Raw genomic sequence first — 144179 nt, forward strand, 5'->3', positions numbered from 1 at the left:
AGTATATATAATTATCATAGGTGATCTATAATTACTTTCTTCATTTCTTGCCATTTGAAGTTACTTAAATTTATATTTCTCTAATATTAGGGATTTATAGCATTTTTATATAGTTGTGTGGAAAGCTTGAATTTTCTTTCTTTGAAAATTACTGTTCAAATCCTTTGATTATTTATCTATTGTGAAATGGCTTATAAGTTTATACATTGGAATCAGTTTCTTATATATATATATATAAAATTAAATTTTTATCAATCAACCTTATTATAGTTTGAAATATGTACTAAGACATCCTCTTATTGATCATTTTTTCACTATTACTTTTTAAATTCTTGACTTTTTGTTCCTTCATATGTATTTTATTATTATTTTTCTGTCTATAGGAGATATTCTTTTGGAAATTTGATTGGTATAGTAATGGAGGGTCTAATCTTTTTTATGGGCACACTGCATTTTACTTATAGGGTGCAATGTTTCACTAACATGATTTAAATATTTAAATTTAAGTTAAATCAGTGTCTTGTTGTACGATGGAAGAAGGAAAATTTAAATTCTGGGAAAAAAAGAAAATAGAATGGAAAAGTCCTATATGACAATTCAAGTATTACAAAATTATATCTAACTATTTTGTTTTAATAAATGCCTAAGGATTCTTTCTCTTTCACTACCATCAGGACCACCAATGCCAAAAAAAACATTTGGTAATACTTCCTTACTTGGTACATAATGCTATATAGTATAATTATCTTTAGGAGAAGCTAAGTGCTACGGTAGATAGAGCACAGGACCAAGAGTCAGGAAATCTGAGTTCAAATTCAGCCTTAGACATTTACTAGCTATGTGACCCTGCGCAAATCACTTAACCCTGTTTGCCTCAATTTCCTCATCTACAAAATGCTCGGAGAAGGAAATGGCAAAACACTTTAGCATCTTTCCCAAGAAAACCCAAATGGGTTTGCAAAGAGTCAGACATGACTGAACAACAACACAATCACTCATTCAATACCTCATCTATTCTTACCTATTTTATTAATAATAACCTGTTTTTAATCTATTCATCTTCCAATTAATGCTCCATACTACTAGCCAAGTAATATTTGAATACTTTGCTCTTATCATGTCACTCAAATATCATCAGTAAATATTATAAATAAAATCAAAATAAATAAGTATTCTGATTCAATTGATCTTAGCATTCAAAGTAGAGTAACTCTAATCTAGCTTTTCAACCAAATATCACATTACTCTATACAAAAAAAAAAAAAAATAGAACAAAACTGAAGAGGATTTAAACAAAACCTTTTAAAGTTGAAAGAAAGATCTATGAAGGAAAGGTAAAAAAAAAGAATTAGTAATATTTCTCTAAAGAAGAAAAAAGTAACTGATCATTTCTTACTTTTGTTCTAGTGAATAAAAGTGATTTCTTCATATTAATTATGGCAGAAACTCTTTGACAACATAATTGAAAAAAGAACATGGAAAAAAATTCCTCAGTTGAAATAGGAGGGCTTTACACTAAACACAAAGAAAAATTTCCAGGTGGTACAGTTCAGACTGCCAAACTCTGGAAGGCATTGTCAAGAGCTTTATTCATATGTCAATAATATCTTAGGTAAAACCTAAAACTATCAAAGAAGATTAACAAAAGTATTTCAAAAGGCCACTTTGAACTATAAATGTCTAGAAGAGTTCCTAAAATCCTAAAGTTTCCAAACTCTTGAAATATCTTTGGGTTAGGGGTCATGGTAGGATCTAAAATGATAAGCATTTCATGTTTTTCTTAGTATACATTGGCTACTTTTGTAAAAATTGTTTACATACTTTCAGGGAAATAAATAAACATACATATATATATATGTTGTATATATATATATATATATACAAAGAGAGAGAGAGAGAGAGAGAGAGAGAATATGTAGACCTTAGGCAAAACTGTGACTCAGTGCCACCTCAACAACAACAAGGTTGCTGCCTACTGTTAAAGATATCATATACGGTGAGTAGTTAACAAGGGAGTTTTCTGGAACCATACATCTGCTATATATTTTGCTTGAGAGGCTGTTTTTCCTAAAAGAATGTAGTCAAGTCAGCAACAGCTTAAAGTTATTCTGAAATATTTGAGAGAAACCAAACTAAGATCCACACAATCTTAAGCTACTCTAATGAGTATGCACACACCAAACTTGCTGAGATAACAGGAGAAAGATTTTTCTTAGGAAAAGGATCCAACTAGATTAAAAAAAAATAAAATCTCTACCCATATGAACAGTTAACCTATTTTACATATGTAGCTATCACAGTTAATTATGCAATTAAAGGAACAATATGCCTCCAAATTCTATTTATGAAATACTTGGGTTGTTTTTTTAAAATCCATTTTTATTAGAAGTTATACTTCTCAAGTGACCATATTTTTGTATCATAAGCATTTGATCAACATGCTAATTCATATTTTTTATTATCTACTTTATATATTTATATATAATATAATTTTCTCTTCTTTAATTTGATGTTTGATCTCTTGGCTATAGAGCATAGAAAACACATTCAATTCAAGAATCTCAGAATACAATCATGTGCCTTGGATTCCACTATTATTATTACAGTGATGTACTTTAAGGAATACCATAGAGTTAAGTGAATAAGCCCTGGGTAGGCAAATATACTGGGCCCGGGATAGTTGACTCTGAAAAGATACTGGGGGGAGTGAAGATAGGGATGTCTGAGTTGTCCCTCAGACTCTTCCAAATATCTTTAAGTAATGTCTCTAAACAAATTTTGGAGCATCAGGACCTATAGACAGAGTAGAACAATTTTAACACCAAACGTTTGGAAGATTGGCAGGAGAAATCTGTTGCAGGCAGTGGGTCTGGAGAACAATCTCAGCATAAATTGTTCCAGCACAGCCTGACCCCCAGGAAATCAAGAAGCAGCCATAATCTCCAGACCAGATCTCTCAGCCCACAGAGGCCAAGGACAATTCAGAAGGAAAGGTTTGGCACAGTAGGGTGTGAGGAGAATTCCAGCCCAAGATCAGGCTTTGGGATCCTTTTTGGGAACTTTTTTAAAAAATTAAAAGCTGAGTAATAGGCTAGAGAAATGAGTAAACAACAGAAAAATATTCTGACTATAAAAAGTTATTATGGTGACAAGAAAAATCAAAATACACATTTAGAAAATGATAACAAATTCAAAGTTCCTACAGCCAAAGCTTCCAAGAAAAACAAAAATTGGTCTTAGGCTATGGAAGAGATCAAAAAGGATTTTGAAAACCAACTAAGAGAGATAGAGGAAAAACTGGGAAGAGAAATATGGAGTGATGCAAAAGGAAATTTAAAAAAAGCTAATGAGAAGAATGCCTTATAAAAGCAAAATTTGCCAAATGTAAAAGAAAGTACAGAAGTTCACTGAGGAAAGTAATTCCTTAAAAAATTAGAATCGAACAAATGGAAACTAATAACTTTATTTTTTTTTAATTTAATAGCCTTTTATTTACAGGTTATATGCATGGGTAACTTTACAGCATTAACAATTGCTAAACCTCTTGTTCCAATTTTTCACCTCTTACCCCCCACCCCCCTCCCCCAGATGGCAGGATGACCAGTAGATGTTAAATATATTAAAATATAAATTAGATACACTTTGGATACACTATAAATTAGATATACTTTGGTCAAGTATACATGACCAAACCATTATTTTGCTGTACAAAAAGAATCAGACTCTGAAATATTGTACAATTAGCTTGTGAAGGAAATAAAAAATGCAGGTGTGCATAAATATAGGGATTGGGAATTCAATGTAATGGTTTTTAGTCATCACCCAGAGTTCTTTGGCTGGGCGTAGCTGGTTCAGTTCATTACTGTTCCATTGGAAATGATTTGGTTGATCTCGTTGCTGAGGATGGCCAGGTCCATCAGAACTGGTCATCATATAATATTGTTGTTGAAGTATATAATGATCTCCTGGTCCTGCTCATTTCACTCAGCATCAGTTCATGTAAGTCTCTCCAGGCCTTTCTGAAATCATCCTGTTGGTCATTTCTTACAGAGCAATAATATTCCATAATATTCATATACCACAATTTATTCAGCCATTCTCCAGCTGATGGGCATCCATTCAGTTTCCAGTTTCTAGCCACTACAAAAAGGGCTGCCACAAACATTCGTGCACATACAGGAAACTAATAACTTTATAAGAAATTAAGATTTAATAAAAGAAATCCAAAAGGATGGAAACAATAGGAAAAAAAATTTGAAATATCTCACCGGAAAAAATCTGACCTGGAAAACAGATCCAGGAGAGATAATTTAAAAATTATTGGTCTACCTGAAAGCCAAATCAAAAAAAGAGCTTGGATATCTTTCAAGAAATTATCAAGCAAAACTGCCCTGATATTCTAGAACCAGAAGATAAATTAAAAATGGAAAGAGTCCACTGATCATCTCTTGAAAGAGATCCCAAATTAAAAATTCAATGGAGCATTAGAGTTATATTCTAGAGCTCCCAGGTCAAGGAGAAAATATTACAAGTATCCAGAAAGAAACTATTTAAGTAGAGTGGAGCCATAGTCACACAAGATTGAGCAGCTTTTCCCTCAAAGGACTGGAAGGAGTGGAATACTATATATTGGAGAACAGCGGAGCTAGGATTACAACCAAAAATCACCTACTCAATCAAACTGAATACAATTCTTCAGGGGTAAATGTGGATATTCAGTGAAATAGAGGATTTTCAGGCATTCATGATGAAAAGATCAGAGCTGAATAGAAATTTGATTTTTAAATACAGAAGTCAGGAGGAACATAAGGAGGTAATCAGGAAAGGGAAATCATAAGGGATTTAAAGTTTATCTGTTTACATTCCTATATGGAAAGATGAAACTTGTAACTCATAAGAACTTCCTCATTATTAAGTCAGTTAGAAGGAATATAAGGGATAATATGTAAAAAATAAAAATCTGGGGCTAAGAGAGGAATGTAATGGAAGAAAGAGAAAGGAAGAGGTAGAATGGTGTAAATTATCTGCCATAAAAGAGATAAGAAAAAGCTTTTACCATGAAAGGAAAAAAGGGGAGGAATGTATGTGTGAGTGAATCTTATTCACATCAGAATTGGCTCAAAGAAGAAATAATATACACACTTGATATGAGTATGGAAATGTATTTTACCCTATGGGAAAGTACAAGAGGAAGGAGATATGAGAAGGGGGGAGGGTGATGGAAGAGAGGGCAAAGTGGAGGAAGGCCTGGTCAGAAGCAAAATACTTTTGAAGAGAGGATGAAAAAAAGAGAGACTAAATAGGAAGGGAGGAAAATACAGGTAGAAATATAGTAACCATGAAAAGAATTTTGAAGCAAGTTTCTCTGATGAAGGCCTCATGTCTCAAATGTATAGGAACTGAGTCAAATTTATTTATATATATATGTATATGTGTGTATGTATATATATATATATATGCATATATATGTCATTCCCTAATGGATAAATGATCAAAAGATATGATCTATGCCCAAAGGATTATGAAATCATGTATATTCTTTGACCTAACAATACCACTACTAAGCATGAATTCCAAAAGAGATTTAAAAAAAAAAAACCCTATATGTACAAAACTATTTTTAGCAGCTCTTTTCTCAGGGCAAAGAATTGGAAATTGAGAGGGTGCCCATCAATTGGAGATTGGCTGCATAAATTGTGGTATGGGATTATGAAAGAATATTATTGTTCTAGAAGAAATGATAAGTGGGTTGCTATCAGAAAAACCTGAAAAGTCTTCCATGAGCTCAAGCGAAGTGAAATGTACTGTGAAGATAGTCATAGGAAAGTTGTGGGATTAGCTATGAATGACTTTGGTATTCTCAGCAATACAATGATGCAAGATTATTCTGAAGTATTTAGGAGGAAGAAAAATGCTATCCATACCTAGAAAAAAAAACTAATTATGTCTGAATACAGACCGAAGCATATCTTTTTAAAAACTTTCTTTTTCTTTTCTTGAGGATTTTTTTCTGTAGGGACATCTATGTTTTCTTTTGCAACATGACTTTTATGGAAATAATTAGCATAAGTTCACCTGCGCCTTCCCAGTAGGGAGGAGGTATAGAGAGGAAAGGGGAGAATTTAGAACACACAATTTTAAAAACAAATGTAAAAAATTTGTTTGACATGTAACTGGGGGAAATAAAAATATTTAAAAGAAAAGAAAAAAAGAAAGATGCTGGGAACATCAGAGCCTCCTGCTCCTTGCAAGTAACAAGTAACAAGAAAATTCCTGAGAGTACCATGCTCACCAGAATTATATTACCTGCAATTTTCTGTTCTCCAGACTGTTTGTTAATATAGAACAGAATACAATTTTTAGTACTCTTGATAACATGGCATGCAGCCACAGGACTATAAATAGAAACCTCTTTTAGTTTGATTAGCATATCACAAAAAAATGTCACCTAACATGGGAGAAAAAGCTCAATCAGGTGCTAAATCTTATTGAACACCATAGTTTTCATTCAGTCCAAACTTTTTCATTCAGCCCAAACATTGTGATGTGTCTCTGCTTGCAGACTGGAAAATATATTGCTAATACTTCCAGAGGATAGAGCAACTAATTCCCTAATCCTTGGAACACATCCAACTCCCATACCTACCAAATTCAAAGTAGTCTCTTACTCTTTATATATATATATGTGTGTGTGTGTGTGTGTGTGTGTGTGTGTGTGATGTCAACATGAGATCTACTTTTACATTTATGAAGCTTTTATTTCATTTTATATGTCCTCTACTTTTGATCTTACATTGGTCATGCATTTTAAGTGCTTAAAAGCACTTACACAGATCTGTTTACCTATGCCCAAGGCTATATTAACAAAATTGTTTGACTAACATGATAATTTCTCACCAGCCTCCAGTTTCTTCCCTCTCTATCCATCCCCACACTGTTGCAAAACATAATTTTTCTTTTTTTTTCTTTTTTTTTATTATAGTAACTTTTTATTGACAGAATCCATGCCAGGGTAATTTTTTTTACAACATTATCCCTTGCACTCACTTCTGTTCCGATTTTTCCCTCCCACCCTCCACACCCTCCCCTAGATGGCAAGCAGTCCTATATATGTTGAATATGTCCTAGTATATCCTAGATACAATGTATGTGTGCAGATCCAAACAGTTTTCTTGTTGCACAGGGAGAATTGGATTCAGAAGGTAAAAATAACCCAGGAAGAAAAACAAAAATGCAAACAGTTTACATTCATTTCCCAGCGTTCTATCTTTGGGTGTAGCTACTTCTGTCCATCATTGATCAATTGAAACTGAATTAAGTCTCTTTGTCAAAGAAATCCACTTCCATCAGATTACATCTTCATACAGTATCGTTGTTGACGAATATAATGATCTCTTGGTTCTGCTCATTTCATTTAGCATCAGTTCATGTAATTCTCTCCAAGCCTCTCTGTATTCATCCTGCTGGTCAGCAAAACATAATTTTTCTAACATATAAGTCTGATTTTCTCAAGAATCCTCAATGACTCCTTTTTGTTTTTAGGATAAAAAACTAAACTCTTCCATTTGGCATTTAAAATCTTCCACAATCTGCTTCCAGGGGAATAGGTTGGTTGAAGCCTATATAAGATTTGTCACTTAATATTTGTGAATGCATTTTCTGATCTATAAAACGGGAGATGATAAATTCTTACGATCTAAAGACTTGAAATGATGAAGGCTTTCTATAAGGCAACAAGTGTCTGAATGTTCTGGCATTGTACTAAGTGAAGAGTAGTAGAGAGGAAAAGATACATAGTTCTTGCACGCAGGGAGTTTCCATTTTAATAGGGAAAAACACTTGAAAGGGAACTGAAAAGGAGAGAGGAGTTGGAGGTATTCTTTGGGGAGGAGAGAATTCTGGTGAAGTTTGTAGAATCACAACCCCAGCCAAGAGGAGAATAAAGCTTGACTTGCTTGAGCCTGTCCTCAAGTTGGAGGTTCAGCAATGAGGAAAGGGAAGAAGGCTTGAAGGAAGGATGTTCACAGTGAGAAGATTGGAGGGATGCTCCAGGGTGAGAATTCCCCAGGAATTGAAAGAAGTGCCAGAGTAAGAAAAGATAGCTGAGTCTCTGTGGTAAAGTCTAGAGATTTGGATGCCCAACCTGGAGGAGAATGAATGAATTATATAAATATGAGTTCATTAATAATACTATATTCTGGTGTATAATTAAAGGTCAAAGTAAGACAGTGTGAATAAAATGCTTAGGCTTTAAGTTGATAAGCAAACTGGAAATATTTTCACATCACCCTGATCTCCTAATTCTCTAACTCTCAGCCCTCCAATTGTGTATTTTGTCAGATTGGGCATTAATAATCTTGAAAACACATGTTTAATGAAAAAATGGTCATTTTCAATAGTCTATAGTCATGACAAACATGGAATCTGATCACACACATAGATGCACAGCCTGGAGAAGAATGAATGGTGTTACTATAAACTAGTTATTAATGCTATATTTTGGTATATAATTAAAGGTCAAAGTGAAACAGTGTGAATAAAGTTCGTAGACTTTAAGTTGATTAATGAACTAGAGATGTTTTCACACTACCCTAATCTCTTCCTAATTCTCCAACTCTCAGCCTTCCAATTGTGTGTCTTGTTAGACTGGGCATTAACAATTCTGAAGAACTTATGTTTAATGGAGAGATGGTCATTTACAGCACAAAATATGGTCATGATAATCATGGAAGCTGATCAAACAATCGTCAATGAGTACCTTGGTTAGCAGTACATATCCACTGTTCTTAGATTTATCACAGAGACCACTACTCAACAGGTTATTGTTATAGATTAATTCAGGCAAATGTTTTTCTCTGTGGATCAAACATTTTTCTATTCATCTCTATATCCATGTATTTATACAACACATCTTGTGTTTATTAAGGGCCAGTTGGATACAAAGTATAAGGTTCTGATCTTTTGATATTCTTATCTGGGTTAACATCCCTAGAGAGATGACTCATGGGGAGATAGTATCCCCAATTCAGATTCCTTGTAAACAAAGTTTTGCAAGTACCATTTCCCTATATCACATACATAGGAAGTCACAGAACTCAGTTTTTATGTCTCCTATTGCAGTGAACTTTAGAGTGTAACATGTTGCTTCCCTAAAACCTTCAAAGTTTCCATTTTTAATTCTCAGGAGTAACTTCAAATTTAAGATAAAATATGAATGCATTCACTGTCCAAGACCTTAGAGTCTGTATCTGACTTTGTACTTGTGCCTTTGTATATTAAATTTAATCTCCAGATAGAGACTGCAGTGCAATGGAGTGTTATATTTGGAATGTAAAATGGCTCAGTTGAAATTCTACCTCAGACATGATTAACTAGGTATGTGACCCTGGAAAAGCTACTTTTACCTTTTCTCATCTTCAGTTTTGTCAAATATAAAAAGGAGATAATAATGGCACTTCTATCACAGCATTATTGTGAGGATCAAACGAGATAATTTAAAGGGCCTAGGAAAATAATGTTCTGTCTAGATGTTAGCTTTGCTTATTATTGTTCAATAATTCTAAATTATTATTAGTGAGCCAAGCATAGTGGTGCATGCCTGTACTCCTTGCTAAGAGAAAGGCCAATGCCATTGAAATTCTTGAGGTCAAGAGTTCTGTCCTTCAGTAGACAAGGCTAATCAATTGTCAGAATGAATTCTTGAAAAATTAGAATTTTATGAAGGACTAAGTTTCAGTGTTGTCTCCTATGAAAAGTCAAAAGCAGAGAACTTTTAGATAAAACATAATTTTTTACTTCAGGACTATGGTGTTTTCAATTTATACCTGAGAAGGGGAAAAAATAAGTTTGACCATTGGCAAATAGTCCACATGCAAACAACTCAATGCCTGTTATTCCCCTATCTCCTTTCTATCAAATGAAATTCTCTGTGTAATGAAGATTTTTGATAATAAAGCAAGAATATAGTTTTATAAATTGTTACAAACCTAACATTATCATTTTGCTTAGGCAAGCAGAAAAAAAGAATATTGATTTGAATTATTTAACTATTTCTTCTGAGGAAATGACTGGGTAAATCAAAGCTATTCAGTTGATAAGTTTTTGTATTTTGTAACAGACATCTCATAGAGGTATCAGATTTTTGAAAAGCTAATGTTGTTATGGGAATCTTTGCTGTCCATTGAAATAATAAGTTAGTCATCACTATGGTGCACATGAGCTTAAAATATGGCTCTAGTATTTATTTATTTTATACTTAGCTAAGGCATCCCATGTGTGGAACCACTGCTTTAATTGCATGCTAGAGGGCGCTGTTCAGCTGGAGATGTTTTCTTAAACTCTGGGGTCTGAGATCCAGATCACAAAAGTTATTTCAGATGCCTTCTTACTCCTGAATAGAAGTCTACTGAAAACATATTTGAACAGTGCTGGGGAATGAGTCTTTCCCATGAAGGAGACATACACATATACATATTGACTGAAAAATGTTAGTCTATCAATCTGACAGCTTTCTGAAATATACTAAATTCATTCTTAAAAGTTGCTACACATCTGAGAAGAATAAGGTTTAGAAGACTTGAGCTATTTTATTTCTCATCAGATATAGCCACCGAAAAATTCAGCTCTGCAGCACCTGGTGTGCAGGCTGGCAAGCTGTGCTCTCTTTAACTTGTTTAAAAGAGGTGGAGAAATGCATGCAGCAGCCAGCTAGCTGGCCTCTCAGCACAGGTGCTTCCAGTAACACAAAGATCAGTGTTCTGTAGGTTGAATTCCGTTTCAAGAGAAACAAACTACTCACAACTAATTTCCTCACCCAGTGCCTAGTTTCTCTGTCTCTACTCTCTTACCTTTCCAAAAGTGCGGTTAGATTAACTATTTAATCTCTACTTAAATGAAAGTACTGTCTCCCTCTCTTTCATTAAAGAGGACTTTATGTTGTGATCATGTTATTTTGTGTTCTGTTATTGATACCCTAGTATATTTTCAACCCTGAATAGTATTCTGCTTTATGGAGTTTGTTTCTATTATCTGTGCAAATCTTTTCTCTTTCAAGCTTAAGGAAAATTCAACTTTTAAAAAAGCACCTATAAAATATAGACATTTATTGAGTCCTGCTATGTATGGTGGTCAAGAAAGGAGAGGTTAAAAAGAAATATATTATAAATCTTCCTCCTTCAAGATACATACAATAAGAATAACTGACATTTAACAGGGAAGTATGTTATCTCCTTTGCTACCTTATATCAGTACTAATCAAATAAGTGCTGAAGATGTTATCTGTAACTTATAGATGAGGAAACTGAGACTGAGAAAAGCAAGATGACTTACCCAAGCTCATATAACTAATACCTGGCAAGAGTCAAATTGGGGTCCAGATTTATATGGAAGAAGTCACTAAAGAACATGTGTAAGGAGAAATATATGAAAAAGGACAAATAAATGGATTACCAATTGGGTAAAAGGATGAGTTGTTGACTAGAACAGTGAATAGTGTCATATGGGGTCATCTTGGAAGACTTTCTGGAAGAGATAAATTTTGAGTTGGGTTTTGAAGGAGAATAAGGATATGGATTTGAGGGAGAAGAGATGCACAGAGGGCTAGTCAGACAAAGGCATATGCAAACAGATGGAAGAAGTCAATCGTGCTCTGGGAAAGCAAACAGAAGGGCGATCTTCATTGTAAGTAGTAGAACTATAAAAAAGGATGCCTCATTTCTTATAATGATTGAAAGATTAACATTTGCAGGAAACAAACACTACTATACAATATGCTTCTTAAATCTGGACTTCTGAAAGTCCCAGTCCCCGAGTCCATTTGAAGATTATTCAAAAGATGAAAAGCATAATCCCTCTTCTGTCTACCACAAATGATTTCCTCTCTTTTAATTCAGGATGAATTTTGTTCTTAAAAGGCAATGAATAATTGTATAGATACAAGACTAAGGATAGAGGAATCTTTATGTATGTAGTGAGCGACATGGATTCCTATGTACCATCTAATGTTCTTTGTTCTAAACTGAACAAACTTTTTTTGGACAAATGAAGCTGGTTGTAAAGTTTTTCAAAGGTCGTTTCGGAAATCAAATTCCACAAACCCTATTTACCACTTACATTTTTACAACTACTGTCTCCATGTTAAACCAGGGATACTGAAACAGATATCCCACTGTTTGCTCAAAAGAGGGGCATATTTTCCCCGTATAGCGTCAACTGTGAGAAATAGCTGGATGAAAACAAAGAAATATTTCAATGATGGAGAGCAAAGGTGACTTCCTGTTTTGTTTTGGGCTTTGTTTTCTTCCCTTCTCAATGAGGTCTGTGTTTTTCTGATGATTTTAAACTTCTCTCGCTCAGTGATTTCCCATTGAAAGAGGATGGTGCGGGTGCCTCTGCAGGTCATTTCATTACAATATGCCCTGAAAAGGGAAGGGGAGTGGGGGTGGAGGAGAGGGAGGTTACATTAGTGGGAAGAAGCAGACTGTGAGGAGATCTGCTTTCTATTTTCTCCTCTAGATTGAATACATCTGGGTGGGGGGGGGGGGGGAAGGTTAAAGGAGGGAAGGGCTTTTTTTTTTTTCCCCCTCAGCATGGTGCAATTTTCCCATAGATTTCTTTAAAGGGCTAGGGGAAGGAGTTAGGCAGAAGCATTTGATAACAGCCATTTTATTTGAAAGAGTAAAATCAGAAACAATTAAGCAAAATTCCCAAGTGGTTTGGTGAAACTGTCTGGTTTACTGGTGATTGGAAGGCAAAGAGAAGTTATAATTACATAGGGCAAATTGAAATCAATGGGAAAGCTGATCCTTGTGTCCTGAGAATTTTTTTTGACTGATATATCTTGCGGAGTAACCGCTTCCCATCCCAATCGCTCATTTAAATGATGCTCCGGACTTCTGGGTTTACGTTCCAATGGCCTCACACTCGCACCATCGCTATTTGAAGTTGTCTGCTACCTTCGACTTTTATGTTTCCAATAACTGTCTTTCTTTCAATTCTCTACCCCTCTCCTCTTTATCCCCTTCCTCTGTATTACCCCCCTCCAGTTCGACTCTACAGAAAGAGTGATTTAAAATGAGAGTGTGAGGTTTCAGCTTTCCAAAGGAACAAACTGGAAGAAGGGATGGAAGGTGTCTTATAGGAACTGAGTCAACGCTGCCTCAGGGGCATCTCATCTGCCTCGCTTTTTATTTCCCCTCCCCCATCTCCATCTGCAACCCCCTTTCACTAACGTCCCCCATCACCTTCTCTTCCCTCCCCCTCTTTTCTGAGAAGAGGAGAAAGCTGGGGAGGGCTGGGACTCTGGCAGGAGGAGGAGCTCCCTCTTTGGCCATTAGGTGCGAAAGTAAAAAGGAGCTGGATTGGAAGCACAGACCTCATTTCAAAGCTGGTCCTGTCCCTCCTAGCAGCCACAACACTACTCCGAAATTCAGTGCTTACGCACCCTCTCCCTAAACCGCTAAACTTCAAGACTTACAAACACTTCCTTAACTTTTTCTCCCTATTCTCTTTGGGAATAAGGCATTTTCTTCCCACTTTACTTTCCCCCCTCCCCCATCCCCACTTTTCCCTCCCCCGCCTTCTTGCTTTCCCACTTTTCTCCTCTTTTCTCCCTTTGGAGAGTTTCAAGCTTTTAGCTGCTTTCTGGGATACAGAGGACTGGCACTTCCCATCACAAACAGCTGAATTCACTTTTGTGTTTTTTTTGTTTTCCTGTTATTTTCATCTCATCTAATTTTTCTGGGATGTCTGATGTTTCTGCCTAAGACGAAGGGAAATGAATAGATGCTGGTGAGAACTGAGAGCAGCAGCAGCAGGCGCAGCAGCAGCCCCAGCAGTGACTTCTGTGAGAAGCCGGTAGGACATCCCAGGGGAATCTAATCCAAGAAAGGCTGTGAGGGGAAAAAACTCACTGATCATTGAGAAAGGAAGAAAACAGAGCCAAAGGGTTTCTCCACCTCTTTAACTTTCTAGTCTCTCTCCTATTCTACCGGAATTATGGTTGACTGTGGCTCTGGAGAGATGCTGCTGCTGCTTCTATTTGCCATGGCAGGCATCTTCCTTAGCCAGGTGCCGGGAGCTCAGAGTGCAGCCTGTGAACCTGTTCGCATCCCTCTGTGCAAGTCTCTACCCTGGAACATGACTAAGATGCCCAACCACCTGCACCACAGCACCCAGGCAAATGCTATCTTGGCAATTGAACAATTTGAAGGCCTGTTGGGAACCCGATGCAGCCCAGACCTCCTCTTCTTCCTCTGTGCCATGTATGCGCCTATCTGTACCATTGATTTCCAGCACGAGCCTATCAAGCCTTGCAAGTCTGTGTGTGAGAGAGCTCGACAGGGGTGTGAGCCGGTCCTCATCAAATACCGACACTCGTGGCCAGAGAGCTTGGCCTGTGAAGAACTGCCAGTCTATGACAGAGGTGTCTGCATCTCTCCTGAAGCCATAGTCACTGCTGATGGAGCTGGTGAGTGCTGGGTCTCTACCTCACCTCTTCCCTTCTTGGATCCTATTCCACTTTTAGTGCTGGTTCTTTGCCTTCACCCCATCTCATTTTACCTTTCTCCCTTTGATCTAATCTCCTATTTCAGAATGATATTCACACCCTTAATCATTTCTCTAGCCAGTAAGAATCCCTCCTAATCTTAACTCGTTACCCTTCCAAACTGATGCTCCTTGCCCTTCGATACATGATCTCTCATTCCCTAAACACTTCATCCAGTCCCTTCATATTAGATATCTTAATGCACAGTTAAATAATCCCGTTTTTCTACCTCTCATGAACTCAAAGGAACAACACTTTGCTTAGACGAGCAAGCTTTTTTGATTAGGCTGCAATTTCTCTTAACATTTCTTTAAACCTTCTTAATCTTTCACAATAACGCCTTCTTCCCATTTTTGTTTTTGTTTTTGTTTTTTGATAACTTCACTTTCGTCTTTTAGGCAGCATCAAGTTCTAGATAGCATTTTGGGTTGCAATTAAGAAGTCCTGGGTTCCAATCTACCCCCAATATTTCTTGGTTGTGTGGCGTTGCTACATCTCTGCTCCTCAAGCAATGCCCTAGGATCTACCTATTAAGTAAGAAATGGGTTGTGATTTGGGTTGCTTGACAATTCCCTACAGAAGCTAAGAGACCCTCGAGTATCTCATTTTGACAGAAAGCACAGTGTTTTTAAACTCTCTGTTGTGATTTTTTGGGGAAAAAAAAAGAAAACTGGTCTCTTTTCCTCTTGAAGCCACTTTTTATGTAACCTTGTTACAATGCATAGATTGTAACTGCAGTGTACTGGCCAAATTCTAATTCGGGCAACTGTCTTTACCTTAAATTCCCTCTCTTGCTTCACTGAGATAAATAGTTCTTCAGTGCATGCTGGAAACAGTGAACTACTGATGAATTTCTGCTTTTCTCATATTTCATTACTAAATCTTCCCTTTAAAAATGCATTCTTAAAAGTCAACTGGAAAAAAAGTTTTTGGATAATAATAATAACATCTATATTGTACTTTAAAATTGCAAAAAACTTAATAAAGTCTTTTATTATTATATTCTTACTAAGAATAATCCTATTGTTAATCTTACAACATGTTCTTTCTCTTCTAGTATTCTCACCCTTCCTTCTTCATTCAACATTTACTTCCATTGTCCAAGTAGCCTGACCTTTTTATACTTTCATTTTATTCTTTCCTTCCAGGCAGCCTAATCCCTTTAACTCTCCATTTGCTTCTATCTTGTCCTGCCCACACTTAAACCATAAAACTTTATTACAGCTCTACACAGAATGGAACCAATCATTGTTTGCCCATTAAATTTCATTCCAATTGTGCTCCCCGTAAAATCTAATATCCCAATGAAACAGATTTACTCTGGTCTGTTTAATCCAGCTAACCCCATCTCCTGTATCATATAATCCAGACTTCTAACTTTATCTTTCATCAATTTTAAAAGCAAACTCAATACTTGAAAGCTCTTAAAACAAACAAAAAAAACACTTTGCCCTCATGTTTCAGATGGATTCTTTTCTCTGTTACCTTTCACTTTTAAAAAAATCTATTTTTCCTCTGATACCTGTGCCCTCAACATATAACTAGCTACAGATAACTGTTGATCAGGATATTGTTTTTAGAAACGTTATGAATCATCTTTTGCTTTCATTTTGCTTTCTTTTCCTATTTTATATGCATATTAGCTCACTGAGCATCAGGTAAGCTGAGGAAGAAGAAAACCATAGTATTGCTTTTCCATGGTAGTACTTAAAAGCTTTGACTACTGAAATGCTCTTCAATACAAATTTCTGTGTTTTCTGCTCCCTTTCCTCCCCTTTTCCAACCATGGCTCAACATCTTTTATTATCTTTGGGAGATAGCTTAACATAGTCAAATCATGCCTCTGACACACTGGCAAAGTTACTTTAGTCACTAGTCAGTGCTCTAGGCAGTTCAGTCAGATTGTAACCTGCACTGATAACAGGAGTCCTCACCTCTATACCAGAGAAATCTCAGGTTTGGTCTCTGTCCTTCCATCATTATCACCTTATAAAATATTTTTTTCTCCCTCTGGCATGGCAGTGTGGTATAGGGAAATAGGCACCAAATTTAATATGAGGAAACTAGGATTCGAATTCTGTCACTGAAATAAATTTTCACATCTACCAAAAATGGGATAATAATAATAATACTGGGCATTGTGGTTGTGGGCAAAGTTTTGTCAGTTTAAAGTACTACAGAAATGTAAGTTGTTATTACTTGATACTGAACTAAGAGCTAATTATATAATACAACTAGTCCCAAAGCCTCACTATTCATTATAGAGACAGGCTACCATAGAATTTCTCTTGTCTTGTCGATCATTGAGGACCCTAAAGGCTAGTGTTTCTTTTGGACTGTATTTGAGGACAGGATGGTGGCAATGAATTCCACAGCCATGTGTTTGTAAACTTCCCTCATAGAAGCTGTGGGGCTTTAAAAATTACTTTATAGAGATATCGGACCTGAAGGTGGCTTGGCCAGGTCAAGAGCTTCTCAAAGCAATCCCTTTCGATGCTGAAGAGAGGCAGTTTCAGTAAAAGTGCCCCCAAGTTACCTATTACTGAGGACCAGACCAAATGTAGCACAATAATCTCATTGAATGATTCCAAGGTGAAATGCATGAAAACATTCAGTCAATGGGAAGCTGATTCTGATCTTCCCCCTCCTCCAATGCTATAATATTCATAATTCCTACAGACCTATCCTTAATAGAAAAAAAGTTCCAAAAAGAGAATGGAGGAAAAACATGAACATAGATTTGTGTATATATCCTTCTGTGTACAAACATACACACTCAGATGCATGGTAACAACAAATTTTTTATTGGAAGGTCTCATTGCAATTAAGGAAGTGGCCAGAATCAAGGGGCTGAACTTTAATTCTTTTAGAAATCCTTTAATTTTTCCCTTTAAGACAACATGCCTATCACCAAAGATTCTAAGAAAGAGAGCTTCCCATTTAGTGATTGGCATTGAAAGTTTAGCTCTTTCCTTTAATGATATTAGTATTTGTGGCAATCAATCTTGAATTCATTTGGAATCCCTGATGCTATTCACATTTAATTGCAAAAAGCATATACACATCTCATCATCTCCTATTTCACTTAAAAAAAATTCAGAGGATTATTTTACAAGTTAAATTTGAACTAGGGGTTTTGTTTTGTTTTTGCTTTGTTTTCAAAGGTTTATTTAATACATATTTTGAGTTAGCTACTCAACTGAAAAAAAAATTTCTTCAACAACAACAAATCCCACTCCTGCCATTGTAATAAAAAAAAAAAAAATTGGTTATGTCAGTAGCCAACTCAGTTATGTTTAGGGTGTATATTGGCGTGTGATTTCTTAAGAATTGAATGTTCTCATTATCATTATTGTCCATTGTTAAGATTTACTGCCATTTTATATTTGGTCAGAAATCATTATAATTTGAGGAGTAGCTCACAAGGAGATAGGATGCAAACTTGTGATTTCATCAAGAGGAGAACTCAAGATATGGGGAAACTCCTTTTACTTTTTTATATTACAAGGTCTTCTGAAATTTTTAGAGAATTGCATGAAGCAGAGAAAAGGTAGTGATTTCCCTGCAGTCACATTGCAATCGTGTGTCAGAAGAGAGCCTTGAATTCCAGGTTTGTGACTTGAAGATTAAATCTATCATATCAGGGCTTTTTCTCCAAATTATTCTGATAAGCTGAATTCGTCAACAACCAAAAAATTACACTAAGGATTTTTGTAAGGTAATAGAGTCACATTGTGCCAGAAGAGATCATTTTTTAGTTAATAAATAAAATGAATGATACAGTGGGAGTTAATACTTGCAAAGTAATTTTCTAAGCCTGGCTCTCTAAAAAACCAGAACCAAGTAAAGAAATTCAAGATAAATTGGTTGTTTTTCCACCTAGCCAGTTGGGTTATGATAGTAAGCTATACTGGTACTGGACTAGTGGGAGGGAGCAAAGATCAGGTGGATTTAGCTTATCTCATTTTCTCCACTTGGATAGGGTAAAGCAGAGAGAGAGAGGGGGCCTTCATTGTTAGGATTATCGTTCCAAGATTATACTTTTTACATCATGGACCCAAGACTGAACTTTAAATTGCGGTCAGAGAAGACATGGAGGAATTCTAATTTAGGAAGTTTCCTTATCATTAAATGTTCAGTCTTCAATTAGCTAAAGTAGGAGATACTTTTAAACAGAAGTTCCTGTGCCAGGAATAGTTCTCTGCTTTACAAAGTTATGGTCAAACTACTGCTAGGTGGCAAAGTGGATAGAGTGCTGCCCTGGGATAAAGAGGGCCTGAGTGCAAATGTGGCCTCAGATACTTAATTATGTGACCCCCAGGCAAGTCACTTAACCCCATATGTGTCAGTACCTCATCTGTAAAATGAACTGAAGAAGGAAACAGCAAATCACTCCAGTATTTTTGCCAAAAAAAAAAAAAAAAAAAAAAAGACCAAAATGGGGTCAGAAACTACTGAATAACAGTCATACTACTGAGGGAATTTTGGGAATTGAGTGAACCACACTGGCTCCATCTTGTGACTCAATTTTGGATCTAGCTCAATTCCTTTTCTATTTAATTATGGATCTAGTCCAACTTCTATCTTGTGAGAAAACTTTATTCAGTTATGGGAATTGTGAGAAAATTTTACTGCATTGTTTGAACCTGACCCTTTGTGACTGGGAAGCTGAACCACCTCTACTTGTTGCTTAGAGACCATTAACTAAAGACTTAGGTTATGCTGACCAGAGATTTAGTTGTATCCAAAGATTGAAGCAAGTAGTTTTCTCACAATTATACATCTCAAGCAATCCATATGTCTCTCAGAAAACTGGCCCATATTGATAAATCAGTTATTGTTTCCTTGTTCCTTTGATTGAATACAGACATTTGATAGGGAAGTGGAACAGTTCTTTTTTTGATTGCAGGAAATTAAGTACTTGTTGACTCTTCCCCTCCCAATTTAGAAAAATCTCTAATCTTTCCTCCAATTAGAAATCAGATTATCTAATCTGGTGTCCTGGTTTTTATCTGGTTAATTGTTTTCTTTTAATGCAGAAAAATCTGTCTCCTCCTATATTGGGGGTCCAGTGCCAAGCTGAGGAAGCCTAGTACTGATTTGTTATGCATTTCTTATGTAAAGACAAAGAATTGTTTTTGTACTCCCATGTCTATTAAATAAAAAAAAAAATATTTAGATGGTACATTTGATAGAAAACTGAACCTGGAGCCAGGAAGATTTGAATTCAAATGTGACTTCAGATGCTTACAAGTTGTATGATCTTGATCAAGTCATTTACCTTTGCTTCATTTCTTATAAAACAGGGATAATAATAGCACCTACTTCCCAAGATTGTTGTGAGGATCAAATAAGATAATATTTATGAGTGCCTACTACTCTTATAAGTGCAGAATAGGCACTTAATAAATGCTTATTACCCTCCTAAATAGTTATACTCCCACTCCCTTTTTTAAGGGACCTGTGATTTCAATGGTACAGAAAAGTCCATGAAGGAAACTAACCAATATATACAGGTTCATACTCTGTAATGTATACTTTTGGAGAGTATACATGGCAGGAAGAGATTGAGTGACTTGTCCAGGATCCCTGAGGTAGTATGTCTTATGAGTAGGTTATAAGTAAGTTTTGAACTTGAGTCTTGGCCACCTGATTCAAGGCCATTTCCCATTGGTTATTTTTCACTGCCTCTTGACTAAACTTAAACATTGTAATTTTAAAAGCACACCAATTAGATTTGGGACATTTGATGATACAGCAGATAAAATGCTGAGCTTATAGTCAGGAAGACCTGGATTCAAATCCTGCCTCAGATACTTATTAGCTAGGTAAGTCATTTAACTTCTGCTCTGATTCCCATAGCAAAGTGGGGCTAATAATAGAATTTATGTCCCAGGATTATTGTGAGGGAGGTGTTACGGAAAAGCCTTAGCCTAATTCATGGCAAATAATAGGCACTACATAAATGCTTATTTCCCTTCCCTTCCCCAAATTAGTTTGTTTATGGTAGTTTATGAAGTAACTTATATACTTCTCAGTTTGAAGCTATAAGAAGCAGCTCTCCTGGATCCTGCTCTGTCTGGCCTCTATCTTCATACTAGACATGCTAGACATTTCCTTACAGTTGGCATTTATATAAAACCTTAAGATTTGCAAAGTACTTTGCAAATATTATTCATTTGATTCTCACAACAACCTGGGAGGTAGATTCTATTATTTCCATTTTAAAGTTAAGGGATCTGAGGGAGGCAGAGTTTGTGACTTGCCCAGAGTCACATTGCCCAATGTCTGAAGCTACTTTTGAATTCAGATCTTTCTGACTCCAAGTCTGGTGCTCTATCCATTGTACCGCCTAGCTGTCTCTTATGCCAAGGACCATATAGTGTTATCCATTTTAAAGAATAAACTTTTTTAAACCTAAACTTTATAGGTTGTTAGAAAAAAAAAGAACTATTTGAAAATGGACAAAACTGGTCACTTTAATTTAGTACAGAGAATCTTTACATCCTACTACTAATTCAAAAATAATTTATAATAAAACTTCTTCAAGCCAAACGCTTATTCTAGGAGTGCCTATGTGCATAATTGACAGTGTAATTGATTAATTTTTCCCATTTAGTGCATAAATTCAGTAAAAAATTAAGCTAAACCAAATGTTTCTTGTCATATAGATAAGCCTACAAGTTGCATCTGGAGTTTTCTTTTTCAATCAATTTTGTAGGTATTATATAAGTATAATCTATAACTGTTCAGAAATATGTCTCATGGTTGGGATGTTAGTGGAGAGGTAGGCCTTATTTTTGTTTTAGAATATTACTTTATGCAGTTAGATGTGAATCTAAGATTCAAGGGAACCCCTTAAAAGCAATTTGTTTTATCTCAGAAACATTGAGACAAAGTATGCAAAATCACCTGTGGTATATTGATATTAATGATTGATTTACATAGCATACTCATTTTGTCAAAGGTTCTCTACTCATTTGTCCACTAGGTTTAGCTTTGTTGATCACGATAATTTATGTTACTAAATCTTTTGCTCAAGTGATTACTTAAGGTCTTCCTGATCTTGGCCGAATCTAAGGGAAGCAAACTTTCACATGTATGAACTACAGCTGAATCATTTCTCTACTCCAGGAAAAACAGAGAGCCTTTTCTTTAGCCCCAGTCTAAAAATATTTGAGGGAATTAATACCAAGAAGGAAGAATTATTTAGTGTGATACACAAGGTTGTTAAGAGAATGGGGGGAAATGGAATAATCTAAAGAAATGGAAAATTTAAGACAAAAGGAAAATTGGCTTTATTATTTCTCCTTTGGAGAAATCATAAGTAAATTATTTTGGTTGTAATTGAAATTATAGAAATTGTAAATTACTTTGGATGGTAAAAAGGGAAAATAGCTGTTAATATTCTATGTCAGTATATAATTAGTTTTATTTATGGCTAATTCTTTGCATAGACTACTAAATTAAGAGATAGGGAGAATTTAGAGATTTAAATTTAAATCTGTCAAATGTTAATTTGGTAAATGAGAAAACTGAGGCCCATAGAGGTAAAAGAATTTGCTCAGATTTACAGAAGTACTAAATTGAACTAAACTCAGGATCTCTGAGCCCTGAGTACACCACAGTTTATCCTATAACTATTTTAATCTGGGACTGAGAAGCAGAGAGGTACAGTGAAACCTGGTAAGAAATGAAATTTCATTCATGAAGACATTGGCTGCATTCTTATAATGAATTAAAACAATAATCATAAGTTTTTTCAGTCATACCTGACTCTTGGTGATCTCATTTAGAGTTTTCTTTGCAAGGATCCTGGAGTAGTTTGCTATTTCCTTTTCCAGCTCATTTTATAGATAAGGAAAGTGAGACGAATAGGGGTTTAAGGTAGCAAGTGTTTGAAACCAGAAGATGAATCTTCCTGATTCCAAATCCAGTATTATACCCACTGTACCATCTGACTTCCTATAATTAAGGGCTTACATTTACTCATCTTTGTGTGTTGCAGCCCCCAGTAGAAGGTAAGATCAGGAAAATAGGAATTGATTTTTATTTTATCTTTGTATTTTCCATGCTTAGCACAAAATAGACATTTAGTAACATGGTTGTTCAAACTTGTCTCTCAGAATCTTTATTCATTCAGTTTTGCTGAAAGCTTCCCCTATTCCTCCTTCTTGTTGATATATTCCTCTCTCACCAACTTACTTCCTATTTACTTTGCCATGTATGTGTTGAATCCCTTCCTCCTCTATATGGTGTAAACTCCTTAAGGAAAGGAACTTTTTTTTGGTCTTTGTATTCCCAGGTTCTTAAACAGCATGCTTCACACATAGTAGTCCCTTATAAATGTTTACTGTATTTAATTGTCCCTTTTCATTTATATTATGGGAAGAAGGGGAATCAATTCTCATTCATTTATGCCAAGGAAATAAGAGTAACAGCCTTGATAGTTCAAAAGGATAGTAACCCAAAATTCATTTATCTGAGGTTTGAAAGTAAGTTTTGTTCTTTTGTTTTTTGTGTTTTTGTCTTTCTTTTATATCTCTAGCACTTAGCATAATTTTTAGTTCACAATATGTGCCTAATGTATTTTGACTGACTGACTATATTTGAATATAATAATTTCTTATATTGGAAGAAGCATTTCCTCTCTTTCACTTATAATTTTTAATGAGGATTCACAGGAAGAGATAAGCAAGAGTGAATGGATTGTAATTGCATTATGTCCCCTCTAAAACAAAACAAAACTCCAAGCAGACCTCTCTTCTGAATATCCCTATTTTCCTGTAAAAAACAAAAAAAAACTATTCTTTTTGGCTTCCAAGTTCTCAACTTTCTTCAAAGTTTTCAGTGATCTTTTAATTCCCAAGTTTTATTGTCTTTCACCAGTCCTCTATCATTCTTGATATTTTAGCAGCATTTGACACTCTTGAGCATTCCTCCTTTTCTGGTGCTTACTGTCTCTTTTCTGCTTTCATTTAATTCATCTCCCTAGCTGTCAAATTATTCTGCCAAATCTCCTTTTCTTATCAGCATCCATATCCCTCTCCCTTTTCTTTTTCTTTTCCCTCTCCCTTTCCTTTTTCTTTTTCCTCTCCTTTTCCTTTTCCCCTCCCTCTTCCTCTCCCAGACCCTATCCCAGGCTCCCTCCCCCTCCTCTTTTGAACTCTATATCTACAATATGAAGTACTTATTTAAAAATGATTCTCATAGGCATTTCAAACACAATGTCTACAATATTTACAATATATCTCATTCTCTTTCCCTCTTCTGAACTTCTTGAATCTGTTGTCTTCTCATCATTCAAATATTCAAATTTAACTCAATTTTTTACTCTTTTTTACCCCCTCACCTCATGTACCCCAGTTGTCCCAAATCTTGGCATTTCCATTCTCACCACATCTGGCATATAAATCCCTTTCTTCATGGACATAGATATCACTATAGTTCAGTAACTTCTCACCTCTCACCTGGGTTATTACAATAGACTCCTAATTGATCTTCATATCCTAAGTCTCTCTTACCACAGAGCTGTCAAAATGATTTTCCTAGATCTCAGATCTAGTCTTGTCACTTTACTACTCAATAAACTTCAGTTTATTTATTTTTTTACCATATTGTCCTTTAAAACTTTAAATGTCATTTACTTCATAAGGCACATAAAGACTGCTAGAGTAATATATGCATACATTTTGTAAGTACGCAAGTAGACACATATTGGGGTCATGGAAAAAAATTTACCAATGGAGTGATATAATAAAAAATTGTGGAGGCCATTCATATAGATCATAGATGTCAAATATGGAGGATGGTTTGAAGGAATCAGATTAAAATGTTATTGGGGGATATTTAACAAAATAAATAAAAATACAATACAACATAGATAATGTTAATATCTGGTTGTCGAAATCATATTGTGGCCTGCAGAGATCCTTATGTAGACCTTAGTGGCTCCATTTCTACTTGAGTTTGGTACCACTGGTCTAGATTATACATTCTACCACTTTACTCTTCACCTTATGCCAACAATAAACTAAAACATCTCTCAGAGAAATCTAAAACACAGAGAGAAGAGCTTGCCTTCCCTAAAGTTGCCTATCCTTTCTTAGGAAAGGTAGATAATTATTTTGGCTTCAAATCCTTTTTCTTCCTTTTCCTTCTAGGATAAAGTAAATAAGATATTATTTACAGCCAGATCTCATTGATGCAAATAACAAATCCCATGAAAATGGTCACATTATTTGAATTCTCAAATTCAAATTTTCATTGAGCTGGAACCAAAAAATCAGAATGAGAATTGCATTTTTCCCCCCAAAACTCAAAGCTGAGGTGAATTTATACAAGTTTAGGAAAATATGTACTTTCTTGGGTATAATGAAAAAATTTTCATTTAATCAAATAAATTGGAATGTTAAAAATCATTTAAAATAAATAGATATAATATTAATGGAATTCATTGTTACAGATTTAGAAAATGTAAGCATTCAGCCTTAGTATATATTACCCTTCATTTACTGCATTTATAAATGTCACTATTATAAAACCTAAAGTACTATCTATTGGTGACAGTATTTTTAATTGTTTTATTTATTTATTTATTTTTTATTTTACTGGACCTTTCTTTGGTGTCAGGAACTCTCAGGGAAGAGTTGTGGGGTGGTGCTAGTGGTAGGAATAAACACATATTAAGAGCTTACTATGTGCCAGATACTGTGCCTAGAGCTTTATAAATATGTCCTTCATCTATCAGATCATTTGAATTCTTAGTAAGGAAATTCCAAATGTGAATGTGAAGAGGCAACTTCAACATAAAGTCTTAGGGAGTCACTGGAGAGTCAAAGACAGAGCTTGACCTCCATCTTCCCTTCCTTGAGACCCAGCTATATCAAATGAGATCAATTCTTTGCCTTATGTATTAATGTTAGCTGCTATTATTTTAATTTTTTTAATAAGAAGATCTAATTTTTAATGTTTCCTAGAGCTCGCCTCATGTATTGGCACAAAGACTGGATTTAAAAGTTAGAAAACTTGGGGGTCAGTCTTACACACTTGCTAGCCATGTAACATTGGACAAGTTATTTAAACTTTCAGAGCCTCAGCTTCCTCATTCCTCATTCTCATGGTGAGAAGGATAAGAATAAATAACATTTACATAGTACTTATTTTATGTCTGGCACTGTGCTAATCTTATTGTTTTTACAGTTATTATCTCATTTGATTCTTACAACAACACTGGGAGGTAGGTGATACTATTTTCCTCATTCTACAGATGAGGAAACTGAGGCAAATAGCGTAAATGACAGCTATGAAGTTTCTGCAACTGGATTTGAACTCGGGTCCTATGCTTTATCCACTGTATCCCCTAATTGCTCCTTGAATAATAACATTTCTACCATCTATCTGATAAAGTTCTTATAAGGTGGATATTTTTCAATTTCACTTGTATACTATTATTCATACTGTAGCAAAATCCCTTTAAGAGAATACTGGATAGCTTTTCATAGTGGGGCATTTCTATGCTTCTAGGGGAGTTTGAAGCTGGTGGATCACTTGAGCTCAGAAGTTTCAAACGTCAGTAAGGCTATCATTTATTACTTAGATTTGCTGTAAGTCTAGCACTAATATAGTGGAACTTCTGGCAGTAGAGGGACCATTAGATTGCTGAAGGAAGGAGAGATTAGCCCAGGTTGGTAATGGAACAATTTAAAACTTATGTATCCATCAGCATTTGGGAGTAGGGTTGGCTGTGGCAATTATAGATTGGGTGAGATGGGAGATAGAAGGAACTAAGGAAGAAGGAAAGGATCTGAGCCAAAATAAGGGTCAAGTTGATACTATAGAACAGTGCCTTACATGTTAATCAATATTTGTGGGTTAATGCCAACATTCTGAAAACAAGTTTACTAATAAATCTTTACATGTTTCATGAATCAATTGCAGATTTTCCTATGGATTCTGGCAATGGAAACTGTAGAGGTGCCAGCCCTGGTGAGTATCTTATCTGTTAAATACTTGCATTCTGAGTATGTTTATTTTTCTTTTAGTTAATAGCATTAAATGTAAGCAAATTCTTTTTTTTTCAAAAAGTCATTTTTATTGAAACTGAAAATATATTGTGTAAAATGGTAACTTTGCAACTCTAAGCTTAAGTAGTCAGAAACCAAATTTATGGTCCATTGGGGTAGAGGGTTATATCAATTGTCTTTGTTTTAACGTTACTTTTCATCCTTTCCTTAAAGAACTGCATGGCACATTTGTATTTTAAATGATAAAAACTACACATAATTTTGTCTTAAGAATATATTCAAATTTCTTTGGGATTTTTTTTTAAAGTCTTAACCTGGTTAAAAGACATTGATCATTATGGTCAGCATTAGGACAGTTCTGTGAATAATTTCAATGTGTTTTTTTTAATAAAGCAATTAATATCTTAGTATTACATTGTAATCTTAATATTACATGGTAATATGATTGGAGTGACCAATACTTATAGGACTCTGTCATTTGCTGTTGAGTGTAAGAAGAGATTCAGACTTATACTTTAACAAGGGTATGGAAATTCTAGTGTGGAAACCACTACTGATACAGGTTATCATTTGTCTCAAAGAATTGATCAAGGACACCTAATATGAATGGATTTACTCATGATTAGCATATGTCAGAAGCAGAAGCAGAACCCAGATTTTCTAGATTCCAATACTGGCAGTCTTTCCACTTTCTTGTATGTCTAGCCCAGATTAAAAAAAAATAATAGTATTTTATTTTTCCAAACACATGCAAAGATAGTTTTGCAAAACTTTGTGTTCCAAAATTTTCTTCTACCCTCCTCTCTTCCCACTTCCCAAGAGAGCAAGCAATCCAATATAGATTAAACACGTGCAATTCTTGTAAACATATTTCCATATTTGTAATGCTGCTGCCCAAGAAAAATCAGATCAAAAGGGGAAAAACTATTAGAAAGGAAAAAAATCTGCAAGCAAACAAACAACAAAAAAAGATGAAAATACTATGCTTTGATCCATATTGAGTCTCCATAATTCTCTTTCGGTGTATAGATAACACTTTCCATCCCAAGTCTGTTGAAATTCTAGCCTCAGTGGAATAGTTCTAGAAAGAGAAAAAAAGAGATAGTATCATATAACTGGATAAACAGAAGAAATGGACTTAGAAGGCCTGAGGTTGATTCTTGGCTTTGTCAACCTCTCTTAGCCTCAGTTTAATCATCTGCAAAACAGGTGCAATAACACTTACACTACTCTCTGTCATATGGTCATTGTGAGGATTATATATGTAAAAGCATTTTGTAAAATATTTGACAATATAAGCTATAGTAATGATGATTTCCAAAGCATTTTGTTCAAAATGATCCTGAGAGGCAGGAGTGATTTCAGGGGAATTTTCTGCCACCAATGCAATTAGTATGACTTTTTTCTCCCTAAAGGGTAAGAACATGTGCATTCACAATGTTAAAAAGTGTCAAAACTCTTGTGGTCTCCTGTCATTAGAACTGTCTCCGACATGGTCTTGGAATCTATTAAGTACAAATTCTTACTAGAAAAGTTAATGCTTAGTTTTGGCATGTAAAAGAGCAGCAGGGTATTCTCAGGCTTTTTTTAAAAAAAAACAAACTTTTTTGTTTTTTCCTTTTTACCTTTCATCTAGGGTGGACTTGGTGCAGATGTGGGTAGCATTAGGGAAGAGATAGAGTCCTTCCTATAGCACTCTGGGGGAAAAAACCCCACAAAGGATTTCACAAAAAAGGCCTCAGAACAGATAAGAAATCTCTTTATATGTTAACATAAAGGACTACCCTCATCCTCTAAAAAAATTACTTTGTATTTGCTTATCTGCATTCATGTAGTTTTCCTCCAGTAAAATTTAATATCTTGGAGGGTAAGAACTGTTTTTTTTTTTATTGTTATTCTTTGTATACCTACCACCTAGTATGTGAATAAACAAATGAATGAATAAAAAGAGATTTAGTAAGGCCTTGCTAAGTACCAGGTTATATGCTGGAGTTACAAAAAGAAAAAAGGAAATAATCCCTATTGTCAAGGAGCTCACACTCTTATTGGGACTGTACGTATGAAAATTCAGCTGCAGAGGGTCAGAAAGGCTTGGAAGAAAAGGTCTTTCAGGGATCTTGCTTAGAGCAAGATTTAGGAGTCGTCAGGGTGCATCAGCAGACGAAAAACAATGAAGGGAAAGGTTCTGAGTAGATGGTAAGGACTGGTGGACCTTAGGATGAACTGGTTAATACATGGTAGGGGCCAGTGGTCCTGCATTTCATGAAAGTTTTAGCTGACAACGCTGATTAGACAAAAGCTAAAAAGATGTTTGAGCAGCTGTCACTCCTTCTTGCTTCACTCAGATGATTAGGATTAGCCCTTGCCTTCTGGGTCACCTATGGCGTCTGGACAACTCAGGAGTCAGGCAAGGGGTGGGTGAAAGGAAAGCAAGTATGAAGGGCACCCAGCTAGCCTGTTCTTCTATCCAAGAGGTGAGGGGAAAGAGAAGTTAACATGATACTTAATAAATGTTCCTTGAATTGAATTCAATTAAGAAAAGAGGCTCATAAAAGTGAAGGGACTGGTTGTTATTCTAATAATGCTAATAGGCAGCAAAGCTAGGAGTCAAAGCCAGTCTTTCTAACTCCAAGAGCACTGCTCCATGCCTCTCAGATGGACTGTACTGATCTGTTTGACCAGAAGTTATGGTTGGAATGGGTCTCAGAGCATAACCATGGTGACAACACAGCAGTGCAACATACAGAGCCCCTGTAATATTTCAACTTTTTTTTTTTAAAGGATCTGAATCACTGGCACTATACACTGGCACCATTTCCTTTTCCTTTTTTTTTTTTTTTTTTAACATGGCAATTAGTGAGTGAAACAACCCCAAATGCAGACTGGGTCTCTCTCTATGTTTACTGTTCTGGATTTATAAAATTATTCTTGTTCCCTGATGAAATGCATGTGATTAAAGACAAACAAACCCTCTCCATCTTGGTTGTGAAATTTCATGGGGACACTTTTACATACTCTCAATGAGAAAACATACTTCATTCAAACTAAACTCTGGGGAGTAAGGAAACAGTCCAAGGTGGTTGTGATGAAACAGGAAGTATCAAAGTTTGCAATGCACACCGGACCCTGTTTTTTTTTTTTTTTTTTTTTTTTTTTTTTTAGTTCTAAAGAATTAATTTGCCTTTATATAGAGTTCTAGAGTTAGACCTTCCTTCCTTCCTTCCTATTCTTGATTAAATTATACTTTATCTGCACTCAGATGTCAAACAAAAATTCAAATGTGTCCTTTGGGAGAATTAAAGAAAAAAAGAGAGCTGCTTTTCCAGTTGACCCTAAGTTAACACCTGTGTTTTTGGGTAATGACTCTGTACCGTTTTCTATTTGTGATTTAAAACAAAATTTAAGAGGTGTTCTATATCACCATCACATTTAAGAATATCTCCTTTCAAGGTGACAAAGCAATGAATCTTGGTTTTATGTTTATAGATCCAATATACACTGGATTTAGAGACAGAAGGACCTTAGAAATCAACTCATTCAAAGGTTTTTAACCTGGAACCCTTCTTGGGTTTATTTCAATGAGTCTGTGAACTTAAATGGAAAAAAAAAATCATCTTTATTTCTACTAACCTGTTGGCTGAAAATTACACTTCCTTCAGTTATGAATAGGCCACCAACTATATTCTGAGAAGTGGAAAGGAATAAACATTGAATTAATGCCTATTATGTGCCAGAAAGTGCTTTATAAATATTAACTCATGGGATCTCCATGGGAGACAAATTGCTTTTCTTCATCCCCACTAAAGTGAGACTGAAAAAGGCTAAATTATTTGCCCAAGGTCTCTTGGCCAGTAAGTCTCTGAATCAAGATTTGAACTTGTTATTCAGGCATTTGTTTGTGTTTGACTCTGTGACTCTATGGACTATAACACACCAGGCAGGCCCTTTTATACTCCTCACTCAAAGTCCGTCTAAATTCATGTCCATTGTTTCCATGAGATTTGAACTCAGGTCTTCCTAATTCCAAGCCCAGCACTCTATCCACTGTGTACTACCTAGATGCCTTAGAAGGGGTCCAAAGGCTTCACCAAACTGCCAAAGGAGCTTATCACATAAAATAGTTGAGAGCCTTTGAACTAAGTGAACTGCTTCATTTTTATAGATGAATAAACTGAGGCTATGAATATATGAAGTAACTTGCTTAAGGCTATATAGCTAGTAAGTATTAGAGATGATTTGAACCCAGCAACTGTAACTTCAAATCTACTGCTCTTTCCATTATACTATACTAATTATCCAAGGCCATCTCCAGTTTTCTTGATCTCTATCTGGCCACTGTACCCATATGACTCTGGAGGGAAAAGCCAGGCGGGTGACCTTGCTATTCCTCACTTAAATCCAATTCACTTGCATGTCATGGAATCACCTCCCTGATGTTATGATCCAATAGGTAAAATATTCTAAGGAAGGAAATATTTTAAGAGGTGTAATTAAAAATTCATTAGAACAAGAACAAGCTTCTCAGGACCTCAGTTTCACCTTATAAAATGAGGTGGCTGGGACTGATATTTTCTGTGTTAATTTTCAGCTCAATTTCTGATTTTATAACTAAATGATCCTTTTTGCATTAAGGAAATCATTAGCACCTTTAGCTTTGGGTTCAGAAAATTGCCCTCTTTCTGGTTTTCTGTTTAGTAGATTCTTGCTTAGGTCAGTTAAAAAGGTGTTAAGGGAAGTTCTCTGGAAAGCAGAGTTCTTGTTGTTTGTCCTTCCTTCTTGAAGAGAACCATGACATCAGGGACGTGATGCCACGACATCCAAGTGGATTGGATTTAAGTGAAAGATAGCTGTACAAAAGTCACCCACCTATCTTCTCAGGAGCCATTTGGGAGCAGGGCATAGATCAGGACAACTGGAGATGACCCTAGATGCAGTGGGAGAGGGAGGCCTTTTTAACTAGGGCTTTACCAGGACTCAGTTTGACTGAGACAACTGCCCAATCAGTGATTAAGGGTAGATAAGAAACGAGGCAGAGAAGGACCTCTTTTACATCTTTAAAAAAATCTATCTTGGAGGGAAAGAGCCTTGGGGTAACTCGCCAAAACAGAAAAGATTTCTATTTCCATTCACTCTGAGCAAATCAAGGCCTAAACAACTAAGTGGGGCTTAGCCTGGAACCTATTGTTGTTCAATCTATGAGAGTCAGGGTGATTTGGTTTTAAGGTATGGTCCTTAAGAAAGAATCTAGCAAATAAATCCAAAGATATCTTGGGAGGTTTCAGGGATCAAAGTTTACATTTTTCTGGGGCATGCACCAGAAGGTGAAGGTAGGATAACCTATGAGGAAGCATAAAGATAGGTAAAAAGGACTTTGTCCCAGGGCTGGAGGAAGGTGGAGTCTTCCATCCATGGTAATCCCTTCTTTGCCTTACCATGTAGTCTGGTGATACAACTCCTTCTGAGACCCATCTCTCTTTCTTCCACCTCCTTGCTCACTCCTGTAGTGGCACAAGTGACTCATTCTTCTGGAACAATTGTGCTATTATTATAGGATTGCCCTCTACACTCCTTCCATGACCTCTGAAAGCAACTGAATTAGTGCCAGATCTAGTTATTTCTAGTTAAGATTTTGTTGCTAGCTCTACGCAGTCATATCCTGTTTGGTAATATATGCTGTGATTTTGGTAGACCTAGCAGCCCTTCATAGCCTCTCAAATTATGAGTTCCTTGAGAGGAAGGATTATCTTTTGCCTTATTTTTTTTCCCCTAACATTCTCACTAATTAGCACAGTGCTTGATTCCTAATAGGTGCTTAATAAATTTGAGTTGATTGAGTGAGGAGACTATTCCTCTACAGAGAAGGTATTTATTCTCTTCCTACTACTTAGTGACCAACTCCTCCAGATTTACTTTAGTAAACTCATCCTCCTTTGAAAAAATAATTTCACGGTAAATTTCATACTAAATAAGCAGAATTAATATTAAGATTATAGTTGTGAATGGACAGCGAGAGGCACAGTGGATAGAGTGCCCACCTTGGAGCCAGGAGAATGTGAATTCAAATTTGGCTTTATACACTTAATAGCTCTGTGAACCTGGGTAAATCATTTAACCATGTTTTCCTCAATTTCCTCATCTGTAAAATGAGCTAGAGAGGGAAATGGCAACCTTTTCCAGTATCTCTGCCAAGTAAACCCCAGATAGGGTCACAAAAGACTCAGGCACAACTAACAGACTAAACCACACCAATATGGTTGTAAACCAAGAAGTCAAATATTTTCTCAGTCCTCATTTTCCTTCTAATCTCTGCAGCAAATGACACACTACATTTATCCTCTACCCTGTCACTCTTGGGCACTTGTCCTTTGGCTTTGATATTGTACTACCCTGGATTTCCTCCTACTTCTCCAACCAATCCTATTTTCTTAGCTGAATTAGTGAATTTCTTTTACTAAATGTGAACATTGCTTAACTTCTATCCTTTCATTTTTCTCTAATCACCTAATGTCTGGATTTTTGTGGTAACTTCCTTTTTTTTTTAAATTAATTTTCTTATTTATTAGTTAAAGCAGAAAACTCCACCATTTAAACTTTGATGTTAAAATCAATGCAGCATTATTTCAGTATATTAGTCCTTTACCCCTATCTCATCAAGTAAAGGTTTTTTGTTTATTCATTTGTTTTTTGACCTGTGATTTCATTAATGAACTCTTAAGTTAGGAAAAACCAATCCCAGTATAGATCAACAATTACTCTGAAATGTGTAATCATTGTTTGTTTATTTTTGTTTTCTCTTTTTAAATAAAGCCTTTTATTTTCAAAACATACACATAGATAGTTTTCAACATTCACTGTTGCAAAATCTTGTGTTCCAAATTTTTTTCTCTTTCCCTTTGCCCCCAACCCCTCCCCTAGATGGCAAGTAATCCAATATATGTTAAACATGTGTAATTCTACCATACATATTTTATTGTGATAACTTATGAACTGGTTTCCTATTCTCTAATTTCTCCCTGTGATGCTATTACATTGAGTAGATTCTTAATATTAATTACCAGGTTAAAATTCCTAAAGAAACATTGTGATCTTATCCCTATCCTGCTCAGAAATCTTTAGTCATATCCTCTTTCCTTTAAAAGACAACTTCTTTACCTATCATTCATTCTTCTATGATCCAGATGTAACTAGATGCAATCTAGTCCCTTCCACAAATTCTGTATTTCAGCCACAATGATGCATATGCTACTTTATGAATGTTATTTGTGATGTGCCTTTCTACTTCTATATTTTTGCCCATGCAATCTTCCCATTCTTTATGTATCCACATTAAACTTCAGTGTTGAGCTCAAATGCCATTTATTCTAGACCCAAGTTGAAATTCAATCTTGAAAACTTGCTAGCTTTGTGATCTTGGGCAAGTCATTTATTCTCTGCATGCCTCAGTTTCCTTTATTTAAAATGGGAAAAATAGCAGTACCTACCTTCCAGCATTGTTGTGAAGTTCAAATATTTGTAAAGAATTTATATAGTATACTTAATAAATGTTTATTCCTTTCCCTTCTCCTTCCTTGACTGTTTCACTGATTTTCCTTATCTTGAGCAATAAATGTTTACTTTCTGTCACATTTATTTATTTATGTCATATATATATTTATATCATATATATAGTCTTGAAAATGTCTTTTATTTTACCTTTTGATACACTTGCCATATCATTAAACCTTTAAATTGTAAGCTTTGTGGGCATGGACTATGTTGTTTATACCTGTGTTTTTTCTCCAAGCCATCAAGTACAGTTTTTGGTACACTGTACCAAATAGTGTGATACATGTTTGAATTAATAATAAATTCATCTAAGAATGCATCTTGGGAGCATATTAATCTGTCACGCAATCTTGGACATGCCAACTAATTTTGCTATGTCTTTGTTTCCTCATCTGGAGATTGGAAAAATAAAGTATACCCTGGCCAAGTTCTGTTTGATAGGTGAGGTCTTGAATTAGAGAGATGGTTGTGTGAATGAGATGAGCTTGAAAGTGATTGTAAAGGTAGACCTAATAAGATTTGACAACTGATTGGATTGCAGAGTGATAGAGAATGAGTCAAAGATGACATCGAGATCATGAACTTGGGTGACTAGAAAGATAATGGGGCCCTCAATAATAAATCTATTCAGAGTAGGTTGAAATAACATAGATATTTTGTCATTTTAGACAAAAATTATGTCTGCATTAAAATTTTTAAAAACTAAACACACTTATACGATATAGTTCTAAGAACTTGAATGCAAGATATAGCTGGAACTCCATCATATCAAACATTGAGATGAAAAAATGAAACAGAGACAGATACATTAATTGGTATTTTGTGTGGTGTAAAATAAACAATTTTTTCAGATGTTGGGCTGAATCTTTTTTAGTTTTCATTTAGATATTTGGCATTGGATAAAAGACATCCTGACTTTCCGGTATTTGCTCTATCTTTTTGTTAAAGAACACTATTGGAGAGTGATTGAAGCATTTAATGATGAAAGAAAGTGTTCAAACTTACACAACCTATCTTAGGGTATTGTATGTCCTGGATGACCAGAATACTTTTGAAAGGCATGCTGTTAGTTTGCCAAAGACATAAATCCCCAGGAAATACACAGAATTTCCTTTTCTTATTAACATAGTATTAGTCTTCCCAATCTCAGAATTCCTTGTTGAAAGTTACAAATTACTATGAATCAAATCATTTGAGGTTTGCTTTTATAACTAAATTGAGCAAATATTATCCTTGCATTTTTAGGTCTTAGTATAAAATTTTAGACTTTCCTGTCAGATTTGTTGCCTTTTTCCATATGTTGCTGAACATGAAACAAATATTAATTTTAAACTTTTCCTTAGTTTATAATTTTGGGAAACTTAAAAAAAAACTTATTTAATTAACTCAAATTAAATTCTGAGAAAATACACAATTTTGATTTGATACACAATCAAAATTATGTAGCTTATAATATATAGTATTATACTTATAAGTACTTCTAAATTATGTGCCTTTACTCTCTGTCTTGAATAAACAACACTTCCTTGGGGAAGAAAAAAATTGGGTGAAAGATTTATCTTCAAGCTTTTGGGTAGATTTTAATTGCTGCTATGCTTGTCTTCTTTCTCAAATGATCACTTTTATATTGTTATATGCTTTTATGAAACATATAACTGATTTGACAGATTCCCATTTCTGAAGGGCAGTCAGTTTCTAATCAAGTAAGGTGAGCATTCCCAGCCCCCATGGCATCTGCTCCTTAACTAGCTTGAACTAGAACTTGAACTAAATGAGACCCTAGTTCCTGTTTAGATGGGAAGCATAGAAGCCAGCTTGAGCTAGACTGTTGCTAAGGGATGGCTCTTGTGTCTCTGCTTTTCCTAATTGGAAGGCAAGAACTGATTTTTTCCCCCTTTTCTTTTTATAGCCCTAGCATCCAGAACAGTGCCTTATACATAGTAGATACCTGATAAATTCTTTAATATATGACATTTATATATATGACATATGATAATATATGATAAATTCATGGTAGATACCTGATAAATTGAAGTCTAATTGAGTCACAGTGGCTCACCTTTGTTGGAAAAGTAATTATCTTAATTTTCATAAGTTTTTAATTGAAATTTCTCTAGGTTTAAAAAAAGTTTTATGCAGGAGGGAATTCTGGTTTGGATAGCTATTGCTTTGGTTATTGGACCTTTTTTAATCCTGCTAAATTAAAATCTAGATGAATATGTGGTAGACCTTCTGGCCCCACTGTTGAAGTGGACTATGGCTAAATTTAGATGAGTGTAGCAGAAACAGATGTGACCAAAAATTGATTGGTATAATTGTCTTGTCAATGCAGCTCTGCTTCTCATAAGGAAACATAGAACTATTAAGATTTGATACTTAGTTGTTATGAGAAGTCACAATAAATCAAGCTCCACTGAATCCTTTAGCTCTGTACCCACTTATTTCCACCTAGTATCTTATCCATATAGCAAGGCTTTCTATATTCTTGACTCACAATTAAGGAAATGCAATGTTTCATTTCTTCCAACTGGTAAGTCAATCAGACTGGCTTTGTTCTTTCTCAGAATACCAATGACAACAGAATCATAGGTTCATAAAATTTAGAATAGAAAGATACCTTAGGTAGCATGTGATCTGACTCCCACATTTTACTGATAAAGAGGCTTAGCCCAGTGATAAAGCAAAATCTTGGGCAAAAATAAGTATATCTTCTTTTGATTGGCTATTGATGTCAGGATTAAGTTTCATCACTTGGACCTCTGGCAAAGGCAAAGCAATCCTAATTGGCAGACATTCTAGTGATCCCTATGCATCCTTGAACAGGGTGCAGAACATGTTTGTCCTTCAGTTTCCAAGAAGGCCAATGACATCATGGATTATGTCTTCACTTGCATGTGAATTGGATTTAAGTGAAGCAGAGTTGTACAAAGTTACCAGCCTGACTCCTTTCCTGAGTCATCAAAGTCCCTAGCTTCAGCTACCTTCAAGGCCATGGGAACAAATTTTTCTCATGTGCCCATTCTGACAGGGGAAGTCTTCACATTCTGGGAGTAGACACCCCTCTAATTCCCCAATGGGTTTGTTGTTTACCCTCAACTTGCTTTAGTCATCTTCCAAGATGGTTACCTGGTGGTGACTTGCTGCATGCTATAGCTTCTTGGAGCCACAGGTGAAAGTTGGGTGAATCGTGTATACAGGAAAGGTGAATAAGCAGCCCTGAAAAGCACTCATTGGTAAACCAGTTCTCCCCACATACCTCAGAACTAATACTCAGGTGAAACAATTAATCTGAAGCTAGGGAAAGGCTGGTCTTCATATATGGCTAATTACTCCCCTCTCTGATACTTTAGGGGTGCTTCTTGCTTTATGAGACGAAGCTGTTTCTAGCAATCTTGACTAGAGAAACAAGTCATTTCAATCAGGTCCTCTCTGATTTAGTTTTCCCCATGTAGGCTAGGTGACTTTGATTAGGAAAAGCAGAGACACAAGAGCCATCCCTTAGCAACAGTCTAGCTCAAGCTGGCTTCTATGCTTCCCATCTAAACAGGAGCTAGGGTCTCATTTAGTTCAAGTTCTAGTTCAAGCTAGTTAAGGAGCAGATGCCATGGGGGCTGGGAATGCTCACCTTACTTGAATAGAAACTGACTGCCCTTCAGAAATGGGAATCTGTCAAAAACAGGTAACTAATATAATACAATATTAGCTGTATCCAACAGCAGAGCCAAGATTTTAACTTGCATCCTTTAAATGTACTATACCATGCTGATTCCCTAAACCAGTGATCTTTAATGTTTTTTGATTGTATACTCCTATCAGAAAAATACTTTTGAGCATACCCTTCAATATATAAAGATTTACTTAAGTTATAGAATGTACTACTATACTGATTATGTATACTATTAAATATACAAAAATTAGAAATAAAGAAATTTAAAAAATGAAATGAAATAATTTTTATCGCAGAGAGCTGAAGTTTGTTGAATAGGATAGTATCAAGATCAGACTCTTGTTTTAAGAAATTAGTTCTGTGGTGATTAGTTTGGAAAGGGAGGGGAGACATGAAGCAAGGAGACTAATTAGCAAGTCCTTGCAATCGTCTGAGCTAGTATTGATGTGGCTCTGAACTAAGGTCATTGTATGAATAGAAAAAAAATGAATTTGAGAGAGTTTATGCAGTAGAAATGACAAGATTTGTCAACTTATTAAATTGAGGAGTCAAAGATGACACTGAGGTTGTGAATCTGGATGACTATAAAGAGAGTGGTACTCTCAATAATGATAAGGAGACTCAGAAGAAGGGAAAGGGAAATAATGTAATAAGATGCAAATTTGCAATCTTATCATACTGACTTAACATGGGCATTTCACCCTGTTCTACCCAAAACAAAAGGAAAAGTGCAGGTATCTTACTCATCTAGCTCAGGAGCACAGAGCAACACCTGAAATCACAAGGTAATGGTAGGGGATGCTACTGTGATCCCTCATTAATAATTAGCCCATAACTGCTGTGTTAAGTCAGTCCCTGCTTGAGTAATAGAGATATTGGGAACTTTCACAATCAAGAGGTTGGGGGGAAATAACAGGGATTATGTCATTGTGTTAGAGACAAGACCCATAATTGGTTATCATGGGGATATAGTTTGCCACTGATCTTCCTATCCTCTGAATGGCTGATTGCACATGGCATGAGGTCAGGCCACAACTCTTACCTTGGAGACCTAAGCCTAAATCTTTGACTGAGAACTCAAGAGATTTTTCTGTCTTTGAAATGTAAAGAAAAGAAAAATAGATTTTAGTTTGTGGAGTGCAGGAATGTTTCCTTCACTGATTTTAACTGCTTCTATCTCTCAAATGCTTTATATTTAGATAAGTGTTAACATTATTTTGCAGTCAGGAGATACTGTTATTCCCCAGAGTACTTAGATGCCCACAGTGAACTGAAAGTGCTCTGGTAGCTATGGAAACTTCAGATTAAGTGAAGATTTTTCTATTTCAGAGATTTAAAAAACATCTCTGACCTTTAGAAGCCATTTTAGAAATGGGGGAAATTGAATATTAAGATTTGGATATAGTAGTGTTTACTTTAGACATGCACATATGAAACAATTATGATGGGTTAAGAATTAACTGAGACAGGCAACTATATATATATATATATATATCCCCAAAACTTCTAATATTTAATATATAATATATGTAATCAATATTAACTTGTGAAAACAAAAGAATTCAGGGGGGAAAGAATATTACATATATATAACATTTACAATATAATATAATATAATAATATTAATATAAATATATTATATATGTAATATCCTTTCCCCTTGAATTCTAAATATATTATATGCGTAATATCCTTTCCCCCCTAAATTCTTTTGTTTTCACAAGTTGACATTGAATTCACAAGATTTTCCTATAATTTTTAGCATAAGACAACTTTTTATAGTGATAGATATTAAGTATATCTTTTATTTTAAAAAAATCTACTTAATAAACTCTAATTGAATACTTCCAGCTTTTTCATCAGTAAAGATTACTTTTCCCCAATCCATAGTATTCTAGCCTTTATTCTATCTTGCATATGTCAAACTTTGCTTCTTTATAGCAATAGTTAACAAAATTTTTTTATTAAACTAGTCTTTTTTTCTGTTCTTCCAAATTTAAGAAGCCTATGCCACATGTAAAGCAAACAATAACAACTCCTCTAAGCTGCCAAGATCCTTTGAAGGTCTTGCTTGTTTTCTAGAGACTAATTAGGCAGTTTTTCAGCAGTTGTTTGCCAGTTCTTGGCATCTTGTTTTTTTATTTTCAACTGCATTTTTCTATGTCATTGTAGACTTGAATGATCCTTAAAATGCTTGACTTGCTCATACCAATAGCCAGCCATCACAATAGCCCAATAATGAAGTATGCCTTTTGAACAATGCAGAGCTACAACTTTTGCACGTTCCTTTGAGTAGAATCTATTCTTTAAGACCACAGAATTAAAAACCAACAAAAGAAACCTGTATGACTAGAAATCAAGAATTCAAATGGAAGAGAACTAATTAAAGGTGGGAATTTAGCTCAATCCAGTTTCATCTAGCCAGAGTATAATGTTCTGACACTGTTTAATGTCAATAAAGGTCTGTGCACACATGACCATTGCTGTCACAAAAAGAAAACATGTCAAAACTGTTATTTATTTCAAGACACTCACAGAATACTGTAGAACAGTGGTATCAAACTCAAATAAAAATAGGAAATTAACATTATATTGTATTGCATTTTTAAAATTTTGCATTGTATTTTTGTTAAACATAAACCAATTACATTTAAGAATTTGATACAAATTAAAATAATACAAGCTCTAGTTTCAAAAGGCAGAATTGCTTAAGCTAATAGGCCATAGAGGTGTGGAAAGAGCCTTTTCAGACCTAAGGAAAGGATAATTAAGGGTGAATTGAGGTAATGGACATTTAAAAGTTAACAATGACATGGATAAAAGCAAAGATGCTATGATTGTCAAACTGGCAAATGACCCAAAACTGGAGATGATGGAAGATGCTCAACAACAGTTGGCATCCAAAAAGATTTTAACAAACTAGAAGAAATTTAATAGGGTTCAAAAATCAGTTGCACAAATATATATTAGAAATATTACTAGACAACAGTTTGTGTATAAATAAGGGGGGAATTTCAGTGTCCTGCAGGTTCAGTTTGAGTTAAGAGAATAGTACAACAATGAAAAAATCTGTTCTCTTACTAAGCAAGGTATAGTATTCAGGATGAGGGAATTGAGTCCCACCGATCTCTTCCCACATCTGTAGTATTGTGTTCAGTACTATGCAAAACCTTTCAGAAGAATGTTGATAAACTGAAGAAAAATCAGTTATGATGAACAAAAATGGCGAGGTGGAATTGGTGACCATGTTTTCTTGGCATTAGTTGAAACAAATGGGGATGGAAGAAAAGAAGACTTAAGAGGTAATAACTAATTCAAGATTTCAGAGATTACTGTTTAGAAAAGAGATTAGACTTAATGTTCTCTGTTCCAGAGGACAGGACTAGAAACAATGCATGGAATTTGTAGAAGATTAATTTTAGCACAACATAAAGAAAAATTTCCTAACAATAAGAACTGCTCCAAAGTAGAATAGGGTCCCCTTCTGGGCTGGGCTTGACTCAGAACAGTCCCATGGTGATTCAGGCTAGAAACTGGAATAAAAGGAGATCCTTGTAGGTCATTCAACAGTTAACCAAAAGAGATTTAATTAGCAGAAGGATATTCAACAAGGATAGACAAGAAGAATTCTTTGAACTGATTTAGCTAAATGAAAGCCAAATGCTTGGCTTCTTCTACCAGCCAAGCATTTGAGAGCCCCTCTAATTTCTCATTACTGCTTTGTACTCAAGGGATGAGGAAGTGATCTTATCACTCCTCAGCCCCTACTTCCATGACCCAAACAAGTTCTGAGGATTATCTTGATATTTAAAAAAAGAAGTAGCCCAATAATATTTGGGGGTGGATGCGGTGAAGAGAATTAGTATATCATTTTTACCATAGCTGGTTTAAGAGATAGTGGTCTTCCAGATACTGGAGATGTTCAAGCTCAGATTTTTTTAAGTGCTTGTCAGAAATAGGGCCAAGAGAATTCCTGGTTAGGTGCAGGTTGGTCAAACTAGCTTTTGAACTCCCTAAGATTCTATAATTTTAGTTAGTGTATATGTGACTTTCCCCACTTTTATCTGTACATGATTTGGAAAAGTTTAGGGACCTTAAATAGTCTAAAGAAAGATTGGGATAAGCTCAAAAGACTTTTGTGGAAAGTTATATGTTCTGGTCATCATGATGTTTAACATCTTTTCAATGACTTGGGTAAAGACATACTTATCAAATTTACAAATGCTACAATGCTGGGATAGCCAGCATGTAGTTTAAATGAGTCAAGTTCCAAAAAGAGTTCAATAGATTAGAATACAGAATCAGATTTTAAAGAGATGGGATTTAATGGGGATTTTTAAAAATATAAGTTTTTATATAAGGCTGGATTTATATCAGGGAAGTAGGGTTGGTTAAATATTAGGAAAATTGTAAGCATAATTAACCACATTAATAACAAAAACATAAAAAATTCATATGATTATTTCAATAGATATAAAAAAGGCTTTTGACAAATACAATACCCATTAATACTAAAAAAAAAAAAGTACTACAAGACATAGAAATAAATGAAACTTTCCTTAAAATAAAAAAGTAGTATCTTATCTAAAAACAAAAGCAATCTTTATCCATGATGGAAATAAGCTAGAAGCTTTTCCAAAAAGATCGAGTAAAACAAAGATGTCTGTCATCGCCATTACTATTCAATATTATACTAGAAATGCTAGCTATAGCAAAAAAAAAAAAAAAGGCAAAAAGAAATTTGAAAAATAAGCAAAGGCAAAGAGGAACTAAAACCCACTTTTTGAAAATGGTATGATGGTATACTAATAAACCTTAGAGAGTTAACTAAAAAACTTATTAAAATAATATTAAACAACTTGAGCAAAATTGCAAAATAAAAATAAACCTATATATAAGCCTATATACATATAAATCATCATAAATCAATCTATAGAAATCATAAATCATCATCATTATCAGCAGAATCCAGCAGGTAGAGATAGAAAGAGAAATTTTATTTGCCAACACATACACAGGAACTATATAAACACAATTTCAAAACATTCCACACAATTAAATATAGATCTAAACAATTAGAAAATATGAATGCCCATGGATTAGCAAAGTCAGTGTAATGAAAATGGCATTATTACCAAAATTAATTTATTCATTCAGTGCCATATCAAACTACCAAAGAAGTTATTTTGTAGAAATAGAAAAAAACAATAACAGAATTCATTTAGAGAAACAAAAAGTCAAGAATATTAAGAGAACTTTTTTAAAAAGGGGGAGAAAAGATTCCTAATAGTACCAGATCTCAAATTATATTAGAAAGTTATAATCATCAAACCAATTTCATACTGTGTAAGACACAGAAAGATTGATCAGTGAAACAGATTAGACACATGATATTCAAGAGGCAATGACCAAGTAATTCAGTGTTCGATAAAGCCATAGATACCTGAAAATAGAACTCATTATTCTACAAAATTGTTGGGGAAATTTGCCTGGTAGAAATGAGATATTAATCAATTGCTAAGATACATACCAAGATAAGCTACAAATGAGTATGTAATTTAAATATAAAGGGTTACATCATAAGCAAATGAGTAGAACATAAAAAATAGGAGAAAAGTTCATGTGTATTTGTGTGTCTTTGTGTGTGAGAGAGAGAGAGAGAGAGAGAGAGAGAGAGAGAGAGAGAGAGAGAGAGAGAGATTGATTCACAGAAGAAAAAATGGAAAATTTTGATTACAAAAATTTAAAAAGTTTTTTTTGTTCCAAAATGCAACTAAAATTAGGGGAAAAAATAGTGGAAAAAAATCTTTGCATCAAATTTCTTTGATCAGACTCATTTCTAGGATATATAGAAACTAGGTCAAATTTACAAAAAAAAAAAAGTCATTCCCAAATTGACAATTGGTTTAAAAAAGAAAGAAAGCAAAGCAAAAAAAAAAAAAAGGAAATAAACCAGCACAAAGGCAGTTTTTTTCAGAGGAAGAAATCCAAGCTATCAATACCCATATGGAAAATTCTCTGTTGTTGTTTAGTCATATTTTCATTTGTGTCTGAATCTGTAACACAATTTGGGATTTTCTTGACAAAGATGCTGGAGTGGTTTGCCATTTCCTTTTCCAGCTCATTTTACAGATGAGGAACCTGAGGCAAACAATGACTTGCCCAGGATCACACTAGTAAGTTTCTGAGACTAGGTTCAAACTCATCTCTTCCTGACTTCATGCCCTACACTCTTTCCACTGTACCACCTAGCTGCTCAAAAAAATTATCTAAATGACCAATAATTGGAGAATTAAATTCAAATGAGTCTAAGGTACCACCTCACATCTATCAGATTAGCTAAGATGACAAAAAAAAGGTAAAGAACAAATGCTAGAGGAACTGTGAAAAAACAGGCATTCATTTTTACTGGAGCTGTGAATTAGTCCAACTATTCTGGAGAAGAATTTGGATTTTATGTCCCCAAAAAACTATTAAACTGTGCTTACTCTTTGATCCTGTAATATTGCTGTTAAGTCTATACCTCAAAGAGATCGGAGAAAAGAAAAGGATCCAAATATACAAATGTATTTATACCAGGTTTTTTTGGTGGTGATAAAGAATCAGAAACTGAGGGGATGCCCATCAATTGGGAATGGCTAAACAAATTATGGTATATGAATGTGATGGAATACTGTTGCACTGTGAAGGAGTTGTGAAAGGGATGGTTTCAAAAAAAAAACTTGAGAAGATTTTTATGAATTCATGTAAAGCTAAATAAGGAGAACAACTTATATAATAACAGAAATATTATAAAGATAATAAACATTGAGAGACTTAGTATCAACACAATGATCAATCTTTGTTCCAAAGAACTCCCACCTCCTGACTCTATCTTGATAGAGAAGTGAGGGACTAACAATACAAACTGAAGCATCTTCTCTTCTTTTTTTCTTTTCTGTTCCTTCCTTCCTTCTTTTTTTTCTTTTTTTGATATGGTTAATGAGAAAATTTGTTTTACATTACATATTTGTAATGGGTTTTGTTTTCCTTGTTTTCTCAGTGAGTGGGGGAGGAAAAGAACTTGACATTGAAAATAAAATAGAACTGAATTTTAATAAATAATTTTAAAAGCATTAAAGATTATAAAGTTACTTGCATGACTGTCAAAACTACTTGAGGAAAACCAGAATATTTTTTATCAAGCTTTTTGTACTCAAAACATTCACAAATTCCTAAAGAAATGCTAACCCCAAGATACTTCCTTTAATTATTATTAAAAATAATGATATGTTATTTTTAAATAGTCACAAAAGTACAAATCTATATCCATATAGAAGTGCTGGAGGATGGTTTTGAAATTCAAAGAAAACCTAAATCATTTCTTTAGGAGCATTGTCTTCATTCACAAATACAGCTTTTTTTTAAATTTAAAATTTATAGTGTCTTTAGGCTAAAATAAATCATCTATAAAAGAAGATACTTAACAACCTTACTTTTTTTTTCCCCAAAGGAATACAGAAGCCTTGCTTATTAAAAGAGTAATATGAAGGAGTGTCTTCTGCAGAATCCAGTAAGCTTGGAGGTTACACACAGTTATTTGTGGTCTTTAAGATCCTTCATCCGTACAAATCAATTAGATATATATTTTGAAAACATATGGAGAATATCAGTATTCAGTGTCCTTTTTGAGAAGACTGTACTCAGCTTCAATCAGCCACAATCAAATATTGTTGAGACAGGGAAGCTGCTTTTGCTTTATTTGGAGCAGCTGCCTGTCAATAACAGATGCCTCTTTCTACAAGTTGGAATTTTTAGTAAGAGTGTTATCCCCCCATGGGGTTTCCACGTTTTAACATGTTTCTTGCAAATGTATGAATAGAAGTTGAATTTATGATAGTTAGAAAAAATAATATTTACTGGTTAACAAAAACTTGTGCATTTTATTTGCCTCCAAAGGAACATAAAACACTTTTCTTTTGGCTGCCCTGGCTTCCTTCCTCTCTGCCTTCTCTCTGCTGTACTTCCTTTCTCCGTTTCTGCATTGAAGTAGAAAAACATGTCTTCATAGTTTTATTGGAATGGAACTTTCTCTAGGGTCCTTTTCTAGGGTGATTGTGCTTTGTTTTATATTTTAATAATGTCTGTGACTTTTAACAATTGAACATCTGCCCGCTTCTTAGCTATGAGATCTGGGCAAGGAGGCTCTTCTATAAAAGATACAATAGCCTAGTCTCAAATGTATTAAATAATGTTTGAAACATTGTCTATAAAGCAAGTTGAGGCTTATTGCACATTGAAGCTTTTTTTTTTTTTTTTTTTTTTTTTTTTTTTTTTGGCATTTGGAAAGGTTTTTTTTTTTTTTTCAATCATTATTCACAAAATATTTGTTGGATTTAGGAATGTTTTCTTTTTAAACATCTGTAGGGAATGGGAATGATTGTTGCTAGAACTCCCCCCCCCCCCCATCCCCCAGCACCTATATATGCTGACAACTGTTGACATGTACTGGCAGATTTTACAAGAACCTCATATGTGTCCATCCACTATTTGTTCCAACCTTAGAGTTAAATCAGTGAATAGAAAAAGATAGTTGTCCCAACAGATTCAGCTAGGAGGGGCAGTGTTGGATAGAGGGGTGGATCCAGAGTCAAGAAAACCCAGGTTCAAATCCAGTCTAAGATACTGTGTGATCCTGGATAAATCGCTTAATCTCTATCTGCCTCAATTTCCTCATCTATAAAATGGAAACATAATAGCACCTACCTCCCATAGTTGTTGTACAAGATAAAATGAGATAGTTGTAAAGCACTATGAAAACCTTAAAGCCATATATATATATATATATATATTATACACATACTAGCTATTATTACAGTTCCTTTTATTAATTTATTCTCTGGACCTAGTGCAAAATGTCTCTCATCCTTCCTTCCATTCTCCCCAGCCCCAAAGATTAATCACTCAATGAGCACTTATTTATATCCACCATATGCTAAGCATTGTACTATTACATGGTGGATAAAGAAACAGAAATTAAACATATGCTGTCCACAAAGAGCTTACATTCTGTTGGAGAGAGAATGTGCTTACATAAGCAAATACAAAATAAATACAACATCATTTTTCTTGGTGGGGGGGGGGGGCAAAGGCACTGCCTGGGGAGAGGAGGAATCAGGAAAGTTTCATGTAGAAGATGGTGTCTGAGATTTGAAGATTTGAAGGAAACTTGGTAAAGGTGAGGAGGAAATGCATTCTAGGTATGAGAGACAGTTTGTGCAAAGGCAAAAAAAGAGGAGCTGAAATGCTGAGTGTGTGAGCTCAGTTTGGGTAGACTGTACCATGTACGAAAGGGAGCGAGGCATAATAAGACTGCAAAGATCTTTGGGGGTCAATTAGAAAGGAATTTAAGTGCCCAATGGAAGAATTTTGTATTTGACCCTAAAGGTAATAGAGAGCTATTAGAGACTATTTCTCTTAATGATGAATGCAAATAGTAAGTTGGAATTCAGTGATGTGATGTATTGTTCACTGCTCATCTGAGTTAAATTTTGAACTTTATCCAGCATTGGGTAATTAACTATTTTTAATCAGAATACAACATATCTTTTTTGGTTCCTAAGGTGATTTAAGAAAAATAATTCTTCAAATTTTAAAGCAATCTTGCCATTTTTTTTTTCATTTTCTTTTCGTATAACACCAAAAAGAGACAACTAGGTCTATAGTGTTGTTAAGGCATGGCACTTGGAGTCAGTGATACCTGAGTTTGAGTCCTGCTTTAGACACTTACCAGATGTGACACTGGACAAGTCATTTGACTTCTTTCAAATCAAATTCCTAATCTATAAAACAGGAACAATATAGTAACTCTTATTCTTGAGGGTTATTAGGAGAATCCAAGAAGATAATATATATAAAGAGCTTTGTATATAGGATTTTCACCTTTTTGGTGATTGTTATTGCTTGTTTGCTTGTTTTTCTCTTGTATTTTTTTCCCTTTTGATCTGATTTTTTTTTTGCACAGCATTATAAATATAAAATATGTTTAGAAGAATTGTACATATTGAACTCATATTAGATTGCTTGCTGTCTTAGGGAGGCAAAAAGGGGGCAAGAAAGGGAGAAAATTTTGGAACTTGGGTTTGCATAGGTGAATGTTGAAAACTATTTTTTGTATGTGCTTAGATAAATAAAACATTATTAAAATTTAAAAAAATAAAGGATTTTGTAAACTTTAAGGAGCTATAAAATGCCAGCTATTATAAAGATGTTTTAAATGGGAAAAATAACAAATAGTTGTAGCAGCATTAAATGAAGGCAAATGTATATGAGAATTAAATATATATATATATATATATATATATATAGATACATACACATAGACATCATAAGACTAAATGAAAATCTATATATGAACTTATAAAATGCATTTAAAGTTCTATTTCAAAATATTTCTATATTTCAAAAGTATTTCCCCAGGAGTCTATCTGCATCCACAACATAGGCAAGAAAACTGTTGCTTATATGTGTCTACTGAACCTGATCCTATAATATCAAAACAGTGTTTTCTTTAATGGTTCTTTGGACAGGACAACACATGCGCTCCTGTACATGGTAGACAACAATGTTCTCTTGAATTTTGTGTGGATGACCAAGCTAGAAGATTGAGAAAGACTAAGCTTATGAATAGTTATGTGTTGAATTGAAATAAAACTTATAGAAAAGTTAATGTGACATATATATAGAATGGCATGAATTATGGAATTTAGTGCAGTATAGTGAAAAGAAACTTGGATTTAGAGGTAAACATCCTGCGCTTGACTCTCAGTTTTCACCTGGTATCAAAACTCAGTGGATTGTTTGCTTTTTCAGTTTCCTCTGAATAAAGATAAAAAAATTCTCCACTTCTCTGCTTGTTATTCAGAAAGTCCTCTATAAATATATTAATTATAATAATGATAAAGTAATTATTTAAATAATAATAAAATGTTTATCAAATAATAATTACAATTATAACTAACATTTCTGTGGTTTTTACTATGTACTGGACATTGTGCAATCTCATTCCTCCTCACAGCAATTCTGAAGTGAGTGCTATTAATATTCTCATTTTATAAATCAGGAAACTGAAATAAACATGTAAAGTGACTTGCCCAGAGTCACACAACTGGTAAGTACTGAAGTCACATTTAAATGAGATTTGCTGATTCTAACTCCCTGTTATGTTCTCCTAGTTGCCCTGACCTATTAAAGAGACCTATTAAAATTTCCTATATTATTATGTTAATGGTTATTGTGCTTCATGGCTATTAGATATAAAGTCCTGGCAAGGCCTTCATTATTGGTGTTTCTGCAGCCATGTCCACTATTTCTGGGGTTGTCTTGGTGGAATGGTGCTCTAATGAAGGAGGAAAAGAATTCATGAGCTCAAATCTCTGTCCTTGCTGTAAGAAAAGACTGGAAGTTCTTATTTTTCATTTCTTCTGTTAACTTAAAGTTAGGGACTGTGCAATTTTTTATCCAAAATAGACTTTGAGTCACTTTAAGTCAAAATGGTCCAAAAACCCCTCTTATTTATCTTGTCCCAGTTTCCAGTACCTTGAGTTATTAGCACCTACATAAGGGATTCCTAGGGATGTATGTAGGGATTTTTACATATGTAGGACTCCTAGAATACCTAGGCCTTGAGACTCTCCTGCTGGAAAAGTGAAGAGACTTGTCTATTTGTATCACAATTGCAAAGCATCCAGGATGCCTCAAGGAAGTCTTAGAGCAGATTACTACTCTGTCCAATCTACTTTTTGTTCCCAAAGCTTGAGAAAGAGGGTAGGGACTAAAAATGATGCTCTCCCATCCTTTAGAATTACATATACAAACAAAGCTTTATGATTTTAGAAAAGACTAAAAATATATCCATCTCAGAAATTTACTTAGTCAAACAAGCAAATACTTAATCAGGGCCAAAAAAAGAGGAGGAGTGGTAGGAAGGACACTGACATATTAATATGAATTGCCACCTTTCAATCCTTCAAATGAAACTTAACCAAGGGCTTTTTTGTGAATTGGAAAAGTCCTCAATGATAATCTTTTGAGGGGGAAAAATAATTTACAAATAGTCTTCTTCAGAATAATACTTTGATATAGAAAGTGAAATCATTATTAAATGATTTAAAGAATTAGAGGAAATGTTGTAGCTTAAATAAACTAAATGGTTTGCCTATTTTCAAATATTATTTCATTGTTGGAGTCAGGATTCAAAACCATGTCTCTCCTGGTGAGCACACATCTAAAGTACTGTGTTAAGTTCTAGGCCCAGAATATTGATAAGGTCATTGATAAGCTGATGAGCATCCAGAAGAAGGCAACTAGCTGAGAATATTTAGCCTGGAAAAAGAAGACACCATTTGATATAATAAACAGTATTCAAGGACTTAAACTGACTGTCAGGTAGAAAAGGTATTACCCTTTGTTTTCTTTGGCCCTAAAAGGAAGAATAAGGAACAACTGTTGACAGTTAAAAGGCGATACATTTAAATTAGATATAAGGGAAAACACCATAATAGCTATTTATAGGTGAAATAGGTTGCCCCAGTGGTAATTGATTTCTCCTTATTAGAGATCTTTTAGGTAGAAGCTGAGTGACCATTTGTTTAGGATGTGATTGGGAGGAGTCCTTTTGCTCTGGAATGGTTTGGAGTAGATGGATGCTGACATCTCTTTCAACTATGAAAATTTTGGTTTTATTTCCTGACTTTCACTTTTCCTCTACACCAGGTTCCTTGTTTGGTTTTAAATCCATAATCTATCTGAAGGGATAAGATCACACTAATTGGAAGTATAGGAATGAGTGACTGTGTATAACAGTGTTTTATGGGAAAATAGATTCAGATGACCATTTAAGTTGCACACATTTATTCCTCTCTCATAAGCTCTAGGACACTCTTGAGACTCCTGTGTTGGGGTATGGGTACAACTGTCAATTAACAAGAAGGATTTGGGCAGTGGGGTGTGTATGTGTATGTGTGTGTGTGTCTGTCTGTCTTGGGGGGAAAGAGGGAGAGGGGGAAAGGGAGAGAAAGAGAAGGAGAGAGAGAGAGAAGGAAAAAGAGAGAGAGGGAAGGGAGGAGGAGGAAGCAGAAGAGGAGGGAGAGGGGGAAGGAGAGGGGCAAGAGAGGGGGGATGTTATGGTATTTTCTCATTGGAGCTTCTTATTGATGCGCCAATTTTCTTTGGTGTAATAATCCCAGGCAAAAGATCTAGAAATGGGATAGGACTGGAAGATATGACAAGGGGAAGGGAGGGGCAAGAATAATTAGGGAGGGTGGGAGACCCTGGAGTGAGGAATCTCATGGAAACTTTAAGGAAGGACTTATTATGGATTTAAAAAATCCTCCTCCTCTGTAACTGTTTCAGAAACATTTCTTGGTTCCCGTTATTTCCCCAATCATCCTATTTCTTTTCTTCTGTGGGCCACAGAGAACAAACTTGCTCCCTTCTTCTCAACTTCATCTAGTTTTCTTCAATAGGATTCCTCTCTTCCCACATTCATATAGGAAAAGAATATAATTTCATCAGCTTCTTCCCAAGCTACAGTTTCTGAAGCAGTCACATAGCTCTAACTACTATTTAGGATTTCTAAGGAACTCTTTAAAAATTGCTAGTGACACAGTGAAGAGAAACAGCAGTATAGAAGATGGAGTACTGGACAGAAAGGCCTGGGTTAAAACCTGTCTCTAGAGCTAGATAGCTTTGTGATCATGAGTAATATATTTTGCTTTTCTGATTTTCACACAAATCTTAGATTTAGAGACATATTGACATTAGCAATATATAGATGGAAGGTCTTATTATATAATAAGAATGATTCTGCCTGAAATAAGAAACACCTACTCACAGTACTTAGTCATGCCTTTATTAGAATACCAATATTTTAGGAAGAAGTTGAAGAAATTGGAGAGGAATGAGAGAAGAATAACAAAATTAACTATATAAACTGGGAAGGGGTGGAAAATATTAATAAGTACTTTAAAAAAAAGAAAGAAAAATTGGGGCTATTAAAGGGATAAGATCTGGGTTTTCAGTCCCAACTCAAACTTAATGTACTACTTTTGGGACTGTGAGCAAACTATTCACCTCCCTGAGTGTTTCCTTATTTGTCAAATGGAGATGGTTTAGTTATACCATCTCTTTCATAGAGTTTTATGAGGATATAAAATAGCAGAAATAGGATTTAATGATGTTTTTAAAAATTTGAAATATTGAAAATATGAAATAGAGATGAAATGCATTTATCTCTATAGACAATGGTACCAGAGGGAATATATTATCATGGCAGAAAAAAAGATTTAATTGAGTTATTTTGAAATAATGCTGAATGGCAAAAGGGCAGACTAAATGTGGGGAGGACCTTTATCATTAGAAATCTTTACGTAGAGAGTTGACTAATTTAATTATATGGAAATTGGTCACAGTTATGTTTTCAGGTACTGTTGATTCAGTGATTCTGCAATTCATGAGTAATATACTATCTTTTCCAAAAGACCTGGTTCAAATCTTCTTGCTAGAGGTATGGGTCAATAAGATGATGCAGTGGATAAAGCCATTCCCAGAGTCAGGAAGACCTGAGTTCAAATGCAACTTCAAATGATTACGAACTATATGGATCTGGGCAAGTTATTTGACCTCTACTTCAGTTCCATCAATGGTAAAATAGAGATAATGATAGCGCCTATCTCCTAGGGTTGTTGTGAAGATAAAAATGAAATGAGATTTGTAAACATTTAGCATAGTACAAGCACAATGTGAATCTTAGCTATTATTATTATTATTGACAGTTTAACTTTAACCTCTTTGAACCTCTCTTTCCTCATTTATAAATGGAAATAATGGTAATAACATATATAACATATATAATATATAATATACCTCTATAATATAATATTAAAATACCTATATAATAATAATACATTTCCAATGGTGGTATATTCAGTCATACAAGATTCTTTGTGACCCCATTCTGGGGGTTTCTTGGTAGATACTAGAGTGGTTTGCCATTTCTTATATTAGCCCTTTTTGTAGATAAGGAACTAAGACAAGCAGGCTTAAGTGAGTTACTCAAGCTCACATAGCTAGTAATTATATGAAGTCCTATTTGAACTCATGAAAATGAATCTTTCTGATTTCAAACCCATTACTCTAACCAATGCACTCCTAGCTGCCCACTGTAACTCCTTACCATCCATGTTTACCCAGTTAATATGACTCTGATCCATGTCTTGCCATAAATTTAAACCAGGAGACTATATCAACAAACTGGGGGCCTTCTTTATGTTATTATTAAAGTGGAACAGAAACTCCATCCATTGTCTGGCCCATCTTTCTTGCTCACACATTTCTTTGGTGTCAATTTTTGCATTATTTCTCCATAATTACCAATATTAATGAGTTGCAAACTTCTGACAACTACTTTATAAACTCTTTCTGTGATCCTTATTTTCAATTCTGGGGAGACTATAGCATTCCTTGACTTTCCCATTCATCACTACCTTAAGAATATTGATATTAAAAAAAATCACTCTGTATTTTTGAGAGAAGTTTGGAGTCACAAAAAGAAGTTAGAAATTTCCTAAAGACAATCCAATCACCTAAGAAGAAAAAAACTGCCAAATTTTGTTTCATGCCTTAAAAAGAAACAAGCTAAAATAAAAGAGAAAATTGATTTTGAGATGACAAAGTTATACTTTTCTTCATTTATAGTTAACTTGTTATCTTTCTTTCAGAACGCTGCAAATGTAAGCCAGTAAGAGCCACACAGAAGACCTATTTCCGGAACAATTATAACTATGGTAAGAGTAACTATAGATACAATTTAGGACTGATGGGGTTTTGGAAGTCAGGTAATTGATTATTATTTTGAATACTGGTTTTAAATTTATACAGAGTGAACTTTTCATATAAGTTCTGTTGTGAAGGATGTGTGATTATAAGAGAGTGAGAAACAAGAATTTAATTGTGAGCTATGGATGTCTTGTTCCTAATTGCATAAAGGTGAACAGCCCTAGACTTCAAAATAAAGAAAAATTAAATTTGTTAACTTCAGTCAGGGTTGTATCACATAGAAAATGCTGACATGTGTTGTTGAATTGAAAAGAAAGTCTGTATTTTTAAAAATTTAATATTCCTGGACTTTGTTACTATTTACTTATAATACATTTTAAAATTGTTCAGTAGGGGAAGAAATGAAATTTATGAGTAATCATTATTTTACATAACATACATAATATAAAGACAGTGTCTTTTTTTCATCTTGCTAATCCCAATGACTGACACAATTGTATATGCACATACATATTACATATATATGCTAATTGTGTCTTGACTTGAACCAAGATCTTCTTTATTCTAAGACCAATACTCTAACCACTATACCACACTGCTTCTCATCTTGGGTAGATCCTAATAAAGTGGTAATTGGTAAAATGTCAGAACTTAATCCTGTAGGTATTCTTGTCACCTTTTTGTTGTTGTTGTTTTTCTTAATCTTCTTCTTGATCTTCTTGTCCTTGTTCTTATTCTTGTTGTTTTTGTTGTTGTTTTTTGTTCTTGTTCTTCTCCTCTTCCTCCTTCTCCTCCTGCTCCTCTTTCTCTTCTTTTTCCTCCTCTTTCTCTTCTTTTTCCTCCTCCTCCTCTGCCTCCTTTTTCTTATGTCTTCTCCTTTTTGTCTTCTACTCCTCTCTTTCCTGCATTTCTTTCCCCTCCTCCTCATTCTCCTTTTCTTCTTCTACTTCTTTTTCTTGCAAATGAAGTTTATGAAGTACCAGTTGATATCTCTCAAGGGAACTGTTACTATTAAAGAGGTATCAAATTAAATAACTGCACATTATTGATTAGTTAATTGAATCAAATTTATTCTGTATTAAGATGTTTTACTGAGAAACTTTAGTGCCTCATTTTAGGTGGGAAAGGATATACATGCATTGATATACTAATTTTGTTTGTACATCCTGAAAATGTTATTAGAAAAATGGGTTAAGACTATTAATATGGGAATCTCTGTTAATGAAGTTATGTGGTTTTTCCTTATATTGAACATAAATCTTCATTGCAATGCCTTCCATCCATTATTCTCAGTTGTTTTTGCCGGGACCATGGAGAACAAATCTGATCCCTCTTGAACGTGGCCATGTTATCTCTTGTTCAGACTAAACTTCCCTAATTCTTTTAGTGGATCCTGATATTTCAAGAACTAGACAGACACCCTTCCTCATGCTGGCTGTTCTTAGAATTATCTTGGGAAATCTGACTTTTCTAAAATAAAATGCTGAGAACTGAACATAGTACTTTATATATTCTCACAAGTGCACAGTACAGTGTAACTCACTTCTTTTCTGGATCCTATATTTCTCATTGTATTAGATTGCACTAGGTTGGGTTTTTTTGTTTGTTTTGTTTTGGCTTGGCTTTTGGTTTTTCTCACAATAACACATTAAGCTTGCAGGTCTTTTAACTATTCTCCCTTCTGTACTTTTTGTAGCAAGTTTTTTGAATCAGAGTATAAGACTTTTACATTGATTGAGATAAGGGCTAGAATTGTAGTTTCATTAGTATAAGGGAACTTCCTGATGAAGAAGCTCTCTTCCTCAATGCAGGTCTTTGCAACTTATCCTTTAAGAGCTGATCAGAGCACTGAGAGCACAGCTAGATGGCATCAAAGTTCATAGAGTGCAAGCAACTGGAGTCAGGAAAACATCTTCCTGAGTTCAAATCTCACCTCAGATACTTTCTGTGTGACCCTGGCCAAATCACGTAACTCAGTCTGATTCATTTTCTTTCTTTGTAAAATAAGCTGGAGAAGGAAATGGCTAACCTTCCCAATATCTTTACCAAGAAAAGCCCAAATGGGTCATGAAAAGTTGGACACAACTGAACAATATGAGATGTCATGTTGACATGTCAAATGATGTCAGATCCTGGTTTTCCAAGATCTGTTCTTTGTCCATTATGCCATGCTGTCTCCCTTTACTTTGATAACCATTCGATTTTATCTTATTAGATTTAATCCAACACTTAGCCTCTTGAGAATTTTAGATTCTCACCTCAGTCACCCATCATTTTATCAGAATTAAGTAGCACTAGTTAGGTTAATCTTAGGTGAATCATCTTCTCTGCTTGAGGCCATGCATTACCAGAGGTCTGGCAATTATTTATGTTGACCACAAAAAAAATCAAAATGATAGTAATCTATATTTCTAAAGTACTTTAAGGTCTACCAATTTTTTGCACATGTTTGGAGGCATTTAATGTAAGTATTATCCTTCCTAATTTACAAAAAAGGAAAATTAGATTGAGAGAGTTTGTTTTGTTTAGGATATCACATAGCTACTAAATGTTAAAGCTGGGATAGGAACTCAGATTTCCTGATCTCATGTTTAGGTCATTTTTCACTATCATTCTTCTCTAACTATACAATGGGTTTCCTCACAAAGACTAATCACTAAGTATTAGAGAAGCTATGGTCTGCTTTAGTTGAAAAGGTGGATCCAGATTGAAGAAATTATGTTTCTTTTGAATAGTTTCTTCAGCGGGGTAACTTAATCACTTTTAATTATGGATATGTTGTTTGACTCCTTGTCTTTCTCAGTAATGAATGGACCTTAAAAGGTTGAAAGGAACAGTTTATCCAATCATCCAAACATACAAATGTTTATTTGAAATGCCTTTTATCTAGAAATTGAGTAGTAGTCTCAGAAAAGAGTCTCTCGGAGGATTTGAGCAGTTTGACTTTTGACAAAAATCCCACAAGAACTTTGTTTAAACTTGTTGCTGTGTAATGTGGGAAAATAGAATAAAGAAAAATCAGACCTTTAAAAAAATCACAGGATTTCACTCAGGACATTTTATACTACTATAAGATTAACCATTCATTTTTCCTAGCAAAAAGAAAAACAGTTTTGAAGTAGGTAGTATAAGTATCATTCCCATTTTACAGACGAGAAAAATGAAGCCTAAGAAGAATTAATTAATGAATGGGCCAAATGGGCTAAGATCACATAGTTAGTAAGAGTCGAAACCAGTTCCCATGGATAGTTCTCACTTCAAGATCAGACTTTTTTCCACTATATCTTGCAGACTCCAATATATTTATTTTTCAGGTCCAAATTTCTTTTCTTCTATCTTCCTCTTCCTCAATTCCCTAATTGGACACTAAGGAAAGTAGGGCAGTTTCTAGTTTATTATATAATAAAATGTTTTGTTTCAGCTTCATTCACATTGTTATTTTTCCCTGAGGCCTGTTCCTCATAGAACTCTGCCTTGTAACAAAGAAGTGACAGTTAAGGAAAAAACTATACAATATATGTTTGATTACGATGTAACAGGCCTCATCCACTTTTAATATACTACCATTTATCTACCAGAAAAGATGGAAATATATTTCTTTGAAGACAAAACTGATTCATTGATATTATTCTTTATTGAATATGTAAATAAAATTATTCATACATGGTTACACATTATATAATGTATAATTATTTTGTGTATACATATATTAAGGAATATGTTATATTATGAATATATTATATATAATATACATACATATGTAGTTCTCTTGCTTTTTGTTCAGTATATATTTATGCTTTCCCAAGTTTCTCTGAATCTTTCTTAAGATGTAACAATATTTTATAACATGAATATATCATTATTGTTTTGTCATTCTCCACATAATGAATACCCAACTTTCAGGTTTTTTTTTTTTTTCTTTTTTCACAAGTGTTGCTATGTCTAGAAATGACTCTGGGCTTATCTTACATGTCTTACGGTTGATAGAAAATTGTCTCCCTACTTTTTGATTCCTTTTGTTGTAGTTTAATTTTGTTTGCACAAAAGTTTCACTTTCTTACAATCAAAATTGTTTTGTCCTTTGTGATCTTATTTGTAACTTGTGATTGTTTATATTTTATGTATATATGACTGCACTTTTGAGGCAATTTGGGCATGATGTCCCTCTCAGGAGGGACAGAAATTAACAGTATTAATACTATGTTAATTAGACAAAATTTAGTATATAAAACTAGAGAAAGCAGCATAAAAATGCCTGACATAGAAGCCATTCAACAGGTAGAAAGTAAAATAATTTTTTTATTATTGTTCTTTTTGTAGCCAAAAAAAAAAAAAAAAAAAAAAACTAGACACAAAATAAGCACTCATCAGTTGGAGAATAGTCAAATAATTTGTGGAATATGGTTATAATGTAATATTAATATAATGGTAATAATGTAATATTATTAATGTAATGTAATTAATAATTAATAATATTATAATGTAAAATTACAAAGATTACAAAAATGACCAGTTTAGAGAAATTTGGGAACATTTATATGAACAGATGCAAAGTGAAAGGAGCAGAACACAAAGAAAAAAATATATTGTCATCACACTGATAAAAAAGAAAACAGCTATGAAGGGCTTTAGAATTCTAATCAAATTAATGACCAATACTATATCTCCCTGACAGAAAGATAGTAGATTGTGTTTAAGTGCAATTATTATTTCAGGCATAGCATGTTGATTTGTTTTCCTTAACTACTTTTTAACCATTTGTTTTTGCTTAACTACTTTGCAATAGAAGGCTAATTTTTTGTTGGTAAGAGGTATGAATAGTGATAGAGGTAAAAAATTAAGGAGCAAAAAAGGAACATTGAGAAAAATACATTAAGAAAATCAAAAAAGTTCAAAAGGAGGCATAAATATATGTGGCAATTTTTAAAATTTTTGGAATGTTTGTGTTTGTTGGTGATTAAATTTATCATAAAAAGTTTTTTAAAAATAAAAGACAGTGGATCTATTCACATGAGATATGCCCTCCTTCTCAGCAGGAGTTTGAAGGCTAATTTAAGGAGAAAATATAAGAAAGTATGTAGCAAAACAAAATTGGACAGGAGGAGATAGATGGGCCGTGAAGGCACATTTATCTGAAGAGTTGGTGAGTCAAAATTTGAAATGTCATAGATGATAATGATGATGATACAGAAATCAGTCAAGCCACATTTCTAATGCTAATAAATTTCTAATAAATAAATAAATTTCTAATAAATGTTATCATCATGTTCATTTTATCTGATCATCTGATGATTGATGTTCATCAGAGATCAAAGTCTCTGATTTTGTCTGATGGAATATGTATGTACTTTACTAGATATCTAGAAGGTTGTATGAGGCTGAGTCTTGTACATACTCCTATCCTAGTATGTGTCAAAAATAGGATTTGAATCTAGTTTTTCCTGACTCTAAATCTTTTCACCCCATCCATTATAACTTTATATACATTGGATTAATGATAAATGTAAATATGTATAGATGTATCTATCATCTATCTATAAACCCTTATAGAAAACAATAGAGTTTACACACACATTTTTTAATAAAATTTTTTTGGAGAAAATTATGTCATAGTATCTAATCTGGGACTGGGTTAGTCTGGCAATTTATAGCACATATGAACAGGAAGTGGATTAGGGTTGAAAACAATGAAGCATCAGGGTGTTAATTTAATTCAAAAAAGTTCCATCAAGGTATTTAAGGGCATGTGGTGATTGTGCTAGCAACTTTGGTGACTATAAAGAAAATAATGTACTTGCCCCCCAAAGGGCTTACAGTTGAATAGGAGAGTTAAAACAAGTGCATGCTTATTTGTGTAGCACCTACTCTATGTGCCTTGTACATATTCTGATAGGAAAAAAAAGCCAGAGATAGGAGGAATGAGATGAATTTAGGAACTAGTGAGCAATAGTTTGAAGGAACACATAGACAGTAGAAAATGGAGATAACAATTCTTATAGGATTTTATTTATTTTACATGATTTTTAAAGCTCTATCTAAATGTTTTGTTATTATTATATGCATTTATTGATATCATGAATGTATGCACTCTTTCGAATAGTACAGATGACAGCCAATCATGACATCTCATCTTGTGTGATTCTTGGCGATGTCTATCCCATTGATAGGAGGTCTATACAATATGCTATGTCTATGTGTGTGTCTATCCCATTGATAGGAGGTCTATACAATATGCTATGTCTATGTGTGTTGGGGTTAGGGTGGGGAGCTTCTGCTTCTCTTAATATTATGTGGATAGCAGTTTTGAGCACAGGGATTGTTTATAGGGCTCTCTTTTACTCTTACATATAGGATCATAGATTTAGAGCAAGAAAGGACCCTAGAGATCATCCTGCCCAATGATCTTTTTTTTTTTTTTTTTTATAGGTGAGGAACCTAAGTAGTAAAATGAAGAGTTGTAATATGAACCCAGGGTCACTGATTCTAAAACCAATACACTTTCTGTGGTACTGTTCTGTCTCTCCCATGACTTTCCCAGTTTCTCCTTAGATCATATATGCTACTTGTGATTTCTTTCATGCTACTTCTTATATGTAAATTATACTTGGTGTTAGAGGCTGCAGTCTAATTATACCCTTCATTATATCTTTCTCTTTGGTTCACCTGCAATTTTGATTCTTTGGGTATAATGGCATTCTATAATATATATCATACAGCTCACTCTGTCTATCTATCTATCTATCTATCTAGGTATTTATATCTTTATAACATTAATAAGGAAATAATGATGTTACAGTTAGAATTTTTTGGCAGTTGACTGCTTTGAAAGCACAAAATTAACCATAGAAAAATTTAGTTTATGGTATATGATGAGATGAGATTCATTTTACATATTTGTTGGACTAGATGGCTACATAGGGATCCTTCCAAATCTTAAATTCTGTGAGTACCAAAGCCAAAAGGCAAGTGCCAACTAAGTGCTATGTTTTGTTTTGTTTTAAGACTAGCACTTCCTATTTTACTCATGCTGGAAGTGCAAAGATTGCTAATGGGCTATTCCCACTCTGATTGGCTTGAGAATTTTGATTTGAACAGTTTTCCAGTCCAGGTTGGTTTGCTGCTGTGGCAGAGAACAGACCATATTAATGCCAAACTAAGTGTGGACATTTAATTGCTTGGCCCTCTGCAGTTCAAACTTCCAAGCTTAAGAGATCACCAGCCTCAACCTCACCAGTAGCAAAGACTACAGAGAAACACTACAATTCACATCATGTTTTTTGGAAGTGACTTTCAAGTTTAGTGTAATTTATTCTGTATCTCTTCTCATTGACTTAATATGGCTCAATGGACAGTAGCAGGAAGAGAATATAAATCCACAGAAATCAGCAAATAAGGAACCTGATTTGAATGTGTATTATATTATTTGGATTTCAAAATACTCTTTTTTTTTCTCCTCAGTTATTCGGGCAAAAGTGAAGGAAGTAAAGACTAAATGCCATGATGTCACTGTAGTAGTGGAAGTAAAGGAGATTTTGAAATCTTCTTTAGTGAATATCCCAAGGGATACGATCAATCTTTACACTAATTCGGGTTGCTTATGTCCTCCACTCAATGTTAATGAGGAATATCTCATCATGGGCTATGAAGATGAAGAACGCTCTAGGTACTTGTTGCTTATTACTTGAAATAATACATTTTGCTTCCTGACCATCCTCTTCTCTATATCCCATTCAATATCATAGTAATTCTGGTTTTCCTTGAAGAGTTCAATATTAGATGTCCCTCTATAATTTTACAAGAGTATAATGGAATATAAAGTTCTTTTCTTTCCCATTACTCCATAATAATTTTTATTGATTACAATGTGCCTATATATTTATATAGAATGTTAAAAAGTATATATAGATATGAATACACATGTACTTACAAATATAAAGACAAATATATTTATTTATATACATCTATATTGTTATATGTTGCTTCTCGCAAAATGCAGGTTGCTCTTGGTGGAAGGTTCAATAGCTGAGAAATGGAAGGATCGTCTTGGTAAAAAAGTTAAGGTAAGTATGTTTTATATCCTAAAAGCCATAATGGAAAATAAAGAAAAACTAGGCCTGTGCCATTTAAATAAGCCAAGTGCCCTTTTGCCATGTTTCAATCTAGAAAGTATTAAAACCTAAAGTACATGTGCAAAAAAAAAAAAAAGTCTGTCTTTTGACATTTAAGTTCATCAATTTAGCAAATTGCCTGATTCATTTACGTATCTGAAAGATGAATGAATCCCGTAGAACTTTGTTCTAATAAATTCCAGGGGCTGATAAATTTTAAAAGTGGGACAGAATGATCTTTTCCAATGAAAGATTTCATTTTTCTTCTTGCTGTACTAACATAGTTAAATTTATCAGGTCTGTTTAAAGGAAAAGAATGTGGGGGTAGGAAGTCATGTTCATAATAGGGCAAAGAAATTGAAAAAGGGTATGGAAACTGGACCAATTACAATATATTCTCTCCCTTCCACAAGTTTGAAGGCTTGGGAAACATTTACTGTTTAAGTTAAATAACCCTTGGACAGTTTATCTTGTACATCTGGCACTTGACATAGCAGACAAGTCTGTGTTTTTAATGACCTTAAAAAAATGCAAAGGCCATATTTTGCATGAGTCCCTATTCCCATCCCCACCCTCAGACCCAACCCCCCTATCCCTCACTTTCTTCCTTACTGTTTCCCAGTATATTTGTTGAAAGCAAGGTTGATTTCAAGTTCAGGCAGGCAGGGCTTGCTATAATCAACTCTCTTCACTAATTTTGGCATTCATGAATAGAAAAGCACTCTTCTTCAACCATGTTGGGATTCTTATTGTCTCTGTTTTCTGCTTGCTGATGCAGAACAAGAATTTGTCCTAAATTCCTGTGCTCATTTGAAGAACTTTCATTACTCCCCTGACTTAGGGCAACTAATAGTGTTTGCTGCTCCTCATGTCAAAATAACATGGTCATAAATTATCATTTGAAAATCCAAGATACACCACCCTCTGCTTCTGTTCCCTTCCAAGGAATATAATGTCATTTCCATCATAATTCAGAGGGAATTTACAGAAGTATTTCTGTAAGAAACAAAGACAGCTTATTATCTATAAATGGGTTCACAAAAGATAAAACAAAATTAACTAAAAAGGCCCCTGGACAATTCAGGTCTGTGTTTTTGGAGCAATGGAAATAGAGGTGGGGAGAATTGAGTAATTGAAGTTCTTACCTCAGTTTTCTAGTTCAATTTGTGTATATTTAGACAAAGCTTTATGTGTTTCATGGTGAATGTCAGTCAGACTTCATTATATAGAAAAGTGCTTATTTTCAGATATGCTAATTTTTCACCTCAGCTGCTATTCCAGGAGTTAAATAAGACATTTTTTGGTAGTTTCTCAACTTAGAAATTATCAGACCTATATCATAACAGGTTGCTGAAATAAAAATGATTTGGGTGATAAAACTTTTTTAAATATAAAAAAGCAACCAAGAAAATTAAAGGCTCCTACTCTTCTCTTTAATAAGATTGAATAGATGTCAACAAAGTAGGAGGAGCTGCTTTACTATAGGGTAATTCAGCAATGGAAGTAGACTTTTCAATTTCTTCTACTATCTGTCACAAAGTCAATTATGTTATAGTAACAAATGTTAGGATGCTTGATGCTTTAAATAGTCAAAATTTTCTGCTTACTTGCTAAAACATTAGCATTTACACAATAGATTTGTATTCTTTATTTTTAAGTGTCCTCCAAATTACAGACTTAAAAGGAATATAAATTCCTATCCTGAATATCTTACAAGAAAGAATCCTGAATCTTTTGAGAGGATACTCAAGAATTATGCAGATGAATATTTTTTTCATTTCTTAGAAATTTATTTCTCCCTTCTCCAGGCAATATTAGGATTTACTGAAATAATGTTTTGAAAGCAAAAATATTACCATGTCATTCAAGAACATTTTGTCTCTGTGATAAAAAAACAAAGTATTCACTTGGTATTAACCTGAGTAATAGCCTTATGCCAGTGTTCTTTTTCAGACTTATGGCACATTATTTTCCTAAATTGTCTTCCAGTTAAACCAATTTGCTTTTCCTTAAATTTTTTATTGCATCTTCCCCCCTTCCTGTCTTTTGATAAACTATTTGTGATTAACTCCCTCTTCACTGCTAATGCTAAGGAACACTAGTTTCTTCAATGCTAAACTCATGCTTGTCTTTCATTTTCCTCCCTATTTTAAAAGCCTGGGAAACTCCCTTAAATTTTTAGAGGAATCATTTCAAAAAACATTTGTGAAAAGAGCACGTTAGTGACGCAAAGATAAGACACAATTTCTGTCCAAGGATCCTACAGTCTATGGGATGTGACATGATCCTCAATATCTATACCACTATGTGTGTATGTATAGGTATGCATGTTTTGATGTATGTGTATATATACATACACATGCATATACATATGTATGGTACATAGAAGTAGTACAGAGTTCTTCATAAGCCTTAAGGTCAACTTGGGTCTAAAACTTAGGTCATTTCATATGGAAAGCCTTTCCTGCTCGTCTTAGTCATCGGTACTCTCTCATTCTCTGGGCTTTTTCACTGGCTGTCCTGCATACTTCAAACTTTTTTCCTCCTCCTCTCATCTCCTGGCTTTCTTCAAATCCAGCTAAAATTTTTACCTTTTCTGATCTCCCTTTTAGTAGTTTCTTAATATTGATTATTCCTAATTTATCTGGTATAGATATCTTGTTTTCATATAGTCGTTTTCATGTTATTTCCCCCATTGAGATGAGTTTCTTGAAGACAAAGATTATCTTTTTGCTTTTCACTATATTCCAAGTATTCACATAAGTAGGCATTTCATAAATGCTTATTGACTGTCTCTGTTTATTGAATGTTTAAATGTCTTATTCTTTTCAAACATTCATAAATGCCTACCATATGCTAAGTAGTGTATTAGATCTTGTGGGTTCAAAGACCAAAAAAAAAAAAAAAAGGAAATATTTCCTGCCCTCAAGCAACTTGTGCTATATCCCCTCTGAGAATACAATGTTGACTCCTTGAGGAGAAAGGGACTATTTTTTGTTCTAACCCCAGTATCTAAAATGGTGATTTGCACTTAATGAATGCTTATTGAATAACATTGTTTCTATGGATTGGCATTTCACTTTTGAAGAATTTCTTAATTTCTAGGAAAACTGAGAAATCATAACTTAAAAAAATTATTTCTGTGGAGGTACTGAACATTTTATGGCTTAAATTCCACAGCGTTGGGATCTGAAGCTCCGTCACATTGGGTTAAGCAAAACTGAATCTGGTCCAAGTGATTCTACACAGAAGTCTGGCAGGAACAATAACCAGCGGCAACCACGCAATTGAATGTGAAATGAGAAACGTGAAAACCAATGGACTCCCTTGTAAGACTTGCATTGTTGGAGCAGCAAAGAAAAAATTGCACTATTGCACGTTATACTCGATTGTTTACTACAAAATCAAATTGTAACTGATATTAGTCTTATTTCCCTTCTGTTTTCTGCCTTTTTTTTTTTTTTTTTTGGTCTGGGTATAAAATGTTAAAAAAATATAAATATATATATATATATATTATATTTCACTAATTATGGAGAAAACATCCCCATGAGCTGAAAAACTAATTCTAGAATATTTTACTACAGTTGATAACAATCAGGTTGGGGTATCTGGATTTGCCAATGCCATTTTAAAGATGTAGAGATGTTTGCCACATACAGAGGGATGGGATCTGGTGTAAAATAGACTCTAACAGACCAACGGCAATCTCTTTTTTAATCATTTTTATCCTTTGTCATATCAGGAAAAATTTAGTTTTTAAACTATATATAAAACAACAGTTGGATAACAAATGATTGTGTAGACTGGGTAGTGAAGCCTAGAGGAAAACTATAAGAAAATATGAAAGAAGAATTATTCTCAAGACTAGTGAGAAGCAAAATAAATAGCTGTAGAATCTGAGGAAAAAATATTTGTTCTGATGGAAAAGCACAATTTAACTGGTAGCTGTTGATGTTAACAGTAGCATTTCCCTTTTGGCAATAGAGTTGACTAATTAACATTAGGGAATAAATTATAACCAGACATCTGTTGTTATCAGTGTAACTCTGTTTAATTTGTTTCCTTTTGAATTAAACCACTGGTTTGTCTTTTTTCCCCCCTTTCTGAAATATAACCCTGATTTACTGTCTCAATCAGAACAAAAATAGAAAGATATATGGATGTATATACATCCAGGTGTTATTTTTAAGTGGCTTGATCCTTCTGAGAAATGTTAGTTAACTCCCCAAAGTGCTAAGATAATTTAGAGTATTCTTAGTTTTCTGATAGCCCCAATCACCTTGCCCTAGTTCTGTTTTTGGTTTCTGAATCTGTCAGGCTAACAGCTGGCTGCATCTGTTTGAGAATTTCTTGACTATCATTGCAGCTTTGTTTCCATCTGGGTAGGAACATCACTTCCTTTGTGCTGATCTTTGGGGTTTTGTAGTTAGAGTTGTGTGTGTGTATGTGGTGTGTGTGTGTGTGTGTGTATATGTAGCATGTGATATGTTGCAGATGACTGAATTATCAGACCTGTCTCTTGGTGCCGGTCTGCACTTTACCATTTGGATGTTGTGGGGGGGTGTTCTTATGTCTATTTCTACATAAATAGCCATGTTTAATGCTCAGTAAATGTCTAATAAAAGGGATTATAGTTATCTAGACAGAGGATATTCTGAGTTTTGATCCTAATACATATTTCATTACCTATGGTGCATTTTGATCTCTAAGGTATACTTTGAAAAGTAATGCCTTCACTTCCTTCTTCAAATAGAATTTTTTAGAGCCTATGTCAGTCATTTGAAGTCCATTGATTTTCCTCTATTGACATATCATATTATTAGTAGAAAACCCAACTTTTGAGTTATGGCATATGGAAAATAAAACACTTATGATGCAAACTGGCATTGTGTTTCCTTTTATAAGCTCAATACCCTAGGAGAGGGATATACATACAGATTTCCCACATCCCAAAATAGAGTGTGAACAATAAAAGATTGATAATTATCTTTATCTTATTCTCCCTCATGATTTTAGAGGGCAAGAACAGAATGGAAGTTCAGGAGAGTCTACCTTCAAGCATTTGAAAAGCTGTCCTATGGAAAAGGGATTAAAGGGATTTTGTCAAGCACTAGAGGGAATTACCAGGTGCAATGGATAAACACTCCAAAGAGGCAATCTTGGATGTGATGACAAGAAAGGCATTTCAATAATTAACACTGCTGTCTGATAATGGAAAAAAGGAGTGTACTGTCCCTCCCCTACCCAACCACAGGAGGACTACAAGCTGGATCACCATTTGTCAGTTTGTAGTGGGGATTCATTTTGGAGTATTAAATGAACTAAAAGGTCATTGACAGACCTTCTAAATCTGAAATTCTGTGATTTTCCTACTTTCACTGAGAAATTTTGAAGAGAATTATAGCAATTTTGGTGCTTGAGACAAACACATAAAGGCTAACAGCATGGCATGCACCATTTAAATTTCTGCCCTAAAACTAAGCACTTCTCATCTTATTCTAGTTATGACTCTGATCTCTAAGTGAGATTAATAGAATACCTGGTGGCTGTCACTACCAGAACATGTGTTCTTGTTTGTTTGGTTTTTTTTTGGGGGGGAGGGGGGGTGGAGAAGGGAGGATGGTTACCATTTGCATCTTTGTTCCCACCCGGATAAGGTAAGAACACTATTTCCTACATTCTGATTTTGGGGACACAGGAATATCATTTTAGTTTGTCATAGGAGAGTTAGGGAATAAAAGATTTTAATCTTTCCTGGACTATATCCTTATGTGCAACTTTGATCAGAGGAATATGCTATCATGGTATTTTTTACACAATATTTATTTTTCAACTATTTCCCTTCCCTTCTGCCTGACCCATAGGGATAAGAAAGGAAACTAGGGGTGTTAGAGCTAAAGGAACTGGTTCCCCAATATATGCAATGTGGTCCTATCTTCCTACAGAAGATACTGAGCAACTTTGTCATGAAATATTATTGACACATTTTAGTGGATTTCCTGGTCACATGGTTCCAAACAATTCTTTTACAATTAAATTCCTGAAGTAAAGATTACACTTATTTTAAATTTCTAAGGGCTTAATATAATTTATGCTCAATAAATATGAAATAATATACTTACAGTGAGTTATATTCCTGAAATTCATTTTGGTAGAATTCAACAATCTAAGAAAACATTATTCTTTGGTGGATGGCCAGGAGAAGCAGTTTTCTGTTCATCTCTTTAAGAGTCAGCTTTCAGGTTATTGAAAGTATGAATGAATTCATAAATGTAAAATAGTATACATAAATTAAAAGATGTTGACTGCTGAGTAATTCAATTTGCATAGTTGGAATAATTTTGACTTTTAAGTCATTTGTATTGAAACTTTTATTAGATGTTATTATTACTAGATGATGATTGCAATTTCAACCACCAAAGTAAAAAAAAAATTATTCCTCTTATACATTTAATAACTGATGTTTATATGATGATAGCATCCCAATATGGAAACTCCATTTATCTTTGCAGAGCAAGTTGATAAAAATTAGTATGTTTTCAATATCATATGTTGATTGTTGCTTGTCTTTCTAACTCTAAACCCACTTTCAGCTGTCTAACATAATGCTATTTTGTGGTAAATTTGTAAGTTCTGGGCACCATGTCTTAAGAACTAAGTCCTGGGAGAAAAATAAACTGGAAAACATCCAGAGGAGTACAAGTATGATGGTGGAAAATCCTCAAGTACATGCTATATTAAGATGGATGGAAGATTAAAATGAGAGTATCTAGCTTTCATAAGAGAAGACTGGAGTGAAACAGGGTAGCTGCCATTATGTATTTGAAAAATAATCTATGGAAAAGGAATTAGACTTGTTAGGTTTGACTGAAGTGGGAAGATCTAGGAACAATGTATAGACATTACAAAGAGAAATTTAAGCCTAATTTAAAGAAAAACATCTTATCAGGTCGCGCTATCCCAAAATGAAAACATTTCCTTTCAGTGAAAGACTTCAAGCAAAAGTTGTATGATCACAAGTCAGGTATGATTGTAGAGAAAATTTTTATTTAATAAGGCTTGCACTACATTCAATTCCTATATTCTATGATTTTGTAACACCCCCCCCCCCTTAGTTTCTACCAGTCACTAAATGTAATTAATTTGCTTTTATGTTTATAAAGTAGTGATTTGGGAACTTACAAAACTAAACAATTTTTTAGAAAGCAGTTACATTTACCTTAAGTGTTTTAAAATTTCTAGACATATATGCCAAAACACTAACAATATGAATATGAATAACATGAAAAATCTGGTAAAAATTAAGATAATGACTAACTTGGACTAAGCTTTATTCATGGATGTTGTTAGTAGTATACTATGGCGCACACACACACATTGTCATTTGATTCAGTGCCATATATTGTATAGAATTTAAAAAAAAACATGCTTTTTTCACATCTGCTATATATTATTTAATTGGATAGATTGAAAGCCACAATCTTTGTGAGTAAATAGCAGTTTATCATTACTCACAAGGGAATACTACATATTGTTATGTATCGATATGAAAAATGACTAAGACTTTAGAATTGGTGTTCATTTTAATGGTTGCTTTTAGTATTTATTTTATACATATGAAATATGTACCTAGATATTCAGAAACTTATGATAGCAAAGGGATAAAAACAATGATGGCAGGATAGGAGTTTCAGAAGATCTACCATATTTAATATTTTAATGAAATGTGGTCCCTAATTTCATAAACATTTTAAAAATTGGCAAGTTTAATTTTGCCTAGGTAACTTTCCTGTTGTTAATAGGGACAAAACATTTTCAAGTCATGTGATAAGCAAAAAGGAACATTAGATATTTTCTGTAATCCTTATGACCTGTCAAAACTGTCCAAAACAGAAATTATATACCAAAAATACTCAAGTTGTTTCCATGGTCTAGGAAACCAGAAAGTTAAAAAGAACAACATAAACTGATGCCTACCTTGAGCTCATGCAGCACCCTTTTACCCCTTGTCCACTATGCTGTCAGCATCACTACTACACTAACAGACTCATAGACTCTACTGATGGGCTTGCAATAAATCCAGTTCCACTTTATGGTGTTCCCTCTTTCTTTCCAGTGTAGTGGAGCTATAGTTTCAGGTTGCAGAAGTTTGTTGGGACTTTGGTCCCTAACCCTATGTTACAGGTCTGTGCTATAGAACTCTTCAAGAATGCTGAGAAACAAAGGGAAAAGGGCAAGATGCATAGCTATGCTTGAAATAATCCTGCTCCTCACATACTTCTCCAAGAACCTCCGAGACCCAAAGGGCAAACAATAGAAATCAGACTGTACTGGCACTGCTATAACAATGTTTTGAATTGCTGGGCCAGAGAATTAAGCTATAGAGGGAATGACAGGATACTATACATATGCCTTGGGGCAGAAATGGGGAGAGAAAGGGAGAGAATCAGAAATGATCAATAGGGGAAAATAAGTGGGGAAAGACTAACATTATCAAAGATCTAAGAAAGAATAAAATTCAAAACTCTCAAGAATAAACAGATAAATCAACAGGAAAAATACTTTTTCCCTTAATAGAATTTTATTTTTCTTAATTTCATGTAAATATAATTTTCAACATTCATATTTGTAAGATTTTGAATTCCAAATTTTTTCCCTCTCTTTTCTTTCCTCTTCCTTTATGAGCAATCTGATAAAAATTACATATGTATAATGATTTTAAACATATTTTTATGTTAATCATGTTGTGAAAGAAAAATCAAAACAAAAAAGGGAAAACCTATGAGAAAAAAACAAACAAAAAAGACAAAATAGTATTCTTTGATCCACCTTCACTCTCCATAGTTCTTTCTTTGGATGCAAATGGCATTTTCCATTTCGAAATTTATTGGAATTGATTTGGATCATTGTATTACTGAAAAGAGCTAAAATTGTCATAGTAGGTCATCATACAATCTTGCTATTACTGTGTACAGTGTTCTACTGGCTCTGCTCACTTCACTCTATATCACTTCATGTAAGTCTTTCCAGGATTTTTCTGAAATCAGCCTGCTCATCATTTCTCAAAGAACCATAGGATTCTATGATATTCAAATACCACAAGTTATTCAGGCATTCTCCAATTGATGGATATTCATTCAATTTTTAATTCCTTGCTCTCATGAAAAGAACTGCCACATACATTATAGAATATGTATGTTCTTTTCCCTTTTCTATAATCTCTCTTTGGGATATAGACCCAGTGCCACAACTGCTTGATCAAAGGGTATGCAGTTTTATAATTCTTTGGACATAGTTCCAAATTGCTCTGTGAATGATTGGATCAGTTCATAACTCCACCAACAATGCACCAGTGTCTTAGTTTACCCACATGCCCGCTAACATTTATCACTATCTTTTCCTGTCATCTTAGCTAATCTTATAGGTTGAGATGGTACTTCAAAATTGTTTTAATTTGTATTTCTCTGATCAATAGTGATTTATAACATTTTTATATGACTATAGTTGGCTTTAATTTCTTTAATATGAAAATTGTCCAACAAGAAAAATGTTAACAGCAGAAGAAATAAGGCCTCCAGATGTAGTAGTAAATTAGTTCAAACATCCATGAAAAAAATACTACCAAAAAAAGGAAAATGGTCCAAAATTTGATGAGACAGAGGATGCTGGAATTTGAGGAATACACAGAGCCTCAATAGCTTGAGTGGTTTAAAAGAGAAATGAGAATTATTAGAGCAGAATTTATTACCTATACAGCAAAAATAATGAACAAAATAGAAAAACTGGAATTTTCAATACCCCATCACTAAACAAAAAAAAAAAGTTAATGCAAATAGAAATGCAAATAGAGAGAAATGAAGGATAATCTAGAGAAAGAAAAAGAACCATCAATAACATTAAAAGAAAATAAGATAAGTAGCTAAATAAAACAAAAATACTGATTTTTGAAGATTGATCTATAGAGACAACCTAAGAATCATAGATCTCTCCTGAGAATATGAGTAAAAAAAACCTGGAATATCATAATGAAAAAAATATTAAAAATAATATCATAATGAAAAATATCCAGAAAAATATTTCTGGATAGAAGTTCTGCCCAGAACTTCTAAACAAAGAAAATTAAATACCAATAGAAAGAGTGTATAAATTGCCTTCAGAAAAAAAAAAACAAACAAGGCAACAAATTCCAAGACACATAGTTGTTAATTTAACAATTCAATTTAGATAGTTTCAACAAGTAATCAGGAGAAAGACTTTCATATACAAGAAAAGGAAATTTGAATTATATATTTTTTCACGCAGTAGGAAATTCAGGCGGGAACAGAATAATGTCTTCAGAAGAAAAATGAAACTTGGGATACATTCCAGGATGACCTACCCTGCAAAGATGAGCTTAACCATAAGTGAAAAAATATGTGCATTCAATGATAAAAGGTATTAGAAACATTTTTGTAGGGGTATATTAATGTATTTTCTAAGGACAGTAACAGAATGGGATTAAAGAGACCAGTAAAAGAATTCTTTCTAAATGTAAAAAAAGAGACAGAGATGAAAGCAGAACTCAGGTGGAGGTAACAGTGGAGAAGCAGTTCTGGAGCATTATGGATAGAATTTGTGGTATCTTGCCTACAGGTGAATCAATGTGTATGGTTTGGTTTTTTTGAGGAAATTTCTTAGAAAATTGAAAAGCAAATGAAAGAGTCGCAGGAGAGAAAGGGAGGAGGAAGGTGCAGGGGATTGTATAATGTGTTCAGGTCAAATCAAGGCCTAGCAACAAAAAGAAAGTGATTTCAATTAGAAGAGCCTTTACAGGAGTAAGGAGAAATGGGGAAGGACGGAAAAGGAGGAGTGGGAGGAGAGAGGCCTTACTTTGATGGTTAGTGGAAGTTCCACAGATGAATGTTTCTATAGGTGAAGAGAGATATTCTGTGAGGGAAGGGATGCAGATCTTGTGCTGGTTATTATCTGAAGGATTTAGTGCTTGAAAATATCATTTATTCTACCTCATGAGGCTTCAACCCTGGGGGCAACTGGTATCTGTGGGATGTAGAGAGAAGAGACTCATGGAAGAGATTTTGAAGTAAATGGAGAAAAAAGATAACAAGAAGGAGAGCATAAATCAGTAGTGGGCAACATAACCAAGGGCATGGTGGTAGAAGATTGTACAAGGGTTCAGTGTTTTTTTTGGTCTCCTGCAAGAATTGCCCCTGTTCTGGGAGTGAAGTATAATGGAAACAGGGAAAAAAGCAAGCTCTACAAGAGAGTCACAGAAACCACCTAGAAGGAAGAACTAAGAATGTATGCCTTAGAAGTTTTGATTACATGAGAAATATAGGTAATAAAGAGGAATTAGGTAATTATAGGGATCATGAATTGAAGAATAAATGTTTAGAGTAGATAGAAAGAGAAGATGGATAATGAAGCAGGTGACAAAAATTATTTCTGGATAGAGTCACAAGGGAAAAAACCCTAATGAACAGGGAGGATAAGGAAGGAAAATCTAGTTTATTAACAGAATAAAAAAAGAGAGAAGAAAATAATTCATAATTGAAACTTCAAGGGATGATAAATAAAAGGAAGAATTGGTGTGAAGGGAAAAGATCCAATAAAAATGACTACCTTAAAAAAAATTAAGCTAACATAAGTGAAGAGACCATAGTATTGTATTTATAGTAGAAGAGGGGAAAAAATCATAACTTGAAAAAAATGCATATTAGAGACAAATGGAAGAAAATATAAACTTAAATTTTATAACATTAAATTAAATTTAGTCCATTTGGAATGGACTAAAAAAATTAATGAAATGAAGAAGAGAGACAAAGTGGATATGAAAAAAAATAGTATGGGAGAATTCAATATCTCAGTTTTGGATGAGTCTAACAGGAAGATAGGGTGACTAGAAGTACAATTGATAATAGTACTAGACCTGAAGTCAAAAAGACTCATCTTTATAAGTCCAAATCCAGCCTTGGACACTAGCTATATGCTTCTTGGCAAATCACTTGATTCTATTTCCCTTAGTTTCCTCATTTGTATAATGACCTTGAGGAAAATATGGTAAATTACTCCAATATCTTTGCTAAGAAAATTCAAGTGGAATCACAAAGAGTCAGATATATCTGTAATGATCTAACAAACAAGTCAAACAAAAAGGAAAATATGGAAGTAAACAAATTTCTCAAGAAATAAGAGCTAAAAGATTTAAACCATCTTCTGGAAGGGGAAGAGGAGGAAGAAAAGAAGGAAGAGGATCCACTTTGAGGGGTGGAGCCAAGATGGGAGAGTAAAACCAGGGAAGCTGTTCCAACTCTCCCGGCTTAGCTCAAAAAACACATGAAATCAAGCCTTTGAACAGAGTCTAACAGAATGAAACAACTTTCTAGCTCAAGATAGACTGGAAAAACTTCAAGAAAGGTCAGTCTCACTGGGGTGAAAAGGGTGTTTAGCCCAGCTCAAATTAACTGTGGGAAAGCTGGTGAGAGAGCCTTAATCACAACAAATGAGCAACTAAAACTCTTTGTCCTAACTCAGTAGAAGAGCAAATCAGTGGGATACCTTCCAGTTCGAGGTCAGAAGGCAAACTCTGGGAAACCAGTCTGTTTCTTGAAAAGAGAAGGCAAAGCTAACTCCTGCAAACACAAGGGGCCCTTATGCTCAAAGCTAAGGCTCAGAGCTTTGCAGGAAGCTTGGAATAGTGCCTGCTTTACTCTAAGAGCAGAGCTTAACCATAAAAGTAAAAAACAAAGGAAATACCAAAAGAAAAGGAAAAAAATGATAAAGAAGCCAAAAAGAACCTTGACCACAGAAAGCTACTTTGGGGCAGACCAAAGCACCAAATCAGATAGGGACAAAATGTCCACAGAAGAAATCTTAAAGAGTGATAGGAATTGGTCTCAGGCCCAAAGAGACTTCTCAGAAGTAGTCATAAAAGACTTTAAAAGGCAAATAAGAGAGGCAGAAGAAAAAAGGAGAAAGAAAATGAGAGGTATGCACGAAAGAGTCAACAATTTGGAAAAGGAAGGAAAGAATTGTTTGAAGAAAACAACTCAATACAATGAAATGGGAAAAGAGATACAAAAACCGATTGAAGAAAATCACACGTTAAAAACTAGAACAGGACAAATGGAATCTAGTTACTTTGTGAGACAGCAAGAATCAATTAAACAAACTAAAAAGAATGGAAAAAAATTAAGAAAATGTGAAATACTTCTTTGAAAAAATAGCTGACTTGGAAAACAGAACCAGAAGACACAATTTAAAAATTATGGGTCTACCTGAAGACCATGATCAAAAAAAGAGCCTGGATAGCATTTTAAAAGAGATCATTAAGGAAAAATGCCCCAATATTCTAGAAACAGAGGGAGAAACACTCATTGAAGGAATCCATTGATCACCTTCAAAAAGAGATCCCACAAAGAAAAAATGTTCTAAGGAACATTGTTGTGAAATGCCAGAACTACAGTCTTAAGGAAAAAATACAGCAAGATGCTAGGGAAAAAAAAACAAAAAAACAAATCAAATATCAAAAATCCTAGGATTACCCAGGATCTGGCAGCTTCTACAATAAAGGATTGGAGGCCTGGAATACCACCAGAAGGCAAAGGACCTAGGATTACAACCTACCAAAATTTCCAGGATATTCTAAAGCAGGGAAAAATAATTTTCCTGGAAATATTCATTAACAAAATAGAAAAAGAAAGAATTAATAAATAATACACATCTAATTTTTTTTAAAGTAGAAAGCCAATAAGCTTAACATTTAAGTACAAAAAAGATATTAAAAATCAGAAAACAAATGTTAAACAAAACACAAAACAGATAAATAATATTAAAAGCTGGTTTTTTGAAAAGAAATTAATACAGGAGGCAGCTAGGTGGTGTAGGGAATAGAGCACCAGCCCTGAAGTCAGGAGGACCTGAGTTCAACTCTGGTCTCAAATACATACTAGCTATGTGACACTGAACAAGTCACTTAATCCCAATTGCCTCCGCAAAAAGCAAAAGCAAAAGAAAAGAATAATACAATTAATGAACACTTAATCTGATTTTTAAAAAAGCAGGAAGTCAAATAAATAAAATAGCAAATGAACAGGTGAAATCACATAAAAAGCAGATTAAATTGAAAGATCTAACTATAAAGGAATTAAAATAGAAAAGAATTCCTGGTCCATACAAATTTGAAGAACAATTAGTATCCATGCTTTCCAAATTATTATCAAAAATTAATAAAGAAAGCACTCAAAATCCTTCTACAAAACAAGTAAAGTCTTAATGTCTAAACCTGGGAAAGATAAATCACAGAAGAAAAACTATAGGCTGGTTCAAAAATTTTAAACAAAATCCTGCCAAAGATTACATCAATTTGTCTAAAAAGAAAAGAAATAATCATTTGCAATGAGAAGAGTCTAGAACTTTTCTCAATAAATACATGATTGAAGTTAGGGTGTCCATTCTTTCCACTATCATTTGATGCTTTTCTGAAAATGCTAGCAAAAGCAATAAGAGAAGAGAAATAAAAGGAATAAATATAGATATAGAGAAGATAAAAACTATCCCTATTTGCCAACAATATAATGGTATATTTGGAAAATCTTAGGGATTCTTTTTTTTCCTCTCCCAACATGATTCATAAAGAAATGTGTACCTTAAAAATTAATATACATGTATAACCAGAAAAATAAAGAAAAGATTTTTTAAAAAAGAAATTAAGAACAACCTAATAGCTGAAGGGATATTTATATTCATGGCCAGAAGAGTGCTTTACTAAAGCTAATTTTCTTTCATGCTATGCCAATCAAATTATTAAGAGGATGTTTTATATAAATTGCTTAAAATAATAACATTCATTTGGAAAAAATGAAACATTTAGAATACCAAATGAAATGATGAAAATTGGTAGGGATGAAGGAGGAAAAGCACTTCTAAATTTCTGACTATGTTATAAAGCAGCAATCATTAAAACCATCTGGTATTGGTTAAAAAAAAAGACATCTCAATGGAAGAGATTGGCAAGGGAGAATCAGAAAACAATAGGATTCAATAACCCAGTGTTTGATAAAGTTAAAAAAAAAAAAAACAAATTACTCAGTGAAAAAAAAATCTCCCTTTTTATTGAAAAAAAATCTGGGAAAACTAAAAAACTGTCTGGAAGCATTTAGGCTTAATTGATACCTTATACCATATTCAACTATATATTGTAAATGGGTATGGAACCTTAATATTAAAGATTATATTATAAAAAATTAGAAGAGAAACACATCATATGCCTTTCCCAATTGTGAGTGGAAAATGTATTCTTAATCAAATAAGTGGTTAAGGCAATTATCAAAGATAAAATATTTATCTCAGTTGGCATGAAACTGAAAAGCTTCTTTATAGATGAATTAATGCACCTAGGATAAAAATGAAAGTGATAAAATGGGGAAAGAATTTTGTATCAAATTTTTTGGATAATAGTTTGGTATCCAAGATATATAAACAAATAATAAATGTACAGAAGGCTAATAGACATTCTTTAATACTGAAGTGGTCAAAGGATATGAACAACCACTTCTCCTAAGTAAATTGCAAAGTATTCACAATCACATGAAAGAATTCTCCAAATCATTAGTTATAAGAGTAATGCAACTCAAGACAAGCTTAAGGTTTTACTTCATACCCTACAAGTTGGCAAAGATGACAAAAAATAACAACAGTTAATGTTAGAAGAATGTGGAATGATAAGAACCACACTACAGTGTTGGTGGAGCTGTAAAATATTATAACCATTTTGGAAGGAAATTGGGAATTATGCAAATAGTAACTAAAATGTCCATACTTTTTGAAATGGAGACTCTGTTTCTGGAATTATACCTCAAAGAACCCAGAAATGAGAGTAGAGTTGCATATACATAAAAATATTTATAGCAACATTTTTTGTATACCAAAAAATTGAAAACAAAAGTAGATTACTATTGATTGAAGAATGGCTAAATAAATCATGGTACATGATAGTAATGGGATATTACTGTGCTATAAGAAATGGTGTGAATGATGAATACAGAGAATCATGGGAAAATCTACATAAACTGATGCAGAGTGAAGTAAGCAGGGCCAACGAAACAATATTCATAATAAGTACTACAATGTAAATGGAAAGAACAATCATACACTAAAAAATCTAAAGTGAATGTAACAAAATAATAAAGATCAAACTAGACTCAGATGAAGAGAGATATGAGAGCATTTCCCCAGGCCACCTTTCAGTGAAGGTGGGATGTCCACAACTGTTATACTTTGTACATATTTTTGAACTTTTCCCCATGTATTGATTAGTTGTGCTGATTTTATTCCTTTTTTTCTTTTTTTACTTGAACATTCTACTCATTATATGAGTTGACTTTCTATGAAGGGGAGGAGATGCTAAGGATAACTATGATGATATAAAAAACAAAGGACAAAAACTTGTTTTTAAAAAAGTATATGCAAGTTATGTAGTAAAAACAGGCAGTGTGACATAATGTACTTGTAATTGAGAGGATCAGGATTCAGTCTTACCTTGACATATACTGGTTGTATGACCAATGGCAACTCATTTCATTTGACAGTGGCTTTCATATAAGTTACTGATGAGTTGGTTCATTGGTTCTCTCTTTCCTCTTTTAAATTTTTTTTAAAAGAAAGGAATGAAAAGACAAGTTTCTTTCCTAACCATTTTGAAAGATAGTGTGAATTCAGTAAAAAAAAAAAGTGTGAAATTTCTAGGAGAAACATACAATTTTTCATAAAATTTTGTTTATATATTTGCATTGCTCTTTAAGTTTGGTTTCAAATTATAAAATTATTAATGTTATAACAAAGCAAAGGTAAACTCAGAAGAAAGACAAGACATTTATCATATACAAAACAAGAAGTTCCACTAGATATTTGGAAAATATCATTTTATGTTCCTACATTTTCTCTTATTCACCTGCCACCTTTTAGGACTTTCCTAAATGAGAATGAGAATCAGCATAGTAATATTCTATACATACCATGACTATACTTTCTCTTCCTTCCTTTCACTCAGTGTTTTTATGACTGTGATCCAGTATATCATTGACATAAAAAAAGTACTGTCTTTTTATAAAATGAAAATGGAATGGAAGAGAGTGTTGTAGGGAGCATTCATGGAGGTGGACCTATAGAAGCATACGAATTCTAGGGACATATGAGGGTTAACCCTGAAGAGCTAATGCTTTTAAATAACAATGTAATCAGTCCCATTATTGGCCACTGATCAGGAAGAATTCAGTGGATCTTTAAGAAGAGTTGATTCTCTAAGACATCTTAGAACCTCTCCTCAGAGGAATTTATGGTAGGTTTAGTGCCCTTCTCTCTTTATAGTAGAAATGGTAAATTCTAAGCACATGGCAGTTAGGATTTAGGAGATCTAGAATCCAAGTACGAGTCCTGGTTGTCTCTTCTATTCAGCTTCTTTCTTGAGCATAGATGACTGAACCATGATCTTGAGATGAATATATCCAACTTTATGAGCTACAGAGATCTTGAGATCCAGTGTTCTGTGATATGAACTGATTAGTTGCAAAGAGAATGTCTGTATCAGAGGGAATGATCATCAACAGGAAGAGTTTTTTGTTTCTGTCCTGGCTTGCTGAAAAATAGGAATCTGGAGGAAATACTTTGGACAGAACATATAAAGGAGAAATGTGAAATGCTGAATTTTTCAATCTCATAAACTGTTCTATGTATGATGATTTTAAGTTTCAAACAGAAAGTGTAATGTACTTATAAATTACTATGTCCAATTTTAAATCTGTCAATGTATATTTGTGAATCTTTGGGTTTAATATTTCTTTTGTGTGAAGAAAATAAATAGCAAATTCCTGATTCATATGGTACAATGAGTACCTTTTTGTTCTCTCTATTTGAGAGACTTTAGATATGAATGAAAATTAAGCTTTAAGTATACTTCCCCAGTGCTCCAGAGTGCAGGTAAAAAGGGCTAAAGAGTGTGAAAACAGGAGTTTTGCCCCTTTCATTAGAGGACAAATTCTTTTCAAAACAAAACCCTGTCATCATATGTTTGGGTCCAGAACAAAATGGCCCCTTAGTGGAAAACTTATAATTGCTGGACAAAAATCATACTGCCTAATTGAGAAGTTAGGTAAGAATAACTATGAGAGATGGAAGGACAGAGGAAAAAAAAGTTAAAATGTAAAGGAGAAGGGAAGAGATGTTTCCAAAAAACTTTTCAAATTAAAAAAATAATTAAATGTGTATTGTGTCTCTTTTTGTATTACCATAATTTCCCCCAGGATTCTTCTTCCTTCTCCTTCCAAATAACAAATACTATTTTTAAAGGTCAAAAATAAAAAGAGGAAAATAGTACTTTACGATGTTATTCATGAAGATCAAATGAGATGATATCACTTCTTTTGAACACGTGTGTTCTTTTAAGTTTTACAAGAATTAAATTGGGTGGTTTTCCTCCATTTATACTGTTGTAGCTATTGAATATTGTTTTCTTGACTCTTCTTACTTCTCTCAGCATTAAGTTATGTAGATCTTTCCATGTTTTTTTGGGGGCATTCATCATGTTCATCATTTCTTACAACCCAATAATATTCCAATACTTTCATATAGTTTATTTAACTGTTTCTCAGTTGATAGACACTTTTTCCCACTTTTTACTATCAGAAAAAAATATGCTTTAAATATTTTTATGTATGATGGGACTTTCTTCTTATTAATGGCCTTCTTGGCATCTAAATCTAATAGTGAACTCTTAGTTAAGGGACCATTTTAGTCACTTTATTAGCATAATTACAAATTTACTTTTCAAAATGGCTATGTTAATTCACAGCTCTAATAACAATACACTAGTGTGCCTATATTATTACTCTTTCTCCATCATAAATATTCTCATATTTTTTCAGTTTAGCTCATTTTTCAGGTTATGAGGTTAAACTTTAGAGTTGTTTTGATATATATGTATATATTTCTTGTTATTAGTTATTTGGAACATTATTTCATAAGATCATTAATAGTTTGTAATACCTTCTAGAACTGTTCAAATCTTTTTACCATTTCTTTCTTGGAAAAGACTTTTGGTCTTATATATCTATTAATTGTTTATAAATCTTGGATACTAAGCCCTTATCAGAGAAATCTGATACAAAAATTATTTCCCATTCAACTACTTCCTTAACTTTGTGCATTAATTTTATTTGTATAGTAGAAGTTCTTAAATTTCATGTAATCAAAGTTTTATTTTCAATTTTATCTCTTGGGAAATGAGGTGACTTTCCTTCTGGTCAAGCCTAAGTCTTCCAATTATGCCTTTTATGTCTTCCTTTATTTTCTGCATATACTTGACTTTATTGAGTCCAATGGTTCTATCCCCTTATCCCCTTCATTTCATCTCATTTGGTCTTCAATTATTCTCTGTCTATAAACATGTTAAGGCCTCCCTTATCTTAAGAGGAAAAAAAAAAAAGACCTCCTTGGCCTAGAGATCCTTTTGCACCAGCTTATTTCCCTCACTGTCAAAATTCTTGTAAGTATATTTTATACTCATTGCCTGCTTCCTCACTATCTACTTAATTACTTAACCCTGTCAAACCTCCGTGGTGGCTTTTGACCCCTGTATACAAGAAGTGCTTTTTTTACAACACCATCAATGATCTCATAATTACAGTCTTTGAAGTCCTCATACTTATGTAGCATTTGACAGAATGAACCAGTCCCCCATTTAAAAATGTTCTTTTTTTCATTAACTTTAATTTTAAAGCAGCAACATGGTCATTTTTATAAACAAAGAACAGAACAAAAGGATTGTATATGAAATCATGAATCTCTATTACATATAGCTTGTTTTTTAAAATTTAAATTTTTTTATTTTTTAATTTATTTTAAACAAATGCAAAATAAGAAAAGACAAAAATTGCTATGGATACAGCAGACATAAGAGATGATTCAAAAGATAAAGCAATAAATTTCCATATCAAGAAAGTCCATATGATAAATACTACACATTGGGTTCAGAGCTGTTCATCTTTTCTTTGATTCCTTATAGGTTTTCTTTTGTTCTCTGATGTGAACTGTTAACATCCTCCCCTTTCTCCCTTTTCCCCAGAAAGCTACAATTAAGTACATATTTATTTAAATATTATACAAGTGTATATATGCACATAGATATACATGTTCATAGATATCTATAATCATATAAACATATACATTTATATGCATATATGTAAGAGCATACTGTGTTCATTTCTACTTGTCTTTTTTGTTGTTTTAAAGTACATAATGCATTTAATTCTACCTTATTCATCTGTGGCCCCTTTTTAATTTCTTTCTGTCTTCTGTGAATTTTTAAAAGATTTCACTAGTACTCTTCACTTTTTAGGGGGAGAGAAATCATTATCATTATCTTCTGACTTCCTTGTCTCCCTCTCTCCAAAAAAAGTTCTCCATTTTAACAAATAAGTTAAGTAAAATAAGTGTACATGTTGTTTATGTCCAGAAAATAGATCTTGTTTTCCACTTTTAATCCATCATCTCTCTGCTAAGAGATGGAAAGTATGATTCATTGTCATTCTTCTGGAATCATGATTGGTCATTTCATGGATCAGAGTTTTTTCCAAGTTATTTTCCTTTTGTATCCCCTTTCTTCCTTTATAACTTCTTTTCTCTTTGCTTTCTTTACTCATAGTTTTCCTGCTTCTCTGAGATCTTTTTCTCTGTCTGCTTCAATACTTCTTCCTCCTACTCTCCTTTGCCAGGTATGAGCATTGACATCCCCCAACCAGAAAGGGAAGATAGTCCAGCTTTGGTCCATTTCTCTTAAGAATCTGAGAAAAGCAATACCGAGCCCTCAAAAACAATCGATGGTCCAAAACTAGGTCAGTTATATCTTGAATTAGAAACATAGACACTAGACCTTATTAGAAGGCAGATTCAGTTAGCTAGCACAGGGCATGAGTTCAGTTAAGTCTTTAGGGCTATAAATTGATACTTAATAACTCTGATACATGATCTTCCAGGAAACTTATATGGTCCTTTAAACACATAGTAATATATTCAGTGAGGTAGTATATTATAATGGATAGAATACTAGATTTAAGAGTTAAGTAGTCCTAGGTTCAAATCCTACCTCTGACATGCTTACTGTGTGACCAGGTTGTTTATCCTTTTAGTTTCCTAATCCCTAAAATGAAGTAATGATACTAATAGTACCTATTCTTGACTGCTATTGTGAAGTCCAAATGAGATGTCATATATATATATATATATATATATATATATATATATATATATAAACACACATGTGATATGCATCTCATATGTGTGTATGTATATATTTATATAGGTTTACATATATATGCTTATATATATGAATGAAAGCTAAATGCAAACTTCCTTATTTTTTAAAAGATATTTAGATAGAATTTCTGGTTACAGATAGAATTAATTTATCAAAAGTTTGCTAAAATGCAAGTTTAAAACAAAACTTTTTTTCACATTTTACATTGAACTCACCAGGTTTAAGACTTTCATAATATAAGATAATAGAATTGATTTAAATCAGTAGCAGAAATGAAATTCAGATATCTTCATTTCTAGCTCTTAGTTTATTTTGTTCCATTTATTGCCACATGAAGACAACTTTCAGCTTGTCTTGCATCTTTATGTAAAGATGGGTTATAATGTTATGTTATAACTATACCTGTGGCTTATATGCTAGTTCATTTTATGAAGTGCTACATAGGTGTAATATATTTTGCTCTATTCCATAACATGTAATAATAATGAAAATAAATGCTCTCCCAAATTCAACCAAAACATCCATGGCAAGAAAGTACTACAGGAATATCAAAACTTTCCACATATGTCTCAAACCTTCATCATCAATAATATAATCCTGAGACCAGGTTAACAAATCCCAATTTTCATACTTGGAGAGAAATTATTTTAATAATTATACTTAATGATGGGAATAAATCACAAGGAACATGAGGCTAGCCTTATTCAAAAAGAATGAAGACAACTACAATTTTAGGGGACAAGCAGAATTCTGGAATATATAGATGGGTAGACAATGGACATCTATCAAAGAGCAATCATATAAAGCATAAACATCATTTTTTTTTATTATAGGCTCTCTCTTCCCTTAGGGCAAATGAGGAACATCAGCATTACCAAGACATTACCAAGACATTCCCCATATTTCAATTGATGGGTATTTTTCCTAGTTGTTTAATCTGTAGATATGAAGGGGACTCTTTAAGTCATATCTACACATTTTTAATTTCTTTGATGTTTATCCCTTAAGGCATAACTGTCATAAATTTAAAAGAAACATCTTAACCATTTATGGGTATACTAAAGTAAGGACTGGTGCTATAATTCAGTAAAAGGATAGCATTCAATTGACAGACCCATTACTTTCTTCTTAATTGGAGACTTTGTATCAGGACAACAAAACTGATTTCCAAGAGTTTTCTGAGCATATTGAAAATATATCATGTGATCCATTACCATAAAAAAGATTGAAATCAACACAAGTAAGTCAAAAGCTTCAGAACTGAGGACCAAGATGATCATGATGAAATGCACAAATCTAGAAGATAGTTCTAAGTTCTGCACACCATTTATAATGTCTTTTTCTGACTCTATTGTAGTTTTCTTGTAGTAACTGTCACAGTCAAATCAAAGGTCTAAAGAACAATTCTAGCAGCAATGAACAGACTGACAGAGTTTAAAGACAGGTTTTGGACTCATCTCTATCGTTTAGTAGGATAAGAGCAATTTACTAAATTGTATATTCCAGAGGTGAAAAAAGTTTGAGATCCTTCTATAAATATTATTGAGGACAATTCCTTACTTTGAATTCATCTAATATGGATGTCTTCAAAGAGCGAAACTTATAAGTTCAAAGGACTTCCAGACATGAAAACAGAGACCAAAAAAGGGCCAAACAGGGCATCTAGGTTATTCCAAAGATCAGACCTGTTTGAACCTGCTATACTTTTTCTTATAGTCTAGTGAAAGCCACTATTCCCATAATACCATAATACTAAGGCTTCCATGAGAAGACTAGCATTGAGCCACTCAGACCCTGAGGGTAGGCATATTCAGTAGTGATACAGTCAAAATCCAGGACAGTCATATTGAGAAAAGAAAGACCCATGCCAGCAAGAAATATTGGTTGATTGTAGTCCAAGATCTACCTTTCACGAAAAGTACAGAAAGGTTCCACTATCTGGGAAGCACAACCAGGCTCTTTTTCATTCTCAAACTCACACTTCTTAAAATCTTTTTCACCCATCAGATGGGAGCCCTCCTGGATTTTTTACTCAGTATCTTTTTTGTAAATTCAATTGTTCTAGTTCTGTATCATCTGTTTTTGGAGAAGCTTTCAAAACCAAAGCTGGGATTTTCTGGGTAAATTTTCCAAGGTAAAAAGTACTCCTCATACCCACATAACAAATTCCATCCAGAAATGAATCTACAGTCAATCATCTGAAAGCCAAATGTCATTATCTGATCAACAGCTGTGAGACCAGAATATTAACCAGTTTTTTTTTGTATTGTAGCACTCATTTCTGCTAATTTGCATCTACCACCTCCTGTAACAACATCAATCCAGTCTCCGAATTGTGAGCCCAGTTGCAATGCTAGCCAAATTTCAGTTGTTTGCAATATCATTTGCAATTTGCTAGATGTGCAAAGTTAAAGAAGGTACCCCAAATGTTCATAGGGCATATTTATGTCCAACCTGGGCCAGAACATTCCAAGCTCATATTAGTCTGATCAGCCACAGTCAGACACACAGACATCTAACGTAGCGATACCATTTTGATCCTTTTCCAGAACAAAGGATAACTAAATAACCATTTGTAATAGTACTAGCCAAATTTGCAATATTTCCAATAGCAATGATCACGATATAATGGGAAGTAACAACCCATCCATTGTACATGGTCAGAAGATCAGGTTTATGAAAAAAAATCATCATTAGGAAGATAACACACCTGATGACTGATACATTCTTTAACACCAAAGAAGTCTGGGCTACTTTAAGCCTTGTGTTCTTATCTGGTAGATCTCCAATCTTCAATGATGAATCCCAGGATGAGAATTGTGTCTGCCACCACTAGCCCTTAGACAAAGATTAACAGCAGGCTGTTTTCATAGAGTTCAACCAGAAACACAGATACTGCAAAATGTCATCCAATTTTCCCAGGTAGACAAAGAATGACCAAGGTTGAGAAGAAATTTTGTAGGGGTCACAGTCTTTAAAGGATTCTCACAAGTATTTTGGTCATTTTTACAGATCATGACAACAGGAGGTTCTTGACTTTGCCTTCTGCTATTGCTGCTGCTACTGATGTTTTCATGTTGTTGTTAATTGGAATGCAGATAACTGGAGAGAGCACCACAAAAAATCAAGGAAACAAACAATACTCTAAGAAAGCTTAAAAAATATTTTTTAAAAGGGCAACTAGGGATTTCTCTTTGTTTTCTTTCTAAATTTAGCTAACACTGTAGCTGAAGTTGGAAAGCTATCCTAATGGTTAGGGGAGAAGGGTAGGTAGGCTCTGGATGGCTGTTGGGAAACCTTAATAAAAATTCCTAGCTACTGAGCCTGTTGGAGATATCATATATATTCACAAACTTTAAAATGCTATATAAATATGTTAAGATACTTCCATGAGACTTTCATAATCCTCGAACAAAATTATTGGGGATTATTATAGTGTGAACAGTCCCTTTCCTTTAGTCAATCCTGCCTCCTCCCTCCAAGGACCTATCTAGTCCTTTAGACTATTCTAGGGTTGAGTCATCAGCATAGCTTATATAACTCATAGGAAGAAAAAAAAACTGAGGACAACACCTGTTCATTGCTGCCCTCTGGGGCTAAACTGATCAAGTCTATCTTATGGGATAATCTTTCAAATTCTTGAAGACAATTATCATGTTTCCCCAAATCTTGTCTTCTCTAAATTAAATTATTTAGTCAGGAGAAAGGATAACACTTCATCATCTCATTACTGTAACTCACAGTCATGAATGCTCCATGGGTCACTGATCTACCCTCCTTTGTGGAAACACCTGAAACATATAAAGTATGTGATGGAAAATCTAATGGTTATCTTCTTATCACTGTTCTCTCTGTGGACATAGATAATATAGTGTCATGAGAAACCAGGTCATGATCTTAATTTCTCATCAGAGATTGTGCAACTAGGCCTGAAACCTCTTAGTCTGAAATTCCTTATTCATTCTTTCCAAGATTTTCCCCTCAGACTTTTCTCAAACAAATGCTATCAGCCTAAATGCTGCCCCTCTTTTCTCTTCTTCCTTTGATACCTCAAAATTAATCTCTCAACCTCCAAAGAACAAACACCATCCCTGAGGCTATTTCCTAAATACCTTAAATAGGCTAAAAAAAATCATAGGGAGCTGTATACAGCTACAGATTACTTGTGCTGGAGTTCCTTCTAATTTGAAAGGTCTTGTAGCCATTTTAAATTCTAAAAGGGGTATAGAAGAGAAGACTTAGAAGGAGCAGAATAGTAATTTTCAAAAATTTGAAGAAATTTTGCATAAAGAAAAGATTCATCATATTCTCCAGAGTACAAAACTGGGAGAAATGGATGGAAGATATTGAGAGGCAGATTTAGGCTTAATGTGAGGGGGAAAACTTTCTATTTACTAGAACTTTAAAAAGTAGAAAGAACTGAATCATGAAACAATATGTTTTTCCTCATTAGAGGTCTTCAAGTAGACAATAGACAATCCTATTTTGGGAATCTTATAAAGGAATTTCTTGTTTACTATTTTGTGAGATAATACTACTCAATCTTCTAGTCATCTTTCTCAGTAATGTAGTTATAATACTTTTCAATTTAACTTGAATAATGTGCCTTTTAAAAAAAAAGGAAAGAAAACACCTATGATAAGTAATGAAGTTTAAAATAGTCTACTGGAATTTGTCATCTTTCATTTCATAAAACTAAACCATATTTTCTAACATTTTCATTGTCCTTCTTTGTCTTCACCCTATCATGGAAGTCACCAGACATCAAAATTTTCTTTACTTAGTTTTAAAGATCTTGTCAAATTTTTTATAGTTTATCAACTAGATGGTGCTAATGGTCACTCCCTGAGGAATCTCATGTGTTCCCATGTCTCACTGGGGTGGAAACAGTAAATACTTTGTTCTCATATGACTACCAGAGAATCAATGACTTTTCAGATCTGCTTTGTTCTATGGGGTGTTGACACTCATTCTCTAGGGCTGTTGGGGATCTTCGATCTACCTGACTAGGATGTAGATCCAAGCCTTCACTTGTCTCTTTCTATATAGACTCTATTGATAAGAATTCCATTCACATGATCTTAACATAGTGGAGCTAATTCCCCAAAGAAGAAAATGTATGCATTGGAATGCTGCATATAATATTTTTACTCAGCATAACCCCAACATGTGATTGATTTGGATTTAGGAGTTCTAGTACACATACAGTTTGAGTCCTACCTATTTGGGCAAAGGATTATCAATAAAAGTTCTTGCAGGATATTCAACTCATATTTCCTTCGTACCTAGAAAATGGCAGAAACTGAAGATATAGCTGATGAACATGGGGTCCAGTGTAACCTGGAATGAGGAATAAATCTCCTTCCTCAGAAGTCATGTATTCTGACTTTATGCTCAGTGCTCTTTATCCACTGTACCACCTCATTGCCTGTATCATTTGGAAGACTGGCCTTCCCACTCCTTTCAAACACAAGGAAGATCCATAAAAACATATTAATGTTTACATTTTGAACATCTTTGTGGAAAATTCAAATTCCAGAGGTAAAGTAAGGTAAGGTAAGGAACCTTACCTGTCTAGTCATTGTCAGGGACAACTGACCTTGTCTAGTCACAATTAACCCATCACATAATGCAGTAAGTAGAATTGGGAGAGTTTGCTGTAACAAGAAACCATAGCATTATATGTTCCCATATAGCAGTATATGTTTGATTATAACTGCTGTATCCTTTTTTTCTCTAATCTTGACTATTTCTCTCCATTGAGGTTTGTTTCTCTCTCTTCTCTCTCCTCCTCCTCTCTCTCTCTCTCTCTCTCTCTCTCTCTCTCTCTCTCTCTCTCTCTCTCTCTCTATCTCTCTCTCTCATTTCTGTCTCTTTCTCCGTCCCTCTCCCTTCTACCTGCTTCCATTCTCCTTTCTCTCTTTCCATTTTCCTCTTCTTTCTCCTCCCTTCTTCTCTCAACCTGAAGTAACTATTGTTTTTCCTAGAAGCTGGGAGGGAAAGTTGTAGAGGAAGTAGATAATAAGTATTACAGTAGAATTTTTCCTCCCTTCTCTGAAACAGATTTTTGGCATACAAATTGCAACTATATTCACAGTAATTTAGAAAATTATATTTATAAGAAATAATATAAAACAGATGACTGTTCCATGAAATGGTGTTTATTGTTGCCTTTGGGTTCATAATAAATTACCTCCTACACTTCCTTTATTTGCCTTTCCAAGAAGAACTTAGAAGTTTTCATTTCATTTCATTACAATTTTCTCCTGGTTTAAGTTGGTATGACATTGTCCATATGATATTCAATTCTTCTAACAATTTACTAATCTGGCTATTGGGCAAAGAGCTCACATTGAGAGGACTGATAATTAAATTAATTTTTATAGATGGTCCCAAACTATAATTTTTAATACCCTTTACCCCTTTTCCATTACTATAATTGCTGAGGGACATCTTGAATTCATTTACTTCATTAGTGTTCTCAGCCACCAGTTCATCATATAGAGCTAACATAGCTTTCCATATGTGGCTAGACTAGCCCTTGCAAAGAAGACACAGTCTAATGTCAGAACTATTTTCCCAAACATTTCCAGTTTGGCAGAAATAACTAGAGCTAATACACTTTTGGCCTAGCCTTTGAATCTAAAGTAATTCTAAGTCATTATGCTACATTGGAACAGGACTTCTGTGGAGCCCTAGGGAATCCAGATTAAAAACCAATACAATTCCTGTTTCCAAAGAGCTCAGAACCTAATAAATGTAAGTAGTATAAGAAATGTATAAAAATAAACTGAGAGCACAGGAGAAGAGAGATCTAGGCAAAGTGTTACAAAACAAAAAGATAAGGGGGTACAGATGTGGGTGGGCTATAGATCAGAGAAGGCTTCATGAAAAAAGTTATATTTCACCTTAGCTTTGAAGGAAGATAAACAAAGAATTTTAGAGATGGAATGATCTCAGTGAAAGGATTTCAACAGGTAGACATGTAAGAAACATTCAAATAGGTGAAAGAGGATAGCATAAAATAGGGGAACAGCTAGTTGCTACTATTCAGTTTTGCTGGAATTCAGAAATAAGTAAGTTAAGGCTGTGAAAGCCTAATATTCCAAGAATTTCCTTACTCAATGGATTGGATGTAATTAGTTGTTTTCACTTATTAAATGAATCAGAAGAAACTGGTTTTATGCAAAGGCAAATCAATTAGTTACCTCTGAGGTTTCATAAAACTACCTATCTAAAATTTTTATACTATGGGAAATCACTAAACTTTTGTCAGCAAGAAAATAAGATAATAAGACCTGACAACTAGAATTTTTAAAATTCTCAGAAGGATGGATCACTGAGGGGATAATTTAAGTGACCCAAAATGGGATTTGGAGTCAGAGAAGAGTAGCCCAATATCTTTCTGCTTCATGACCATTGTCCCCAAAGGGTTCTCAATTCTTTGGGAATAGGGACTCCATCTTATACACATTATCTTAACAGAACTATGCATGTAATGGAAATGCAGCAAATATTTCTTTACTTGATCGTATCCAAAAGGATCGAAAGCCATAAAATAACTATGTCTTTATTAATTGCTTACTTTCAGTGAATTAGCTGACAAACAAAAGAACCCATTTTTCAGTATACCCATCCTTTGAGAAATAGCAGTTAGCTAACAACAGTGAGTCTGCTGAGATTATACAGATGGCCCTGTGCTGAGTGTTTTGCAAATATTATCTCATTTAATTCTTACAACAACCCTGGGTGGTATGTGTTATTATGATCTATATTTTATAGTTGATGGAACTGAATAGATCAGAGGTTAAGTGACTTGCCCTGAGAAATATATATATATATATATATATATATATATATATATATATATATAGTAAGTGTCTAAGGCTAGACTTGAATTCAGGTCTTCTGACTCTATGCCCAGTACTCTTTATTCACTATGCCACCTAGCTGCCTGGGTCAGTAGGAATACCACTGGCCTTCCCATTCCTTTTAAACACAAAGAGGATCCATAAAAACATATTAATGTTTACATTTTGAAATGTAGAAATCTTTGTGGAAAATTCAAATTCCAGAGTCATAAGCCTTTAATCCCTGTATTTCCTTTTTGAATTATAGATATCCTAACCCATTACTATGTGTTATGAATAATAGATGAGCTTTCTAGGAAACAAAGCTACCCATGTTCAGAAACTTATTCTCAGACATAGGGCAAACTCTTTGTCCTTTTCTCTTAACCCACTCTCACACACCTCTGTTTAAAGGTAAATATTAAATTTTGGGATGTATTCCTATTCCTTATCATATTCTAAATATTAAAGCTGGAACACTGCCAATTATGAAAATGATCAATGTGGCTAGTGACTGTCATTAACAATGCCATTTGACATATGTTATTTCCTTAAAATTTCCAAAGTTCTTGAAAACAGGAAAACAGGGCTTAGCCAGCTGCTGATCAAGCCCAGAAATACACTCCATGGTTAACCCCTTAAGCAGACTTGATTTATATTGAACATCAGAGCCTGATTAATCCCATATGTTCCTTAGTTTAAACAACTTAATCTGCCCATCTACAGAGTGCTTTTAAAATTTTTGAATGTAGACTGATCTTTAGATTAGTTCACATCAAGGAGTGTCAATCTTTGATAAACGATTGGGATTGCTGAATATGGTTATATTGAGCTTCCATTCGGAGATGCCAAGATGCAGCTTCCTGACATAATAAATAACTTAGCCTGTATCAGTGTAGCTGTAAAATGCACATTTTAGACAACTAGTTAACATTTAACAGAGAACTTTTGTGTCAAAGCAATTGGAGATCATCTACTGCAATAAATTAGAACTAATTCATTCAAAAAAAAAGGAAATGAAGTCTGGGAATATAAATAATAAAGAACTGGAAAGGACTATAGAAATCATCTTTATCAAACTTCCTTGTTTTATAGATAAGGAAATTGAGGAATGGGTAGATTATGTGGTTCATCCAAGATGATAGTTCTGAAACCAGAAGCCAAATCAAATTAGCCTTTACTAGTGCTCATCTCCCCCTCCACTATACCATACCACTTCCTAATAGAGATCTTATTTTCTTAAATTTTGAATAACATACAAATGACTATCATGTGAAAATTTTGAACAATGGACTGAGTTTTTGTATTCTCAATACTGTTTTAATGGATATTTCACTGAACTCTGAAATCAAAACATTTTGGGGGTTCAACATAGAATTAATACTCAGCTTTTGACCTTATTTAATGCTTCCTCTCCCAACAGAACTGTCAAGAACCATAAAAAAAATAGCGAATTATTTGAGATAGAATTTAAAAATTACTAATGAAAAATCAAGTAGTAGAATCATTTCTCAATCCCCTACTCATTCACATTTTACCTCCAACACATGAATGGGCATAATTTCCTACAGATTCATATCAAGATGAGGAAAGGGAATAAATCTTAGAAAATCTATGCTTCCAAGGTGAAGGCTTTGGGGAGTTTGTTTGTTTTTCATTGAGGATTACATATTCCTCCTACTTGAGTACATGTGGTAGAGTACTATTATCGTGCCTCTATAAGTTGATTGTGGAGTCTGTGGCTGCCTTTTAGGTTTGTTCCAAGGCTGCTTCTGCTGAAAAAGGCAAGTTTCACAATGCTGCTGTCATAACTCATTGTAAGAGTAATATTTGCTGATATTCTGCCATTTGCTTCCACTTCTATGACTCTGTCCATTCTGTGTTCTTCTTCTGGCTCCTTAAGCCTCAGGGGCCATGTTGCTGCTCCTTTAGTCTGAGACTTACATGCTTTAGGCTAGTCACTATATGGTTACCTCTGTGGTTAAACTGCCTGGCAGCCTCAGGCTGGTGAATACACAAAAGGTCTGACTCAGATAGCTGTGAGACTTGCCCAAATATACATACATATATACACACTAAGAAAAAAGCATATATATATATTCTGATGGACTTATGATCTCATCTATGTGGGTACCCTCTTCAGCAATACAGTTTGCCAGTCATCCATAACTGCCCATCCTGGGTAATTCTTGTCCATGAATCTGCCACAGAAGAGTCACCCAATATGCCTTCTTAAAGATATTGGAGTGGTTTACCATTTCCTTTTCACTTTACAGATGAGAAAACTGAGACAAGCAGGGTTAAGTGACTTGCCCAGGATCTAACAACTAGTAAGTGTCTGAGGCCATATGGAAACTCATGAAGATGAATCTTCCTGACTTCTACCCCAGCACTCTATCCACTGTGCTACCTTACTGCTCCTAAGAGATAGATACACATCAGCAAAAATTAATGTTGGAACAATTTCTAAATAACATATTACAAATATAAAGTGAATTTTGCAAGCATTCAACAAATTTACTTGAATTTAATTTACTAGTATTTACTATTATTTATTTGTCCTTGGTCTTGATAACTTCTAGCTCACCCCAAGCTCCAATAACTCACCTGTAGATTGTGTAAGCAAATGGTACCAGAATCTTCAACAGAGTAATCAGAAAGTTTCTAATATTGTAAAAGATTGAGACCTAGTTGCCATTTGGAAATAGGAATTAATACCATATTCTGCTCTTTCATATTTTATTGCTTTGAAAAAGAATTGTCTTTAGAGATGAGAATAGCAATGAACTATATTACTGCATTAAAGAGGCAGATTTGTTTCATTTTAGGAAGCATTTTCAAGTCAAAATTAGACTGACTTTTCAAAAGTTTAGTATCTTCAAAATGGAAGTAAGGACTATGAGACCTGGCATAATGCTTGGAATGCAAAAGGTGTGATTTTTGCCTTCCGTCCTCAAGGGGAATTGAGAAACACTAAAAACTTCAGGAAGGGGAAAGGTAATTTTTTTTTATTATTATTAGATTCACATGTGACCTGACTAATCTGGAAGGAATTAGAAGGTTACAGAGAAAATAAACCCAGAACTATTTTATTTGGCCCTAGGGGGTGGGGACAGAATTAATATTGATAGGGAGAAGTTGCAAAGAGACAAATTTAGTCTTCTGTTCATGAAAAACAACAACAAACTTCTTAACAATTAATGCCATCCAAAAATGGAATAGGATGTATTGTAACTTAGTAGGTTCTCCCAATTAGAGGTCTTCAAGGCAAGACTGGATGATGAAGATGTTTTAACATGGAAATACTTTTCTTTCTTTCTTTCTTTCTTTCTTTCTTTCTTTCTTTCTTTCTTTCTTTCTTGTCAGTGTTGAACCACAGGGCCACTGAGGTTCTTTCCCAGTCCAATACTCTATACTTTTTTGACTTTTGCTCTCAATATCCATTTTGCTAATATATCTGTAAAACTATCTCATTTTAATTCTCTTGCCCCTTGAATAATCCTGTGGCTGGATCTTTTCCTGTTTCTTTTTTTTGTCCCTAACTAGAACTAGGTTTGATAATCAGAGCTTTGTCCCAGGTGCTGAAATTTAAAGTGACACCATGAGGAGGTCAGCAGACTATTACTATTATCAGTGATCTTCTCAAGACATTTTAGAGAGAATGGTATTAAAGCAGCACAGATAGATAATAAAAAATTTTTATAATGCTAGAAGGAGACACTAATAATTTGGGGCACAAAATTCCAGCTGTATAGGTTCTGCATTACTCCTGTACTATTACCTCTCCTCTCTTGGCATTCTGGCCTCCTTCCACCATTCATTATGGCTTGGCCCCTCTAGCAGGCAAAGCTGCTCAAATCTTATTTTGCTTCTATTTAATTTTCCAAGGAAAATAATCTTTGGACTGGAAAGGAAAGAATATAAATGCCCAACAAGGAGCATCCTGGCTTCCTTGCTTTCCAAAGTCTCAGTTAAAAGTCATACTTTCTATGATCCTTTTTTTTTGGATTTTCATTAAATTCAATTCCTTCTCTCGGAGATTATCTCCAGTTTATATTGTATGCATTTTATAGTTTTTCACACACATACAAACACACACATCTTATTTACACATAGTTGTTTGCATGTTGTCTCCTCCATTTGCCTGCATGTTTCTTGAGAGCAGGAACTATCTTTTGTCTTTCTTTGACTCTTCCTTAAAAAGAAGGAGGAAAACCTGTGCTTATCACAATTTCTAGAAATACTGGGTAAGGGATCTTTTTAATGACAGAAAAACTGTCATTAATGAGTTCAAGACTCCTAGCCCAGATGAATGCTATCCTAGGTTGCTAAAAGTCCAGATAGATATAAGGTTTAAATCCTTTTCAGTATATTTGATAAATATACTGTGGGATTATAGTAGAAAACCGTTTTCCCAATCTAGTTCACCTAAATTTTAGCAAAGCATTTGACAAGTATCTCATGATAATCTTTTAGGGGGGAAATGGAAAAATATAGACTAGATCAGAGCTTAAACTTTTTCTATTTGTGACCCCTTTTCAACTGAGAAATTTTTATGTGATCACAGGTATACAGGGGTCAAGTTATAAAAAGATATACAAATCAAACATTTAATGATAATAGATCATAATGTTGCAACCCCACATTCATTTATGAAACCCCATATGGAGTCATGAACCACAGTTTAAGAAGTTGGTGGTTATAGTAGCCCTTTTTTTTAGTGGCAAGGAACTGGAAACTGAATGAATGTCCTTCATTTGGAGAATGGTTGAGCAAGTTATAGTTTTTTTTTTATTTAATAGCCTTTTATTTACAAGTTATATGCATGGGTAACTTTACAGCGTTAACAATTGCCAAACCTCTTGTTCCAATTTTTCACCTCTTACCCCCCACCCCCTCCCCTAGATGGCAGGATGACCAGTAGATGTTAAATGCATTAAAATATAAATTAGATACACAATAAGTATACATGACCAAAACATTATTTTGCTGTATAAAAAGAATCAGACTCTGAAATATTGCACAATTAGCTTGTGAAGGAAATCAAAAATGCAGGTGGGCATAAATATAGGGATTGGGAATTCAATGTAATGGTTTTTAGTCATCTCCCAGAGTTCTTTCTCTGGGCGTAGCTGGTTCAGTTCATTACTGCTCCATTGGAAATGATTTGGTTGATCTCGTGAGCAAGTTATAGTATATGAATGTTATGGAATATTATTGTTCTATGAGAAATGATCAGCAGGATGATTTCAGAAAGGCCTGGAGAAACTTACATTAACTGAGGCTAAATGAAATTAGTAGAACCAAAGGAACATTGTATACAAAAATAACAATGATCAATTCTGATGGACATGACTCTTTTCAACAGTGAGACTATTTAGGCCAGTTCCAGTGGTCTTGTGATAAAGAGAGCCATCTGTATCCAGAAAGAGGATGTGGAGACTGAGTGTGGACTACAACATAATATTTTCACCATTTTTGTTGTTTGTTTGCTTGCATTTTGCTTTCTTTCTCATTTTTTCCTTTTTTTGATCTGATTTTTCTTGTGCTGCATGATAAATTGTAGAAATATGTATAGAAGAATTGTACATGCTTAACATATATTGTATTACTTGACATTTGGGCAGGGGGTAGAGGGAAGGGAGGGATAAAAAATTTTGGAATACAAGGTTTTGCAAGGGTGAATGTTGAAATTATTTATGCATATGTTTTGAAAATAAAAAGCTTTAAAAAAAAAGAAGCTGGTGGTTAGATGACAGGAGAGCAAAGGAAATTTGAATTTTTTTGAATGGGTAAAGTCATTAATGATTTTAAATTAACATGGAAAGAAGTGTCCAGTTCAGAAACATCTATGTTGTCAAGCTTTTTTTTCATAGAATCATAGATCTAGAGTTAAAAGAAACTTAAAATTTATTCAGTTCCTTCCTTTTAGAAATGAGAAAAGTGAAGCCCAAGCAGATAGAGCAGTTAAGAGACTTACCTGAATCATATAGCTAATAAGTGTCTATTAGAGATTTGAATCCATTGATTTTTAGTTAGAATCATCTGTCTTTGACATATATACATATGTACATAGATAATATAAGCATTTAATAGTGTATACATATATGTATAATATTCATATATGTTACATATATATACTAACCCTATAAGTATGTAGCATATATCATCAGTACATAATATCATCACAAAATCTACCATAATTTAGAGTTAAAAACAAAGCAAAGGAATATTGAAAAGGAGCAATATTAAACTTATCTTTTATTCATCACAATCCAGGAAAAATATATTAGAAAAAGAAACATTGAGGAAATTATTAAAAATCAACTAGAGACTACACAATTGATCATAAAAATCTGTGGTTCAAAAAGCCAGTCACAGAAATAATAGGAAATTCACTAAAGATAATGGATACAATAATGACAACAAATCAGAATTTTTGGGAACAGCTAAGTAGCAGAGTAGAGAGAGTACCAGACCTGGAATCAAAAAGACCTGAATTTAAATCAGGTCTCAGACAACTTCTAGGTGTATGACCCTAGGCAAGTAACTTAATCCTTCTTTGGTTCAGTTTTCTCATGTATAAAATTGGCATGATAATAGCATTCACCTCCCAGAATTGTAATCAAAATCAAATGATATAATAATTATAAAGTATTTAACACAGTTCTTGGCACATAGTTAGCAATATATAAATGTTAGCTATTATTTATTATCATTGTGAATGCTGCCAAGGCAGTCTTAAGAGGAAATTTATATCCCTAAATACTTCGTGAACAAAAAATTTTTAAACAAAAATTTCTAAAAATATATAAAAATATAAATTCTAAAAATCAGAAGAGAGATTAACAAAATTGAATCAATAAGTAAAATCTTTTTATGGAGAGACAATTAGTTTACTTAAATGAAAAACAAAACTAAATTGTTAGTATCAAACATAAATTAACATTTACAACAAATAAAAAAACCCCACAGTATTATTACAAACTGTTTTACCCAATATATTTATATGCCAATAAAACCAACAACTTAAATGAAATGGATGGATATTTACAAAAATATGAAATACTCAGATTAATAGAATAAGAAATATTGAATCTAAACAGCCAATCTTAGAAAGAGAAATTGAGTAAGACATAGATAAATTTAAAAAGAAAAAAATTCAGGATCAAATGGATTCATCTGCAAATTCTGTCAAACTTTTCAAGAATAATTCTAATATCATGCAAACATTTTGCAAAAATAGAAGAAAATAGTAACCTACCAAGTTCTTCCTGTTGCAAATATAGTCTTGATACCTAAACCAGGATGGTTTTACCAGAAAAAGAAAATTACAAATTATTATCCATAATGAACATTGATCCAAAAAATTTAAATAAAATGTTAGTAAGGGGGCAGCTAGGTGGTGTAGTGGATAGATCACCAGCCCTGGAGTCAGGAGGTCCTGAGTTCAAATCTGACCTCAGACACTTAATACTTCCTAGCTGTGTGACCCTGTGCAAGTCACTTAACCCCAATTGCTTCCTCAAAAAAAAAATAAAATGTAAGTAAGGTTAGAAATACATCATAAAAGTTATACACTATGATCAAATTAGAATTATACCATAAGTGCAATGGTGGTTTAAAATTAGGAAAAATATAAATATAATTGACTATTGATAAAAAGAACAACAAAAATATCATCTCAATAAATGCAGAACATGCTTTTGACAAAATTCTACTATTTCTGTTTAAAAAATGAAAAACATAGGACTAAATGTATTTTTCCTTAACATGGTGAATACTTTATATCTAAAACTGTGAGGCAGAATTAAATATAATGGGAGAAAATAGAGTACTTTCCAATAAGAGTAGGAGGAAGCAAAAGCATCCATTATCATCACTTTTTTTTGATAGTGATGGAAGAACTAGCTATAGCAATAAGAAAAAAATAAATCAAATGAATATGTACAGGCAAAGAAAAAATGAAATTATTACTTTTTGCAGAAGATATTTATGCAGAGATACTCTTAAAATTAAGTGAAACAATTAGTAACCAGTGAAGTTGTAGACAGGAAAGCATTGGAGTTAGAATAAATTGGTTCAGGAGAGTCAATTGTTAGAATTTCAGTGTGTGCTCTTATGCCTCTGAAATCAGCAAACGTTACACATCAGGGCTTGATTTGTTGATTTGTTGTTGATTGTGGAGTCGTCTCTAGCTAGAAAGCTCTCTTTCTAGCTAAATTTTCAAGGGAAGAAGTTTTAACTATCACATGATCCTCTCACATGGTAAAGTTTCTGTGGTTGGTTCTATTCCAGTTGAGATTTTTTTAAGTAATGGGGTCCATTATTCACACAAAATTTTCCAGGATATATGGCAAGAGGAGGTTATCCCCCAGGACTTTAAGGATGCCTCCATTGTCCATTTCTATAAAGAAAATGGAAACAGGATGTCCTGTAATAATCATGGTGATTGGAAGGGGATGATGGTCAGGCAGGTTCTGTGTCTTGGTCATTACCAGCAGATTCTTGCCAGATCCTGATCCTTCACTTGAAAGATGGCCATCTACTCAGAAGACAAGGTGGCTTAAGAAATAGCTGAGGAATAGCTGAGATAGTATTTGCTGCTTGACAACTCCAGGAAAAAATGTCAGTAATAGAATGTATGTATGTATACAAGATTCATTAATCTAATGAAAGTCTTTGCTACTGTCAGTTTTGAAAGCTTGTGCAAGATAAATGACAAAATTTAGTTACCCAGAGAAATTCATCACTATTGTATATTAGTTTCATCACAGTACACTTGCCCGGATTTTAGATAATGGACATTGCCCTTGTGATTTCTCAGTTACCAATGGAGTAAAGTAGAGCTGCATGCATGCCCTCGTGTTTTTTTAGCATGTTATTTTCTATGATGTTGACAGATGCCTTCTATGAGGATGAAAATAACTTTAAGATCAACTACCACCTTGATGGTAAGTTGTTTAACTTGAAAAGGGTACAAGCCAAGACTAACTTAGAGGTAGAATTGATATGTGACTTTTTGGTTAAGGGATCATTATGCACTCAATGCAACCTCTGAGGCTGAGATGTAATAGAGTAATTTTGCCCTGATACCAAGAAAACAGAGTTTCTTCACCAGTCAGCACCATACTATCCATATGTAGAACCATCAATTACAAAAAATAAAGAAATTTTAAATACTGTGGATAAATTCAATTATCCTTGACAATATACTTTCTAGGAATGTATACATAGATTATAAGGTTAATCTTATACCTTGCCAAAACTAGCTCAGTTTTGGAGGCCAAAGGGAAAGTGTGGGAGAGAAGAGGTACTAGATTGCCATCAAACTGAATATCCATCCGCACAACCATTATGCTGACCCTTTTGCTGTAGGCCTATGAAACCTGGATAGTCTACCAGCACCATGTAAGTAAACTGAATCATCCATTTAAATTTTCTTAGAAAGATTCTAAAAACCACCAGACAAGGTAAAGTAACAAATACTGAACTCCTTTCTTGAGACATGAACTGTCAGACTTTTAAGCTTTACTTCAGAGAGCACAACTCTGATGGGCTGGCCACTTTGTTCTAGTACCAAACATATGTTTGCCTAAAAGATTATTTTACAGAGAACTCACACAAAGCAAGTACTGAGATGGAGGTCAGAAGAAGCAATACAAGGATAGTAAAAGTGTTTAAAGAACTTTGGAATTGATTGTGAGACATGGTATAGGGCCACTCAGCATGTCATGCCCACATCAAAGAAGGTGCTCTATTCTATAAGCAAAGCAAAATTACAGTATCTCAAAAGAAATGTGAGTTGCACAAATTTTGAAACATTACATCCTAAATGCTCATAAAGACTATTTGTGTCCAACTTATGTCTAACCAAGCTTTCTGAGCACATGTTGGTCTGATCAGTCACGGTTGGACACATTATACCTTGATCCCAATGCAGTGATGTCATTTTGATTCTCTTAAAAACAAAGGACAATGATCAACCAACCAACCAATATTGCCAATAAAATCAAGCAAGAAGAAACAGAAAAATTCTATTTTTTAAAAATGACAGAATGGAAATATATATATCATATATATATATATGAAGACAAGTACAAAAAATTGTTATGGTCATAGAGACTTAGAAAAATATTAATTTCTTATAGATAGTCCAAGCCAATATAAGAAATATGAATATATTATCCAAATAAATCTAATTATTCCAGGCAAAACTAGACAAACTACAAGAATCAGTTGACAGAACTAGAAAAAAAATTCATCTGGAATAAAAGATCAACATTAGTCAAATAATGAAAAGTGTGACAAATGAGGGTCAACCATACCAGATATCAAATCATGCTCTCAACAGAAATCATTCAAAAAATGGTGGTAGTTTAAAAAGAGATATCCATTAATGGAACGTTATCCACATTATCACATTATGATATCCTTATTTCATATGAACACAAATGAAACTAATATCTTGGTGTTTTATATACTCAAATATCCTAGCAACTGTTTGATAATAATTGCTAGGAAAACTGGATGGCAATCTGAAAAAAATGGAATATGATCTACATATAAAAGGGCACATCATATAAAATTCATAGGAGCATGCAAGAAATTACTTTTTGATCTATGGATGGTGAAGAGTTCTTAATCAAACAAGGAACATAAAGGATCTTAGAAAACAAAATATACAATTCTGATTATATAAAATATAAAAGATTTGCACAAACAAGTCCAATGCAGCTAAAATGAGAAATTTAGTAGTTAGCTAGTGGAGAGTAGAAGAAATCTTTGCAACAAGTTTCTCTGATAAAGATTTAATTTCTAAACAATTCAACTAGGTCCCAATTAGAGTAGACAATGAATCCAGTTAAGTGATGCCTTATGAATTCATACTATATATATTCATTGAGCTGGAATCAGTGATCATATTTTACATAATTATAACTCTGAATAGTGTGAGATCATACATATGCATCTGCTTCATGGGATTCATTAGTCATGGAATTCAGTACCTCATTGTATAAGCATATGTTAGAGATATTGTGGGGTCACAGTAAAAAGAAATCACACAATTTTTTTGGTTTCCCAAAGCAAGAAAAGTTATACTTATTCTATGCTATAGTCTCTTAAATGTGTAATCGTATCATGTCTAAAAAAAACCCCAATCTATATACCTTAATTAAAAAAAATGACTACTAAAAGTGTTAACCATTGTATGAGCATTCAGTGAATCATAATCTTTTTGCTGGTAGAGGATATTACCTTCATATTGATGACTGCTAACTGATCAGGTTGATGGTTACTGAAGGCTGGAATAATTGTGGCAATTTCTTAAAATAAGACAAAAATCTGCTTGTTTGACTCTTTTTTTTTTTACTTGAACACTTAGAGACCATAGTAGGATTATTAATTGGTCTAATTTAAATATTGCTGAAATTCAGGGAATGGGGAGGCCCAAGGAGAGGGAGAAAGATAAGAAAATGACTGGATTGATAAAAGCCATACACTTTTGATAAAAGAACATACACATTTATCAAATAAGTTTCCAGTCTTATATAAGCATGACTTATGGCACTCTAAAACTATTACAATAGTAATATCAAAAATTATTGATCACAGATCACTGTGACAAAAATAATTAATAATGAAAAAGTTTGAAATGTTGAGAGACTTACCAAACTGTCACGGAGACACGATGTGAGCACATTGGGAAAATGGATTTGTTAGATGAAGGATTGCCACAAACATCCAGTTTGTAAAAAAATACAATTTTTGTCAATCACAATAAAGTGAAGTGCAATAAAATGTGGTATTATAGAAATGAGTCATTCTCTAATTGATAAATAGTCAAAGATAGGAACAGGCAGTTCTCAAAGGAAGAAATTCAAGCTCTCTATAGCCATATTAAAAAATGCTTCAAATCACTATTAGAAAAATGCAAGTTAAAGTACCTCATACTCATCAAATTGGTAAAGCAAATGTTGTATGGATTATAAGAAGACAGGAAAACTGATGAATTACTACTAGAATTGAAGTCCAACTATCCAGAAATCAGTATAAAATTATGCTCCAAAAGTTTTTAAACAAGCATAAAATTTGACTCAGTGATACTACTATTAGGCTTATCCTTTAAAGAGACAAAAGAAAGGAAGATCCTGTATCTATAAAATTATTTAAAGCATCTTTTTTTTGTAGTGGCAAAGAATTGGAAACTGAGGGGGAGCCTCTTAACTGGGAAAAGGCTGAACAGGTTATGGTAAAATGAATGTAATGAAATGCTATCGTACTTTAAGAATCAAAGAAATGATTTCAAAGAAAGATGGGAAGACCCTTATGAACTGACAAAGAAGTGAGAAGATCTGGGAGAACAATTTATAACATGATATTACTATTGTAAAGATAAACATTTCTGAAAGACTTAAGAACTCTGATCAACACAATGATAATGATTCCAGAGAAATAATGATGAAAAATCCTACCCATCTCCTCACAAAGAGATGATGAATTAATTTGAAAAGATGAGAAAAACTTTTGGACATGGTTATTAGGGAAATTTTTTCTCATTTGGCAGCATTGTTCTGGGTTAGCTCTAACTAATTCTCAAGAACCAATTGTTAAATTTTTATTGTGAGTATTTACACCTTGAAAACTTAGCAAATGCTACAAAACAGGGCTTAATTTATTATTTTGTTGACTATCTACGCTTAAGAAAATAACAGGAAAATGTTAATAATGAAGATTAAACTTTAAAGTATGTCACATATACACCCCACCTCACCCCAGAGAACTGGTTATTAAACATCTACCAGAATTCTTCTGTTGTAAATCAGTTCCTTATTAAAAAGCTAGTTCCTGGGTATTCATTTTTTAGATCAAAGTAATTCATAAAGAGTACTTAGAAAAGGGTAGAAAGTTTATGATCTACATGGCTCAGGAAGACAGAGTGAGGCTGATGACTGTACAGCTCTGTCTCAAATCCAATTCTGTGCAAGTCAAGATCTTACCTATGATGTCATTGGTTCCTTTTAAAAACAAAGGATGAACAACAATGAGATCAGTGGAGGGTATACTTAAACACTGAAGTCTTCCTGGAACTTTAGAGAAATGAGCCAAATGGGTTATTTTAAGGTAAATAGTATATTCTAGAGCACTCTATGTTGTCAGTGACAGAGAAGAATTCATTATATCTTTTTCTTTGAAAAGTCTTGCTTTTTTTTTTTTTTACAAGAACAGAAGGGAAAAGATTCAAATAAGTATTTATATACTGCCTACTATATGCTAGACAGTATGCTAAATGCTTTTTATAAATATTATTTCACTTGATTCTCATAGTAATTCTACAAGGAAGGCACTACTATTATGCCCACTTTACAACTGAATCAAATGGAGTAAACAAAGTTTAAGTGACTTGCCCAGCTAATAAGAATCTGAGCATGGATATGAATTCAGCTTTTTTCTGATTGTAGGCCTATTGCTCTATCTAATGCTCCCTATTTATAACAGAAATTTACTTGTAAATTACTGATTGGGTTAAATAGACCAAAGATTATGATGTTTTCAAGCAAAACCTTTAGATGGCTTAATAACATATTTAGCTATTTTGAAATAATTTTACTAGTTCATGGGAGAAAATCAGGTTGCAAAATAAGTTTCAAATAGGGTTTCATTCCATCCATTGCTGTGCAAGAAAACTGCCCAAATCAACTCATTCTGTTTGATAGAAAACTCTTTCAGATATGAATTCTGTGTAGACTGGTTCCCTTATTACTATTGCTGCATCCCTCTACTCTTTTTCAACTCATCTCTATTTGGATAATGATTGCTACATTTATTCAAGAGGATTTTTGTGTTAATTGCCCTATTACTACCACCTCACATTCTTGATGTGTAGGATTTCCCCAAAGACTGAGACTATTTGAAAATTAATTTTGTGTGCAATATTGAGAAACTTTGATCTAGAAAAGTAAAAAGGAAAGAATAAAATATATATCAAATAAATAAATTTATTAAGATTAGATTTAGAGAACAATAATATATAAAACATACAAGCTGTTTAGAAATGAGTTCAGAACATTTGGTTAAGCCTGAAATTTCTGTATTAAATCACAAAGGAAAACCATAACGAACTAATGAGATAGGAACAAAGTGGAGAGATGGGGAAAGGAACACAAAGCCTGAAATACAGTGGAAGAATCTGAATGGAGGCCAGACCCATTTAGAACACTGTGATAGTGTTGCTAGAAATAGAAACAATTGAATTTGGAAATTCTGCCTATTAACTATTAAATCTTTTGTATTTTGTTCACTGTGATGTGCCAAACCTGTCCCCTTCCTGTTTCCCTGCAATCCTCAATTTTTTTGTTTGATCAGACTGCAGCAGAGGCTGTCTGCAACAATCAGACAATTGTGAAGTCAAAAGCAAAACCCTTGACTTCAAGAAATGTTACCACCTGCAAAATTAACTATGCTGAGTCTTGCCTTTGCTGGCTTTTAACATACTTCCATCTTCTCAGTATTAAAGCTAAGCTTTTTGGAAATCTGAGGATCATAAAAGTCCCAATTGTCCTATTAGCTAGAAGCCAAAAGTCTTCCACAATAAGAGAAGCAACAGCAAAAGAAATTTGATTAAAGGTGGTTTGTGAAAAGAAATTTTAAGAATTCTTTGCTTCTCAATGATAAATTTCTATAAATGTTTTTTTCCTGCTCATTTGGTCAGGAATAGTTTATGTGAGCCATTAGGAAAAGAGATGTATCTCCTTTTTGATGACTGATGTTCTTCATTGTCAGTGGTCTGACTGACATGGTTTTGGGAACAATCGCAATTTTTAGTGTTCAGTCCTATCTGACTCTTGGTGACCCCATGGACCATACGACACAAATACTGTCTATGGGGTTTTATTGACAAATATTCTAGAATAGTTTACCATTTCAATCTTTAGTAGATTAAGGCAAAGAATGATTAAATGAATTTCCTAGAATAACACAAGTAGGGTCTGAGATTAGATTTACACTCAGGTTCTGACTCTAGGTAGTGAAGTGTTCTTCACTCCCTGAGCCCTCTAGCCAATCACAGAATTAGAGCCAAAAGATCATCCAGCACTTTTAAAATTTGCTAAATCTGAGATCCAGAGAGGTAAAATGGGTCCATGGGGAATGAATGAAATGGTAGAGGCACAATTCAACACAGCTTTTCTGACTCCAAAAACCAATCCTCTTTCTTTCAATTGCACTATTCTCCCTGTACAATTTATAGATTTTTTTCTTATTAGTGAATTATAAAATCTGAGAATCTAATTGTGAGTAAAACTCAGATCTCTGTCTTGGGACTTCTATTTTCTCTCTACACACAAATGGGGTATGAGGAGTATTCAGGAAAGACTAGTACCTCTGGTATGAGGGCTTGCTGAGCAATTTTCATCCCTTTTACATTTCCACCTGATTCACTCAACTTTTACCTGAGGCTCCAGGAAGCTGTAGTATGTGCAATAACTACACACCAATAAACCATCTCAGCAGACAAACTAAACCAGATTGAGGGTAACCAACAGGTTTCAAATCCCTCAGTGAGTTAAAGGGATATCTGCCCTAAGCATGTGAAGACTTTCCCCTGTGGAATGGGCAGATGAGAACAATTTGTGCCAACAGTCATGAAGGCATTTGAAACAGCTGCTGTGGAATATTTAAAAGACTCCAAGATCATCTATTGCAGACTTGGCCATTATTAGTCATTCTTACTTGCCTTGTCACTGGACTTTGATGACTGTAGAAAAGTGGAGCTGATGACTTTTCACAACTCTGCTTCTGTGATTTAAGACATCACCCTGTGAAAACACTGATCCTCTTTGAAAGCAAAGGACGAACAATAACCCACAGAAATACTCTCTTCTTGACTTCATCAGTTCCCATATGTTTAATTAACATCATCTTATGCAGATGATTATTAGGCCTATATATCAACCATTCTTTTTCCTGAACGCCTTCGTATTATTATTAGACATTTTTAATTGCATGCCCCATAGAAATCTAAATACCATGACTCTTTCTAACTTTAGGAAGTGTTAAGTGTCTGAGGTCACATTTGAACTCAGGTCCTCCTGACTTCAGGGCTGGTGCTCTATCTACTTCACTACCTACCTGCCCTGAGTCTTTTCTTCTTTAAGCTCCCTTCTTTTTGCAAAAGTGAGTTGATTGGCAAGGATCTCATCTTTTTTTATTGAATTATAGAATAATAGAATATGAGAAGTCAAGAGACCTGAAAAATCATCTAGTCTAGTCCTTCATTTCACAGATGAGGAAAGTGAGATCCAAAGAAAATAATGACTTACTTAAAGCCATATAAATTTATGATCTTTTCCAAGTGGTTCAGATGAGATCATAGTTGGAGATAACTGTTTTCCTGATGATGTAGAATTGTTAAAATAAAGAAGCTCCTATTTATTTCTCTTTTTTCCTAGTTGTATCAATAAACACAAGTGCCCATGTGAGGAATATCCTCTATATTTGTTTAAGAATCTAGTTAATTAATTAATTTAATTTTTTAAATGTTCAGTTCCTTCAAAAATTGGATAGCATGTTGCAAATTTCAAAAGGAATACTAGGTCAATGAGTACATATAATCAGTAAGGCAGAAAAACAATTATTCAGCAAAGAGATGATAAGGGTATTCATAGAATGATTCAACAAAAAAAGTTGACTTGTAAAAGGATAGTCACATGAATGGATATGCAACATGATATGATTATAATCTTCCTTTTTCAACCTTAAAGATCCCTGTGCTGCCTAAATTCAGTTTCAACTTTGTGAAAAAGGATAGAAAGGGATTACATTCTTATGCAGAATCATTGCTCCAAAAAATAAGTGAAGCCTCTAAATACTAAAAGAGCCCTTTATCAGATAATTTCTTAGCTGACAGTGAAAGCTCTGTCCTACTAGAGAGAGACATCAGAGGCTGTATTAATTCTGGCAAAGCTTTTGACATCAAAGCTGCTCTGAAGCAGGAATATTAGTAGAGAGATTAATATAAGAAAACTTTCCAGATATATTTTCTACTTCACTTTTGCAGGAAAAATTAGGACTAGATGAATCAGTGATTGATAATGATTGAATATCTAAGGTCTCTTTTGATTTTTTGATTTCATGACTAAATTTAAAAGGAAGATGGTCAGATATTTCATGAAAAGCAGAGATGGATCTAAGTGTATTTGCTTTTTCATCCTAAGTGAAAGAAAATAACACCATCTGGTTTATTTTATGAAATTGGTGGATGGAGAACAAGGATAAATTGTACCAATTACACCAGATAAAGTCGAGGCCACCTGGATTGAAGTTTAGAACCAAGGATTTGTCTCTAACCTCACTGCCTCAACAGACAGCTTCTCAATAGATTCTAAGCTCTCCCTGGGATACTTCTGTACTAAACCCTACCCCAATTAACTTCCTGTCAAACCCCTGGAGCTATAATATATTCCAAGAAACCCTCTCTGATCTCACCTGACTTTGATCCCTTTTTTTCTCCAAGCTCATTCAGCAGCTGGGTATAAAAATTTATTCTGAGTTACTATCAACTTATTTACATGCTGCTTTGCAATTATTACTGTATTGTAATAGCCAATGGAGGAACTTGGAAGAAAGGGATCAATTTATTTACTTGTTTATTTGCCACAATTACTGTTACTATATAGTAAATACTATAAGATTACTTTCTAGGTTCTGTTTCTTTTTTTTTCTTTTCAATTCCCAGATTATCTAAAGTATTTTATAGCCTTTCAAAATAATAATAATAATAATATTTTGTTTTTCAATTCATCAATCATTTATTAAATGCTACATATGTTCAAAATTGCAGTACTTGATAGGGAAGGAGAACCTGTGGAGAAATAAATAAAAATTCTTGCCCTCAAGGAGTTTACAATATAATAACAAGGGAATGATACAATAAAAGGCAGGAGTCTTGAATAGAAAAGATAGATCTAAATCCAGTGTCTGGGAACATTTGAGGAGGAAGAGAAATCTGCCATTTGGGTTAAAATGCTCAAGGAAGACTTGTTTAACAAATTTTAAATTCCATTTTTTTGATAAAATGAAAATCACTTTTTAATGTTTCAAGTCTTAAAAAGGGCATAAAATTTCCTTCTCACTATCTAAATATGTCTAAGATGAAACTCAACAAAGAACAGAAAATGGACACATAACCAACAGTTGGTTGAAAACATAGCTGGATTTATGAATTTTCATGTTAACTTCAGTTTGACAGAAATTCACACAATTTTTTTTTAACCTTAGGTAATGCAGTTGAATAAACATTGAAGAGAAATGCATCCTTGTTAATTTTCCAGTTTCTACTCCTCAGTTAATAAAGATAGTTTTATCCGCAATCCAGTTGACCCTTCCTTCTAAATCTCTCCAGCTGCTTTTGCATGCTAATTGAATTGTCAACAACAAACAAAGAAAAGCAAGCACTTTAAGCTACCATGGCTAGCTACAGAAACTTTGTAAAAGGCTACCTGCTGTTTCTCCCAAGTATGCATGAAAAGCAATTAAGAAAAGTCCTGTCGAACCCTGCAGTCTTCTAAATCAATGCTAAGCTGTATGTCGAAACTGACAAAAGGCACACAAAACCTGTACAAATCTTCTCAGGACAAAACTGGCTGCAATTGTCCATGTAACAATGTGTGGCCCAATTAATGGGAAAGCACTTAACTCAAAGTTAAATGGTTCTGTTGCCTTTTGCCCTATAAACTGGTGTCTAGTCTTAAAGCATGAGAGCTCTGACTGAATGCTTATTTTACTAAGGCAGAAGCACAATGCATTGGATATGAACTAGCCTGATAACTTTACCAATCTTGGGCTAAGTATTAATAGGAAGAATGTATACTGAATGAATACATACCTCTTTGTTGCCCCTTTAGCTGTGATTGTGAAAAGGTTGGGCAATTCCCACATGGCTGCACAAAGGAGGTGTGGTACAGCCTGTGGGCTTGTATTCCTGAGAGACACAACAGCCCTATTGGATACTAGCAAAACTTGTAGACTACAAAAATCTAGACTTTAAAAAGATGTTGGATTAATTAAAGATCAGCTAGGATTGCTTATAATCAAGTGACTAAAATTTTAAAAGTGAAGTCAATTTGCCTTTTGGATCAGACATCATTTTTGTATATGTGTTTTATTTTAAATGATCATAATCGATAAAAGTCATCTGCTAGGACATGTAGTATCCATTTTAACTTTTTGTTATGTTACCAATTTTTTTGTTACAAGATATCAAGTCCATTCTTGAATTTGATATTCTAAATCCATCCCAGAGATTATGTGAGATGTTAGCAAATATATGTTTCTGTGAAGAAAATATTTTGGTGTCTCATTGCTATGTGATGAGTTTCACTAAAAGAAAGTTCAGTTCCTCTTGGGGCTCAGCCAAAAAAAAGTTAATATAGCCCTAGGGCACTTGCTTCTACTATGTAGGATCCCCAGAAAAATCACCCCAGGTTCAGGGTACTCTTTAGGTCTATAGATATTCAATAATCATAATTCATCCTTTTTGGGGGCTGTTCACCCACCTTTGTTACCATCTATCATCCAACTCTCACCCGTGGCTCCAAAAAGCCATAGTATACCCAGTGACCATATTCTAGTAAAACTGCCCAGTAGATGGACTAACTCAGTTTGAGAATAATCAACAAGCCTCAAAACCATCAACAAGTTAAGGAAATACCTTTACTCCAAATCTGTGAAGACTTCTTTAGGTGGAATGGCTAAATGAGAATAATTTGTTTCAACAGCTATGAAGGAGACTAAAGCAGGTACTGTGGAGCCCTTAGAGCTTGATCAGACACCAAAGATGCCAAGGTCCCCCAGACCAGTCACTGGTTGTCTTGACTTTTCTATTTCCATTGGAATTCAATGACTCTGGAAGAGAAAGTGATGCTGATGTCTTGATGCAACTCTGTCTTATTTAAACATAATTCGTATGCTAGTTAAGGCATTGCCCCACAATGTCCTTTTCAAAAAATGAAGGATGAACAACAACAATCATAGCTCGGAAGATTTCACTGGTGCGTTTACATTTCATGATAAAAATCTGAGTGCATAATTGGTTCAAGGTAAAGGCATTTAAGCAATTAGTATAGTGAAAAAAAAAAAAGCATTAATGAATCTTTCCCATCTACCTGAGATACACTGCCCCATAAATAGAAACATCAATGAGAACAAGGAGTATTTCTAGAGAAGATACAGATAAGGGTGCATGTGTAAAGAACATATATAATCAGACTGTAATAATATGAATGATGCTGTAGATAACTGATGACTTCTTATCATATCATAAGGGCTTCCTCCCATTTCATATAGTATGTAGGCTTTGGCCTGGTTTCACTATTAGTTGTTGCTCTGTTGGGCTTATGGTTATAGAGACCTATTGTTTCCAACTTCAGCTCAGTTATCAGTTAAGGTACTAGTTATTCCCTATAAAGGGAAAAGAAGACTTAGCCATTTTTCTGTTGGCTTATTGCCTAGAAGTATAAATTTCAGCTCTTTTAGAGAGAGAAGAAAGATTTTTGCCCATATATTATCAGACTAAGAAAAAAATGGCTATCTTTCTATTGTAAGAAAAATCTGTGACTTCTCAGGGCTTTAACTATGAGTGACTTTTCCTTCTAGAAAAACAGAACCCAAAATAGCCAGTTAAGTTTTGCCTCTGTTTTTAAAACAGACTGAGCCTTTTGAAATTCATTGTCTCAGACAACAATCTGACTCAGGATTAGAGATTACTGGTCTGCTTCTATATATCTCCTCGGAGATATGATTTTGTCACATAGATTTACAGGGATTTTCTGCAAAAAAAAAAACAACACAAAAAAAAAACACAAAAAAACTTCATAAGAACTGCATATCAGTCTCTGTAGTTTTTTGTTTGTTTTGATTCCTCAGCATCTTTTGTTCTCTATAAATAAAAGGAGAGGGGAACAAAAATAAAAGTCTAGGTGAATCTTTTCTGAAATATTATCCACCACTCTTCTGTCTCTCTATCTCTTTACATTAAGTCCTGGAGTTTTTGATTTGTCACAAAAAAAACTTTGATATAAGAAGAACCCCAAGGCAATCTAACAAATTTTTTATACCAGGTGTAGGCAAATTTTTGTCTGTTCCAATTAAATCTCATTTATGGATACTAAAGTTTGAATTTATATGTTTTTCGAATGAAATGTGTTATGAAATATATTCTTTTTTAACCATTTAAAAATATAAGAATCATGCTTAGTTTTCAGGCCATACAAAAACAGGATTTGGTCCATAGTTTTGTCAACTCCTCATATACATTTTTATTTGTTCCTCATAATTCTCCTGTGAGGTGAATAGTATACATAGGCTACTTCAGATATTAATGTATACGTGTGAAGGGAGGGCCCTTTATTAAGGGAAGGAAACAAGAATTTATTGACTATCATAATCACTGATTAGATTTACAAATATTATGTAGTTTGATCTTCACAACAACCCTGGGAAATTGGTGCTTTTAAGATCTCCATTTTATAGGTGAGTAAACTGAAGCACTGGTTGAATTACTTGCACATCATCATACAACTAGTAAATGTTTGAGGTTGAATTTGAAATCAGGTCTTTCTGACTCAAAACTCTGCGCCTTTATCCACTATGCCACGTAGCTGAAAACACAAATGCTTTAGAATAAAGCAAAAGGAGCATTGCTTTTAGAATTAAAAGACGTAGGCTCAAATTGCAGTTCTTTGGCATCTTCTCTTTGTCTTTTGTAATTGCTCTGGGCCTCAGTTTACTTATTTATAAAAGCTTTGATTTAATTTCCAGAGGCTGTGCTCTTTGGCACACACTTTGAGAAACAAGGGTCATACTGATGGACTCGGAGTACAGATTGAAGCATTTTTTTCCTCTTTATTTTTCTTGCTTTTTTCTTCCAATACATGGCTAATGGAGAAATGTTTCGCATGACTTCATATATACAATGGATATCATATTTCTTGCTTTCTCAGTGGGTGGGGAAATGGGATAGAAGGAGGGAGAGAATTTGAATTTGAAAATAAAAATAAAATTTAAAAAGGGAGAAACATTCTGATACAAAGAGCTTAATGAAAAAGCTTACTTGAAGGGAATGTTGATTTCTATATGGTGGGAAAGCTTCATCAGGGTGGCTAGTATGGTATCAGTGAAGAGATAAATAAACTAGGCACTGCAATGGGAAAAAATAAAAAAGAGAGAGAGAGAGAGAAACAAGGCTCACCACCACAGCAGGATGAGGCATCAGAGTAGTCTTAATAGTACTGAGAGTTGGAAGGGACTTAGAGCTCACTTCCTGGAGCCCCAGGAGTTCCTCCAGGACCAAGTGGTTAAGGTTATTTCAATTATGTGGGGCTAGTCTCTTCTCAGTAGAGAACCAAATTACTCCAAGGTATTGTACCCCAAGAAAAGAAAAAAAAGTATAGTCCTCACGTCCACATACATACACATTCAGAAAAACAATTTACTCTTGCAATATGTGTGTAAGAACAAAGTCCATTTTTACTGAGGAAATGACAAGAATATATTGGAATCATATTTAAAGTCTGTAGTGATCACTTTTTCAAGAGTAAGATTGTGAGTATTTTAGGGTAATGGAAATAAGTGTACTGAAACTTAATGATTGCTTAAACATTGGATAGTTCAACATATTAAATTGCTCCCTAAGATAATATGACACTTCAGAGATTCATGCTCCAATTAATAAGTGAAGTCCATTTTGGTTTGAATAAATTAATTTAAATATTTCAAGCTCTTAATGTAAATATGTTAGGTAGGATCTTGAATGAAAAGTGCTCTGCAAACCTAAAAGCATTTCTAAGTGTCACCTATTATTACTGTTATTAATAATATGCCAATTGGTTTTTCTATGATGCTATACTAGGAAAAAATAGTCTTACCTTAATGAATTTCAATATTTTTCTAAATCCTAGCTTCTTTTTTCTTTTTAAAGTTATTTTGAATGTGGATCTTAACTGCCTTCATTGTTACAACAGCAGTCTCTATTCAATTTTAAAAAAAACAAACAGCATGATTAAGCTATTTTCTTTTGTGCTTCTATTTTTAGTAAGTCAAGGATATAGCCTCAGATATACCTTCCAACATCAGTTTCTATCTTTCTTAAAGTACCCAGGCAAATAGATCAGCTTTAAGAACTTTCAGATTAGAGTCATACAAGGGTTGCTTCAAACTACAATCTTGAAATGATTTTCTCAAAATGATTGCGACTCTAATTTAATTTTTACATTTCTTTCCTCTGAGATATTCATGCATAATGTTGAAGAACATACACATGTATACCCTTTGTGCACATAGGCAAACACCCCCCCACACACACACAAACACAGAAGTCAAGGGTTTTGACTTGTAATGCAACAAAGTAGGTCAAATATTTTACCATGTTGTAAGATTGTAAAACCAAGCTGGATAAAAGGTATTTTGTCATTTTTGCTTCTCCTTTAAAACCAATTTTGTAGGGAAAACCTTAAAATGCAAGGAGACATTACAAATATTTTAAAAGCATAAAGTCACTTCACCTCTTTTTCCTGGCTTATATAAAGAGGAAATTGAACTAATTGACATTTAAGGTCTCAAGGCTGCTAGTTAATTATTCTATGTTTTAACAATATCACAGTTTTTGCTTAGAGTTTTTAAACATTTGCAAAATGTGAGACATATAAATGTTGCTGTTGTGTTTTAAAAGTCTGTAGAATGATTGTTGAGTCCTTGCTGAAGGGACTGTTTCCAATCCCTGGAAGAAAACTTGTTGGGTATCTTGCTTTTCTTCTTGACTCCTGAGGATGGAGATGGAACTTCTCTAATTTTTTTTAAACATTCAGGCATTTAGATGAAGATTAGCAAGGGGGAAAGAATCAGATAGCAGGAGATAATTGTTTTTAAATATTCTTGGCTATTCAAATTTTGTTCAAGGTTAGGCTAGAATTCCTTCATTTGCTGAGCTCCATGTAATATTAAATACTACCAGCTGCCTTCAATTATTTGCTCTCCCTGTGGTAAGGTGAGAAACTTGTAATCACTGTTAATTTGGTAGAAATTGATTGAGTGTGACATGAAATACAATTTACTCATACAATAGTTCTCTTTAGAAATCTCCCATTCTGAACATGTGGACTACTTGCTGACACGTTTCTATATGCATATAGCTGAAATTAAATTTAGATTATATTTTCTTGCTTGAAATCTGGGGCAAAGGAAGATCTGAGTAAGACTTGGACAAAATTAGGAAACTTTTTTTGACCTTGCAAAAAAAATGTTATCCTGAGGAAGATCATAGATTCAGAATTGGAAGGACTTTAGGGATCAATTCTATCCCTCTCATTTTATAGATGAGAAAACTGAGGCTTGGAGAATTTATTTGCTCAATATAATACATGAAAGAAGGATTTGAACTAAGATACTGTGACTTCAGATACAACATGCTTTCTATTCTACCAGCTGTGATAAGTCAGATTTCATTAGTTCTTCCCTTAGAAAACTGCATACTCACATACAATAAAGCAAGTTTGAGGTCATGGGTAATGTTTAATGATAATGATATTGATAAGTATTTTTACCTCTCTTTGCCATTAAAAAAATGTTTCTTTCCTCTCTGTTGACTGTGGTATCAAGGAAATTGAGCCAAGGGGAATCTATGCCAAAAAAAAACTAGATCATCAGGATGAGTTGACATATATTAGCATCATATAAATCCAACATGACATATTTAGGAGCTTTTTCTATTTTAAACTGTCATTTGTAAAAATTTATAACTTTTTACAATTACTTCTGGGTTTGATATATTTCTGATTCCCAGAGCAATTTTCTTTTTTTGGAAGATAAAGGAAAATAAGAATTTGAATTGTGGTATAGTACATATACAGTAATTTGGGCCTCAGGGATATTCCATGTATCTAGTAAATAAAGGTTAAGTGTACACATTTAAAAAACAAATTACTTTTCTGAACTAAGTTTAAGGCTAAAATGTAGAGTAACTTTCAATTTCATGTTGAGTCTTCTTCAGTAATATTTTAATCACTCCTCCCTATCACCAAATATTTAAAAATATAGGTTTCATAAAAATCCTCTGAGTGACTTTTATAAATGTCCATTTTTTCATTATGGTCCAGCAAAAAGAACATTGGGTTGGGAGTTAGGAAAATCTGGGATTATGTTCCAGCTCTGCCTACATATTTTTGGATAAGTCATTGTTCCTTTGTGTGCCTCAGTTTCCCCACTTAAAATAAAAGACTTGTAATCAAATCTATGAACTTTCCAGCACTAACATTCTATGTTCCTAATGTTACAAGCATGGAAACAAATGTGTTTTCCCCTTAAGAGCAAGCATGGTGTCTTTATTTTATGTTCACTAAGCCTACTATGAGCATAAAATAGATATTAAAAATATTTTACTGTTGCTGGGCATAGAGACAAATTGGCACTCATCATCTCTAGAAATACCACATGCCATTTAGCTATTTTCTCAGAATTGGCATTTGGCAACAGTCTAACAACCGGATACCATGTTGGACTTGGCTAATTTAATTGTCAGACACACATTAAGGTATTTTTTGCAACCTAGTTTCTAACACTGAAATGTCAATGCATATTTTGACCCTTGATTCCCTTAGAGTACTAAGATGGCACTTCCTGTAAATATACTACATATTATAGATTGTACTAGTCTGAGGAAATCTCTATCAAGGGAAATCGACTGTAACCAAGGTAGAATGGAGTATGTGTATAGCTTGGTATGTTATCTAATTCTTCTCACTTCTCTAATGAATCACAAGAACCAATGTCTTGTTTCCAATTGTAAAATTGGGAAAATGTGTTTTTTCCATTGTCTATTTTGGTGTTTCTGAAATTAAAGTGGAAAAAATAGCATGATGAGGTGGCATAATTCTTACACCCACACCCTGTCTCTGCCTTTCCTCCCTGCTCTAGTCCACAAAGTATCTAACACTTGCTGCTATTAATAAAAACTGAATAAAATGATGTCTTTGTCTGAAGACAGAGTGGTAGAGCTGGGGCTAATACCCACATATCATAGTCCATTCCTTTCTTTCTCTATGCTCCACCACTATTTTAACACTTTAAATAAAGATCTGAAAGTAGAAAGGGGATCGACTCCCGAGTTGCTCAGAGCATCTGTCTTTACAAATCAGAGAAAAATTGTACTCCAAGTCTTCAGAACCCTTATAGTGATTCTTTTTAATCTAGGAAAAAAATGTCATTATTCTTGCTTCTCTTTCAGCAAGATTATTTTCAATCTATTTTTCTAAGGGAAACAAGACTCTACTATCTGAGTTAGATTTCCTTATAATAAGGCTAAATAATATTTTAAGATTAAGTCTGTAAACATACCTAAAAATCTTAAATATCACATGCTAACCAATATTTTGCATTTAAAAATTATTTTTGTTTGGTTTGCATTTTTTTGAGTTTACTTGGGATGATACAGTGGAGTCACTGGTAGCAAATCTGAGAGATTTTTTGGTACTATTTGGGATCAAGATAGTGATGATGATGATGATGATGATGATGACAATGACATTATTTAGCAGTATGTGCTGGGCATTGTTAAGTATTTTATAATTATAATTATTAACTTATTTGGTTCTCAGAATAATGATACATTGATCTTCTTCAGGTATCTTTTTCCTCTGATATAAAGTGAGAGAACTGGAATAGTTTGAGCTCCTTTACAAAAAGAAAATTTTATGCTTAATGTATACAGCATTTCTTTTCTTGAAAATTGAGAAAAAACATTTGTCATCTTTAAAATAATGGAAAAATCAGTGAATTATTTTACTTCTAATTGTCAAATTGTCATATAGAAAGGTAATGACATTCCCTATGTCTCAAGAAGTATACATTCCAAGAAGAAAGAAGACATGTAAATAGCCATAGAACCAAAAAGAAGATATATACAGAATAGATGAAGGCCATTTGCAAAGGCCTTCTGTAAAGGCAGGATCTGAGTTGAGTGTTGAAGAAATCCAAGGCTTTTAGGAATGGGGGTGAGGGAGAGCATGTCAGGCATGTGGGACATTCAGTAAAAAGACATGGAAAGGGAAGATATTTTATAAGAAAAAAATACTAGTAGGTCATTGTAGCTGAATTGTGGAGTTTGTGGAGACAAGTATAAGAAAATCTGGGAAAGTAGAAAGGGACCTCATTATGAAAAGCTTTAAATGCCAAACTGAAGAGTTTAACCTTAAAGCAGTAGAGAGCCACAAGAATTCACTGAGCAGGAAAATCAGATCTATACTTTAGAAAATTACTTTAGCAACTAGTATGGATTGCAATGGAGAGAGAGAAGGCAGGGAGCCCTTTTAGGTTATCATCATAGCCAGGTGAGAAGCGTTGAGGTCTTGAATTAGGGCTATAGCTCTATGAGTGGAGAGAAGATATTGAGTATGAGAGCCCTTTTGAAGGTAGAAATGACAAACTTTGGCTATGGATTGGTTATGTAGTGAATTTGGAGATAACAACTGGATTTAAGTCCTGGTTCCCAAACATATTAGCTGCATAATACCAGGAAAATTAAAACTTCTCTAAATTTATAAAATGAGAATGATGAGACTTTTACTTATTACCTCAAGATTGTTGTGAAGAAATTCAATATACTATATAAATAGTGAGGCTTTATTAACAGGAAATTCTATTACTCCAAATCCTTAACTCCTAAAATCTTGTTCCCTGGTGATCCCCTCATACTACCTAGATTATTGGAATAGTTCTCCTAAGTGATGCTAGCCTTCTTCTTGCTATACTCCAGCATCCAGATTCCAGGTCTGCTGACTTTTTCCTATTACCTTTGAGCATCTCAGAAAGTGTTAATCAGATATTTACATCTTCCAGTATTCTCTCCTCATTACTTCTTAAATCTAGAAAGCTACACAGAAGAGCCCATGAATTCAAAACTCAAGGTCTCAGAGCTCAAAATACCAATGGAGCATTCTAAAGTCCAACCCTAACATGAAATGAGGGGCTCTTCCAGGAAGATAAACTTGGCTTAAAGCTTTTTTCATCATTGGACCCTCCTATCAACCATATTCCTCTCTCTACCCCTAGCATAAATCAAGTCATCTTTCCATGGAAGATGCCATTGACAGAATCCTTATCATGTCATTGTTCTAATTAGAATCATGGCACTGGTTGAATTTATGGATCCCATTTTGGTATTATCCCTAGTCTCATGGCTAGGAGAACCATTTATTTCCTCTTACTGTTTGAATTTCTATTATTTAGAACCATCTTTTGACAGGACAAAAACTTCTGCTATCTATCTCTACACTCTCATTCCTGTTCAGTTTACTCCTCAGTCTCTAATCCTCTGTTGTCAACTTCTTCAATTGACACTCCTTTCTCTGCCCTTGGAAATGTTGCCCTATTTTTAACAAATTACTTTTCCCCTCAAATTCTCAATCTTTGTTTTCTCAATGACATATCTTCCATAGAGGATATAAATTGGGGCAGCAAGATGGTGCAGTGACACCAACCCTGTTGTCAGGAGGTCCTAAGTTAAAATCTGACTTCAGACACAACACTTAATAGTTGTGTGACCCTGGGCAAGTCATATTACCCCAATTGACTCCCATAAAAATTAATTAATTAATTAATTAAATCACTCAACAATGATTCTTAAATCTAATTGCTGAGCTAGTCCTTTTTAGCTTTTTTTCTGGGCAATGCCATTCTCACTCTGAGGATTGCAAATACCCTAAACTGCAAAGGAGTACATATTCTGAACTCTCTCTGGTTCTCAGAGAGTTATACAACCTTTTTGCTTTAGCTCCACCCTACCATGTTGGACTACACCGAATTATTGCCAATATCAGGAAATGGCTAATGCAGTATCAATTGCTGCAAAAACAGACAAAAATGCTTGATTACTACAAATAGTTGCTTTTATTATTAGCAAAGATCAATAAGCAAGTAATTAGTACATAATAATAATTAGGAAACAATACAAAATACTAAAACATCGACCAAAAGACTGCAAACCTGATATTCTTAGTCCCTAAAAGTCTCTGGCCAGATTGACATTGATGAAGCCCAGGAATTCTAGAAAATGCTTAGTTTGAGTTTGTCTAGTTCTCTATAACTGCATTCCTATGAGTGGGCAAAGGTTGGAAAACAATATTTTTCCATAGGAGATTTGAATCACATTCTCAGCACCACATCAGGAATTGAATAGGTGACTTTTAGTTCCTCTTCAGAATCTCTGCAATCATTATGACTCATATTTGTCTTAGGGACTTTAGTTGTCAGGCAGCAATATCAGCAGGCATCAACATTGGGCACCAAGGGCAGAACTTGTCCTGGGTTGAGAAATAATGCCATAAAATGATCTGATCTCATTTTAGGCTATTCTAAGCAAGATCCAAAAGGTTTTCAGGGAAGAGTGACTATCACATGTACTTTCCTATGGTTACTCTAGGACAAAACATCCTCTGGGAAAGACATCTTGCCTTGTGGTAAATAACCCTAGAAAGATAAAAAGTTAAACTTAACAATGAAATAAATGCTTTAGAGGACTGAGGAATTGATATTGTATATAGTTCAATCCTAAATTTTGCTAGCACAAAGACAATAACTGAGAAAGATTTTAAATGTGTCATCTTGGATAAAACAGATGCTATAAGCCAGGGTACTCAGAATGCCCTAAGAAGAGGGATTGAAAAATTCATTGAGAACACTATATTTTGACTCATTTATTATATGTCAAAGGTTGTCCATCTCCCACCAAGGTTGGTATCTAAAATTAATTGAGGAAAACTGAGAGAGATAAAGTGACTTATCTAGGGTCTCACCGTGAGGAAGTGTCTGAAGCCAGAATTGAATTCAAGTCTTCTGGATTCCAGGTCCAGTGCACAGTACATTGTGTCACCAGATGCCTCATATTGAAAGTTTAGATTGGTTCCACCACTTCAAAGCTCTCCCAAAAATGCATTATACCTTTCAAGATTATGCATTCCCATCTTTTGACATCTTTGATAATTTTTATAGTATAAGATAAAACTTTAAAACTATATAATTTGTATTTGTCTAATTATTTAGTGATTGAGAGAATGTTTTCATTTAGTAATTAGTAATTTGCAGTCCTTAATTTGAAATTTTTTCATATCTTTAATCACTTATCTATTGGTAAATATCTCCTGATATTTTATGTATATACTTATACACACATATATAATATGCATTGATGTATATGGGTATATATATATATATATATATATATATATATATACATACACATAAAATAAATATATATGGATCAATTCCTTATATAATTTGGGTAATTTTCCCCAGATATTTGATATAAATACTTTTTCCTGTATCTATTGGTTCTCTTCTATTTCTTTTTAAATTTATTTTTTGTATAAAAACTTTTAATTTACATACATTCAAAATTTTGTATTTTATCTTTTGAAATTTTCTGTTTGGTTAATAATCCTTCCTAAGGCCCAAGTTATGAAAGATACTTTATCTTCTGTTTTTTTTTTATGGTGTGATATTTTATATTTGGGTCATGGATTTATTTTGAAGTTATTCTGCTATATGCTATAAAATGGTGGTCTTTGCTTAATTTCTGTCAAAATGTTTTCCAATTTTCATTACCGTCCTTATCAGATGAGATGTTCTTCCTCAAGAAATTTATGGTTCACATTTTCTCAGACAGTGGGTTTATTATTTATCTCGGTTATTCTACTGATTTATTTTTTGTTTGTTTTTGAGTAGCAAATAGTTTTGATGACTATTGCTTTATAATGTAATTTAAGAATGGCTAATGCTATGCTTCTGTCACTCATACTGTTTTCCTCCTCTTTTTTCCTTGAGATTTCAGCTACTTTCCTTGCACACTTCCTTTCTTGAGGTACTGTTAATAAGCAACAAAAGTGGGTTCACTGTAGAAATAGAGGGTGAGAGAGAAAGAAGGCATCTAATCAGAAAATAGAATAATCAGATCTTAAACAAGAGTTCTTATATTTGAGACAAATAGAAATGGACAAACCTTTTGACTTTCAAATGAATTTTATCTAATTTCAAATAGTATTTCCTCAGTAATTTTAGTGATTATAATAATAAATCTATAATTTGAAGAAGATAGTATTATTTTTATCATATTGGTATGACTAAAATATGAGCAGTGACCATATCTACAATAATTTGAATTTTTTTTATTTTTGCAAATAGTGTTTTATGGTTGTATTCATATAAACCTTTTGTGTGTTTCGGTAGATTATCTCCCAACTACACTGTGCATTTCATAAGTATTTTGAAAGGAATTTCTCTCATTATTTTTTGGTGGTTTTTGTTAATAATAAGTAGTTAGGTTTTTTGTTTGTTTGTCAGTATTCTCCAGTGTATTCTTTTTCTAAGAGCTCTAGTTTCCCTTCTTGTATCTTGTTATATTAAACCTGATAAACACAGTGTATTGGTTTGAATTAAGAGTCACAGGAACTGACTTTATGAGAGACTTAAGTTACAGAGTGAAAGCAAAGTTTATTGAAAAGAGAGAAAGAGTTATTTCCTGAGCATTTCTTGAATCTTGGAGATGAGAAGTTTATCATGCTTGTGGCCATCCCTACTGGAGGAGCAGCAAGCAAATTTAAGCTATAACATAAAGGAAATAAGAGGTCTGGCCTCTATGGTCTCTGTTATTATTGGGAGTTATTTGAACTATGCTGGTCAAATGGGATAGGTTTTCCTCTGTAGCAATTCCCAAATTTGTTTCTCTTTGGAGCCAATTCCAAACCACATGTTGTATAGTCTCACCAGAGGGGGCTGAAAATTGGACCAAATATTTTGTAAAATACTGTGATCCTTTATGTGTTTTTTGCATTTTTAGGGTTTGTGGTAGAATAAAGGCTATCTTGAATCTGCTATTTTTATTGCTATCTTGAGTGCTCATATAGGACCTAGGGACATATTTGCCTGACTCAGAGGATAGTTATACACAAACTATTATACATGTATTAGATTATAAATGTATTAGATTTTTTTCAAAGGCAACTTTTGGTGGGGATGTGAGGAACCAAAGAGAATGAAATTTCATTTGGCCCTCAAGATCAGTCCCACTGTATGTAAACCAAGAAACTGGATTTCTGCACTACAAGTTACAATAAGAAATGGTAAAATGTATAAAAGCTCTCAGTCATAACAGAATTCTACAAGTAATAAAAACATATATATATATATATATATATATATATATATATATATATATATATATATGAATGTTTGTCCTGCTAATAAGTATCAATTCAAGTTATTTTGAATTTCATCTTCCCTCCCTGACACATTTTTCCTTTTTGGAGACCTAATAGTGAGGGACAAAAATGGTTTCCCTGAAGAAATCTAGGGAGGATGAAAAAGAAAATATCTGTATAATTAGAAAATAGAATGATCAGTTCTTATGCAAGTGAGAGTTGCTCTATTTGAGAAACAGATAGAACACTGTTTCTTATGATATTGTCAGATTGAGTTGACCATTTCTTATTTCCTCAACAAATTAGTTAACATTTTTTAAAGAAAGGCAGGATGGCATGGTAGATTCAAAGTAAGATAATGTGGGTTTATAGTGCTAGTGCTATAAACTAGCATTTTAGCTAGTTTATAAATTAGCAAGTTATATGGCCTTGGAAAAGCCATTAAACTTCCTGGGTCTTAGTTGGTTCGTCTATAAAATGAAATAGTTGGATTAAATGACTTCAGATGACAAAAATGAAATATGCATGAGGTATCTGAGGATCTAGCCAAACCCATGTTCTGAGGCACTGCATCAGTTTGGAAACTTTTATAAAAACTTCTTTTATTAAATTTTGTTAACTTAAAAATCAATAAATATGAACATTTCATCATTTCATGAAACTGAATAATAGTTGTATAGTTTAAAAGAAAATCTTTATTAAATTTAACCTGATAATAAAAAAACTGCCCTGATTGTTGAAGACCCCTTCTAAATTTCCCTCTGTTCTCCATCTATATCTGTTTGTATTTTTTTCCTCTTTATTTAAATCACTCTTATCATACACTAGTTTTTCCCTCCAAATTTCTTCCCTTATAAAAAAAAAGTAAGTATAGTTAAGAAAAACAAAACATGTTTTTTATGTCTGAAAATGTATGTCTTATATTGTACTTCTAGTTTGTCACCTTTCTAACAGGAGAGTCATTACATTGATTCGACAGTCTTTTAAAATAGTTTTCCTTTATGTTATTATAATCATTGTTATAATTTTATTCATTTCACTCTTCATCACTTTATATGTTTTTCCAGATGTTTCTGAATCCATAAAGTATACCTTTTTTAAACAGAATAATAATGTTCCATTTATGTTAATATACCACAATTTGTTCAGATATTCTCTATTTTTTTCCAGGTCTTCGCTAAAAAGCAGAAAGGGAGGGGAGAAGGGGAGAAACTAAATGAATATCTTCAACCCTTGACTTCTTTTCAATATATCTCTGGAAATAGTATTGCAGGGTCAAAGAATATAGTGAGTTTGGGGGGGGGTATATTCTAAATTGTTTCCAGTTAGGACCAATAGTTTCTACTTTTGAAGTAGGACCAATTAACACTACATCAGTGGACCTGTCCTTCAATTTCCCTCCACTGATTGCCCTTTTCATCTTTGCCAATTTAGTGTCTATGAGATGCATGTTAATTTTTTTCCATATGATTGATATAGCTTGTATTTTTTCTCTGAAGACAGCCTAAATTTTTTATTTTCTTATGACAGTAGAATTTAATTTTGTTAGTATCTCAGACCTATTACATTTTTGACTAGGTATGGAAACAGGACAAACTGAAAGCTCTTTTGTTTGTTTTTAATTTCATTTTAAATAAACCTTGTCCTCAAGGTAGGAACATGCAGGACAAATGTTATGACAGTTCCATTTTAGTAAACATGAAACTTGGCTCTATTAACAAAACACTGAAACCGAGTTTAATAAATGTTGAGAATTTGGAAACTTTTGCATTCCTCAAAGCACATGATTTAAAATAGATGAGATTTACCATAAAATCTTTTTTTATAACAACCAACAAACACTCCTCTCTCTGTCTTGTTTGTCTCCCCCAGTTGATCCTAAGGCTTATAAACCAAAATGCTTACTTTAAAATTGGATATTTAACCATTTATTTTAAATGAAATGAAAACTTTAGCATACTTGACCCTCTTATCTTAATGTCCATATCTGCCTCATTCTTAGAAGTGAAGAATTTATGAAGCGATAAAAAAAATGTTTTTTTAAAGTAATAATGAGGAGAAACAAATTCTACCTAGGTAATTTAGGATTTTAAGTTGCTTTAAAAAAGAAAATTTCTAATAGTTTTGGACTTGAAGTTTCCTCTTTACTAAGTTTTTGTTCATTTGCATAGTTTCCTTATTTTTTAGGATAATTAGTGATCCAATACAGAATCCATCTCAAATTTAGCTAAGAACTAAAAAAGTGTTTTGACATTCTCTAAATATATTCCTAAATAGTCGTAGGAACACAAAATTAGATGTAGAATTTTTGATATTTCACATTAACTATTCAAAAAGTATTTATTAGGAGTCAACAATATGCCATGTTTGGGGAATACAAGTACAAAAATGAAGTAATCTTCACTTGTGAGGGGTTTATGTTCTAATGATACAGATAACTAGTAAACATAAAATATATTCAAGTTAAATATAAAGTTAACAAATGCAAATATATGCAAAGTGGGTAAATACAAAGTAGTTTGAATAGGAAAGCACTAGTAATTGCAGGATTGGGAAATGATTCATATTGTAGATGGTGTTTAAGCTGCATCTGAAAGAAAGATGGACTCTACAAGGTAGAAGTAAGGAGACAGTATATTCCAAACATCTAATACAGCCAAGTGCAAAGGCATAGAGATGGAGATAGAATGCTGTCAGGTCTGTGCAGAATAGAAGGTTGGTTTCCATGTGGAATATGGAAATTTTCAAATATGGAAAGGTAAATAATGTTCAATTAAGCTGAGGTTGAAGAAATAGATTGGAACTATGCAGTAAAGGACTTTACAAGCTAGAATGGAAAAATTACTTATTTTAGGATAATATGAAATGACTACACCATAGAAATTATCTAATAATTTATATAATAGGAAACCCTTGGACCTGGTTGAAGAATATAGCCATATGGTAAGGTCTCCTTTTAAAGAATAGTTATTTTGATAGGAATGTGTAAAATCAATTGGAATATTGAAATAAGAACTGAATCAGAGCATATTATAATAATCTAGATGAGAAGTAATGAGGACCTGAACTAAGGTGGTAGCAATGTGAGTAGAGAGAGAAACTCAGATGCAAAAAATGTTTTGAGGGTAGAAATGGCAATATTTGGCAACTGATTTTATATATTAATTTGGAAGGAATGAGAGGTCCAGTGTTAAAGCTGAGATTAGGAACTGGGATTCTAGGAGGATGGTAAAGTTTTAGATAGAAACAGAAATGTATGAAAGTTGAAAAGATAATTAGTTCATTTTTTAGAAATATTTAAAGACCTCTATGTCATCTAGTCTGAAATGTCAATAGACAAGGTAAAACTGAAACCCAGAGGAAAGACTAGATTTGGGAATTACATGCATATAGATGATAATTAAATCTATGTGATCTGAAAAAATTTGAGTGTAAATTGAGAAAGAGACGATCTAGGGCAGAACTTAATAGAGCATTCACAGTTAAGAGGCATGATAAATCAGGAAAGGAGAGAGAGGAGAAGTTAAACAGATAGGAGTGGAACCAGAGTCATGAAAACTGTGTCATGTCAAAAATAGTGGCATGAAAACTTTTAAAAAATTTAATTTAATTTTTCCAAACACATGTAAAGATAGCTTTAAACATTCACTTTTGCAAAACTTTGTATTCCAAATTTTTTCTCTCTTTCCTCACAAAGGTTAAACATGTGCAATTATTTTAACATATTTCCATATTTGTCATGTTGCATAAGAAAATAAGATCAAAAGAGAAAAAAACATGGGAAAGGAAAAAATTCCAACATACAAACAACTACCACAACAAAAAAATGTAAATATTATGCTTTGATCTGCATGCAATCTCCATATATCTCTGTCTGGATGCAAATGGCACATTCCATCCCAAGTCTATTGGAACTTGAATCAATGCATTGTTGAGAAGAGCCAAGAGTTGATCATCACATAATATTGTTATTACTGTGAACAATGTTCTTTTGATTCTGCTCACTTCACTTAACATCAGTTCACATGGGTTTTCTGAAATCAGCCTGCTCATTATTTCTTATAACACAATAATATTCCCTTACATTCATATACCATAACTTATTCAGCATTCCTCCAATTGATGGGCATCCACTCAATTTCTAATCCCTTGTCACTATAAAAAAAGCTGCTGAAAATATTTTTACACATTGGGTTCTCTTCATAAGAACTCCTGAAGGAGGGAGTTTACATAATAAGAGAGTGGTTCATAATGCCCAGTGCACTAGAGAGTTCAGGAAGGAACAGAACTGAAAAAAAAAAGATTATTAGATCATTGATAACTTTTACAAGAGCAGTTTCATTTGAATGATGAAGTCAGAACTCAGATTGCAAAAAGGTTAAGGATCAAATGAGTGAAGGAAGTTTTTTTTTTTTAAAAAAGAATTTGGCTAAAAATTGAGGAATTACCTCTTTGTCAGAGACTAGGAGAGAGGATTAAGGAGTGGAAGAAGTCAAGAGGTTTCAAGGGAAGGAACAACAAAAATATTCAATTAAATATTTTTAGTTAGGCAGCAAGGCATTTGGCTATGATAGATGGTTAAAGAGGAGACGTGGAGGATTGAAGGAAAAGAAAGTTGGATACAGCTACTATAAGAGTGAGAGAGATAATCGATTATGAGGAATAAAAAGAATAAAATTCTTATACAAAATAATTTAAGAGAACATAATTATATTCAGAGAGTTAATTTGGCATTGTGACTATAGAGCCAGTTTTGGAATTAAGAAGACCTAAGTTCAAGTCCTAACTCCTTATATACTAGCTCTGTGACCATGGGTAAATTACATAACTTTGAAAAGTTCTAGATAACAAGGTGAGACTATATTGTACAGATATACTAGGAGTTCCTCATAGTAGTGAAATCATAAGTAAAACCCATACCCCTTAATCATATTCTAATGTTAATTTAGAAAAGCTGAGTGGTACAGTATATTAAAACTTGATTATAATAGTAAGCTGTGAAAAATAAAATAAAACAAAATTAAAAACAAAAATGAGTATGTAAAGGAAAAAGAACTTGACCATTGACAGTTACTTTGGTGTAAAAGAAGATCAAAGAATAACATCAAATAGTCACAAGCCCCAAAAGAATTTTTAGAAAAACTTTAAAAGGAACTTTAAAAACCTAATAAAAGAGATTGAGGAAAAATTGGGAAAAAATAAAAGCAATTCAAAAAAATATGAAAAAATTAACCAATTGGAAAAAAGGTCCAAAATTTTTTCCTCAGTAATATTTTTTCCAATTACATGTAAAGATAGTTTTTAACATTTATTTTTGTGAGATTTTGAGTTCAAGAATTTTTTCACTTTTCCTTCACTTACCTCCCCTCTCCCCCAGACAGCAAGCAAGCTGATATAGGTTATCATATTAATTATGTAATAGAAGAAAAATCAGAAAAAAAAGAGAAAATCAATGAGAAAGAGAAAACAAAAAGTGAAAATCGTATGTTTCAATATAATTTTTTCTCTGGATGCTGATGGCATTTTTCATCCAAAGTCTATTGCAATTGTCTTGGATCACTGTATTGCTAAGAAGGGCTAAATCTATAGATAATTAATCATCCCACAGTCTTGCTGTTACTGAATACAATGTTCTCCTGGTTCTACTCACTTCAGCTAGCATCAGTTCATGTAAGGCTTTCCAAGCTTTTCTGAAATCAGCCTGCTCATCATTTTTTAATAGAACAATGATTGACATCCATTCAATTTCCTATTCCTTGCCATCATAAAAAGAGCAGTTACAAACATTTTTGCACATGTAGGTCCTTTTCCCTCTTTTATGATTTCTTTGGGATATATATCCAGCAGTGGCACTGTTGGATCAAAGGATATGCACAGTTTTTATAGCCCTTTGGACATAGTCCAAATTGCTGTCCAGAATGGTGGATCAGTTCACAACTCCACTAATAACACTTTAATGTCCAGTTTTCCCACATCCCCTCCAATATTTAGAATCATCTTTTCCTGTCATCTTAGCTAATCTGAGAAATATGAAATGGTGACTCAGAGTTGAATTAATTTGCAATTCTCTAATCAATAGTTATTAGAATATTTTTTTCCATATGACTATAGATGGCTTTAATTTCTTCATCTGAAAATTGTCTGTTGAAAACAATTTTCAGATGATGAAATTGAAACTATTTCTACTTATATGAAAAAGTGCTCCAAATCATTATTGAGCAGAGAAATGCAAATTAAGATAACTCTGAGATACCACCACACACCTGTCAGATTAGCTAAGATGACAGGAAAAGATAATGGGGAGGGGATGCGGGAAAACTGGGACACTGATACATTGTTGGTGGAGTTGTGAATGGATCCAACCATTCTGGAGAGCAATTTGGAGCTATGCTCAAAAAGTCATCAAACTGTGCATACCCTTTGATCCAGCAGTGTTACTACTGGGCTTATATCCCAAAGAGATATTAAAGAAGGGAAAGGGACCTATATGTGCAAAAATGTTTGTGGAAGCCCTTTTTGTAGTGGCTAGAAACTGGAAATGGAATGGATGCCCATAAACTAGAGATTGGCTGAGTAAATTATGGTATATGAATGTTCTGGAATATTATTGTTCTGTAAGAAATGACCAGCAGAAGAAATAGATTAATTGATCAGTGGAACAGGTTAAGTTCACAAGACAGAATAGTCAACTATAGCAATCTAGTGTTTGACAAACCCAAAGATTCTAACTTTTGGGATAAGAATTCATTATTTGACAAAAACTGCTGGGATAACTGGAAACTAGTATGGCAGAAATTAGGCATGGACCCACACTTAACACCGTATACCAAGATAAGATCAAAATGGGTCCATGATTTAGGCATAAAGAACGAGATTATAAATAAATTACAGGAACATAGGATAGTTTATCTCTCAGACCTGTGGAGGAGGAAGAGATTTGTGACCAAAGATGAACTAGAGACCATTATTGATCACAAAATAGAAAATTTTGATTACATCAAATTAAAAAGCTTTTGTACAAACAAAACTAATGCAAACAAGATTAGAAGGGAAGCAACAAACTGAGAAAAACATCTTCACAGTTAAAGGTTCTGATAAAGGCCTCATTTCTAAAATATATAGAGAATTGACTCTTAATTTATAAGAAACCAAGCCATTCTCCAATTGATAAATGGTCAAAGGATATGAACAGACAATTTTCAGATGATGAAATTGAAACTATTACCACTCACATGAAAGAGTGTTCCAAATCACTATTAATCAGAGAAATGCAAATTAAGACAATTCTGAGATACCACTACACACCTGTCAGATTGGCTAAGATGACAGGAAAAAATAAAGACGAAAAATGGAGGGGATGCGGGAAAACTGGGAAACTGATGCATTGTTGATGGAGTTGTGAACGAATCCAACCATTCTGGAGAGCAATCTGCAATTATGCCCAAAAAATTATCAAACTGTGCATACCCTTTGACCCAGCAGTGCTACTACTGGCTTATACCAAGGAGATACTAAAGAAGGAAAGGGACCTGTATAGTACACGAATGTTTGTGCAGCCCTTTTGTAGTGGCTAGAAACTGGAAAATGAATGGATGCCCATCAATTGGAGAATGGTTGGGTAAATTGTGGTATATGAATGTTATGGAATATTATTGTTCTGTAAGAAATGACCAGCAGGATGAATACAGAAAGGCTTGGAGAGACTTACATGAACTGATGCTAAGTGAAATGAACAGAACCAGGAGATCATTATATACTTCAACAACGATACTGTATGAAGATGTATTCTGATGGAAGTGGATTTCTTTGACAAAGAGACCTAATTCAGTTTCAGTTGATCAATGATGGACAGAAGCAGCTACATCCAAAGAAAGAACACTGGGAAATGAATGTAAACTGTTTGCATTTTTGTTTTTCTTCCCAGATTATTTTTACCTTCTGAATCCAATTCTTCCTGTGCAACAAGAGAACTGTTTGGTTCTGCACACATATATTGTATCTAGAATATACTGCAACATATTTAACATGTATAGGACTGCTTGCCATCTAGGGGAGGGGATGGAGGGAGAGAGAGGAAAAATTGGAACAGAAGTGAGTACAAGGGATAATGTTGTAAAAAATTATCCTGGCATGGGTTCTGTCAATAAAAAGTTATTATAATAAATAAATAAATAAAATTAAAAAAAAGAAAAAAAAGAAATGACCAGCAGGATGAAAAAGAGAGGTTTGGAGAGACTTACATGAACTGATGCTAAGTGAAATGAGCAGAACCAGGAGATCACTATATACTTCAACAACAATACTATATGAGGATCGATTCTGATGGAAGTGTCTATCTTTGGCTATGAGAGGATCCAGTTCAGTTCCAATTGATCAGTGATGAACAGAACCACCTACACCCACTGAAAGAATACTGGGAAATGAGTGTGGACTGCTTGCATTTTTGTTTTTCTTCCCAGGTTATTTTTGCCTTTCTAAATCTGATTTTTCTTGTGCAACAAGAGAACTGTATAAATATGTACACATATATTGTATTTAAGATATATTTTAATATGTTTAACATGTATGAGACTATCTGCCATTTAGGGGAGGAGGTGGAAGGAGGGAAGGAAGAGAAAAGTGGGAACAAGTGTTTGCAAGGGTCAATGTTGAAAAATTACCCATGCAAATGTTCTGTCAATAAAAAGCTATGAAATAATAATAATAAAAAAGAAAATTATCTGTTCATATTCTTTGACCATTTATCTATTAGGGAATGACTTGTATTCTTATAAATTTTACTGTTCTCTATATAGTTTGGAAATGAGACATTTAACAGAAATACCAACTGTAAAATGTTTCTCAGCTTCCATTCTAATTTTGGCTGCATTGCTTTTGTTTATGCAAAACCTTGTTAATTTAATGTAATCAAAACTATCCATATTGCATTTTATAATGTTTTTTATTTCTTGTTGAGTCATAAATTTCTCTTTTATCCAAAGATGATAGGTAAACTATCCCTTGTTCTCCTAAACTGCTAATAGTATCACCCTTTATGTCTAAATCATAGACCCATTTCAACCTTATCTTGAAAGTTATAGGATGGGAGATATTAATCAATGCCCAGTTTCTGCCATACTATTTTTTAATTTCCCCAGTAATTTTTATCAAATAGAGAATTCTTATCCAAGAAGCTAGAATCTTTGGGTTTATCAAGTAGTAGATTGCTATAGCTATTATGTCTTGTTTATCTCTCCTATTCCACTGGTCTACCATTCTATTTCTTAGTCAATACCAAATGGTTTCAATGACTGATACTTTTTAGTTTTGGTACAGATATGGTACCTTCCTTTGTATTTTTTTCATTAATTCCCATTATATTTTTTACTTTTTATTCTTCCAGATGAATTTTGTTATTTTTACTAGTTTTATAAAATAATTTTTGGCAGTTTGATTGGTATGACACTGAATAGATTAAGTAAAATTCTCATTTTTTCTATATTTTCTCAACCTACTCATGAGCAATTGATATTTTTCTAATTATTTACATTTGACTTTATGTGTGTGAAAAGTGTTTTGCAATTGTGTTTATATAGTGTCTGGATTTATTTTGGCAAATAGTCTCCCAAATATGTTACATTGTCTATTGTTATTTTAAATGTGATTTCTCTATCTCTTCCAGTTGGGCTTTGTTGATAATATATAGAAATGCTGATGATTTGTCTAGATTATATTGTGCCACTTTCTAAAGTGGTTAATTGTTTCAAGCTGATTGTCTAGGATTCTTTAAGAATACTATCATAGAGGCAGCAAGGTGGTGCAGTGGATAGAGCACCAACCCTGAAGTCAGAAGGACCTGAGTTCAAATGTGACCTCGGACACTTAACACATTCTAGCTGTGTGACCCTTGGCAAGTCACTTAACCCTAATTACCTCAGCAAAAAAAAAAAAAAAAGAATACCATCATAGCTAGCTCTCAAATTTAGGAATGGCTGAACCATATATTTTAGTTTCATGTTTTATGAATGTGGAGCAGATACCTGGGGAGGAAGTCTGATATAAAAAATTGTAATGGAATGTGTTTACAAGGCTACTATTATTGTTATTTATACATAGATATTTTAATTACCAGGACAAAATACAATAATTAGATTATGCTTAATGATTAATGGAGCACTTTCATTCTTAAAATAGTTTTACAATGAATTAAAACTATCTTTAGAAACAAAAAAAAAAGAAAGAAAGAAAAGAAAAAGACATGATGAGCAGGTGGATTTCAGAAAAGCCTGGAAAGACTTACATGAACTGATGCTGAGTGAAATAAGCACAACCAGAATATTGTACACACATTGTATATAATCACGTATGATAGACTTAGCTCTTCTTAGCAATACAACTGATTCAAGACAATTCTAAAAGACTCATGATGGAAAATCAGAGAAAGAACTATGAAATCTGAATGTATTTTCACTTTTTTTTGGTTTTCCATTTTTCCTTTTTTATAGTTTTTTTCTTTTTGTTCCAATTCTTCTTTCACATCAATGACTAATGTGGAAATATGTTTAACATGATTGCACATGTATAATATATATCAGATTGCCTGCCTTCTTGGGGAGGAGAGGGAGAAAAATTTTATAAAATATTATAAAAAATGAATGAAAACTAGCCTTACATGTAATTGAAAAAAATACCACTAAAAAAAAAAGATATCATCATATCATCTGCAAAGAGTAAGTTTTGTTTTCTCATTGCCTTCTCTACTTCCTTTAATTTCTTTTTCTTCTCTTATTGTTAAAGCTAGTCTCTAGTACAATATTGGAAAATAGTGGTGACAATGGGCATCCTTGTTTCATCCCTGATTTTATTGGTAATGCTTCTAGTTTATCTTCATCAAATATAATGCTTGCTGGTGTTTTGGATTAAAATCTTAAGGAAGAAAATAACTCCTTGAAAACTAGAATTGAGCAAGAGGAACCAAAAGATGTGATAAGACATCAAGAAATATTAAAACAGGAAAAAATAGAAGAGAATTTGAAACATCTCATTAGAAATATAATTGATCAATAGACCATACCTACGGAAGACATCATAAAAATTGTCAGGCTACCTGAAAATAATGATCAAAAAAAAAAAGAATGTGCATGCAATATTATGTGAAACTATTAAGGAAAATTGCCTTAAATTTTTCTAATGAGGATAAAATAGAAATAGAAAAAATAATCTACCATTCACTACCAAATCTGACCTCTGATACATACTAGCTATGAAACCCTAGGCAACTTACTTAATTTTATTTGCCTCAGATTTCTCATCTGTAAAATGAGCTGGAGAAGGAAATGGCAAATCACTCCAGGATCTTTGCCAAGAAAACCCCAAAAAGGAGGGTCATGAAGAATTGGACATAAATGAACAACAATAGTAACAAAATATTTATTTTCTCCATCAAGATATTAAAACTTTCTACCTGTATAACCATGGACAACACTTTTCTGGATCCCAGTTTTCTCATCTTAAAATTAGGCCATTGAACTTGATGGCCTGTAATGTGATATTCAGCTTTAAATAAATGATTTAATAATAGATATCAACATTTTCCTTCAAATACAATTTATTGCTTTTCAGTGATATTTTGCCAGTCTGGAAGTCTGAAAGTCTGGAAGAACTGAGTTTAAACCCTGCCTCTGATGCCTACCAACTGTGTGACTATGGGCAAGATGCTTAATCTCTCTGTGCTCTAGGTAATTCTCCAGGACTACAATCAATAGGATTTAATAATCCACATTAGAGAAGAGACTTTCCACACTGAGAATGCAGTTACAGATTCAGACCAAAACCTGCATTTAATATTCCTTTGAAATTGTTCGTTGTCATATAAATAAAAATAATCTTATAGTTTTCATTTCATTACCCAAGAATATGCATTTATTTCCATGTATGATACAAAACACGAGGTTTTGATAGGACTGTATTAAACTGAGCTTTCAAAAATTTCAAAAAATGCCCAATAAAATTTTAGTGGACATCTTTTTTCTGTGTATAATTTATTATAGACAAGTAGGCAGTGCTGTTTTTTGTTGTTTTAGATGATGTTTGCTAATACACACTGGGAAATCATTGATTTATAAAAATTTTTTTTTACAAATATACATTTAGTAATATATTATATACTTTAATTTTGAAGGTAAAACTATGCTTATATATTGGGGAGGATGCATAGCTCAACAACTCAAATTCACTGACTTTTGGTTGGGAAATTTTAATCTTTGTTGGTGCTGCCAGGCACTGTTTCCTATCACATTTAATTGAGCATATTCTGGTGACTGAACAATTTAAAAATATTTTGACATAAATAGAAATATATAATTCTTTCTAATAATACTGATATATATGTGATAATTTAGGATTTGAAAAATCTTTACATATATAATTTCCCTTGATTCTTACAAATAACAAGTGAGGTAAGTGCTAAAAAAATATTATTACCCTCATTATAATGATGAAGAAACTGAGGCAAGGAGAGATCAAAGTCTTGCCCCAAAGACACATGGCTGGTAATGTATGAGACAGAATTTGAATCTAATTCTTATTAACTCTTAACAAGTCCAGTATTCTCTTCACTAACAATTTATTTTTTTTTAAGTATTGGTTGCATAAAACTCTCCTCTTACAACTAAGAAATAGGGTGCTACCAAGAAGCATATACTAAACAAAACTTTTCTAAGAACTCATTGAGAGAATTCTAATTTTGAACAATATGCCTTGAATTTTAGATAAATTTCATTTCCAGAAAAATACTACATTTTGATGAACTTCAAGATGTTTTGATTTAAATAATACTAAGGTTTTGCACACTTAAAAAAACTCAAAAAAGCAAACAAGCCTTGGGCTGCCTGAATTTGGCCATGTTACAGGTTTAATAGGAAACCATATGACATTCTATCCTTTTTCCTGGCTTCCTACTCAAATAAGGAGAAAATTGGCAAAACATAGCCAATTTCCCCTGTTTTACTTTTTCTAATCTGGGTCAAATCTTAGTGTAACATTCAAGGTGGTAAAGAATTCACATGGACCTAATTAAAAGCAGATTGACATAGATGGGGAACATGTATTCAATTGTTTTTCAGTGTCTTGCTTGTTTTTGCTTATGATATTCTCTACTTCCTTTTTTTTTCTTAAAAAAACAATATGTTATATGAACTAATTTAGGATTAAAAGTGAAGGAATATATGGGGAAATTTAGGATTTTTAAAAACAATAATTGATTTAAAAATTTTTAAAAAACAGAAAGATATAATATTCTTCTTGGGTTGGTTTCTGAGCTGCCTTTGTTTCAGTTCAGTGTAGCCAGGTGTTAAAGTCCAAATACTTTATTATCTCCTTGCCTGGGGTCCAGACCAGCTTTCTTGAGGTTCTCCTGAAAGTATCTTGATTTCTGTGGGGGAGGCAGAACGACGACCACCACCACCACAGTCTCTGTCTTCCCTACTTCTGATTCTGGCTGAGTTTGTCTGAGCTTATAAGCTCTCTTATCATAGGTGTAAATCCTGTAGAACTGTATTAAGTACTAAGTACAAGTACTGAACTACCATTGTCTTTATCAATTCCACTGACTTAACACCTTGTTTCAAGTTCTGGCCCATAACAGAAAGAGATGTATTTTGCCAAGTACTACCCATTAATTTCTTACTTTTTGACTATCTGATCTATATATTTGATGGAAATTCTGCCCATTTAATTTTTCCTTCTTTCTCATTCATTGCATTCATTCAACAAGAGTGAGTGCTACTTCAGACAACTGAAAGCTAGGAAAGACCCTTGCTGAAAAAGACCAACGACTTGCACAGTACCCAGCACCATCTCCAGCCATCCTCATCTATACCTTGCCATTGTACTCAGGTAACTCTGGAGGAGAAAGTGAGACTGGTGGCTCCATGGCCCACCCTCACTTAAATCCAATTCACTTACAAGCTGTGGTTTTTCTTACAATGTCATAGTTCTCTTCAAGAAGGAAAGCCAATTTAGTAAACATCTTCCATCTGTATATTATTTGTTACAGACAAATAGGCAATGTTGCTTTTGTTGTTTTTAGATATTTGCTAATACACACATTGGCAAATCACTGATTTATAGCAACAAACTTGTTACAAATTATACATTTAGTAGTATATTATATGTTTCAATTTTGAAGCTAAAAATAATATATTTAGGAGGGATGCATGTCTCAACAAATTCAGACTTGCATTTTTCTTACCTTGACTTTGTTACAAGATGTCTCTTTGGTGCCCCCTCCCTTCTTGTCAATTTCTGTCAGCAGTAAAAAGAGACAAGTGAAAAGTCAATTTAAGATCAATGATATGAATAACGTGTAGAGAATACATAAGAAAAAATACTTAGGAGACCCAGATTCGAGTCCTGATTCTAATATTTACAAATTCTATGAACAAACATCTTTTTATCTCTCTGTGGCTTAGGTTCCTCATCTGTAAAATGGGTGTTATAATATTTGCACTATACAGCTTCAAAATTTTGTGGTGAGGTTCTAGAACCCTTTGTAAATCATAAAGTATTATTTAAATGAGTTACAAAATCTTAAGTTCATTTTGATTTCCTTATTTACTCTGTATTGTGTGGAACTATAAAAGAACTCATTCTTAGTAGTATCCTTGACTCATAAAATGATCTAATATAAATTATTTTAAAATTCCCAGAACTGAGTCCTTTCCCACAATAAACCTTTTTTCAGGAAATATGTTTGTAGTACAAATAGATGGCAAAATAGGTCAGGAAGACTGGAGTTGAAAGCTGGCCTTAGATACTAGCTGTCACTTAAAAAAAACCCAACAAAACAGAAACCTGTCTGCCTCAGTTTCCTCAGTTGTAAAATGGGATTAATAATACCACACTCACAGACCTGTGAAGATCAAATGAAATAATTTTATAAAGTGCTTAGCACTGTATCTGTTACATAGTAGGTGTTTAATAAACGTTTATTCCCTTTACCCTTTCCATTTCAAATGTGGTTAATTTGTTTGCTTAAAGATTCAGAAAAAAAAAGAATTTGTTAAAAGGAAAATTGTTAAAATCTATTTAAGAAGCCCAGTCTTTCTAAGGATTAGATAGAGTTGCTCCTCAGTGAATGTATTAATATACCAGTGTGAAGGCAGAACAATATATGAGGCAAGGATGGCTATAAGGCATTATAGTCCATCAAATTGTTATTTACATGTAACTGTCCTTGGAGTTTTAAAGGTTATCACTAATAAAATTATAAATAGAATGTAATTCTTGGCTCAAAGAGCCAATTATGTGGGATTCTCACCAATTTGGTGGAAATTGTCCTAAATATATATAAGGGGACAGGTTGGAGTTGGTGGGAACAGAAGTAAGCTCCTGAGTTTTAAGTGGCAGCACTGAGAGATGTATGATTTTACCTTCTCTTTAAGTATATGAAAAGAGAAAGACTCTGGGATGAAACTAACAGAAAAATTCACAGTCTCTATTATGTCTCTGTCCCCAGCTTGCTATACTACAGACTTCAGAAACTTCAGGGAATTTCCCCTTGGGTGAGATTTGGAACTCTTTGGGTTTTTTAAAGCTTTTTATTTACAAAATATATACATGGGTAATTTTTCAACATTGATCCTTGCAAAACCTTGTGTTCCAAATTTTCCCCTCCTTCCACCCACCCTCTCCCCTAGGTGGTAGGTAATCCAATACATGTTAAATATGTAAAATATATCTTAAATCCAATATATGTATACATATTTATATAGTTATCTTGCTGTACAAGAAAAATTGGATCAAGAAGGAATAAAAATTGAAAAAGAAAACAAAATGCAAGCAAACAACAACAGAAAGAGTGAAAATGGTATGTTGTGGTCCACACTCAGTTCCCACAGTCTTTTCTCTGGGTATAGATGACTCTCTTCATCACAAAATTATTGGAACTGATCTGAATCATCTCATTGTTGGAAAAAGTCACATCCATCAGAATTGATAATCATATAACTTTCTTGTTGCCATGTACAATGATCTACTGGTTCTGCTCATTTCACTTAGTATCAGTTCATGTAAGTTTCCCCAGGCTTCTCTAAGATCATCCTGATGATCATGGAACTCTTTCTCATACTTAAACTGAGTTACCTAGTTCTCAGTGGGAAAGCTACTTCATTCTGTATTATCTGGTATATATATTCTTATACATATAATATACTTTCTCTGATTTCTGTATGCTCTAATGTATAAATGAGTTTTGCTATTTGCTATGTATGTTCATTGTGAAATTGGCAGAGGATGGGAAGGGAGTCAAGCCTCTGATATATGGCTTAGAATTCTTTCCATTCCAGAATAGTGATCAGGATCTTTGATTATACATAAATTACTTCCAGTAGATTACCAATATTTTAGGAAGCAGATAGACAGAATTCTAGCATGGTGCCCTCTCTCTCTGAAAGATGAGTTGCCAAACTCTCTGGTCCCAACCAATATCTGGTTTCTCCTTCTGGGAAGAATCAAAGTCTCCCTTAGAGAAGGGGGCAGAGAAGTGATTTTTGTAGTTTTCAGTCATGTCCGACTCTTCATAATCCCATTTGGGGTTTTCTTGGGAAAGGTATTCATGTGGTTTGCTATTTCCTTATCTAGCTTATTTTATAGATGAAGAAAAAGAGGTCAACGTAAGTGACTTGCCCAATGATTGTACAGCTAGTAAGTGTCTAAAATGAGATTTGAATTCAGGTCTCCCTAAGTCCAGACCCAGCACTCTAACACCTTGTCCACCTAGAGAAGAGATATTGGACATCTGTTCTTGCCTACTTTTGAGCCATACCTCATGCGGGCACACATAATTTACACTGATCAAACTTCATTGCTGTATACTTGAAAGTGAATGTCTTGAATTTATATAGTTTACTTTAAGTTCTAATTATTCTAGGTGATGATTCTAAAAAGAGCCAGTGATAGAAAATAAAAAGTTACCTGGAAAGTTCTTTAGAAAAGTTTATTATTTTTTCCTTTAGCCTTTAGATCAGAGGAGATGGGCACTGAAGTTTAAGGTATAGTTTAGTTACTGACTACAGGAAGTTGTAATTTGAGGAATTACAAGTTATGGAGAAGTCTGAGGAAGAAATGTTAGGAAGAAACAGAAGAAAAAGTAAGAGAGTAAGATGAGCTCAGAAGAAATCACAAGAAGCTTGAGACAAAAGATATAGAAGGTTAGGAATGAATCTACTGAAACATCTGCATTTTTATCTGGCTTGTTCCTGGAAGCTTACTATTTGGAAGAGCCATTGCTTTGCTTGCTAATAAGGCAATTTGTTGAATGAAGGAGATTTGAATCCCATTGCCATTTTAGACCTATCCAGCTTGTTGCTCTCTAGTGCCATCTATGGCCTGAAATAAGGTAAAGATCGAAGGGATGCCAGGTTGTCTTCTATTGCCATCTACAGTTTGAGAGGGAGAAAAAAAAATATTGTTAGCTGAGCTTCACTATGATAGGAGGCTTGGAGCTGATTGGACAAAGGATAATCTTAAAGTGACTGCTTGGCACTGAAAGAATGCAATATTTTTTCTTAGCAACCTCTTGGCTATCAGCAAAGAGAGTTTATCATTATTTCATCAGTTCAAGAATAGATAAAATTGTAGAGTGGAGAGTATCAGAATAGAACAGATAAAAAAGATAGTCTGTTCCTGAAGAGACCAGAACATTAGTGCTTTTGGTCCAGAGCTATGAATTCCCCCAGAGACATAGGTATCCCTACCCATGTAAGATCCCTACTTGGATTCTGTGTTTGGCCACTCTCTTCTGTGAATCCTCCTATGTGCTTTAGTGGGAGTGTGTGACCCCAGATGGAGAGGAGAGGAAAAGGCTCTTATAATCTGATTATTACTGCTTTGGTCTTTTATTGAGTAAATATCATAATTATTTCTGCTTCCCTTCTATTAGGTAAATATAATGTTTGCTTATAAATGCTGAATAAATATAATTAGTCAGGTCAATCAATAGTCAATAGGCATTTATAAAGCACCTATTATGTGGCAGACACTCCTGCTAAGTGCTATGGACACAAATAAGAAAAAGAATGATAGTGTTTATTATCAAGGAACTTATAATACAATGGAGGAAGATTATATACTAAAGAAAGCTGAAAAGGGAGGAGCACATTCTAGGTGAAAGTTTTAAACAGAGCCAGTGACAGAAAATATAATGTTACCTGGAAAGTTCTGAGTATTCTATAAGGGAAGACTTGGGGTGAGCTTATTATTTTGCCCTTTAGTCCTTGGATCAGAGGAGATGCGTAACTGAAGTTACTGAAAAAGGGTGTTAAGTATCACAGTGGAGTCAATTTGAATGATGATGAGATTTCAGGTGATGAAATTATCCTAGGGAAGGCATGATTGTCATGAAGTTGAAACCAAATAGTTACTGGCAGAAAATGAAGATTCCTGCTTTTATTTTATTATTTAGCAAATGTTTTATGTTTTGACTCTAATTTGTAACTGAATCTATGATTGTATTCAAACTAGAATAAGAAAAAAAAGAACACTTTAATCAGGTATATAAAATAGTTTGGAGTTAGATTCATAAAATAGGATCAAAACTGTAGAGGTACAAAGTACCTTAGCAGTCATTTATTTCATATTCCCTCATTTTAAGATAAGAAAACTAACCCAGAGAGATAAGAAACTTGGCCAGTCACCCATATACTAAGTATAGAGCTCAGTTTGGAAACCATGCCCCCCTAAATTCAAATCCAGTGCCTATTCTAGTATATCTTTCTGCCTCCAGGATTAAAGAGAACTATAAGGCAGCTCTGAGAACACTTAATCCAGCTGCCTGAAATCTGCATAAATTTAGAAGATTTGCTTGGTGAATAGGAAATAAAGAACAGTTTGAAAATATACTGGCTTTTCTCTATAGACTATAATAATCACCCAGTGAGCATTTATTATGCACCTACTTTATGCTTAGAACAGTTCTGGGTGCTGGGGATATAAATACAAAAAAGTACAATTTTTACTCCAAGAAACTTATATCTGATTGAGGGAGATCAAGTGTAAACATATAATAAGTATATGCAGAATAAATGCAAAATAAATATAAGGAAGTTAAATAAAATGTAGTTGGGAGGGCATCCTCAAATAGTGGAATGAGAAACAATCTTGTGTAAAAGAGGTAACAATAATAATAATAATGATAATGATAATAATACTAATAATTACTATTTATATACTTTAACATAATAACTATTTATAGACTATATACTTTAAAATATTTATATACTTTATTTATATTTTATACTATAAAATACTTTAAAAGTATTTATATATATTTTATGTACTTTGAAAAGTGCTTTAAATACTTCATCATATTTAATTTCTCAATAAGTCTTTGAAGGTACTATCATAATATCTATTTCATAAATGAGACACAACTAGATATGATCAAATTCAGGTTGTTTTGATTGTAAGTGCAGCATTTGATAAATCCACTTTATTCTTTTTTTGATATTTATTTATTGAATTGCCATATTATTTATTGAATGCCTGCTATGGTTTAGGCTTTGTGCTGATAAATAAAACCTGATAGATTGTCTTCTCTTTATACTAGGTTCAACTTGTTAAGTAATAACCATAGAACAAAGGTTCTTTATGGATCAATAGGATTTAACAAAGCTGATGATTTCCCTCCTTCCACATTAGTTTATTTGAGACTTCAAACTCAAACCTTTTTTGTTATTTTTCACATGGATCTTAATGACATCAATTCTTAATTTCTTTATATGGCACAGCAGATAGTAGTATAGTTGATAAAGCCTTCGACTTGGAGTGAGGAAGATGAGTTCAGAATGAGTGATATAAAATCAAGAGATATCAGTGAAAATAATAAAATTTGAGTAGATTGTAAGCATGTGATGGTTGTAGAGAGCATTATCTCTAAAGGAACAGAAGCATAACGCTTCTGAGAGATGGTGACTAGTCATGATTTGTTTGGATGGATTGTAGATTGAGAATTTCATTCTAATTGCCTACAAACTGTTTGAGAGATTTATTTGTAAATTTGTGTATTTTGATTCAAGGATTCCAGAGAGTTTTGGTTAATAATATCAATAACAGACAAAGGGTCTATGTATGGATGGATGTCCTAGAATGAAATTTACTCCCATTTTATTTTGTAATTAAGTTGATTCTATTTACATATTGATGCCATAATAATATGTATGAATATTATGGGCTAGGAGTCATACTATTGGAGAAATGAATGCCCTCAGGATTCAGAGAGAATAAGAATTGTACATTTAGAGGATTCTCTTTTTCTTATCAGATTGTTGAAACTTTTGTCTTTTGCAAGTTATGGAGAACAGTATATGTCATACTATAAATTAACTGAAGAGGCACACTAAGAAATGACATCTGCTAAGCAGACTTTAAGCTTCTTACAAATTCTACTAAGTATGTTTTCATAGGGATTTATAGAATACATAAAATCATTGAATATCAGAGATGGCAGAGGCTTCAGAGATTTATCCAGTCCAAATCCCTCATTTGCTGATGAGGAGAGTAAAGCCTGGAAGGGTGATATGATTTAATCTAATTTATACAACTAGTATTTTAGATAATTGGGACTGAAATCCATGACTTCCATTTTCCCTCTCCTTTCATTATATGCCTTTCATTATAGCATTATACATTTAAGAGCATAATGGCTATTTCTTTTTAAATGATTTTGGAATTAACATTGTATGGTTATATAATTAGTTTTATATAATAGGCAGCTAATAGATAATGAAGGGCAGTGGACCAGTAGATAAAGTGCTAGGCCTGGACTTGTGAAGACCTGAATTCAAATTATTCTGATGCTTACTAGCCGTCTGATCCTGTTATTTAAGTTATTATTGTTATTTAACTCTTTTCATCTCAGCTTCCTAGAGAAGAATATGAGAGATCATTCCAGTATCTTAGCCAAGAAATCCATGAAGAATCAGATGTGACTGAAATTACTGAATAATATTGCCCAGATATGGCACCAATTTTCTTCATGTTCTCTCCTTGGATTGGGGCTGGCCTGTTCGGTCCATTAAAGGTGATGTGCTC

General features: G+C 33.7%; 1 protein-coding gene and 1 pseudogene across 1 annotated transcript; one reads left to right on the forward strand and one right to left on the reverse strand.

Moving 5' to 3' along the window:
* Window positions 1-13316: 13316 nt before the first annotated feature.
* On the forward strand, window positions 13317-66596 carry FRZB (frizzled related protein). The gene is made up of 6 exons (XM_003764027.3): window positions 13317-14467; window positions 26486-26533; window positions 53542-53607; window positions 61058-61262; window positions 61596-61659; window positions 64888-66596. Exons 1-6 carry the CDS (start codon window positions 13996-13998, stop codon window positions 64996-64998), a joined length of 966 nt encoding a protein of 321 aa, XP_003764075.1. The 5' UTR covers window positions 13317-13995; the 3' UTR covers window positions 64999-66596.
* Window positions 66597-84734: 18138 nt separating this feature from the next.
* LOC100927249 lies at window positions 84735-86034 on the reverse strand (annotated as a pseudogene).
* Window positions 86035-144179: the final 58145 nt, after the last annotated feature.

This window comes from Sarcophilus harrisii, chromosome 3, assembly GCF_902635505.1.
Source record: "Sarcophilus harrisii chromosome 3, mSarHar1.11, whole genome shotgun sequence".
Lineage (NCBI taxonomy): Eukaryota > Metazoa > Chordata > Mammalia > Dasyuromorphia > Dasyuridae > Sarcophilus > Sarcophilus harrisii.

Bases quoted from the DNA above. Each gene is read 5' to 3' on its own strand.
- FRZB (XM_003764027.3), top strand. From the start codon at position 13,996: ATGGTTGACTGTGGCTCTGGAGAGATGCTGCTGCTGCTTCTATTTGCC. The intron at 14,468-26,485 runs GTGAGTGCTGGG...AATCAATTGCAG, and splicing joins AGTCACTGCTGATGGAGCTG to ATTTTCCTATGGATTCTGGC. The intron at 53,608-61,057 runs GTAAGAGTAACT...TTTTCTCCTCAG, and splicing joins CCGGAACAATTATAACTATG to TTATTCGGGCAAAAGTGAAG.